The 144,179-nt window shown below is 41.8% G+C and overlaps 2 protein-coding genes across 3 annotated transcripts; one reads left to right on the top strand and one right to left on the bottom strand.

Annotated features, from left to right (window-relative positions):
* Positions 1-6,582: 6,582 nt before the first annotated feature.
* Positions 6,583-18,375, top strand: LAMP5 (lysosomal associated membrane protein family member 5; the record flags this gene model as incomplete). 2 transcript variants are annotated; one of them, XM_082671065.1, is made up of 6 exons in its annotated part: positions 6,583-6,646; positions 7,179-7,351; positions 7,722-7,853; positions 7,977-8,082; positions 9,444-9,632; positions 18,197-18,375. In XM_082671065.1, the coding sequence occupies 6 exons, from the start codon at positions 6,583-6,585 to the stop codon at positions 18,373-18,375; spliced, it is 843 nt and encodes a 280-aa protein (XP_082527191.1). The 2 variants fall into 2 exon arrangements, with proteins under 2 accessions (XP_082527191.1, XP_082527192.1); XM_082671066.1 differs by lacking the exon at positions 7,722-7,853.
* An 8,987-nt stretch (positions 18,376-27,362) lies between these two features.
* Positions 27,363-123,962, bottom strand: PAK5 (p21 (RAC1) activated kinase 5; the record flags this gene model as incomplete). Its single annotated transcript, XM_082670638.1, has 8 exons — positions 27,363-27,518; positions 29,616-29,750; positions 32,282-32,407; positions 44,591-44,717; positions 49,251-49,384; positions 50,591-51,082; positions 71,313-72,098; positions 123,759-123,962. The coding sequence occupies 8 exons, from the start codon at positions 123,960-123,962 to the stop codon at positions 27,363-27,365; spliced, it is 2,160 nt and encodes a 719-aa protein (XP_082526764.1).
* Between the last annotated feature and the right edge of the window lie 20,217 nt (positions 123,963-144,179).

The raw sequence follows: 144,179 nt of genomic DNA, 5'->3' as shown, positions 1-144,179 counted from the left end.
CGGCCCCTGCTTTGTCCCTGGACTCTTTCTCTCATTTGCGACCTAGAGTACAGAATAACCTCCGCTCCCGCCCCCAGCCCCAGATTGGAAAACAAAAACAAACACAACTCTAACCCTAACCTCACAGGCCTGGGCCTCCAGCAGCCCGGGGCGCCCCGAGGGGGTAGAAGACTCGTGCGTGGGAGGAGGAGAGTGTTTCGGTCCCACTTCTCCACCAGGTCAGAAGCCTCACTTAGCGATCAGGGACCCTAGCAGAAGGCCCCAGTGAGTCAGTCCACCCTGTCACCGTCCTGTCCCCGGGCCGGGACCCGCCCGGTTCCCAGGCCGCCAGCCCCGCAGGCAGAGCCGTTTCCCTCTGAGGGCGCGCCCTCTGAGCCTCTTCGGGCACCTCAGCCTCGATCTCCTCTCGGCAGAGTCTCAAAATCTTGCCCACGTCTCAGAGTGGTCCAAGGACCGCGCGCCGCGAGGATGCCCGAGCGCTCCTGGCCCTGCGGCGCAGCATCCTCCCGACTTCTGCCCTGGAAGCTGGATCTCTGGGGCCCATCGGGGGCATTTCCCTCCGATGCGGATGCCACCCTGGCGGGTTAGAAAGGAAAAGAGAAAAGAAGAGACGCGAAGCCTCTGCAACCTGGCCTCTTCCTCCTCCTCTGTGTAACACCCCACCCCGCTCAAGCCCCCCCGGCTTTCCTCTGGGCGGGGTAGGGACCCGAGAGGCGCGAGGCAGGCAGAGCGCCTGGGTTTCACCGCCCACCCTCCCCGCCCCAGCGTAGGGTTTGCCAACGCTTCCCGGCCTTGGAAGCCGCAAAGAAAGTCGCGGGGAGCCAGAGAACACTCTCTGCCAGGAACTTACTTCCTCGCTTTCTAGTCCTAATTCCCCTCGACACCAGAACACAAAAGAGCCCGGAGCTTCTGTCCAGCAGCCAAGGCCCGAACTCGCCCAACTCCAGCAACCTCGGAATTGATCCTTCTTACCCGGCTTTGGAGCCGGCTTGGACCACACTTCTGCAAGGTTCCTCTTTCACCTCCATACCGGGAGCAGCTTCGCGAACGTGCGGTGAAGTCCAACCCGGGTGCCTGGCGCCGACGTCTTTCCCTTGCTGAGGTCGCCGCGAACTCGGCGTTCGGGCCGCTGGGCGCACCGCCGCAACGCGCATCTCTTGTCTCTCGGGCAGAAGCAGACAGGTCTGGAGTCCGCAGCCCCAGCCCCGCCAAGCTCCAGACCTCGAGCAACCGGGCCCATGTGCCTCGGTGTCACCCAAAGGTAACGCCGAGGGCCGCAATCCGTGAGTCTAGATCTGTGCAGGCTTCTTGCGCGTTGGGATAGAAAGCTTTAGTAATGGAAATCCTCAGTGGTTTTTTGTTTGTTTGTTTGTTTTGGTTTTTCGATTTTGCTTTTTTTTTTCCCCTAGAAAGAATTGCTCAGATCACTTCCTAACTAAGGTCACCCATAGAAGCGGGGCATGCAGTCCTGGAAGGATCCTGTAGGAAAGGCATGTTGAAGACCAGAGAGGTGAAACCATTCCTCCCAGAAGTTTTTGTTAGTGGAGTAATAAAGCTAACACATTGCTTCCTAGATTCCCATGCCAGTCGTCTTTCCAACACACTGAAGACTCTTTCCTCTTTCCCTTTCTTGGTTACCAGAGCAAGCGTCTTGCAATGGTTTCAAATAAACAGCCATAGAAACATCCCAAACTTACAACATCACAACACCCCAGGGCAACTCCGGGGCTCCAGGTCTGCACCAGCAAAGCTTCCTTCCAAGCTCAGCTGACTGGCCGCCCCACTCTCACCCTCCCCACCCCATAGCAATTAATATAAATTTCCCTTAGTTCCAACACATCTTCAGGTGAATATGCAGAAATAGAGAACTTAAAGAGTAGGTAACTGGGAATAAGGAACCCCTGTGATACACGATAAAAGAAATTTTAAAGAAGTGCATTATCTCAGAACGCAGATAGCAAACTGCTGTAAATGAGCCACAGCTTGTCTAACCTTAAGCCTACTGGGATAACTGTTAGTATTTCTTGGAGAAAAAAAACTTCTTAAAGGACTTTTTAAAATTCTCAGTTGACTCTTGTCTTTTACAGAAAAGTCCCGGGTCCCCCCTGTGTTAAGATTTTCCTCACTGCCAGGAAAGCCAAGAGGACTGATTGTACTCAGTAGCCTAAAATTTTACACATTGAAGCTAGCGGTAGCTATCATAAACTGTTTTAAAAACAGTTAACTAATTACTGGCTCAAGAGATGAAAATAATTCCTGTGCTCTTGAACCTTTCAGGAACGATCACCTGGCCTCACCATCTGCTTATTCAGGTAGTTTTTTTAGAGAGACTTTGTCCCCTGCATTCCCTCCTATGTGAAGGCATTTATCCTAAATGAGTTCATAAAAGAACATTTTCTAAGAACTTAGCATGAAGATACATTTCCAATGAAAGGGCTATTATTCTGGTGCCTTGTCTTCTCCACTGGTTACCCTCATTGCAGAAATAGCTTGGTTTCTTTAAACTAGCTGCAGGAGAGACCAATGACAGGAAGGATGAGGGAAATTTCATCAAGGTCATGCAAGCTTAGTGCATCAGAGGGCTAAACTTAATTTTCTGATTCTTTCCACATATTCTAGGGTTTGCCAATATATGCACAAAATATTTTTATGTGTACTTATTTTTCAGTTCCTATCCCAAAAGGATTTCAAAGGTTTTCAAAGGCAGTGATTAAATTAAATGAAATAATTGTCCAGTGATTAAGTTCAGCACGGAAAATGTTTTGGTAACTAGTAATTTGGGCGTAAGGGCTGTGTGCATCTTGTCCAGTTCAGTTATCCCTCCTTCCTTTATCCATGTGTGCTTCCTTATCTGTGTGTGTGTGTGTGTGTGTGTGTGTGTGTGTGTGTGTGTGTGTGTGCTGGGTCAGGGGAGAGCATTAGTGGTGGTGGGAACAGCAGCACCAGAGTACATTTTTACATTTCACTGTAAAGTGGATTGAAACATCAACAAGCCAAATTTCAGCTGCAACAAAGCTTAGCTTTCCACTTTTGATTCTACAGGTACAAGTCAGTTGCTTGTGCAACCAAGTATAAAGAGATACACCTAATAAGTTGAATATTTAATTTTATTTAGAATGTTTTGCATATGCCATTCTTTTGCATATACCATATATGGGTAAATTACCAAATAAAGAAGTTATATAAAGGTTATGTATAAGACACTGTGGATTTGGGAGTCTAATTTCTTCTTTATTGCAAATTGATAAATATGGAGCAATGAAGAATTACATCTTTGCACTGACTCTCCTACTTAATATATTTTTCTTCCATCTGCATTGCCCTTCTTTATCCTTTACCTTAGATCAATTTGTCCACTTCTTTAAGATCTCCTTCTCCAAGAGGCCTCCTTGGTCAATTCCACCCCACCCCGGGGTGGCTATCTTACTTTTTCTTTCCTTAAACATCTGTGCACACATTGTGCCAGGCAACCATACATCTTCATGATTCTTCTCATTTTCTTTCACCCAAACTAAAAGTTCTATACATACAGTGGGTCTTTTCTTCCACATCCATGAAACAGTAACCACTCAATGATATGCATGAGATTCATAAAGACTAATTCAATAAGTAAATACCAGAATTGAAGAGAATCCTTTGAAGGACTTAAAGGATTGAGAAGAGATTCAAAAGCCAGTGCACTTGGGTGACATTTGTATTGACTGCCGGCAGCGTTGATGAAAATTGACACAGCTATCATCCACATGAGTGTACATGTTTATGGCATTTTTTCTCCTACTTTCTCTCCCACTTAAGAAATGAAGAATGGAATGGATCCTGGAAAACTTTGTTACTATGATTTAATGGTACATTTTTCTCCTTTATTATCTCTTTAGTAATTTTAAAGAACTGAAGTTTTTTTAAGGATGATTAGAAAGTATTTAATTAATGTTCGTGAAAGTTGTAGGTATAATGACCTGACTCCTATTGCAATGTAAGAATCATTACAGATAGACAAATAAGTTAATGGGTGTTTGTAAAGCTATGTTTAAGATTAAATATCCAAAGGGATTTTAAATTAATTATGCTTTGAAGATGATTCTCTGAAGAAAAGGAGTTAAAATTGCTTCCTTTTTTTTTCTTTTGACTCATTCAATTGCTGGTCAACAAGGAGATCATTTATGTCAGGTATGGAAAGAAACCATTTTCCAAAGGAACCACTATTTGATTTGTAAATCAACTACAACAACTTAAGATTCATGACCAATGCTATGTCCCATCTAATATTTTATTATTAAAGCAGCTAATCATCAATTAATTCAGTTGCTTTTTTAACAACTTATAATTTAAGATATCTGCAATAATGTGTCACAAGAGAAAGTGTCCTAACTGTTACAGATATCTCTTCTACTTTATAATGGTATTTGTTTATCTTTGGGTTTCCAGATTACCAAACATAGTGCAAGTAGTGGGTACTCAGTTAATGCTTATGGTCTAAATTAATTTGTCTTTTTTTTTTAATGCTTTTATAATCATTGGCTCACTTGGCCTAACCAGATATCCCCTGAGCTATTATCCCAGTTTCTTAGGTGAGGAACACTAAAATCTGTACAAGGTCATAAAAAATAAATAGTGACTCCTGGACTGAAATCCATTCATTTCTTTCCTCATTTACTAAAGGGAGAGAGGGAAAGAGAATATATAAATGTTCCATTACCTATATCTCATTGCTTTCTAATTTTTACAGTGCTACAGGAAAATAAGTGTTTACTAACAATTGCTAACATGACAAATCATTAGGCATATATAATTTTTACAAATTCCACTGTCAACTGATAATAATTGCCTTTGTATCAATCACAATTTTGCCTCAGTGCTTCTATATATATTCAGTTATATAAAGTTATTGAGAAATGTTTGGATGAAATATCAAAATACAGAGATAAAAATAAAGATGTAAAAATATAGTATTGATTTAAACATTACTTCATAATTTGAACTGCTATTAATCTCATTATTGATATAGGAACAGGTTTGAAAAAATAATTGTATAAACACTTTGTGGCAAGCATAATGTCAGAATATTATTATACTTAAAACAGCACTCTATACATTTCAGGAATGTGAGCTAGAGATCTTAGGTGTTAGCTTGTTATTTGGTCACTGAATAAAGATTTTTTAATGGAAATCAACGTATGGTATATTTTAGAGTCAAAGTATTATATAAGGAAAAATGAAAATGATCCCTATGAAGTTAAATAATGTGATTTTTCTATTTTAATTTTACTGACCATGTGACATTGAGGAAAGTCATTTAATTTCTCTGAGCCTCAATTTTGGGGTATGTACAACCACAATAAGGTATATCTTCCCTTGCCTACCTTCTAAGGTTGTAGGGAGGATCAAATTTGACAATGAACATGAAAATACTTTGCAATTTGCCCCTTATTATGACATTGTTTTATGACATTATATTGTTGATTTTTCATATAATGAAATCACCACTAAGAAGTAAAATATTTGGACATCACTACAATTGATTAGGACAGTATGCCTATTGCTGAAAGTGCTGTATTCTGATTTATGGAGCAAAATATTTAAAAATCAAGCAAGCTACTAAAAAGTGTAAATATAGGAATTAGCCCCGTAGTATTTGTTTTTTCTGTCCCACTAGATGCTGTAGAGTATTATATGTGTGCATGCGTGTGTGTGTGTGTGTGTATATATAACTAGGACTGTCCTAAAAGATGCTACATAACCCTCACAAACTTTGGGTTCACTTACATTCCTCTTAGCAGAGTAGTCACAATATAATGAGCGAGGGTAGGTGACCCCAGAGTTCAAAGTCCTCGTGCAATCAGAGAACAGAACTCACAAAAAACAAGCCCAAATAGACATACTGCATTGACTAACGGCCTCACTTGATGAGGCATCAGTTTAACTTTAAACCCTGAGCTCGTTAGAGCAGGGGAGAGAAGGCGATGTCTCCAAATGCAGGAAGCTGTTGCCATAGCATTTTCCTTCCCTATTCCTGCCTACGCCTCCTCCCCCAAAGCAGCAACAATTTGTGCTCCACCGTTTTCCTTCAGGAGCTAGAAGCATTTTCAGAAGCCAGGACTCCAGTGGTGTGATGTCTTCACCACCTAATCACTGTACTGGTAGGGATATTGAATAAGTCGGAGGGTGCTATTAAGTTTCTCAGGATAGAATCATCTTTGCGGATGCAATTGCAGCGCAGGAAACAGACTCAGGGAAAATTTTAGCCTTCCCAAATTTCATTGGAGCTCTGCACAAGCCCAGCCACAATCACTCCAGCAATACAACCGAATCCTTTCAGCACTCGCAGCCGTGGACAGCTCCCTCGCCACGCGGTCCTTTCCTCTGCAGTGAGCACATTAGCGTTCACCCTGCCCGGGTCGGTGCGGTACTCCATCCACACCAAGTCCGCCAGTGCGTACGGAACGCGTGCTCCCTCCCTCCTCCCTCTCGGTGCCCCCGCCCCTCGCTCACTCAGGCTCACTCCAGCGGCGACTTTGAGGGATTCCCTCTCGGGCGGCCTCTGCAGCAGCACCACTGGCTGGCCTTATTCGCTGCTCCGCGAGGATGGATCTCCGAGGAAGAGCCGTTCTCGGCATGAATAGACTTCGAGTTCTTCTGATGCTCTTCCGTGAGTAGCGTTTCGGCAACCGCCAGAGCAGGGTGCACTCTTTGCAGAGAATAGAACTGGCACAGTAAAGCCATTAGCTTAAGGTCAAAACGTGGCCCTAATGTTTGGCGGGTTTGTTCTTTTTTGGGGGGAGGAGGGGAGGACCTTCCCATCAGTGGCAGGGAATTCCCCAGAGAGCCACACACTTGTACGCCAATCCCAGACACGATGCTGCACAGGCCTGCTTCGTGGGCTCAGAGCACTGGCGAGAAAGCTTTGGTTTAAAAGCCTAAGATGAAGAAAAAGGCCAGTCGGATTACAAATTAATAAGGCTTTAAATGTTTTTTAATTTTATTTTTATTATAAATTAACAGCAACGAAGTCGAATTTGTTGGCGCTAGGTCAGCGAAACGGCTCTCAGAGCGCCCTGCAGCCGGCAAGGAACTTGGGCAGCCCAAAGCCCGCAGACCTCCTTGTCTCTCCACCCCTGTGCCCGAGACGCGTGGGCTCGCTGAGCCCCTAACCGATAGGATTTTTTGTTTGTTTTCTGCAGATACAATGGCTCGAATCATGGCAGAACAAGAAGTGGAGAATCTCTCAGGCCTCTCCACTAACCCTGAAAAAGATATATTTGTGGTGCGGGAAAATGGGACGACGTGTCTCATGGCAGAGTTTGCAGCCAAATTTATTGTCCCTTATGATGTGTGGGCCAGCAATTATGTAGATGTAAGGCACTTTTTCCCTCGCAGCTTGCTCCTAGGGCTCCAGGGACGAAGGGCACCTTCCCTCAAGACCCTGTGAAGACCTGGGTCACCCGCCTTCCCCCCTACACCCTGCAGGCTGCTCCCAAATGCTGCATGGGGGTTCCGGCTTGTAATGCCTTCTGCTCGCCCCGCCTGCTTTGAAAGTAAATCCCTCTCTCTGCTTCCTTAACGGCCGGGTCTGCACGCAAAGCATCTAACCGCATGTTCCTGGACCTGGGAGCGCGCGCGCAAAGGAGTGCCCAGGCGTGCGACCCGGAGTTTGGACGCGCTGCCCTTTACAGCCCCCACTGGGGCTCGCGCGCTGAGGGGGTGCGGGGCGTCTGTGTTCCCAGCTAATCACGGAACAGGCTGATATCTCACTGACCCGGGGAGCTGAGGTGAAGGGCCACTGTGGCCACAACGAGTCGGAGCTGCAGGTGTTCTGGGTGGATCGCGCATACGCGCTCAAAATGCTGTTTGTAAAGGTAAGTGCTAGTGGGGCGCTCAGAGGGGTTGCAGACTCCAAGTGGGTGTGGGTAGGGGCCGCCCCTCCGTTTCCCCACCCAGATCTGCTCGGGCGGTTAACGCGCGCCTGCCCCGCTCGGCAGGAAAGTCACAACACATCCAAGGGACCCGAGGCGACGTGGAGGCTGAGCAAGGTCCAGTTTGTCTATGACTCCTCGGAGAAGACCCATTTTAAAGACGCGGTCAGTGGTGAGTAGAGACCAGCAGGGCTGGGAAAGGAGCCCGGGCAAGCGCAGACACTGCAGGGATCTCAGGCTTGGAGGCCGAATTCCTCAGGGTCAGGGCCTTGCGCTCCCAGGCCAAGGTAGCCCTGGACTTGCTCTCCAAGGTGGAGGAAGCAAGCGGGAGCGCCGGTGGGTCCTCTGGCCTTCAGGCCCTGTAGATGCGCAAGAAACCCAGGGCCTGAGGCCCAACCTGTCACCCATCACCTGATCCTGGATGAGATGTCTCTTGAGGGACTGTCTTCCTGTGGCTGCTTCAGGATGGCTTTCTTATGATTTGTCCTTTAAAGAAGCACGGAGAAGGACAAAGCTGTATTTTTATTTTCTTCTGCACCCTGGTTTTTATTCTTATGCGCTAAAACTTCAAGGGGGACAGTATGACTTTCATTCTGGGTCAGAATCTGATGTCCTTCAGATCTTTTGGCGCATTGCTCAGGCCTCACCGCAATCTTCAGTCATCCACTGCGGCCACCCCAGAGTGGACTCTAAACCATCCTTATTTATTAGCTTTTCATGCCCATCACTACAACAACTACCCAGATCCTCCAAAAATATTGTGGCAAGGGATATCTAGGCTCCAAATAACAATGCTGGGATCTGCAGGCACCATCAAAGACCACATTTAAATTTATGTATTTTTTTATTTTGTAAATTATCTGATCTACTCATAATGAAGCCTTTCATCACCTGGGCACCTGAGTTGGGAAAAGATTTTTACTGAACATGTATAAGAATACATATGTCATCTTTTCCGTTTCACCCCTTATCATCGCAGTAAAAAGGGCAATTTTGTCTCTTCATCAAAATTCATATTCAAACGTTTCACACAGTTAAATTAGACCAAAAAAAGGAAAAAAAAAAAAAACCTTAATCCAGAAAAGGAGGAAAAGGGGTGAGGCAGGCTTCCAAAGAATATGTATGCGTACAAGGGCATCTGCTCAGAGTACTAGCAGCAGCCATGCTTTGCTGAGGAAGATATTTTATTTTCTGCAGGCCAGTGCGAGGTGTAGGATACCAAGTCACTGTTCATTGTGGATCTTTGGAATTTCTGTTGTGAGGTCTTATATAGTAAAAAGGGTTGGGGTTTTAGGTATCACTTTATTCTTCCAAAAGGAAATTCCAAATTAATATTTAAGAAATCCATGCTCATGAAAGAATGGGTGCATTCACATTTGCATAGCCCCAGCCGGGCAAGGCAACAGGGCATGTCAGCAGAGGATCAGAGGGGGGGTCTGGGCTAAGAGGCAAAGATCAACTATCTGGATCACCATAATGAGAGTTCTGCCAGCCCTATAGGGGCCTAACCATTGCTCTGGGCCTTCCCTGCAGCCGGGAAGCACACAGCCAACTCACATCATCTATCTGCCTTGGTCACCCCAGCTGGAAAGTCCTATGAATGTCAAGCTCAGCAGACCATTTCACTAGCCTCCAGTGATCCGCAGAAGACAGTCACCATGATCCTGTCTGCGGTCCACATCCAGCCCTTTGACATCATCTCTGATTTTGTCTTCAGTGAAGGTAGGTCGGTGGGGAGGCAGAAGGAGAGGGAGAGGAAGGAAGCAAAGGCTGACCTCAAGATGGATGTGGAAGGCAACCTGCCAGGGTACCAGGCTGTTACCACGTGGACTTTCTCTAGGATATCATGGCACTGCCTCTCTCTATAATATTTTTCAAAGACTAAAGGCAACAAACTGAATTGTATCAACTACAATGACTTTCTCTTTCATCTTCCCTCTCTCTCTTCCTCCTTCACTTCCTTCTTTTCCTCTCTCTTTCTCTCCCTTCTTTTTCTCTGTTTTCTTCCTTCCTCCCTCCCTTCCTTTTTTCCCTTATTTTTTCATCTTTCCTTTCCTCCCCTCCTTTGCCAAAAAAGGAAAGTGGATAGGGAGAAAGATAAGAAAGTCAGCTGAAAAAAATATATAATTTTGATGCAAGTTTCCCAAGGAAAAGGCAGCTAAAAATCCCAAGCAGCTATTGAGAGAGCCATGGATTGGAGAAGGGCCTTTGCTTATGTGGGCCTCAGTTTCACCATGGCCTCTAGACACTTCCAGCCCTAGGTTCTACCACTGTGAGTCTAAGTTTTTGTGTGTCCAGAATGCAATAGGTGTGTGTGTGTGTGTGTGTGTGTGTGTGTGTGTGTGTGTGTGTGTACAGGTTACAGAGAGAGACTCATGGAGACCTGCCTCTGTACAGCTCTCACCTTTGTGTGGAGGGACACCCATGAGGTTCCAAGGAGGCAAGGCCCCTGATCTGCTCCCTCTGGGGCATGCAAGAAGACTTCTTCGCAGTCTATGCAAGCCCTGGAAGGGGGTCAGGCAGGATCCAGCTGGAGCAGGTTCAGGGCGTCCATATCTTCCTGGTTCTCTGCATCCCAGAAGAAGGGCAGGAGAGAAGCTCACATTCTGCAATTTGTCCAAATCTAGCAACAATTTACTCTGGGCAAGTGGAGTAAGTGAATTCTCCCATTCATTTTTTTTCTCTCTCTCTCTGTTGTCTGGAGGAGGTTGTTAAAGGCAGTTTGATATTCTCATTTATTCCTTGTGGTTAAGAAATGGGGAGAGATTCTGACTGCTTTATTGATGCCTACCTTTGGGCTGGCAGTCCCCAGGTGAATACAACCATTCGAATGTGTAGGATATTAGGGAATGCCCACCTGGGTCACACACAAATCATTAAATCAGTCCCAAGGAGTCCAGCTTTCATTAAATGCCCCGCCCATTCAAAGTATACGGAATAGAATCCCTCCCCCCATGATTTATTCAGAAGGCATTAAGGAATTCCTAAGTTAAACTGTCCTAAAGAGAAAGGCCTCCTTCTTATTCATCTTTATATTTTTAGCAACAAGTACAGTGCTTGGCACATTGCAGATGCCCTGTTAACTTTGGCTGAATTGATATTCCGAAGCTGTGGGCTCAATTAATAGAGACTTGCAAATGCTTCAAAGCCAGGCAAATCAGAATTTAATACATTTAGTACAGCAGTGCCATGCCTACCTGTTATGGCTCTTACCTGTATGGGCTATTCCATCTTAATGTGTTTTCTACAAAATTGAAACTAAACTAAACGCCAAGATCTTAATACTAAAAAATACTGTGGATTATGAAAGTATTTATAAAATGTAAGTGTCTTTCTTAAACTGAAAATATTAAATGTAATTAAAAGTAAGTGGACTTATGATTATGGATGGCCCAGAATTCATTTTGAAAATATTGGATCACATACTTCTGAGTTTGTATAGGTACTTTCAGTAGTCTCTAGTTACTCTTTGTGTTTCTCTGGTCAATGGTTTTTAGACACTTCTTCATTTCTTGGTACTACTGGTGCTATAATTGCTGCTTTTACTAGTTCCTTATCACAATCTCACCCTAACCCTCTCTGGGTTATTTCTAAGTTGCTGCTTATAGTCATTTATGAATGGAGAAATCAGATCTCATAGATGTCAGAATTGTGTACAAAATAAGAGTAAATGAGTACTGAATAAGGACCAGAGCTGTTTTCCTAAAAATCAGTGATATTCTTGGCATAGATTTAATGACGTTTTTGTATAAAAAGCAGTTCTTATCCACTTCCAGGGCTTAAATAGATAGATTTAGACAGTTTGTAAGCATGTATAACTTCCTAAATGCAGATATATTAAGCACAAGCAAATTGCACTGGTCTCACCCAGGCTTTTCTGGGGAATAATTAGGGTGTTGCCTCCTGTATGGTTCCCTGGGGCTCAAGCCTTGACACTCCTGGGAGGAGGCAAGCCTTATTCAGGATCTCTCACTGAATCAATGTGCCTTTGTGTGGCAGGGCTCCTTTTGTTCCTGGTTCCTCCTGTCTGTGCCTCTCAGCACCTGTCCCCAGTGTGTTTCGTAAGAGATCATTTTATTTGATTTGGTGGAATCTGAACTATTCCTTTTGGAGTGCCTTTTCGGAACCTGGCACTTGGACCCCACTCCCCAGAATAGAAGGAGGCTCTGATGTGTTGCTAATGCCTGTGTGGGTGAGTGAAGCCTGCCTGCGTGGCGGTGGGGAGGGCACCTGGTCATATGTCTGACGCCTACTGCAGGACTGTGTGCATGCGTTCTGTCGTGTGCAAGCAGGACATGCAGCATAAGGGCTTCCAATGAAGAGCCTATTCCCTGTGTAAGGGGGTCATACCTGGCAGTCTGCAGTCTCCCACCTGCCTCCTTCATAGATTCTGAGAAAAGCAAGGAAGGGTCAGTGAAATGAGTTAGTGGACACTCATAGAGGCTGAGAGCAGCCCAGATGGGGATGACATCTTTATCACACAAATCCCTTTAGACCGTTGAGCTTGGCTACTATGCTGATCCCCAATGAAAGTAGCTCAGAGGCTCCAGATCACTGAACACAGCTCTGGTGATCTTGTTAACATGCCAAGTCAAGTCTGGTTCCGTAGTTCTGGGGGCGGGGCCCAAGAGACTCCATTCCTAGCAAGCTCCTTGCTGATACTGCTGGCCATGGCAAACTGTCGGTAGGGGGATTTGAGGGATTTTGAGCTGATCAAGGAATATGATATGACCATGAGAGGCAGAAACACACAAGCTTCATTGGGTGGCACTTGGGCAGGTTGTGTAAGGAAAGCCCCTCACAGCATGGGACCGTCCAGAAAAAGGCTTACAGCACCCTGGGGACCACTATCCCAAAGGAAAGGAGGATAAGGGATGTCCTGGCAGGGAGAGGGGTGTCAGGAGGGGGCTATGGATCTAGGTGATGTCACTTAGCAGCACGGGGAGGAGTCTTTGGGTCAGAGAGCTCAGGGGGCAGCAGAAGCTTAGGGCCTTATCTATCCTATCAGTGGGTAACAGCTGTTGGGTGAGATTTGTATGCAAAGCAGACAGGCCCTAAATGGCTAAATGTGTCTGTTTGGGCTTTTTTTTTTTTTAAATAATTGGATGTGGGTCTCAGCCTGCAGTGAAAAATATAAACCACCGAGGGGCCAATTCATGGAGGCCAGCTTATTTCTATGACAGGTACACTTGGTGTGGCAACTCTCAGCCTGCAGTTCAAGGCAGCCCATGTGTCTCAGCGGGTGTTGGGTAACTTGTCCTTCCACAATTCATTCCTGGTAGTGAGTCCCTTTGAGGCCCCAGGAGAACTCTGACTGTGCTAGCACGGAGGATGCATCACTGGGAGGGAACAGATCAGCCTGAGTACTTTAATGGCTTGAATTAAAGGCGACTCTCACGCATAAAGACAGAAGAAATGTAATAGAACATGAAGGTGCCTCTGTGCCCCTTTGTTAAACACTCAGGTTTAATGGGCATTTAAGTCGCCACATATAGACTGGGCCCATCTTAATTCTCAAGGGGGGAAACAAACAAATAAAGAGACCTGTGAAGAAGGTACTGAGATCCCTGTTTACAGTGGAGAAGCTGAGACTTAGGGGTAAAGTTACTGGCTAAGACTGCGCTCCTTGTGGCTGCCAGGGCTGGGACAGGAACCTGTCTTTGGGTATCAGATCCTGTGCTCTTAGCCTCTCCAAGCCTCAGCTGCTGCAGCTGAGCAACTGTACCAGACATGTGAATGCGGGGGGCCATCTTCAGAAAGGTTGTCGGGTGCTCTGAATTCATGAGCTTATCATTGTTTCTAACAGTGTGTTTGGGAGATACCACCTGATCTGTATTTTACCCAGATCTATAGACAAATGACTGTGCTTTAGTGGAAATGAATGTACATCACCCCCAACTGAGCGCCCCAAGACTGGCTGCCATGCTGCAAACCAGGGCATGGTGTGCCGATGCTGATCCAGAGTGCTGTGTGCACCTGTGGTTTGCGTGGCACTTCTCAGCGAAGAAACATGCCACCTGAGCAGGTGCTCCTTCTCAGAGCCTCCTGGGGAAGCATCCAGGGAGACAATCCTGTTATTAACACCACAGAGAACTGTGTCGAGGGCTGGAACACAGAGGCCTAGCGCGGGGCCACATAGCCAGCCAGTTGTAGCATTCTGTGTTCTTGCTACTGCTCTGGAGCCTAGTGTTTTAGGTTGGGTTCCCCAAGAAGCACATCCTCTATAAGTATGTAAGGGCAAGTAATTTATTTAGGTGGTTCTAGAAGGCACTGCTAGTGGAGTGGGGAAGTGAGGTGGGAAGGCAAGGAAGCTAGTACAGGTGCATAAGTGAGCAGGTTACCACTGTGGGCACTGGGGCTCACACTGCTGGAACTTCTGGGAAAGAGTATGGTACCCACCTGAGTTACCCTCCAACTCCCATCTGCCACTGATGGCTGCTGGGGTGGGGAAGGGGGGCGTTGACTCTCCAGGATGTCTAACCTGCCTTGTAGTCAAAGCCTATTGGAATGGGTGGGAATGGTGTATACCAAGGTCATAGGACCCTGTTGGTGTCTGTACACCTGTACACCCAGTACTGGGATATAGGGACTTTCCCTGCCCTGGTGGAGCTTACAGGCTAGTGGGAAAGAGTTTATACAGCTCTTCCTTGTGCACAGGGATGTTTCTGGCACACACTGGCATCAATCAGTAATTGTTTTCTTATTTACTGTTGTCCTTACATCTTGGTGAGAGTATCTGCTTGTCTCCAGCCAAAGATCTCCAAAGCCCACTCATCTTAACATCTTCTCAGTACACAAAATACGTTTTGCTGAGGTTACAGGAGTCCCGAGCCAGTCCAGAGAAGATATGGAAAGAGGGGCAAACCCCTCCCTCCAGTTGCCCTATCAGACAGCAGAGGGAAGCACGGCCAGCAAAAGGCTTGCCCACCTTCTCCAACAAGAAAAGTCTGTGGCGCTAGCAGAGCTGGAGAAAGCAATCAGCTTGCCTCCTGGTCCGTGGCCCATCTCAATGCTGTTCATCTGGAGCTGCTTTTCATTAAGAGCTTTTACAGTTTGTTTGCCTCAGGGAGTAAATACAACTTTAAAATGCTGTGGTCATCAAACAAAACAAAATAAAACACACGTCTAGAAAACAGAACCTAAGATGATTCAGGATTGAATTGGGCACACCAGGTTTATGGTTGAGGGGACTTGAACTGGCAGCTGGCAGTTACACAATTTTGTCTGATCTGTCTTCATCTGGTTCTTTGCAATGACTGGGATGGTTGTTGCTTTTTCCAATCATGGGCCATCCACCCTGGGCCTCTGTTTTGTGTTCTCTAGAACTGTAAGTCCAGCCAGGGCAGAGGTGTGAGGGACCCCAAGACCTGTGGAGATGAACAGGGAGTCAGGGGTCTCCGAGCACCAAAAGCCAGATGCTGAGCTGGGCTCAAGGGATGCTCTTCTCCCAGACAGAGATGGAGGCCAGCTGTCCTTGCTCTATAATCTGTGGGTTGTATAATCAGTTCATTGCACAGGATCATAATCCTGGAGTGCATAGTGTTTGTGTATAGAATTCAAGGGGTCTGTACATTTCAATAGGAAACATTTGCATCTTTATTTTCTTTAATTTCTAATTAATGTTTAACATTTCCTTCAATTATAAATAAAGGTAACAACCCACAGTAGTATTAATCATACCTATGACTTTGTCACCAATATAAATAATAGTCTTGTTCTTCCCACATGTTTGTGCAGATCTTGCAAAGTAACAGTTATGCTTCTCCCTACTTTGCAGTCACAGCCAGTATACCTGTGTACTAATAAATATATATATAACTGTCCCTCATATTATTTAAAAATATTTTAATAGATGAACTTCAGTGTATTTGTTTCCTTTGTAATCTTATGTGTTTTATTTTTATGCAATCATAAGTATTCTGAGAAGGGGTATAGTTTCATCACACTGACACTAGAAAGATTATAACCTCTGCTTTAGTGGGTCATGACCAGCACTGTTTTAAATGAAAGAGAATAGTACAGAGGATAAATTATTAGCGGCACAAAGTAAGGAAAACCATTGTTTTATAACACTTTGGTTTTAGTTATGTATGTATACGTGTGTTCTGGGTTGTAATGTAAAATACTGTTTTTCCTGGGGGTCAAAGGCAGAGTTTGAAGACAGTGGCTTAAGCCTGAGAGGGGAATGTGTGGCTTTTTTTTATGGGTTCACAATCTCTCACCTAAAACCCTTGGGGCTAGATGTTTTTCAGAATTCAGAATAATTTTGGACTTTAGGAAGATAATACAGTGCATTGTCCATATATTATATAAGACCCAGAAGACTCAGGGAAGCGCCTGTAATCAAACAGATTAATGAATCTGTTTCCTGCAGTGAAACACATGAATCTTCATGCTAAGGAGGAGAAATGAGAATCAGAGCAGCCAGCTTTTGCTGCCACATGAATGATACAAAGTACTTGTGGTTTCTAGAGCTTTGTGGATTTTGGAATGGTGGGTAAGGGAAAGAGAACTCAGGAATTCCCCTTTCTTTGACCACTTAATGAATGGGGATGGGTGGGCAAGGGGATTCAGTATTTTTCATGATAATTTTTGACATCCCCTTATTTTCCCATAATTACTTTTGACTTCTTGTTCATTGTTTAATACTCCCTTTATCTTCTTCTCCAGTGATGTATTTAATTCAGGCTTTCTCCTAAGGCAACAAAACAATTTTTAAAGAAATAAACTCCACAATGGGAGAGACCACAACAGTGAGAGGCCCACGTACCACAAAATTAAAAAAAATAAAGAAATAAACTATAATAATAATTTGACCATAAATTTTTTGCCAAAATACACCATGCTTTTCTCCTCTATCTTCTTTAAAGGATGGTGTATTAGATGATTTTCCCCATAACTATACCAATTTTATTATCCATTTAAAGCTAATACTTTTGGCACCACAATTCTGATACCAGTTCTCATGTGTGTGGTGTAAATCCATCAAACTCTACACTTTCTTTTTTTTTTTTTTTTCTTTTTGCGGTACGCGGGCCTCTCACTGTTGTGGCCTCTCCCGTCGCGGAGCACAGGCTCCGGACCCGCAGGCCCAGCAGCCCTGGCCCACGGGCCCAGCCGCTCCGCGGCATGTGGGATCTTCCCGGACCGGGGCACGAACCCGTGTCCCCTGCATTGGCAGGCGGACTCTCAACCACTGCACCACCAGGGAAGCCCTACACTTTCTTTTTTCAATGGTGGTATAATTTACAGATATCAAAATGCACAAATCTGAAGTGTTACCTCAGTATGTTTTCACCTATACTTGCAGTCACATAACCCTCACCTAAATCAACATTCAGAACATTTCCATCACACCTGAAGTCCTCTTGTGTCCTGTTCTGTAAGACACGCTGTTCCCTACTTCTCTGACTTCAATCACCATAGACTTAGTTTTGCCTGCCCTTGAACTTCATATAAATGGAGTCATACAACATGTACTCTTCTGTGTCTGACAGTTTTCACTCAACATAATATTTCTGAGATGCATCCATTTTGTTATGTGGAGCCATAGTTCATTCCTTTGTATTGTTGATTAATAATCTATTGTATGAATATACCACAGTTTATTTATCCATTCTACTCTGATGGACATTTTGGTTGTTTCTGGTTTTAAGCTATTATGAATAAAGCTCCTATGAACATTTATGTTCAAGTCTTTTTGTGTCCATATGTTTTCCTTGTTCTTGGGTAAATTCCTAGGAGTGGAATGCTGGGTTATAAGGTAGGTGTCTATTTATCCTTACCTTACTACAGAGTGATTGTACCATTTCCCACCAATGGTGGACAAGAGCTCCAATTGCTCTGTATCATTGACAACACCTGGTAATTTCAGATTTTCTAAAAGGTGTATTTTGTCTGCGATTCTATGTACATTATACACGAGTAAAAGGTTTAAAAAATTAAATAAACAATAAAAATGATGGTGGTTGTGCCTAATGCCCAAACTCTGAAAATTTGCATAAATCATTTGGAAGCTTTATTGACATTGGCCTGGAATCCAATAACCTGAATATTGCCCTATTTAACTGATGTATTTTTATTTTACACTATGCAGAAATTTTAAGGAATTGGGCCTTAAGTTTGGTTGGGAAGTATTGTTTCTGAAAAAGAAAATATCTCTGAAGTTTCCTTGAGAAATCTTCTCACCTCTATCTGCCTTTTAGTTTTCTTAAGCAAACTATTTTCTTATGATTCAGAATATTTTGGCAGGAGCTCACTGCTTTTCTTCTTCTTTCCCATTTCAGAGCATAAATGCCCAGTGGATGAGCGGGAGCAGTTGGAGGAAACCTTGCCCCTGATTTTGGGGCTCATCTTGGGCCTCGTCATTGTGGTAACGCTGGTGATTTACCATCTCCACCACAAAATGACTGCCAACCAGGTCCAGATCCCTAGGGACCGATCCCAATATAAGCACATGGGCTAGAAACTATTAGGCAGACAGACCCCAGCCCCCCTCTGCTGGCTGGATCAGGTAGAAAAAAAAAAGCACTTTCCACCTGTACATGGGATATACCAACATAGCTTCAATCAAACAGACGTGGGTATTCAAGGCTTGCTTGGCCTGCATCCATGCTTAAATCGCAGGATGGGGGGATTCTTTCGGATTCATGGGGTGAAGGACAGTTGCTGGGGAGTGGAAGGAAGGGGTCAGCCAGCTTTTACACTCATCGTGGCTTGGCCTTGACTCTCCAAGCAGCAACTCATAAAACTCGGAAAGGTATCTGACTCTGAAGTTTAGGGATTGAAACCACACTTCGTTTGGAAAGACACCCCTTAAGGTTCAAGAGGAATATTGGAGGCTTTACTCCCTTGAACACAGATGGCTTACCCTATACCGTTGTCAACGTACACAAAATACAGCCTCATGCTCCCTGCAGCAAGACCCCTGAAAGTGACCCATGCTTCTGGCTGGCGTTCTGCATGCCTAGTGATTGTCTTGGGAATGTTTCACTGCTACCTGCACCCAGTGAATTCACAGCACAAGAACCTGTTTAATGTAACTATGCAGAGTTGTTTGGACTTCATAGTGTGTCAGGTCCAAGTAAGGGGACCTGAAGAATCAATCCATGTGAGTTTGTTTTTCAAAATGAATTAAAACACACTACTGTCTAACATTTGAATGCTTTCTTGAAACAAGAAAACAAACTAAAATGGTTTCTTGGGGCACCCAGAGGAGAGAGGGGAATGATGAAGACGGGATTTCATTTCTGCAAGAGGAAAAGCAAAGAAAGAGCAAGGAAACAATGGGGGAGGGGGAGGGAGTTGGCTTTTCCAGGTGAAAACACGTGGATTTATTTTGGCAAATATAAGTAGCTTTAATAATGGCGCCTCTTGAGCGATTGGTCTAATATAGCTTCTGGTGCTTCTTGGTCTTGAGTCTGGCATTTCACTTTGGATTAAAAAGCTGGACTGAACATAGTAGCTTAGGTTGGGTTTTATTTGTGATAAAATGTAATTTACTGAAATTCCCTAGAGAAATGTACATAGTTTGGATTTCACTCACTTTCTACATAATCATTTTTCAGAAGATCTGAGCAGGGGTAGGGGAAATCCTTTTCTTTGGTGTTAGGGTGGGAATCCCCCTACCCCTGTAAGGTCATCACCACATGAGAGCAAGCGCATGAGTTATCTCCCCGAGTCTTCAACTGTTGGCAGTAGCACATCCTTAGAAGTTCATTATACCAGCAAATCTTGATAACTATCAGCCAGTTGCTCTCCTATTATCCATTTGTTTGCTGCTCCGGCAACCTCAGTCTTTCCCTGCATGACTTCTTCTCAGTGCCTGCCTGGTCAGTGAGGAACAAGCCCTGATTCCTCATGAAAGTTGCCTGTTGCACAAGAGAAAAGAGACGCTTTTTTTTTTTTTTTTTTTTTTTTAGCGGTACGCGGGCCTCTCACTGCTGTGGCCTCTCCCGTTGCGGAGCACAGGCTCCGGACGCGCAGGCTCAGCGGCCATGGCTCACGGGCCCAGCCGCTCCGCGGCATGTGGGATCTTCCCGGACCGGGGCACGAACCCGTGTCCCCTGCATCGGCAGGCGGACCCTCAACCACTGTGCCACCAGGGAAGCCCAAGAGACACCTTTGGTGCCAGCGGAGGCAAACGACCCCCACCCCACCCACGTGTCCTCCACCCTTCGTCATCTGTGATCATCTCACCCCCACGACCCAAACATGACAAGCCCTTTCCCTTTTAGCATCTCATGTATTTTTAGGAAACTTCCTACTTATCTGGAACTATCCAAGGATCTGGGGAGAAACAGACACTTAGGTGTATCCACTTTAGAAACCATTTTTAGGCTTTCTGAGTCGTACTTCTGAAAACTCCATCTTTACTTAATTTAATCTACTTTTACAAAAGTAAATTTGTATTTTTTAAAAATTTTGCTTTCACAAGACAGGACTCATTACTATTTTTGGAATTGTCATTCATTCATTCAACAAACAGTTTTTGAGCACCTACTGAGTGCAGGCTCAGTGCTGGGTGTACAGTAGTAAACGACAACTGGGAGTCTATAGGGGGAGAACAGATAAGAAAACACACACGCATACATGCGTGTACACACACACACACACACACACACACACACACACACACGTCATTCTAAACAGAACAAAGTGCCCTAGCGCTTTACAAAGTGTTGCCATATGGCTACGTCCCTGTGTCTAAGCTAATTAAATCTTTCTAGAATCCAAATTTCTTAATTCTCAAAATTAAGAGTGATTTTTTTTCCACCTGTGATAGGCAGTACATATAAAACGCCTTATTACTATGTCTGTTATTGTTACTATTAATCACGGCATCTTTATTTAGCAGTCCTAAAATTAGGTCTCAAGTTCAGCCTAATTTCTATGAACCTCGCCTTATTTTTCTTAGCCCTTTTTAATCTTCATCATCAACTAAGCAGAATAAAAGGGGGCCTCCTGATGAGGGCAGGGCCAGTGGTCTATGGGTGGACAAAGCAAGGTGTCCAGAGGGATGACTCATGTTCATTGCCATTGTCCTGCATTTCACAGAGGCTCCTGCAGCAGGAACAAGCTGTAGGGTGGCTCGTCTATTTGCATTGTTTCCTGAGCTCAGAGACGGGAAAGAAAACAAACAGATAATCCACAGATGCTCAATTACCCCTTTAACTGTCATTTTTCTTTTTTACTGGAGTTTTAAACACAAACGCCTCTGGGCACAAAAGGATGTTGTGTCTGGTTGCTGCTCTGCTGGCCTGGAAAAGCCAGGCTGGATGAACCATATGCATGTTTCTTTCGGGGAAGGAGGAGTTTGATTTCAATTCTGAGAGTGGTTCTTTGCAGGGTTCCCCCATTTTCGGCAAATAGCTCCCAGTGAAGCTGCCTCAGAGAACAGGGAAGACTGTTCTCCACCCCAAGAAAGCCCTCTAAACTATAACCACTCTTTTCTCACCAATTCTAATGTTTCCATTAACAAAGACTTGTCAAAGCCACATGGATGGGGGAGACAACAGAGATATGAGAATGGAGAAGTGGGAGGAAGATGGAAGGAATGACCTGCAGCATCTGGTGGAGGTAGCAGGCAGTGCGTGCACTGGGGTTGTTTACAGGTGAGGGTAGTCCAAACCAGCACTGGGCACAAACACCTCCCTGGAACAAACACCCAAGCAACCTGAACCAGACAGACACAACTTTCAATGTGTGTTTCAAAGTGCAGTTTGCAAGCAGCCTGTATCAGAATCATCTCAGGGGGGTCGTTGAAAAATGTCAGTTCTAGGGCATCAACCCAGTGATTGAGAATCTCTATGGTGAGACCCTAGAATTGGTATTCTGACTACTTGCTCTCTCCAGATAATTCTGATTTAGTAGTATGACAACTTCTGGTTTAAAAAGCCTTTGCTATCAGCCTACCTGCAACATTAGCCAAATTACTGGGCTTCTCTGTGCTCATTTTCTCATCTGAAAAATGGAGTTCACTGTCCTCTCCTTGCAAAGTTATTTGAGGATGAATGATAGTACATTTAAGTCCCTAGCACAGCACCTGGCACACTGGAAATGCTCCATAAGAGGTATTACTAATGATATTTTTCTAGCATCCTTATTAAAATGTGTGTTCAAATTTTACCTGCCATACATGTACATGAAAGACCCCAAAAGACTAATGCAGGTTTTTTTTTTTTTTCAATCTGGCATCCAGTTTTCTGTGTCAGTTTATTTTGAATTCAGAGTATGTTTCTATGCAAGGATTCTCTCCATCCCCAGCCCAGTGAACTGCTCAGGAGGTTGTCAGTTTGTGGGTGTCGGGGAGACGGTTGGAGTCCATGAATTTGGATGAGAAAAAACTACACCTTCAGTTTTACTAACCTCAAATGAAAGGTAGCAGCTCCTTCAATTATGAACATAGGCACCAAACCACTGTAGTATAAGCAGGACCAAGGTATAGGTCATCGGCAGAAATTACCACATTATACTTGTTGCAGATACCTCCAAAAATCATTTATATTCCTTATTGGAAATTATGGCAGTTATTAGACCCATCACAGATCTTGTTATTTAATGCATTATAACCATAACATTAAAATATATTTTTTGATAACTATGCTTTAATTGGTTTCCTTTGTAAGCCTATGTATTTTACTTTATGCATTTTAAAACATTTTTCTGAGGACTCCATAGGCGTCAGACAGCCAAGAGGGTCCAGGGTGCAAAATTAGGCTAAGAACTCCAGGGCCGATGGCTACTTCAGTTGTCATTTAAACTTACGGAACCTGTCACGTTGTCTTCTGGGGAAAGTCACAAAAGCTTATGTGACAAATGAGATAAGTATTTGTTAGCACCCATCTTGTGTTTTATAGACCCTGGTCTCGTGCTGGGGACACATCAGTGAATGAAATAGGTAAGAATCCCTGCCCTCATGAAACAGAACTTTCTCTCTCTCTCTCTCTCTCTCTCTCTCTCTCTCTCTCTCTCTCTCTCTCTCTCTCTCTCTCTCTGTGTGTGTGTGTGTGTGTGTGTGTGTGTGTGTGTGTGTGTGGTGTATTCAGGTATCATGATTCATGTGCTGTCATTGAACAAGTTGTTGGGGACTTGGTTAGGCTCATTTAAGGTGGACCATATGTGACCTTGAAGTCCTTTCTAGCTTTAATGTTTTTTCAAAATGCTGCCAATGATGATGAGGCATAATTATCAAAGCAGTTGCTATGTGGGCAAACCTTTCAGGATAAGGAATCCCTTTGCTTTTAAAACAGTATATTTTGATTCAGAAATCAGGAACCCTCAGACTTTGTCAAGTCCCCTTTTTATCCTTCATCAGATCTCTTTATGTAGGAGACATTGCTGGGGTCCCACCCATGTTCCCTCGGTCTTTCCTGGAGCTCGTTTGCTGACAGTTTCTGTACGTCCCCACAGCTCCCCATGTCTCCCTCCCTCTTAGTTGGAGGGAACAAACTTTGCCCACCTACAGGGCAAGATGGACGTTCTGCGGGATGATGCCCTAGATGGAGCAACTCTCAACAAACCAGGGATAGGAGATGGTGGATAAATACCCCAGCCACTTCACTGCTAGAAGGACCATTCTGGAGCATCTCTCCCAGAAGGTCTGCAGTGGGACTGAGCCCCAGGCACCCATAGTGGTGACCCATTCATTAATACACACCTTTTTTTCAAATTTCTGTCCCTCTTGGTCTCATGTATCTGCTCTGCCATGTTGAATGAGCTTCCTGGGATCATCTTCCAGGAAGGACTTGTGTGTCTGTCTTAGGTTCTCCTTTTGGCAGAACCCACACTAAGGTCATCTATTCACTTAACTCAAAATGCACACATTTCAAGGCTTACGTTGATGGGTTTGCTGCACAATTTGGATTTGTACTATATCATGTGACTTTCACAGAACTGCTCCTGCCTGTATATTTTGTAGCTGCTTCAGACCAAATCAGTCGTTTCTCTGCCTCGAATCTCATTACCGTTTCTTTGATGACACGGGGACATTCACTCGATCGGTTTGCCCAACGAGTCTGAACTCATTGAGTTGATAACTTCATGGAATGATTTTATTTTTCTAGTAATTGCTACTGAGTGTGTTTGTCCCAGTGGGTAATGGGGACACAACCATAACTCAGACTGATTCCATCTGCCTAATCCATTAAAAAAAATCAATCTCATTCAAAATCAAAATAACCCCCTCCCCTTTGCTTGAGCTAAACTTGTATTGGAGAGAAAGAAGTAGAGTGGATAGGCAGTGGCAGGGGACAAGGTGTGCTTTTTTATCCTCCCTTTCTTTCTTCTGAGTCCCTCCTTCAAATCATGGAGTTTCAGACTAACTCGTGGCTCAAACCTATGGGGAGCTGTGGGGAAGGGAGATTCCAGTAACCCAGCTGGCTGCAGTCAGCTGCCTTGGATATTCTGTTGAGGAAGAGGAGATGCCTGAGTTTCATTTGTGTCCACCTGAAGACTACAGCCTCTGCTTTTAGAGTGGTCGTGGTGTAGATGATATATGTGGTTTTTAGAGTAAGGTTCAGCTCCTCCCCGACCCTGCCCACTGTAGAAAAGCAGCCATATTTCCCTTTGTTTTCCCCCATGGTGCATACCTCCAATGCACTCTTCAAGTTGGGTATCACCCCATTACTTAGTTAAGCGGTTGCCGTGTTCCCTGCTCTCTCTCTATGCACCATCATAAGCAGAAGAAATTGGTGTATTCTTCTATGCCTTCCAGTGGCTTCAGGGACCTGCCTGGGGAAGGTTGCCTTCATCTTTCTCTTCCCTGGCACACAATATACTACTATTAGGAGGTCTCATCCTGCTATCTCAGGTTATTTCCTGAGGGTTTTCACTTTCTGAAATTTCCAGGTGAGAAATGAACTCTTTATTTACCAGTATCACTTCATGGGATAAATGTTAATGTCTTCCTTGTCACCCAAACAGGAGGAGGGGGCCCAACACTTTCTTCCAGTCTACCAGAGAGCTTCTCTAATCCAGAACACCTCCTTTTTTATATCTTTCGTGGGTAAAAGCAATCAGATCAATTCACCATCTTTGGAACAGCAGAGTAGGAACATTCAGCCATGAATCTGGCTTTCCTTGAATTTGGCCTTCCAGAATTTAATTTTTTTTTTCAATAGTGGTATCTACATCATAGTCTTACACTGCTTATAACCTGTGGGGATGGGAATGTTTATCTTTGCTTTGTGTCAACATGATATTACATATAATTTTATAGCAACTTATTTGCATTCCTCAAGATCATAAAGACACCATTCTTGTTATTTAAGAAGCAAATTCAGGAAATTACCAGAGTTTCCAATAACACGATGGGAAAAAGGCAAACATTTATTTTTATTTGCAAGTGCAGTTTCTGCCAATAGTTAGTGCTCACACAACCTTTTAAGCTACAGTAACTTTTGGTAAATTCAATGAAGACTTTAAAAAAGAGGCAGTGATAAGAAAATTACAGAAAAATTTCTATTACACTGTCGAAAATGTTTGGAATCCAAAATCCACTATTTTCTGCAATGGTTTTTAATATTTTCTCTGGTTAAGAAAAGATTTTTTTCTTTCCTTTCTATTTCTACATAGTCCTGGTTAAATGAATACAGTCTGTTCCATGAACTTTTAGGACTTCCATTTTCTGGATTTAGATTATTTTAATTCGTACATACTTATATTAATATTTTAATATTTTACATAAAACATTGATTTGTTGTGTTTTATGAAACAAAATTATAGATCCTATTTATAATGAGGCATTTCCAGTTTAGGGAAAAACTGAAAATCTAATCAGTAGAAGGTCATTTTATGCCTTTTTTTTCCTTTTTAACTTTAATAAATAATTAGCAACCTATTAATTACAAACATTCTTAATTAGGCTTAGAGCAACCAGAGCATTTTCACAATTTTAAATTCATATTTGTTACAGTATGTGAAATTAAGAAAAGCCTCTGGTTTTCCAGTTTGGTAAAAAATGGCTTTCATTGGATGCAGAAGTAATAGAAACTAATGATGACTATGTAGCTTTTCCAGAGTCTTAAAGGCAAATCTATATTGGCCTACAGTTAACATGCAAATTCATCCAACAAGCAACACAAAATGTATTGTAGTAGTCATTCGTGTTTATCAACATTCAAGAAGATCTAGTCAGCAGCACAACTCTCCTATGTCGGAAACACAGAACATGGTCACAACTGAATTCGAGTCACACCCGGGAAAATCCCCGCTCCCTAATTCATTCTCTAGAATCCAGACTTCCAGTATGATACAGAAACAATAGCGACGAAGGTAAATTACAGACAAGAGTTTGGTGTGCTAGCACACAGAGTTTTAACAACAGTAACGAACAAAACCAAACATCTTGCCCACTTCTCTCTTTTTTCCCTTTGTGAGACTGGAATTCTCACAGCCTTCTTGAAACATTCAGTTTGGGGAATGGAGTCCAAATGATCCTAGCACTGGGTTGTTGGATCAAGATGGTGGAGGGGTAGGACGTGGAGCTCACAGCCTCCTACAAGTACATCAAATGACCTAGCACTAAAATTGTTCCTTGGAGGGGAAATTTGGCCCCAAGGGGACATCGTACCCCTTTAAGAGAGGGTACTAGGGGAAACATCCTGCTGTGCAAAAGATGGTTTGCTACTAACAGGCTTGAAGGAAAATGTGATTTTTCAGAATATTTAGCTTTCTCCCAAGGAGTACTTTTGGTGGTATACTGTGGCTCACATTTTATTGTACTGTATTATTTTGGGCTGGATAAATGGAATGTGCACCCCCATCACCATCACTCTTAAGTCTTCTTCCATTACATAAGACACTTGTTAAGATAAGAAAGATATTCTACTAAAGCTGACGGTGATTGAGAGTCATTCAGTATTCAAAGTTCCTAAAGAATTGTTGGTTCTCTGAAAGGGATAAAAAAGTAGGAAAGACTTTGTTCAAACTCTTGCTAGTAAACAGGTATTACTTCAACCGATACAATGGCTACGTGACATCAAAGTACTATAAATTATCAAAACTATTGTACAGAAAAATTACAAATTCATTGCAAAATACATTACACTGCTACCATTAAGAAAAAGTGCTTTTTGTTATCCTTTCTATTTTTTGCCAGAAAAGTATTCTTTCAATATAGAAAATCCTGTGCGTTACCCTGCATGTGGCTAGGATATATCATAACGGAGTTTGTACTGAGTCATTCTGATTTGCTGGATGAAAGGCTGAAAAATATAATAATGACTTATTAAAGCCGTGTTCCAAATGACCACACCAGCTGTTAGTGGAGAGATGCCTGTTTAAGACACAAGAAGATGCCCTGGTCTGCCAAACCCTGCTGGTCAACACACTGTCCCATCAATCAGCTGGTCTGGAATATACAGGTCTGTTACACGTTCTCTGGTTTCCTTGTGTTCTCCTGAATTATTCTCATGTTCTCATCTAGCTTTGTCACCTCTATGAATCCTCTGCTCAGTGATGCCTGTATTGTCTCATAAGGGGAACAATGCAAGATGGCGGACCTGCCAATTTCAAGAATGGATGTCCGAGGAGTTCCTGGGCTGTGGCTCTTTGAGAGGGTTCCCTCACCAACATCAGGTCTAGGAATCCCCGGAGCACTGAAGAAACCTGTGAAAACGCAAGATATCATCTTGAGGACTAACACAGACACCCAACCCACTTCCCCTAAAATGGGTTCCCAGAGAATTCCCAGGAAAGTCATTCTATCAACAACTTCAAATTCCAGAATGTCAGGCTGAGGAGAAAGAGGTTATGGAAGCAAAAGTAGGAATTGCCTTTCTTAATATATGCTGTTTTCCTTACCTTCTTCAAGTCTGAAATAATAGGAGTAAATGATGGTATGACAAAGAATATTTACTAAATAAAATAATAGTGGTATAATAGCAACAGTAGCAGCTATTATGAAGTGCCTACTGTGTATAGGTGCTGGCCACACATGTTTGATGAACAGTGGTGTAAACGTGGAATGAGTTTTCTGTGTAACCACTGAAACCATCTAGGCTTTGTGGAATCCCTTTCTTGAAGAGAAACAAACTTCTGTTAAGGATATCTGACAGAGACAGCATTTTTCCTTTAATTTCGTGTAATTTACTTTTTGAGGTATAGCTTACGTACATTCGAGCGTATAAAAAGTTTATATTCTACAGTAGTTTTTTTTAAACACATATTTACACCTATATATTCCCCACCCCTATCAAAATATGGAACATCTCTCCCTTCAGACCCCTTCCAATAAATATCTGTCTCCCTGCAAAGGGTCACCACTATCCTGACTTTTGATAAGATAAATTTTTACCTGATTTTGTCCTTTATAGAAATGGAGTCATTGGCTGTCAACCCTTCTCTCTCTAGCTGCTTTCACTCGACATCGTGTCTGTGAGATGTATCCGTGATGTGGGTGGCAAAAGCTGTATCCTTTGCATTGCTGTGTAGTATTCACTGCTGAATCATCCCACATATCACTTATCCCTCTGGGAAACAACCTTGGAAGGTTTCCAGTTTTTGACCATTAGGATGAAAGCTGCTCTTGTCTGTGACTTTGAAGAACATCACACTCCTTCGTACTGGGTGTGGGATTATTTGATACCATACTATTTTAGCCACTGTTTATTATTTAAACCCAGTCCAATGCAGTACAAATTTCAATCTCTTGTTCAATTCAAGCAGTCTCCCATCTTTTTGGCAGATCCACACAACCTCTATGAGTGATTCTATTGGGGCTCTTCCATAAGGTTTAGGGGTGAGGGAAGAGGAGAAGCAACCATTACAAACTATCCCCTCACCTAAGGCAGCCTCACTCCCTCTCTTATTGTCAGGAGGCGGATGGGAGGGGTCAGCATTTATAGAGTTGATCTGTGGAGACAGCACCTCTCAGCAAGCTCTGCCCCCACTGGTGGCCCCCACAGTGGCAGTTCTTTGACTTAGTATCATATGTTCTGAGCTTGGCCCTACTTGACAATCTTGGGAAAACAGGAAAGGCCCTACTTGGTCCCTTAAACATGTTGCTCTTTGCCCTGCACAATCTAGCCCCTGCCTACCCTCTGACATGCCTCACCCTTTCCCCATGCCCACTTTGCTCTGGCTGAGGGTCTTCACACTGCTCCTCCCTCTGCCTGGGACATTTTTCTCCCAGATCTTTTTGCATAACTTACTCCTTCTTTCCAATCAGGCTCCAGTCCCCTGAAAGGGCCTCTTTCACCCCTCAGCCAGAACTAGCTTCCAGCCCCCTCTCCGGCCCCTTCCATCACATCACAGTGTTCTATTCGCTTCATAGCAGGTACCACTCTCTGAAATTATTTTATTCATCCATCTGTGTGTGGTTATTAACTGCTTCCCCAACTAGAATGCAACCTCTATGAGAGTCAGGAAATGTGGGGTTTTGAGCTGCTATATCCCGGCCATTAGAACAGTCCCCAGCATGCAATAGATTTTCAAGGAGGGAGTGCAGAGTAGAGCCAACCCCATGAAAGAGGAGCAGCTGTACCCCATTTTACAGATGAGCTTCAGAGATGGAGTGGCTGACTCACTTGCCCAAGCGAGTGAACAAGAATAGCAGAGCTCTGAATGCAAGCAACTCGAATTCCAAAGTCCATGCCCATAAACCAGGATCTACTCCTGGATGCGATATGCCAGTCTTTAAAACTACAGAGAGACGGAAAAATCGAAGAATGATGTTGAACTTCAGCAACGGTTGCTGCTTCTCACCTTGTGCAGGTCCTTCACTCTTGGAGGTAAACTGTCCCGGATCCGCCGCATGGCCTGGAGGGGAGGCTCATTGAAGTAGGGGGGCTCGCCGTCAATCATCTCTATCACCATGATCCCGAGAGACCAGATGTCCACCTGTTAGGCACAGCACACTGATTATCTCAGGCAAAGAGAAACTTTTGAAAGGTTGGATGTGTCAGGGACCCCAATAGATTCATACTCATTCATAAATTAACATGGGATTTGTAACCTCTCAAAATATACAATTCATATATATAGGCTGAATTGTTGAGTGACCAAGTTTTTGCTAATGGTCTTTGTCTGCTTTTAAAATACAACTTCAATGAAGATTCTGACAATTAGATACACGTGAATGTCTTAACACTGAAGTTTAGAACTTTCTTCTAATCCTTTTAACTTGGGTGGTTCATGGTCTACAGGGCAGATGTGAAAACCATCCAAAGTTTTATGTTATGAACAGAGAGGAAAGTTGCATTTAAACCATAAGAAAATAAGAAAAGTTTTTGGCATATTCATAACAAACTCCAAAGAGCTACATTGCACAGCACAATATATACTGATTCTTCTATTAATTTGATTTTTAAAAATAGTGTTTTGCCGCCGTATTATTTTTCTTTGTTTTCTTTTTACTTTTTATTTTTTTAGCGGTACGCGGGCCTCTCACTGCTGTGGCCTCTCCCGCTGCGGAGCACAGGCTCCGGACGCGCAGGCTCAGCAGCCATGGCTCACGGGTCCAGCCACTCCGCGGCATGTGGGATCTTCCCTGACCGGGGCACGAACCCGTGTCCCCTGCATCAGCAGGCGGACTCTCAACCACTGCGCCACCAGGGAAACCCATTCCTTTGTGTTTTATCACTTTGAAGCAGTGTGCACAAAACCATGATCTATAAAACCATGTTCAGGGAATGGAGGGAAAGAAAGGGAGAGACAGCAAGCAATTCTTTCTGGGTAAAGAATGGGAAGTCAGGATAAGGAGGAGCCACAGCCATGCTATAAATTCCCAGGCACTGTCGCCTCCCCCTCCCAGCCTCATTACACCTCTTATCAGTTATTCATACTCCTGCTCTCACCCGCACAGTGACCTTCACTGAGAATTGATGCTCTTGGGACCGCAGTTATTCATCCAAGGGCAAGTAAACTGGGGAAAGAGAGCAGAGTCCGCCTGAACTTCTGCCACTCTCCTTTGCTCACTGGTCTGTGCCACCACCTGCAGGCTTCTCCTCTCTTAGGATCACCGTCTGCACCATGATGTGTGGAAACACTGTGTGCCCGGGCGAAACGAGCTCCTTGCCTCTGTGTGTATGTGTGTGTAGTGTGTGTGTGTCTCAGAGCTTCTACTCACACTATCATCCCCCTAGAAGGCCCTCCTCCACTTCTGGCCCCTCGTTTTATGTATCCAAACCTTGTCCCTTAATAGATTATGAGCAGGTATGGAAGCAATCTAAGTGTCCATCAACAGATGAATGGATAAAGAAGATGTGGTATATATACAATGGAATACTACTCAGCCATAAAAAAGAATGAAATTTTGCCATTTGCAGCAACATGGATGGACTTGGAGGGCATTATGCTAAGGGAAACAAGTCAGACAGAGAAAGACAAATACTGTATGATATCACTTATCTGTGGAATCTAAAAACTACAACAAACTAGTGAATAAAGCAAAAAGGAAGCAGACTCATGGAGACAGAGAACAAACTAGCGGTTACCAGTGGGGAGAGGGAAAGGAGGAAGGGCAGTACAGGGATAGAGAATTTTTTTTAAAAAGGGAAGTTTATTATAGAATTATATGAAATCATGTGTGTGAAATTTTTTTTTTTTTTTTTTTTGCGGTACGCGGGCCTCTCACTGTTGTGGCCTCTCCCATTGTGGAGCACAGGCTCTGGACACGCAGGCTCAGCGGCCATGGCTCACAGGCCCAGCCGCTCCGCGGCACGTGGGATCTTCCCGGACTGGGGCACGAACCCGTGTCCCCTGCATCGGCAGGCGGACTCTCAACCACTGCTCCACCAGGGAAGCCCATGTGTGTGAAACTTTAAAAAATTATAAAGCACTGTAGAATTTAAAGAACCTTTCATTCAATAAAAAAAGATCAAACATTTTTTTGATTAAAAAAACAAAAACCAATTAAAAGATAGACTATGAGTGATTATTTCCTTTTCAGAGGAAACAAACATTTTGCCATATTTTAAAATATGTTGCAATATTCGTATATGATTTTTCCTATAGCAAAACATTATTTCTCATCCAAATATTAACCCCAATCCTGTGGAGCTTTCTCTGACGTTCTATCCTTTGAATTATCACACCTACTCATCTGTGTGTCTCCAGCCACTTTTCAGGTTGCATTTTCTCGCTTTGTACACTCTTGGCCCTGAGGGTAAGATATTAGTTTGAGTGACTCTCTCCCACTGTCAACTTGGGACCTAAATACGCTCCTGGATCAATGTTGTGGCAATATCCCAGGGATGGCCAGTCTCCCTTCTTCCACAACCTACTCTGTGACAAGCCTAGTGAATGGGGATCAAATGTGGAGTTAAAAGTCATGACCCTGATCTCCTGTGGTCATTAACGATCTCAGAACCCCTGCATCCAGAGCCTAACCAGACCCTGCCACTCCCCAACAATGACCATCACTCCCTTACCTCTGTCCCATAAGGCAGCCTAGAAATCACCTCAGGTGCCATCCAGTAGGGTGTGCCAACCAGTGATTTCCTCTTTGGCACCTCTTTGGAAACTTGAGCACAGAAACCAAAGTCAGACAACTTTATCTGAAAAGGAAAGGAATGCAACAAACTAACAATATAAAAATACTGGCTCTGACATTTGCAGCAACATGGACAGACCTACAGATTATCATACTAAGTGAAGAAAGTCAGAAAGAGAAGGACAGATACCATACAATATCACTTATGTGTGGAATCTAAACTATGACACAAATGAACTTATCTTTGAAACAGAAACAGACTCACAGACATGGGAAACAGACTCACAGACATAGGGAACAGACTGGTGGTTGCCAAGTGGGAGTGGAGGGGGGGTGGGAGAGGGATGGACTGGGAGTTTGGGATTAGCAGATGCAAACTCTTATATATATGTATAACCGAATCACTTTGCTGTACACCAGAAACTAACACAACACTGCAAATCAACTATGTTTCAATAAATTAAAAAAAATACTGGCTTCGAGATATAGAAATATGGAAAGAGTTTCAAATTCAAAACAAAACCACCATCTCTTGTTAACAGGCCTTGAAAATACCAGAGAAGGGGCTATCAGACCCTTTTATTGGAAAGGTACAATCCATTTTAGTGAAAAAACCTCTTATGGCTCCAGCAGGATTGATTTGCAAATGTTTAACTCCTGCTGCTGCTATCTTTTATAAAATTATGAAACTCCAAAATTTACAATACACCCAAAACAAATTTATTAAAATTCAAACCTACTACTTTCATTTAATGTAAGAGATGATGCTTTAGTGTAAGTAAACTGCTATTCTCAACACGAGTTTTGTACAAACTGCTGCAATTTAGGGGTTTTTTTTACACCGAAGACATTTAGATTTCTAAGTACCATGAGATGATTCAAATAACCAACCTCATTTCTATGTTTGAATTATTGCAAGACCCCATTTATAAAGGATGCTGAGATATCACTTTAAGTACTGGCTCCCCTTTTCTTTTGGTTTTCCTCCTTTTCTCAGGACAATTGAAGTTGCCAAAGTGAATATCAATGCAAGTGGAAATGATGGCATAGAAACTGGGTGTGAACAATTAGTTACCAGGGGTACAAGGTGGTCATCTTAATTACCCAATATACATATATGTTATTTACATTAGAGGTCATCAAAAAGAAAAACACCCTGAAATTTCTTTCCCGAAGCCTTTAAGAATACTCTTAAGAACATACTGCACCCTCAGGCACCCTGCCAGTTTATATATTCTAGGTGACCAGGATTCAGTTTATTTCTGGGAGGCTTGATTCTTGTTCATGGTGACCTGGTCTGAACTTCAGATAGACTCATTGAAAAGGATTGCCACTTAGGATTATTGGTGATGACAGAATACATTAAATGAAAACAAAACAAAACAAAACAAAACAAATCAATGATTCAGGCATTGTTTGGCAATGGTTCAGAAGGGTCATTTGAAGTTAAAATTTCCATAGATCAAAGGTATAGTCTCTAAGGCACAAATTCTCCCTTGATTCTCTTGATACCTCTCTGAACTTTTTTCAACCTTTTTTTCTGGCTCTACCTCTGCTGCCCACAACTTAAATACTGGGGCTTCCAGGAGTTTGGGTCCCAACTCTCACCTCTTCTCTTTTTAGGTGCTCTTGCTAGATACTCTTTTTAACTCCACATGGAGTTAATTTTTGTGAAGGGTATACAGTCTGTGTCTAGATTCATTTTTTTGGCATGTGGATGTCCAGTTATTCCAATACCACTTGTTGAAAAGACCATCTTTGCTCCATTTTACTGCCTTTTCTCCCTTGTCAAAGATCGGTTGACTCTATTTATGTGGGTCTACTTCTGGGCCCTCTATTCTGTTTCATTGGTCTATTTGTCAATTCTTTGCTAATACCACACTGTCTCAAAAAGTCCCAAAGTTAGGTAGTGTCAGTCTTGCACTTTGTTGTTCTTCTTCAATATGTGTTGACGATTATGTTGGTCTTTTGCCTCTCCATATAAACTTTAGAATCAATTTGTCAATATCTACAAAATAACTCACTGAGATTTTGACTGAGATTGCATTAAATCTATAGATCAAGTTGGGAAGAAGTAACATCTTGACAATACTGAGTTCTTCCTATCCAATGTAATACCTCTCCATTTATTTAGGTTTTTTTAATTTTATCCATCTGAGTTTCGTAGTTTTTCTCATATAGATGTAGTACGTATTTTGCTTGATTTATACCTAAGTATTTAGTTTTAGAGGGTGATAATGTAAATGGCATTGTGTTTTTAATTTCAAATTCCACTTGTATTGCTGGTACATAGAAAAGTGATTGACTTTTGTATATTAACTAGATATCCTACAACCGTGTTATAATCACTTATTAGCTCTAGATTTTCTTGTTCATTTTTTCAGATTTTCTGAATAGATGATCATGTCACCTGTAACCAAAGATAGTTTTATTTCTTATTTCCCAGTATGTATACCTTTTATTCCTTCTCTTGTTTTATTGCATTAGCTAGTACTTCTAGTATGATGTTGCAAAGGAGTGGTAAGAGGGGAAATCTTTGCCTTTTTCCTAATCTTAGTTGGGAAGCATATTCAATTCTTAAGGATAGTTCAAGGCCCTGATCACTTCTCACTTCCTCCAGAATTTTTCTCAGGAGGCTATATTGATCTCTCCCCTCACCAAATTTGAGAGAATTTAGCATTCATTTAATCTTGAACTGTTTTCTGATGCTGAGTTTTTCCCTCAGCTAGAAATGACATTGCTCAGGGGCAATAGCTCTGCCTTTTAATTATGAAGCCTCGCTGTGCTCCTTAAGAGCTAAGAAAATAGTAGATAATCAAAAATATCAATCTAGATGCTACTAGATTGATATTATCTGATATTGACATATATATACATACATACATACATACATGGGACAACAGATCACGTGATAGAAAACACATTAGTGCTCCTTCTGAAGCCATCATTGACTTACTGAAGACAACTGTTTCTAGAATCAAAGTTGTAACACAGATGAAATGGAGGTAATATTTTGGAAATTATTATTTTTTCTTTTTCCATTTCCTTGTTCATGATCTGCTCTCTAATCAGGCCAAGACTAGTGGGGTGTGGTTTGGGATGGGACTCCTTCAATTTGGCTTGCACCAGATGGAATGCTAGAGAAAGATGGTTTAACAGAGAAATGATTTTTCTCAATTGCTTTGGCATAGCAAGAATCAAGCCCAGATGTGTCAGATCACAGAATTTCCATGTGGTATAAAGAAGACTGCCCTGGGAATTCCCTGGCAGTCCAGTGGTTAGGATTTGGCTCCTTCACTCCTGGGGCCCGGGTTCAATCCCTGGTTGGGGAAGTAAGATCCCACAAGCTGCAAGACGCAGCCAAAAAAAGAAAAGAATAATCCATTAAAAAAGAAAGAAGAGTGCCCTATGGCCATGGTAGCTGGTCCATAATCCTTGCTGCCCTATTGTAAAAGGTTTCTACAATTCTGAGAAGTGAAAGCCCTACAGTCCATCACTTTTAGCCAAGGATTATTTGCAGAAGAGGACAAAGAGCAGTAACTTATGTCAGGCCCCAACTCTTTATTATACACCATTTCCTACCACCCCGAGCAGATGGTGGTGTGCTTCAGAAATATCTGAGTAGCATACATCCCCACACAAACAAGGGAGAGGAGCCACATGCATCTGTGTTCAGAGGTAATATTAAAAATATTTAATAACCAGATTCATCTAGACCAGTCAGAATCTAGACATAAAGTTGAGCTTTGTTCTGGAGTTATCCTGTGGGCATTACCATCCTTAATGAGGCAAGGGGCATCCTGGTAAAGGGCTGGGGTCATGGGGGATAATACTCTAATGACTGGAAACAGTGGCTATTAACCAACAAGCATGAGAATATTGCAACATTTTAACAATGGGTGCAGATACACTGGTGAATATCAGCTGCACATCAGCTTTGGCTATGCCCAACATGGCCTCCATGGAGAGATGGCACGACAGAGTGGGTGGAAATGAACTTGAGGCAATGCTACTGGCTTCCATGGCCTTTGTGTGGTATGCAGGGCTCCCGAAGCTCCTCCAAATCTCAGTGAAGGAACAGGGCCAGGCACAAGCCTATGGTTGACATGAGAGGCAGTCTCAAGGATAGCTTTCAAGACTTGAGGAAAGAGGCTGGAGTAAAATACTGCAGAGAAGCCTCTTCCTGAAAAGACCAGCAGCTGATGGGACCAGCTAATGCTCACTGGTCACGAGTCCAGGTAGCAGAAGAGGCTGTCACGCCAAGGCAGGGACCAGCGAGGAGCAAGAAGATGGATCATATCTCCTTCACCCGGAGGTCCCATAACCCACATTTGTCTGCATCCTGAGGAAGATGGGGGTAGGAGGTGGAAAGAAAGAGCAGGTGGCAGCCAAACCTGAAAGACTGAGGGTTTAAAGGTATCAGTTTAACCTTACAATAATGTGACTGAATTCTGATAGACAATGTTTAAATTATTTAAGCAGATTAAATTTAATAGACTGAATTAAAATAGAGTTTAAAAAAATTCTAGTCAGTGGGGCTTTGTGAAGAAGTTGAGGTTATGTATGTGTGTGTGTGTGTGTGTGTGTGTGTGTGTGTGTGTGTGTGTGTGTGTGTGTGGTTATTTCCAAAGTTCAAGCCTGAGTAAGTTTGCAACCCTATGACACAGATAGTAAAGGAGGAACAATTTTGCCAATATATTTTGTTTACCTGTAAAATGAAGAAACCTGAATGATTCAGGAGGTGACTGTATCAGCATTTTGGTATTGGCAGTTTTAATTTCAACTGGCTTTAATTTTAAAGCCTCTAGTGTGGCTCTCTTTTTCCAGACATTAAAAAAAAGATACCAAACCTGACAGACTAATAATTATCTCCCTGACAAAATATAAGATGAGAAATTGAAACTCAACACTTGGAAGCCAGGCCTGTTCTTCTGTTGTAGGAGTATAAGTGCTTCTGCATGATTTTTTTACTCATTCAAGTACATAAAAGAGACAATTTTCTAAAAGAACATAATTGCACACAACATTCGTCCAAATATATCTGCAAGTAAATAATAAGAACTCAGGTAATGAGTATAATAAAGCATTGTAGGCAGTTATTAAAAGCAAATCTCACACACACACACACACACACACACACACACACACAAAAGCAAATCACATAGACTTTAAGCTGAGGCTTATTTTAGATAGGATTGTACAACGTGGGTACTTAGGAAACCACCTTTGTCTCACTAATGCAGTTAGGCTAAGAGAACTGAAGCAAGCACGTTGCCCACCCCCTAAGAGGAGATGTAGCTGGTCCACAGGGGCCAGACAAGGAACTAGAGCTCAGAGGTCAGACAAAGCTGCTACTTAAACCTGAGATCTTACCCATCTCAATGCATCCTGGCTAGGAGTAAGGAGCCCCACAAAAATTTGCAAGAGGAGGAGCAAAAGAGAATCTACCCACAAGATAGCTACAGGTTTAAAATAAAATATAAAACCCTCGTTTTGTAAATTGCATATGCTCTAAAGAATTCTTGCATCTGCTCCAGATTTTTGCTAAGGCAGAAAGATGGCTGCTTTTGTGCCTGGTCCCTGGGTTCTTCCTATAAGGCAATGGTACTCGTGTGTATCATCAGCTGGGAATTGCTCAGAGATACATCCAGCCTGACTGAATCAGAATCTCTGAGAGAACGGCCCAGGAATCTGTTTTTTGCCAACGTCTCCAGGGGTTGTGATGCTCACTAAAATCTGAGAACTTGTTTTAAGAAGAGCAATGACCCAGGGACAAAGGAACCGAGGTAATAGAAGGGGTCAGAATGATGATGGTGCCTCCAGCTGAAGACCCACTTCTTCAGCAGCCAAACCCGAGAGGAGAGGGAAGGCATCATAGCGGCTGAGCTGGAATGGCTTAGAGGCCTCAGCCAGCCCCTCTGCCACTTGGCACAGCACGGAGAGCGGTAGGAACTTGCCCAAGACTATGTGACAGTTTTAGCAGTGAACTCAACCCTGGGGTCTCCTGACTTTTCATGCTGTGTTCCCTGCATTAGAAAATAACTTCTGTGGAGGGAGTGTTTGGGTGTATCTCAGAGACTACTGGAAAGGAATGAATTTAAGCAAGCTATTTAATATGCCCAAGTCTCTATTTAAGAAGAGCTTCTGGGAGATAATCTTCAGGTCTTCCTCTAATTGTAAAATTCTAGCAATTTGAGAGACAACAAAATTCAAATGGCTAAAGGAGCCAGGAAAATATTGGGTTGGCCAAAATTCTGCTCAGGTTTTCCCGTAACATCTAATGGAAAAAAACGAATGAACTTTTTGGCCAACCCAATAATACCAATGAATTAAATGAGCCAGTGGAGACAATGGAAAACTAGGGACACACGCCCCTGATAAGGAGACACTAATTTCCAGCTGATTGTCAGGGGCCCAGTAGAGAAGGTGTGGAACACTCATAGGCTCTGGTTGCCCGTCTATGGCCCCTTATTTGTCCTTTAACCCTCCCTTCAAATCCTGTGGGAGAAAGGGCACAAACATATTTCTTATTTCTGGGTGCTATGTTAGTTTGGGCCCCCTCTCCCAGAAGAAAATGCTGAGACAAGGATTCAGTGTAAGTCATTTATTGGGGAGATACAGGAAACACTAGCAGTGAAATGGGGAAGTATAACAGGGAAGGGAAGGCAGTCAGTCAAGGGTTAATCAGCAAGGAAGTTACCACCATGGGAACTAGAGCTTAATCCTGCTGAGGACATCTGGGAGACTGTGTAGAATATGTGCCTCAGAGCTATTCCATCCAAGGGCGAGAAAGCTGGGGTATTTATATACCAACTCCCATCACTTTTTCAGGGCTGCTCCTGGGAAGCATGAATGTTAATTTCCTGGAATTTCTAGGCTGCTTTGTTCTGCAAAAGCAGACTACAGTAGCCAGAGAAGTCCCCAGGCAAAGAGATGCAGGTGGTGGCATTTGGAGGTGGAGTTAGCGAGCACTGAAATGGGAAGATAAGGGTGGGGCACCAGTAACATTTGCACCCTCATCACACCACCTCCATTACTGCCATGTGTGACGTCAGGCACAGTGTTGCCAGACACTTTGATTTTTTTCAAGGGAGACAGGAATCTGAAATTTTATGTGAAATCTCCTAATTCTTAAAGTGTGGCAACCAATTTATAGTAAAAAGAAAAACCATAAATATTACTTGTAAATGCCTCTTTTTAATAGATGCATTGGGCTTAAGAGGTCATGGGTTTGAATTCTATTTCAGCCAATGAATTTGATAAAAGTTAGTCACTCACTGCCTAGTGGCCCCTAAGTATCATCTCCTAAATGCAAGCCCCAGGCCAAGGAAAAATCGTGGAGGAATTTACTCAACCCTTAATTGCAAGGGCAGGGGGATTGCCTTCATTCTGAGCATCTACCGTGTACCTGGTTTACCTCTTATGGTTTTATACTAATTACTTCATGTAATTCTTGAAACCACTCTATGACATGTTATTTATTTTCCCTTTCAAACCCCAAACACCACTCCTTAAACACCTCTGCTTAATACAAATTAGTGACTCACTAGATATTATTTCTATCATGGACAAAGAGTGAACGATTTCTTTTCAGTTGATAACAAAAAAATTTCCCTTGTAGTCTTTGAAGAGGCCAGAAAGGACTTATCCTTTTAAACCTGAGCAATTCACTGTTTTAAAAAATATATACTTTATTTTGAAATACTATATATAGGCTCATAGGAGGTTACAAAGAAATGTGCACCCAGTCCTCCCGATACGTTAGCATCTTATGCACTGTAGCTCAATATCAACACCAAGAAGTTGATGTTGGTACAGTCCATAGAGCTCACTCAGATTTCATCAGTTATACATGAACTCATTTGTGTATGTAGTGTGTATGTGTGTATATGTGTGTGTACTCTACAATTTTATCACATTGTAGTCTTGCACAACCACTGTCACAAATAAAGATACGCGACTGTACCATCACCGTAAGGTGATGGTGCTGTCCCTTTATAGCCACACAATTCCAATCCCTAAACCCCAGCAACCACTAATATGCTGTACATCTCTATAATTACGTTATTTCATAAATGTTACATAAATGGAATTATGCAGTGTGTATCCTTTCGAGGTTGACTTTTTTTTTCACTCAGCATAATTTCCTTGAGGTTCATCCAAGCTCTTGCATGTGTCACTCATTCTTTTTTTTTTTTTTTTTGTCTGGGTAGTATTCCCTGGTATATATACACCATAGTTTATTTAATCATTTACCCTCTGGAGGACATTTAGGTATTTTCTAGTTTGGGGCTATGATGAATAAAACTGCCATAAACATTTGTGTGCAAGTTTATGTGTGGAAATAAGTTTCCATTGCTCTGGAATATATGCCTAAGAGTGAGAATGCTTGTCACGTGGTAAGTCCATTTTCAGTTTTGAAAGGAACTGCCTAACCATTTTTCAACAGTGGCTCTACATTTTACATTCACACCAGCATTGTGTGAATTAGTGGTGTTATTACTATTTTTCATTTTAGCCATTCTTATAGGTGTGTAACGATATCTCATAGTTTCAATTTGCATTTCTCTAAGGGCTGATGACGTTGAACATCTCCCAACAGCACACCTTGTGTGACAGACAATATTTCCAAAAATGCCAACAACAATACTGTCCAGCCCCTGAGATCTTCTTGACATATGATTCAATTCTCCTCCCACTCAGGAGAGTTTCGTGTTCCTTCCCACTGGATCTGGAAGGGCTGTGATCATGGTAAAAGTGACACTATGTGACTTTGAGGTCATAAAAATGCCATACTTCTACCCTGTTTTCTTGAGACACTCACTCATGGAATCCAGCCTCCATGCTGTAAGGAAGACCACATGGTAGGTGTTCTGGTGGAAAGTTCCAGCTCAGCATCCAGCCGACAGTCAGCACTACATTCCTGACATATGCCTGAGGAAGATTTCTAGATGCACCATCTAGCAAGTCAGAGCAGTACTGGCTGGCTGAGCCCAGCCAACTCTCAGTCATGTGAGAATGCGAAAATAACTTTTGACTTAAGACCTAAGGGGATTTGTTATGATAATAAATGAATATGTCTTCTGCACTATAGAATGCTATAAAAGCTCCAATAGATTAGTATAAATTGTACTCTCAGCCTTTTCTTGGAGTAGTCACACTCCATCTCTGTTCTCTTTTTTAAGGAAAAAAGTTTCCTTTCTCTATAGAAACTGGAGTCAATATGGCACCTTGTTCTTAAACCTGGATGAGCTCACCCTGGCCAGCGTGGCTGAGAGTCAGGCTCCTCTCCACATGCTGTGTTCCTTCTTCCTGGAACACTCTCATCCCTGAAGGTCACAGGCCCCGCCCCTCACGCGTCTCTGCTGTCACCACCCCACTGCGGAGGGGCCTTCTCTGACCGGCCTCTACAGACCCTCTACTCTCCACCCTCCACCTTCTTTAGTCTACTTAAGTTAATTAATCATAGAAAACTTAGAATGTATCACCCTGCAATCTGGTGGTGATTTTATTTGTATGTTTATCAAGTTGTTGATTATTATACTCCTATTCTCCAAATAAACTGAATGAAATTAGTGATTTTGCTTTATTCATCCTTAGGACCTAGCACTGACCTGGCACAGAATGACGTTTAGCTCATATTTATTGAATGAGTGAGTGAACAAACCATTCAGACTGAAAGCACTGAGGATGTGCCAGTCCCTGTGAGCTCCGCTGGGTGCGTGGAAGAAATGTTTGAAAAGGAGATTCTGCCCTCAAGAGTGACACTGAATGATCTAGCCTTTCATATGTTGTGGGGAGGGGAGATCTTTAAGTAAGCTAATTAAATAATAAACTGTCTTTGTCTCACATCTGATTTTGACATCTGACAGGTACTCACAACAAGGGTGAGCCTACACCCTCAATCTCTAAAAACAAGGAAAGAAAGCCTGGCAGGAACTGTCCTGATTTTTTTTTCCTGTAAGCTCCAGTCCCCAGAGCCAATGTGTGGACCAGTTCAATGCTCAGCAATGCTCAGTTCTGAGGCCATGGGACCTTGCCCTGGTGCTTTTCTGAGTCAGGCCAGGAGAGAGTTCTAGCCCTTTTCCTATAGCTCCCCTGCTCTATGGGAGATGCTGCAAAATGGCCACATGGTCTTCCCCTCTCTGTATCCACATGCCTTTGGATGCAACTTTGCATCTTCTCCCATCAAGAGGCAGTGGTGCTTATGGTGTTATTTCCCCACCCCTTGCATCTAGGCCCAGTTACCTCCACTACCACTGCTGAGATCCAGCCAACCACCAGGCTAATTAGTGAGGCTGTCAACCCCAAACTGACCACAAATGCAAGAGTGAGCTCAGCTGATGTCACGTGGAGCAGAGGTAAGCTGTCCCAGCTGAGGTCAGTGCAAAAGTCGACTCACAGAATTGTGAGCAAATAAATGGTTCTGGGTTTAAGCCACTAAGTATTGAGTGGTTTGTTGTGTAGCAAAAACTGACTGATACATACTCCTGTACGCTCTTAAAAGAAGTTCAGCCAGAGTAATGCAGAAAGCAGGACTTAAAACTGCCCATTAATCATAATACTAAGTTGGTAAATTATGTGTGTGTGTATGTTCATATATATATATATATATATATATATATATATATATATTTAGGAAATGGGATTATGGGTGATTTTTTTTAAGGGCTTCAGATGCTTGGCTTATTTATTTATTTATTTATGGCCGTGTTGGGTCTTTGTTTCTGTGCGAGGGCTTTCTCTAGTTGTGGCGAGCGGGGGCCACTCCTCATCGCGGTGCACGGGCCTCTCACTCTCGCGGCCTCTCTTGTTGTTGCGGAGCACAGGCTCCAGACACGCATGCTTAGTAGTTGTGGCTCATGGGCCTAGTTGCTCCGCACCATGTGGGATCCTCCCAGACCAGGGCTCGAACCTGTGTCCCCTGAATTAGCAGGCAGACTCTCAACCACTGCGCCACCAGGGAAGCCCCATTTTATTCTTTATACTTTTCTGAATTTGCTGAAGTTTCCACAATAAAATTGACAATCTTTTTAAAATAAAAGAAGAAAAGCCAAAGTTCTTGGGTAGTTTCTTCTGGTTGCCCTCTGATCATTCCTGGGCAAATTCTGATGTGACGTGAACGTTTTCCACGTGACTGAGGATGCTAGGTGGTAAAAGACAGGTGCATTAAAGGGACAGCTGGCTCCACTCATCACAAGGCTATTACATCTGCTGGGAGTTTCAGGAAGATTAAAAGCGTCTAAATGGGCGGGAAAAAATCTATGCTTCAAAACTCTTCCATCTAACTAAGCCTTCCTGGCAATGTCAACTCATGCATTCCTTGGCTGTTGTATTCTATCTGGTGTGGCTGATGAGTTTCAAGTGAATCCCCTGAGCAGGCTGCAATGATGGGAAATGCAGATATCTGGGCCTGGGGATACACTAGTGTGATGGATATCTTCTGTTTGTCCTTTCAGATCTGGGAGCCCTGAGCCCTGGGAGGCCAACCTGTATTGACCATTGATGGCTTCTGATTGGACTCAGTCAATGGGGAGCACCAGTAGGAGACTGGAAGGAAGGAGCAGAGTGAGGTTCGGGTACTTAATTGGCCCAGTTCCCAACCAGCAGGTTCACTATGGTCTGGTTTCCACTAAAGATCAGAGCTCCTGCCAGGTAGCCCTCTTCACACAACAATCTCTATTTCAAGATTCCAGTAACTAGTTCTGCACCTCACCTCTTCAGTCATGGGGTAATAAGAGGAGTGGTGTTCCATTCTAGACACCTATGCTGGTCCTCATGACAGTTCCTTTTGGCTTTTCTACATCTCATCTGCCCACACCTTTATTAAACTCTCCTCAAAGCACTGGAATTTGTCATCTGTTTCCTGCAGGGACTCTGAGAGATACTGCAGACATGCGTAGTCACACGAACAGAGTGGACACAGTCCTAGAAAAGTCATTTTCTCTCCACCAATGAAAATAAGAATGTGGCAGAAAAATAAAAGAAATTTCTATAGTTTCTATTACTTCCTGCACTTACTGTTAAGGCAGAAAATTATCTGTCAAATTCAGCTCACAGATAGTTCTAAATGACAGGATGACACAGAGGATGGTAATTTCTTCTTCAAAAGCCTCCTGGGAAGGGGAGTGGGTGACTTGCGACTAAGGAAAATTAGAATTCCGAGAAAGTGTTCTTAGGAATATAATATCTGTGACAGGTGAAATGACAAGGTAAACCAGGGAGGGACCCAACATGAAAATCTTACCCGGCCATCACTTGTCAGCAGGATGGAGTCACTCTTTATGTCCCTGTGAATCACTCCTTGGTTGTGCAGGTAGGAAAGAGCCCTTAGAACCGACAGACAGACGGTAGCTATTTGTTCTTCATTCATTCTAGAAAGGAAATCACATTGAAGGAGAAAGGTCAGGCTTAAGACCATCTTTGAAATGATCAAGAGAGGTGGCTCCCTTGTGTTCTAGAGAACCAGTCCATGCTCTCCAGCCCATGTCTCAAAAATCTATGGGAAAGGAAAAGGAAGTCTTTGGGACCTGATTCCCAGAACCTAAGGCCTGGCATTGAGGATGATAGCGGCTCAGTATAAGCTAAAGTAAAGAGACCCCCATTGGCTGGCTTTTGGGTCATCAGTGCAAATGCACTTCCTTGGACTCTTATAGGTAATTCCCCAGGTACTGACAAACCTCCAGGGTCCTACAGAGAGTGCACACTGAATGACGCCAAAGTTCCAGGAGGGGCTGCTAGATGACCTTGAGGAAGTCCTTTAACTTCCTCGGGTTTCTTTTTCCTCATCTTGGAAGTGGGCAAGGCCATGGTTCTCTTCAAGGTTGGACTCAGGCAAAGTGGTTTTTAGATCTCTAAGATCCCCCTCTGGGACTTGCCCTGCTTCTCACCAGCCCTTCCTCTCCCTCCTCCAGGAGCTGGAAGCTTCTGTTACTCCAGGTCCCTCTGCCAAGAAGGAAATTGGGCCTAGTTAGTTACTAATAACCAACTGTGAATGCGTGATACTCTAATAAATAGACCATGGGAATGAGAAAGGCAAGCACAACACTAGATATGCTCCCCCATTTCATGGCTGCACCCTCCGAAGAAGGTATTTCTGGTTTCAGAGGAGACTGAGGTCAGGTTACCTGCCCAAGGTTATATAGCTCAGAAGGTAACCAGATCATGATTCAAACCCCACCTTCTATGAGTTCAAAACCCATGCTTTTCCACTTTCCCCACTGTATCATGCAGCAATTGTAACTCAAAAGAATGGATTTTCAGCCACTGAAGAACCCAGGTGGGAAGAATGATGTGGAGAATGGAGTCCCTCAGTGCCCTCAAAATGACCCATTTAGGCATCTGCCTAACTCATCTAGGCATGAAACTTCCTCCCTCTCACGGAGATATTGAGAGGCCCAAATTAGCAAAGGTAGAGGTAGCAAATGTGAAAGACCTCCTAAAACAAACTATCAGGCAAACAGAGGAGGCTATCAGGAGACACACTTCGTAACTGACCAGAGTCCAAATTTAAGAATTGACTTGGGAAATAATCCCAGGTAACTTTTAGCTCAGCAGGACAAGTAAATAGATGGCCTTGAATCTGCGTTTCAGTCTTGTTGATGCCAACAAACCCCAGCTGAGTAAAACTAGGGTTCAAAATAAAATCCAAGGAGATAACCAATCAGGAGAATGTCAAAGGTACAAAGTGGATGAGTATGAAGAAACATGCCCTTCTCTTTGAAGAGGATTCCTACCACCGCAATGAATTGGCCTCATAGGAAGGCAGGTGTCTGAAACAGAGTGGAAACCTACAACTTCTGTGTTCTTGGTTTTGTGGTAAGTGGGCTGGTCATTATGCTGGATTGTTTTCAGATGACAATTTTCACATCTGCCCAAAGCACACTCCTGAGAAGTTTAGAGCATCAGCCACAGGGACAAGTCCAACTACATCTTAAAATTAATTCAGGACCAAGAATTATCATCTTTAATAAAATAAAATCTATTTTTCTTGGATTCAATGAGATTTGAGTTATTTGGAGCAGGCATAAAGATTTTTCACAGGTCAAAGGTAACAAAAATTAATTGACTCTGAGCCCCCAATCACAAACTGAAAAATCCCCTGGAGTTTATAACAAATGCTACTGACTCTTAATTCAATGACTTTGAAATGGACATGGCCCACTGTAGAAAGCCTGGTGCTTTCCTACTTCAACAGGGAGGAAGTCAGGTGGGGATAAAAACACCTCAGTTTTGGAGTCAACTCCAAATTCAAATCCTGGCTCTGCCAATTATTAAATACGTGATCTTGAGAAAGATACTTTTTGCCTCTATGAGTCATAGCCTCATCCTCTAACAGACAGGCACATCAACACCTACCTTATAGAGATGTGTGAAGGTTACATGAGTTAATCAAGAACCTGACAGAGCTTGGTACTTTCCTTTCCCTTCTAGAACTGTTTCCTTGATATAAGTAGGACATGATTTAACAAGATGCTAGATAGGGCTAAAACTTTAGTATGTATAAGAAACTCCTGAGGGGACTTCCCTGGTAGTGCAGTGGTTAGGAATCCACCTGCCAATGCAGGGGACATACGTTCGCTCCCTGGTCCGGGAAGATCCCACATGCCGTGGAGCAACTAAGCCCATGCACCACAACTACTGAGCCTGTGCTCTAGAGCCCATGTGCCACAACTACTGAGGCTACCTGCCACAACTACTGAAGCCCGTGTGCCTAGAGCCCATGCTCTGCAACAAGGGAAGCCACCACAATGAGAAGCACGGGCACCGCAATGAAGAGTAGCCCCCGCTCGCCACAACTAGAGAAAGCCCATGCACAGCAACAAAAACTCAACACAGCAAAAAATAAATAAATAAAATAAATAAATTAAAAAAAAAAAGAAACTCCTGAGCATCTGGCTAGATCATGGATTCTTTTAGTCCATCTGGGTAGAGCCTGAGATGCTGTATTTCTAACAAGCTCTTAGGGGATGTTGATGCTGCTGGTCCCCAGACCACACTTTGAGTGGCAAGCAGTTAAATGTTTTATCAACCAATCAATCAATCATTCAATGAAGTACTTATTGAATATCTACTATAGGAAACTCTCTGAACTACCAGCTTAAGGATTTCAAATTCTAAATATCCATGGTATTCCTTGACACACTATTGCTTCTTGCTCTCTGGAGCTACTCTGCCTTCAAGGGGAAATCCATCGACAAAACTAGATGGAGAGAATTAGAAAACACAATGGATTCTAGAGAGGCTGGCTCTTCAGTGAATCCCACGGATACAAAATAAGAACTTGACAAAGTGAGAGCTGTAGTTTTCTGATGCTCTCTGAGGCAAGAAAAAAGCCCCTCCCTTGGACATATTTTTATTAATTGTTTTATATGTAAGTCACATTTGTCTTATTCGTAGGTCTCTTCAGTATACTTGTTGCTACAATTTAAGATGATTAGATAGATAGATAGATAGACAGATAGATAGATAGATAGATATGGTGGTTGTATGGCTATACCGATAGGAATCTGCCAGCTGAAATGTTGGTGATAAACATTTGGTGTCTTCCCTTATGTCCTTTTGTTTTTAGATGGTCTACCGCAGACTCAGAGCTATAGGGAGTCATGATTGAAACACTGCCTCATTTTAGTGGAGAAAAAGCAGCACCTTTGATCTCTTACGGGTTTCTGAACACTTTCTTGCTACCTTGCTTTCCACCTATTGTCGCTCAACTGGATTCACTTATGATTTGGATGCCATTTCAGTGACATCAGCTAATACCCAATGTAGCTCCTTCATGACAATCTTCTCAAATCTTTGGTATTTTATTTACCAGCAGAGCAAACTTAAAGTTTCCCAAATGTAACATGATTTTTTTACACGTCTGTTCCTTTGAACCTTGCTTTTCCAGCGCGGTCCATGAACTAACAGCATTAACATCGCCTGGGGGTTCCTTAGAATGCAGAGTATTATGTCTCCCCCCCATTGAATCAGGATCTGCATTTTAATAAGAACCACAGGTAATTTGTATGCATATTAAAATTTTAGAAGCACTGTCTTAGCACATACTCTTTCATTTGCCTTCAATGCCCTTTTCTTCCCACTTGCCTTCTTAGTAAACTCTGATGCATCTCTCAAAACCCATCCTGGACACCACCATATATTGGAAATCCTTCTTGACTCTCTTATAGAGATATTCAGGTATTCTTCTATGCTACTTATATAATTCTAATTCTGCACAGGTGTTATAATGTATTTATGTCTAATCTGAGACTTCCTTGGAAGGGTGTATCTGAGCCTTATTCATTTGTATCTTTTGTAGCCCCAGCACTTAGGAAAGAGCCTGGCACATAAAAAGTGATTAATAAATACTTGATGAAATGACCACAACTGACACATCAGAGAAGCAAGTAGCTGAGGCAACAGTGGCAAGCAACCATTGTTACTTGCAAGATGATTTAAAAACAGATTTGAAGAATCTCTCTCTCTCTTATGTAGTTTGTTATTATGACATAAAATTTTGATCTTTCACCTGCCCCTGCCTTCCCCAGGTACCCTTGGTGGTATCAACACATAGCAATGGTATAGCAACTTAGGAGAATGAAACTCAGTTTTAGAAATCTACGTAGGGATGGGAAATTCTATTATTTGTCACCGAAACTCCATTCTCAGCAGCTTGCTGATTTAAAATCAGTGAGTACGAATGAATTTCTGGAGGGCAGGGAGAATGTGAATTGAGTGAATGAACTATACATACATGATATTGTGATAGGCACCTGGGAATACAGAGAAAAAGGGCAGTCGTTTCTCTACCTTCAAAGTGCTTAACTACTTATGAAGAGTTCATAAATATAGTTACTAGGCCTTACCCTGGAAAAGAATAATAAGCACCTTGAACTACTTGCCTGGATAGTAAAGAAACTTACCTGGTATGAGTAACGATGTCTGTCAAGGCACCACCTTCTAGAAATTCCATGACAACCCAGAGCTCATCATTGACAAGGTAGCTGTTGTACATGTCAACCACGTTGTCATGGTGATAATCCCGCATTATCACAACCTGGGCAAAATGGAAAGACACTGTTTGACTTCGGACTGTGAAATTTGACTTTTTGTTTTCTCATGACTACATTTGGGCTGTGAGTTCAACTGATGGGGAGTACTGATTGTGTGTGTGTGTGGGGGGGGTATTCAGAAGTCTATTACAGACAAAGGGACAGCACTGAGAGCAGCTGGGAGGAATAGAGGGGATCAAGTTAGCAAATTCAGAGAAAATGGCAGGTCAACAAGACACTGGGTTGGGGGAGAATACGGGGTAAAAACAGGCAGAACCATGGCAGAGTTTGCATTCACAAGAGGGAATTTAGTTGAATGTTTGGGGGGATGTGATCAGATATCCCATAGGTTACTTTTAAAACACATTGTCCACACTCTGCTATTGGGCAAAAGGGTCACCAACTCAAGGTAAGTGAGTCTCAGAAGTGACTGAAGTAAACAGTTATTAGGGCTGGGGCCACATGACACCAATCTAACTTCTTGGGAGGTCTAGGCCGAGCCTGAAAGAGTTTGTGCTGAATACAAAGGATAAGTCTTTAAGGTAAAAACATTATGACTTAGGCATTAAAAGGCCAACTTGTGTCTGCTTGCTGGAGAGAGCATCCAGGAATTGCCATCCTGTGGCCGCTTCTGGTGATATTTTCAGTGAGTGCTAAATAATAAATTATACAGTTGTTTAAGTTATATTTTCCCTGTCTGTTCTGGCATTGTGGTTTGGAAATAAGTTCCAGAAATCAGGAGCTGTGGACTGGGAAGAAACTGAATCCCACTCACCCCATGCTCTCTGTGAGGTTGGGAGCGTGGAAAAGAAACGAACACCTATGGGAGTTGGAGCTGGGTGGAGCCTTCACATAAGCCATCACGGAAGAGGGTCCAAAGTCACAGCTGATTGCATTGTTACAGCTGTATGAACCTACTGACCCCGGTTAGTAACATAATCTGATGCTAGGTTTCCTTATTGCTAAATGGAGATAACATTTTTCTGTCTATGCCTATTGTGAGAATCAAACCAGACCAATGCTTAGCACAGTGGCTGATCCACAGGAAGTACTTCATAAAGAGGCAGCCATACAGGCATAGAAAAAGGGATGCTATTTTTGTATTTATATTTTCTGTGTTTTCTAATGTTCTAAAATGTATATGTGTTATTTCTGAAATGGGAAAGAAATGTTACGTAGGACAGAAAGGATGATCCGAACACACCATCTACCTCATTAAAAAGCAGCTCTCGTCTCTGTTGTTTTCGGAGGTCCATTTTCTTCACGGCAACTTGCTTCCCCGTGTGTTTCTCAGTGGCGATGCACACAATGCCGGTTGACCCTTCCCCGATTTTGATAAAGTTGTCCAAATATTCTCTGGGGTCTCCTGGGCTGACCACCAGCTGCAGGGCTGCCCGGAACTGTTCGTGGGACACCCTGGAGGGCTGCTGGTCTGAGGAGGAGCCCCAGCTGGGTGGGGGGTAGGTGCTAGATGAGATGCTGAGAGAGCTCAGGTAAGAAGCTGTGGAGATGTACTGCGAACTGGTCTGGAGGGAGGGGTGGTGGTACAGGGTGGCTGTGTGGTACCCAGATGGGTATTGGTGGCTGCTTGAGGAATAGCTTGTTTTGCTTTGACTTTGAGGTAGTTTGGCAGGGCCCCTGGGGTAGGTGTCGGATCCTGACAGTGGAGGGCTGAGGACCACCTGTGCTCGATCATAATCCACCTGGGAAGACAGACACAGATGGAGAAATTCACACGCTACATCTGAATACCATAGCCATCACACAGCTGGTCCAAATGATGAGCACTACTACACAACCCACTCGTGGGTGAGGCTTACCTCGTGGGGTCCCAGGATGCATCGCTTCCACCCTTTATCTGCCCTCTGACCTCTCCATCCTGCCTATTTCTTCCTCCTTCCCTAATAAAATCCCCAGAAGTAGACTCTGAGACCTGGATGCAAGTAGTAGGAGGTGATCCCAGGAGTTATGAAGGGGAAAACGCCAATACAGTAAGTCCCCTACATACGAATGAGTTCCATTCCGAGATCGTGTTCATAAGTCCAATTTGTTTGTAAGTCCAACAAAGTTAGCCTAGGTACTCAACTAACACAATCGGCTATATAGTACTGTACTGTAATAGGTTTATAATACTTTTTACACAAATAATACATAAAAACAAACAAAAAATAAACATTTTTAATCTTACAGTACAGTACCTTGAAATGTACAATAGTACAGTACAACAGCTTGCACACAGGGGCTGATCAAGTGAACAGGCAAGAAGAGTTACTGACTGGAGGAGGGAGAGGAGGTGGGAGATGGTAGAGCTGAAGGATCGTCAGCAATAGGAGATGGAGGGCAAGCTGCAATTTCACTCACGCCTGATGTGGATGACACGGGTTCTGGTTCCTTGCTGGATTCAATTCTACCTACTGTCTTGAAAAAAAAACGATCCAGTGATGTCTGGGTAGTAGCTCTTTTTTCTCATCTTAGATGATGCGGTAGCACTGGATTGCATTCTGAGCGGCTGCTGCAACTTTGATGTACCATTCTATGTTTGGGTCCTGTGTCTCAAAAACTAACAGTGCCTCCTCAGATTAAGAAAATCCCCTTGCCATTTCCTGCAGCATGAAACTCTTCGGTTCTTCAGTTACTTCTTCCTCTTGTCTCTCTTTGTCCTTTCTCTGGGCCTCCAATTCCATAAGGTCTTCATTAGTAAGCCCCTCATGTTGCACAGCAAGAAGTTCAATGAAGTTGTCCTCTTGCAGATCTAGCTCCAGCTTCTCACTGAGGGTCACTAAGTTGCTGAAAACCTCTTTGGACTCCTCATCCACATTCTCAAATCCATGAAAATCGTGAACAAACTGTGGGCAAAGGCTCTTCCAAACCCCATTCATGGTGACGGCTGTAACCTCACGCCAAGCAAAGTTAATGTTTTTTATGGCCTTGTAGATGTTAAAGTTCTTCCAAAATTGTTGCAAGGTTGTTCCTGATTCATCACTTGCCTTAACTGCCTGACAAAAAGTGTGACATATATATTTCTTGAAAATCACAATAACTCCCTGGTCCATGGGTTGGATGAGCGACATAGAATTTGGTGGCAGATGCACTACTTTGATGTTGGGGTGAAAGCCGTCCATGAATGGGGGGCAGCCTGGAGCACTGTTGAGAAGCAAAAGAATGTTGAATGGGACATCTTGCTCCAAGCAAGATTTCTCTACCTCCGGGATAAAGTGGTGGAAAAATCAGTCCTGGAAAATGGCATGTGTAACTCAGGATTTGGGGTTACTCTTCCACACAACAGGAAGGGAGCCCTGGGCTATGTTTTTAAGGGCTCTTGGGTTCTCTGAATGATAAACTAAGACAGGCTTCAGCTTCATATTGCTGAAAGCATTGCCACCAAACAACAGAGTTAGCCAGTCCTTTGCTGCTTTATAGCCTGGCATCAACTTTTCTTTCTTATTGATGTAACTTTGGTCTGGCGTCCTTCTCCAGTACAGTACTGTCTCATCCACATTAAAAATCTGCTAGGGGAAATATGCTTCTTCATCAATAATTTCTCAAAGTGTTTTAGGAAATTCCCAGGCAGCTACCATATCTGCACTTGCTGCCTCGCCACTTGCCTTTACGTTGTGAAGGTTGGCTCTAGCCTTGAACCAATGAAACCAGACATGGCTGGCATTAAAAGATGCGCCCTCTGATTCTTCACTGTGTTTCTTCTTCAAGTCTTCATAAAGGCTTTTGGCTTTCTCTTGAAACAGCACTAAGCTGAACAGGACTCGACACTGATGTGATCCTGCATCCGCACACTGAGAAGTTTCTCCATCTCCTCTGCCACTTTTCCACACTTCTTCGATATTACTGGCGACATCATCAATACAGCAGACTTCACATGTTCCATGATCTTGTCCTCGTTCTTCAGAGTCATGCCAATGGTTAAACAATTCATGTTATAAGAACTAGCGGTGTCTACCATCTTATTTTGCCTCGCTTCACTCTCTCAATTATTTTCACTTTTGTTTCCATCGTTATTGCTTGGTGCTTCTTAGCAGTACCAGCTATATCACTGCTGCTTTTACACTTGCTTCTGGACATCCTGGGCTTGAAATAAAGATACTGTACAGTACAGTACACAAAAGCACAACCACTTGTAGAGGATGTATGCATGTGACAATGTACACCAGACATGTGAACTAACTTACGTGACTGGACATACGGATGCACGTTCAAGTTTGAAAGTTCACAACTTGAAGGTTCATATGTAGGGGACTCACCGAATACATAAAAGGAACAACCTAACTCCCTGTGCAAAGCAGCTTTTTGGACAATAAGATAAACACATACAAATCAGTATAAATGTATAATGTTCGAGAAAATCCAAAATCTGCAGGGCTGTGTGTATGAAAGAGAAATCTGCTCAGCCCTCAAAAGGATTCAAGGCAAGAACATTCTACTCTGATTGTGAAGAGTGGATTGAGGGAACTTAGTGGATAGGATGGGGAGGACACACAGGGCAGGGGTGGGGGAAGCCAGTGAGGGGCTGCCATGACACTAGGTGTAAGTTCCAGCAATCACTCTCTGGAAAAGTCAAGAAGGAGTTCTGGTCACCCCTGGAATGACTGAGGTCAGGGATGGTGAATATACCACATCATACCACCCTTGCCTCCTTGCCCAAAGCAGAAAGTGCTAATAGATGAATACACTCTTTTGTGTAAGATCCTGATGATAACGAGAGTGTTGGATACATAGAAGGTGTTTGAAAAAGATTCGTTGATTGGACCTCCAGCTCCTTCTTAACACAGAGTCCCAGGAAGTCTCTTCCACTCTACCAGGATGTACATGGAATGACATTTACATGCCCACTCCAAGGATCCAGATTTGCTCTAAAATGATGGTTGCTGGCTACATGTGGCTATTTAATTAAAATCAATAGAAATTAAAAGTTAAAATAAAAAATTCCATTCCTCACTCATATTAGTCACATGTTAGGCATTTAAGAGTCACCACATTGGACAAGATATAGAATATTTATAGGACATATAGAATATTTCCACCATTGCAGAATGTTCTATCGGGTGGCACTGTTCTAGTTGAATTCATTGCTCCCACGTGGTCCATTCATTCATTTGTTTAGTGCACAGATTAATATCTAAGCAACTATTATGTGCTAGGCACCATTTCAGGTGCTGTGGGAAGGTCCAGCAATAATCATAATGGATGGTATTTCTGTTGTCCTGGAGTTGACATTCTAGAGAAGGAGATGGATGATAAACAAGAAAATTAATAAATATACAGTATGTGGTCCAGTAGTAATAGGTGATATGAAGAAAAATAAAGCAGAACAAGGGGATTGAGAATAACAAGGTGCCATCTTGCATGGGATGGCCAAGGAAGGCCTTTCTGAGAGGTGTAACATGAGCAGAAACCTGGCTGAAGTGAGGGAGCAAGCCCTGTGACTGCGGGGGGCAGGGGTAGTCCAGGCAGAGGGCACAGCACACGCAGGATTCTGAGGCACACACAGGCTTGAGGAACAGCCTGGAGGCTCTCCTGGTGCAGAGAGGAGGCAGTTTGGAAAGACAGAGAGAGAAGTGGTGAGGGGGCAGATCATACAGACCATGGCAAGGATGCTGGCTGCTGCTGAGGGAAGTGGGAGCCACTGGAGGTTGATAAGCAGAGGACAGTGACATGAACTTGACTCTCTGGATGCTGGAGAAGAGGCTTTGGTGGCAAGGGTGGAAACAGGGTTGCCAGTTAGCTTACTGCAGTCAACATGGGCAGAGATGAGGGTGGGTGCTGTAGATGGGGTGAGAAATGGGATCCAGAGTAGAGTCTGAAGATGGAGCTGATCCAATTTTCTGATGGATTGAATATGAAGGAGAAGAATCAAAGATGACTCCCAGGATATTATCCTGAGGAGCAAGCCACTTAATAATATGAGGAGCATAGGGGCAGGAACAGGCTTCTCAGCTGTGAATCAGCCTCCAAGATGGCTCCCAGTGATTCCTGCCTCCTGACATGATTGTGTAGTCTCCTCCCCCTTTGTATCAGGTTGATCTGTGAGCAAAAGAATATGGCGGAAGTAATAGTAAGTGTCCTCTGAGGCCAAAAAAAGATATTGTGCCTTCTCTGTCTTCTCTCTTGGATTGCTTGCTCTGGTTTTCTCCAGTTGCCATGTCACGAGGACACCCCAAACCCTATAGAGAGGTCCTCCTGCCAAGAGCCAGCTAGAAACTGAAGCCTGCCACCAACAGCCATGTGCGCCATCTTGGATGTGATCCTCTGGCCCCAGTCAAGCCTTCAGATGATTGCAGCCCTGCTGACCTCTTGACTGCAACCTCATGACAGACTCAATGTCAGAATCACCTAGTTAAGCTAGCCATGGAAACCCACAGAAAGTGTTTGAGGTAATAAATGTTCATTGTTGTTTTAAGCCATTAAGTTTGGGGATGATTTGTTACACAGCAATAGATAACTAAAACATGGGGTGAAACCCAGAGTTCCATCATGGCCACATTAAGTTTGAGAGAGCTATTAAGCATCCAAGCAGAGATGCCACTTAGGTGACTTAGACATGACTCCAGTCCACGGGAAAGTTGACATTAAAGACATGAATCTGAGAGTCATCAGTATTTAGCTGGTGTTAAAAGCCATGGTGTTGAATGTGTAAGAGAAAATCCAAGGACTACAACATCTAGAGACTAAAAAGAGGAGAAGGAACTTGCAAAAAGGAGCAGAGAAGGAGTGGCCTGTGATGTAGGAAAGAAACTAAGGGACTAGGATGTCCTGGAGCCCAGGAAGGAAAGTATTTCAAGAAGGAAGGAGTGATGAACCACATCAAATGCCACGGAGAAGTGAAGTTGGATGCGGCATGTTGCTCGTTGCATCTGGCAACATGGTGGTCATCTGGCAGAAGGAAGGTGTCTGAACCTCTGGTCCCTTGCACAGCATGGACAGATGCCTCTTCAACAAGTCAGGGAGCAAGATCTGCACACAGCAGCCTCCTGAAAATTGCCATGGTACCATTCTCAGTTATGCACTGTCCATTGGCTCCCAGATCATACTGCTGGCCTCCTGTACTGCTGCACTCAGACAGTCTAGCATCAGCCAGCAGGGGCCCGGGTCCTGCTAAGCCAGGGCCCTGGCCTGATTGCAGAGCAGAGAGAACATATTTGAAGGACATATTGAGGGCTGAATATTGATTCTAATGACTTGAGTAAAATCATTTAGCCTCTCTCAACCTCAGTTTCGTCATCTGTACAATGAGGGTCATCACACCTCCCTCATGGGGTTTTTATGAGGCTTACCTGGGGGAATCCTAGAGCAGCCTGGTGTTTAAGAAAAGACTTTGGACTCGAAAACTTCTTCTGCCATTTACAAGTTGTACGACATTGGGCAAGTTATTTCAACTCCTGTGCTTCAGTTTTCTCACTGGTAAAATGAGAGCAATAATAATAATACCTACCAAATGATAATAATACCTATCTCCTTAGGTCACTGTGAACTCTAAAGAATTGAATACAAATCAAAGGGTTTGAACAGTGACTGTTCCATACAGTCTGCTAATTCATTCTGGGTAGTGTTATTATTATATAAAGTGCTTAGCACAGTAGCAGGAATATAAAAGAAAATAATAAATAGTAACTACAGTGGTAATAAGACGAGTGAGCATTTACTGAATATGTACAATGTACTGGTAGCATATATACTCCCATACATTAACCTTCTAAAACAATCAAAGTGTCCCTAATTATAATATATACAGCACTGTATTATAATTAAAATGCTACATTTGACATCCAGCTGATTTTTGTCTAAGGCCCTGGATTTGTGCCATACACAAGGAAAACTGGCACGTGTATGTGCTGGGTTGGTGGGGAGACGAATGTCAGTGTAAATTAAATAATTCAATTCTTCCTTTAAATTAAGCCAGATTAGCCAAGCCCAGTCTAGTCACAAGGCCAGTGTGTGAGGGCAAGCGGGGTCTGTGACTTTTACTTTTGAAAGTGTGTCCTGGGAGCCACCACATGCCATCATCTCCTGGTGTCCTGGGAGGATCTCCTCCTGTAGTTTAAGTGAAACTGAATTCATTCCCCACAAGCATGTATAACTGGTCTCTGAAGAAATGTCAGAAATAAAAGGCTGTTTCCTGTAGGAATCACATCCGGACACTGCTCTTCCTTATCAGAGTCTACTCTTCACGGCTGGCATGATGCATCAAGAAAAGGATGCTGGGGCTTCCCTGCTGGCGCAGTGGTTGAGAGTCTGCCTGCCGATGCAGGGAACGCGGGTTCGTGCTCTGGTCTGGGAAGATCCCACATGCCGCGGAGGGGCTGGGTCCATGAGCCATGGCCGCTGAGCCTGCGCGTCCGGAGCCTGTGCTCCGCAATGGGAGAGGCCACAACAGTGAGAGGCCCGCGTACCGCCAAAAAAAAAAATAAAAAAAGAAAAGGATGCTTGTACCCGGCCTTACATTTAGGTCTTTAATCCATTTGGAGTTTATTTTTGTGTATGGTGTTAGAGAATGTTCTAATTTCACTCTTTTACATGTAGCTGTCCAGTTTTCCCAGCACCACTTATTGAAGAGACTGTCTTTTCTCCATTGTCTATTCTTTTGCCTCCTTTGTCTTGCAAATCAACCATACTCCAATATAAAATAAAATAAAAATTAAATTAAAATATAATTAATTTAAAAAAAAAAAAGAAAAAGAAAGCAAAGGACGCTTGTCTGCACAAATGGGACAATTTCCAGTCAGACAGAATGCAGAGATGTTCAGTGCTAGCTAAACGTCTTTGAAACTAGGTCTTGGAGATAAAACGGTGCCATTGTCTTTCATGGCTGCTGGGAAGAGGTGCAGACTCTTAAAAAAGCAATGGGTGAGGAGCAAACACTATCACAGGAGACAGTTTTTGGAACCAGACTCAAGGGATACCAGTCAAAGGACAATGGACTTTTGGCTCCAGTGAGAGAATGCATGGTCCTCCTTCCAGACTCCATCCCCTCAAAGAGATGATGGTGGACAAACAGCTGGCTTTGGGAAGGAGAAATTCATAGGTGACTTTGTTCTGGCCACCATCTTGCAGAACCATGGCTCTCAGTTGGGTTTGATGACCCAAGGGTTCCATGATGGTGACTATCACTGGCCCACACGTTGGTGGCTGGCCTCATGATTTTTCACTCTAAGAGTCAAGCAGAAGGCAGTTAATCCCACTGTATTGATAAAGCTGAGGCTCTGGGAGGTGAAACTGTTCCCAAGCAATCCAAGGCCAACTGCCCCAAACCTCCAAGAAGATTACACAACCCGATTCTTCGGCTCCGGTCAGGCCTTCACCTCCAGTGGGAGGGTATCCATATCCCAGCTGCTGGACACACTGGCACCACAGGCCTGCTTTCTTGCCTGCCTTGGCATTTCTTCCACTAGTTGTCACCTCCCTGGCCTACATAATCAAGGGTGGACATTCTCTCTGATAAAAAGTAGGGGTGTTTTACTGGGAGCAAAGTCGGGGCCCCTTCCATTAACCAACTGCTCTGTTAGAAGCTTGCCTCACAGGAGTAACTCACACTGATGTTAATAATGATACTTGACATTTGCTGAGTGCTTCCCACGTGCCAGGGACTGTTCCAAGCATTTCATGTACATGGCTACATTTAAATCCCAAGTTACACAGTGAGATAAAGTCCTGTAATTGTTCCATTTTACAGAAAAGGAAACTGAGGCACCGCGGGTTTAAGTAGTCATGCAAAGGTCTCAAAGCTCCTCAGAAGTCGAGCTGGGGTTCAAATCCAGACAGTGTCACTTTAGAACATGGGTCCATGATATCTTCTCAGAGCTATCTTTCAATGATGAAAAGGTAGACAGGGTCAGGACAGAGGTGGGCACAGTGTAGAGTGACTGCTACGGAGCTAAAGCCTGATTAGGGTGTTTCACTGGGGCCCCAGATGTCTGAGCAGCCTGAGGCCAAATGCAAGAACTGGGCCAGAAAATGATGGATGATAATGCCTGGGGGAGGGGGGTGAAAAGAAAAATTAAGTGTGTGTGTGTGTGTGGGCTTGGCTTGGCTTATAGAAATCAGCTCAAAATACACAAAAAAAAGGAATAATCATCACAGCAAAATGAGTTGCTCATATATACATAATTCACTGCTTTCATTTTTACTTTGGCCACAGCAGAATTTTGTGTTCAGCTGCAATGTCCAAACTTTCTTCTGTGTGTTTGTTCAAGAAAGAAAGCCCAAGCTTTCTTCTATAACAGGGACTCCTGGCCCTTTTCCATGGCTCTTAAACTCTTATAATTATTTAATTGTTCTACTCTAAATCATCTTTCCCATGATATCTTATAATTATAAATGGGTGAAACAAAAATGATGAATTTGTCCATACATACTGTTTTGTACATATATACATGTTTGTGTCTGTAAGAGAGACTTGCAGAAGAGTGAAGCTTGAACTGGGCTACCTTTTCTACAACCTGATTTACAAATATATTCTAGAACAAAAGGAGTACATTTGGAGTCCACGTGGGCAGGACTGTAGCATCTCAAGAGGGATGTAGGATTTTATAATCTAGTGAAACCACAATGTGGTGAAATTGGACCAGGGAAAGGTATAGATATTTAGTAAGCGAGTCCAATGTGCCTCCCACCATCCGTGCCCCAAACCATTTCCAAAAGATCTATGCATATAGTTTACCTTCTAAGACCTTATTGTAAGGGCATAGGGAGCAGGGGTGGAAAGCCACAAGGCAGGCGAGAAAACAATAAAGAGACACCAGAAAGCCTTCCCCCACTCCTCTAAAGAGAACAGTCCTGTGATTTTGTGGAAAAGTATCAATAGTTTCATACAAGTGAGACCATGGCCTGCATACTTTTAAGGGTGATCTCCATATGGCAAGATGTAATAAGAGTAGAACAGATTTATTTGTAAATTATTACCCAGGCTGATAACACCAGACTGCCAAACTGCTTAGTTGATGTCACAGGACCACTAACTGTCATTGGAAATCAGATACATTCTCAGGAGGAATTCTCGCTACAGGAATCTTTAAAAATACTGAAAAGACATAGAAACAGTCTTAGTGTCCTTCCTCTAAAATGGTTAATAACATATATTCATTTTTTAGTTTCCCAATGCCTTTTAGAATTCAATATAAATTAAATCCTAAAGAAATGGGCTTTTCATGTCTCTATTCAAACCCAATAAAAAAATAAGAAGGACCAGAAAAAAAAAAAAAAAAGCAGTGTTATATGGGAATAAATAATCCTCAGTTAACAACTCAGCCAGATTCCCCTTCCACAATGAGCACATCTCCAAGGATAGGACCAGTCACAGGCTTGTGATGTATCAAAATTATAAATAATTATAGCAATGAATTCATTTAATCAATCAATTTCACCAGTGGTGTGCTGGGGTGGACAGGGCATAAAACTCCACACAGCTATCAATTACTCTGATTAAAGCTGGCTGTCAGCCAGCATTCCCCTGATCCATGTTAGTTAAATGCACATTAATCTGAATTTGGCAGTGTAATCAAGGACCTAACTGAACTGTGAAATTGAATTCTGCAGTAGAACATCATTTGACCATTTTATGCCAAGGCTAGAAAAAAAGGCTTGGTGGGGGGAGGGAGAGAGAAAGAAAAGAAGGAAAAAAACCCTGCGGCAGCATCTATTTGTCACCGTGGCCTTCCATGCTGGTGACAGGGGGGCTGCGGCTGGATTGTGCTGGATGTGTGTGTGTGCACGGGCAGGCGTGTGGTAAGTCTGCGTCCACAGAATGGGGACTGCAGAGGTTTCCATGAAGGATGGTGTCTCTCTATCCACTCCTTGCAGTTATAGGGGATGGGAAGGCAGCTGGTTCCAGTGCCTGAGTGTGATGCTCCAATACACCTTTCAAAACACAATGAAGCAGACACTGCTCATCCCCAAAGTGAAAAAAAGCCAGACTGCAGGCTGCTTGCTCTCCACAAATCAAATGCAGGATAAAAGTGAATCATAAGGCTCTGAGCAAGAAAAGGACATCTTAAATTGTCCTTAGTTGACCCAGAGGGAAAGGTAACAGGACCAGGCTTGGCTTGGGGAAAGAAAAACGTCTGCTTGTAAGGATTCGGGAGAGAATCAGTACCTAGCTTTCTCTGTAGGGACATTTTAGAGATTGATAAGTAGGGGAAGGGGATTCATTAAACCCTGTGACCTGCATCCCTCCTGTTATGCTCTGCAATCCCACAGCAGGGACGCCACTGATGGCGGCCAGTCCCCATCTGCCTGGCCTGTGGCGGATGGGCTCCTGTGTCTCCATCCATGACTTTCCAGCCTCCACTTCTTCCGCTGAAGTGACTGCTGACACAAGAGCTCCGATTACAGGATGGTAGGGAGTTGTTCCACCTCCAATGGCATCTTAATAAACAATAGCTACTGTCCCCGCTTGAGGCAAAACCATGCTCATTTTCCTCCGAATTACTTATGTTCATTTACAAAATGGAGTGGCCCTGTTTCAGAGCCTATTATATTGGCCGGATGACAAAGAGACACAGCACACACTTTGAGCTGGCACTCAATTTCAGTGAATGAGGCACACATATCTCAGCAGGCAGCAGCAGTCAAGAGCAGGGTCCAGTAGAACCTCAGGGGTCAAGGTGTCTCCTTAAGGTGCTGGTGCAAGGAACTTGGGAAGGAGGTTCAGTTCTGGATGATCAGACACTTGCTGGGTTTCCAAACTGCATGTAGCAGAAAGCCATTCACCATATTTAGCATTTTTGCAGGAAAATCTCCCACACCGTGAGGCTGGATTCCTATTTAGGCATGTAGGAATTTACACCTTATGACACGAAGTTTGAAGAGTCGTGTACTTCCCTGCCTTACATAACGGATGGCAAATGCACACGGAGAGCTCTGACAAGTGGCTCATGACCCCTACAAAGAGGCAAACCCTAGTTATTTGAAGAAATGAATCAATCTCCCATCAGCAGGCTCAAGGGGACAGGGTATTTCGGGCTCTTCCTCCATCTCCGAATCAGTATATCCAATTAACCCCCCACCATTGCTACTCCAAACTAAGGATGCATCCTCTGTTCAAGAGCAGATTACTCTGCACCGAGCTGATCTCCCTGTGCTATGCGGCTGCTTCCCACTAGCTATCTATTTTACGTTTGGTAGTATATATATGTCCATGCCGCTTTGTGACCACCTAGAGAGGTGGGACAGGGAGTGGGGGAGGGAGGGAAATGCAAGAGGGAAGAGATATGGGAACATATGTATATGTATAACTGATTCCCTTTGTTATAAAGCAGAAACTAACACACCATTGTAAAGCAATTACACTCCAATAAAGATGTTAAAAAAAAAAAAGGTAATATGGAATGGAGTGAAACAGGTGGGGGTATAGATAAAACATGACAGCCATCAGTTGGTAAACATTAAAGCTGGATGAGTTCATGGGTATACAAGGAACACTCACAGTATTTTGTATACTTTTGTATATGTTTAAAATTTGTGATAATTGTTTAAAAACAAGACGACACTGTAGAAAACGGTTTGGCAGTTTCTCAAAGGTTAAACGTAGAGCTACCGTATGATCCAACAACTCTGCTACTACCTACACTGCACATCTAAAAGAACTGAAAGCAGGGATTTGAGTAAATATTTGTACACCAATGATCACAGCAGCATGATTCACAATACCTACAAGGTGGAAACAACCCAAGTGTCAATCAACTGATGAATAACAAAATATGGTCTATACACACAGTGGGATTCATTAAGTCAAAAAAGGAATGGCATTTTATTGCATGCTATAACATGGATGAACCTTGAAAACACTAGGTTTAGTGAAATAAGCCAGACATAGAAGGATAAATATTGTAGATTCCACTTACATGAGGTACCTAGAATAGGCAAATTCATAGAGACACAAAACAGAATAGAGGTTACTAAGGGCTGGTGGGAGGGAAAATGGGGTTGTTACTGTTTGATGGTTACAGAGTTTTTGTTGAGGATGATGAAAAAGTTTTGTTTATTGACAGTGATGATGGTTACACAACAATGTGACTGTATTTAATGCCACTGAACTGCATATTTATAAATGGTTAAAATAAATATGATTTATGTATATTTTACCACAATAAAAAAAAAAAAGAGCAGATTACTCTGACCCGTGATCTGTCACCGCCTGCAGGGACATGGTGGGGGGAAGGGGGCTGCACCTTTAGGGATTAGTTCACTGCTGTAGAATATGGTTCAAATGTGTCAGGGCCTCTAAGAGCACTGGGACAGACAATGCCAGGTTAGATTCATTTCGTTTTTAATTTGGTAATGGGAAAACCCACTTATAATGACCAAAATACAATTTACTTTGAAACACAAGAACGTTCATGGGAAGAGGAGCTCATTCATAGGAAAATGATGCCTCAAGTCTCCATGAGAAGGGACAGATGTTAGAGATGTTGCTCTGAATCACCTCTTTGATGTTTTATGAGCCTTAATGAACATCTTGCAGGAGCCCATGTGTAAAGGAAGAAAAATCTATAGGCGATACTATCCATTGTTATATTAAGCACTTTTCTCTCTACCCCTACCCCCCTCTCAGATTTTGGACGCAGCCCATCAGATTTCAACAGCCTCATCATTTCACTGCCCATCAGGCCCTGAAGTGTCTCTGAAAAGTGTTCTGCTGGGATCCTTAGTAGATTAGGAGCTACAGTTTTGTTCCTGGAGCCTTGGTTGAATCTGGGTGTGACAAGTACCACAAAGAATGGTGAGACATTAAACTATTGATTCAGGAAGGCTGAGCACACTGGTTCAATTGCTTTTTCCTTCTAGGGAAAACAAAGTGAAGCTGAGCGGTGAAAAAATCATTGCACTGGTGACTCCAGAAGGAAAGTCTAGGGAACCATGCCACTGTTTTTCTTGCATCCTCTCTCTTCACTCAGAACCCCTTAATATGCTAGCAATTTGGGATGACCTGGGCCCAGCTTTGGTCACTTTGCTGCTCTGTGCAGTGGAGATGAAGAGGGTAAGGTAGAGGGATTGGTTGGCAGGAACCATCACAACTATGCATATATAGAGATGATGGCTCTTCCCTTAATGCTGCTAAATTTCTGTTCTCTCTTAGCAGCTGTCTTTCATAAGAAGTCTGAGAAGGTCATTTCCATTCTGGAGAGTAGAGAAACCACTGGGGTGGCAGGATTGGGGTCCTCAGGCCAGCTCAGTCACTAAGGCTCTGCATGACCTTGAGGAAGTCACACGGCTACTCTGGCCTTCCGTGACCCATATCTCTAAAGAGACGACAGTAGTAATTATGAGCGGCCATGAGGGCAGAGTCAGATAGAACCTGTCCCCATATTTTGAAAACATGTAAAAGATTATACCGACAGGATGCTCCTGTGACTGGCGAGAGCAGATATGGTGACATGTTTTCCAACCAGAAATATTCCTGAGACTAAGGGCTGACACTGAGGGCTTGCCATGTGCTAACTCCTTTACATTTATTAACCTTTTTTTTATCCTCAGGACAAGTTCGAAGTAGGTATTGAGACACACTATTTACAGATGAATGAACTGAGGCACAGACAAGATCACACAGATAGAAAGTGCTGGAATCTTGGGGATCTGATTCTAGAACTTGTGCTCTTCAATGCCTTCTGTGAGAAGGTGAGAAAATCTGGTCTGTCTTTTATAAAATCAAATAAGACCATCACTCAAGGTACAGTGAGTGCATAGGAGAGACTCAGGGATCGCTACTCTTAATGCTTCCTTTGCAGCCCATGGTCCCAGCTTTACCCACAAATCACAGTCTGCTGATGCTAAGGAGCTTCTTAGAGGATTCCAGCCTACCAAGAACAGAGACTAAAGTGCATTCCCATGCACCTCAAATCCACCTGTGAATCAGTACCCATTCTTTGTCAGCAAGGTGAGGGCTGCCTGCGGTGTGTGCATCTGGGCCCCAAGGCCTCATATCCATCTCTCTGCTCCTTGGTTTTCTTGGTGGAAATGGGAATGTTCTGGAATAGGTAGGCTTTAGAGTGAGACGGACCTAATTTTGGATCCTGGCTCAGCTGTTTGTCTTCATATCCTCGGGACGTCCGGAAAGATATAGTCTCTTTGAGTCTCAGCTTCTTCACTGTAAAAGGGAGATGATCTTGAATTCTTCCAGAGTTGTTGCGAGGACAAAATTGGGTCATGCTTGTAAAATGCCTAGCACAGTGCCTGGCACACAGTAACCTCCAGAGTCACATCACAGCTGTCATCCATCTACACACTATACACACAGACTGATGTATACAGAGGATGCATATTAATAATTAGGCTACTGTAATTATCAACTTATTTAATCTCACTCAACATCATAAGGCAGGGGCAGTCTTTATTCCCATTTCATAAAGAAGTAAGGGCACAGTTAAGCAGTTTATTCACCCAACTGTAAGTGGCAATATCAAGAATCAAACCCAGGGAGTTTATCTGCAGAACCTATAGCCTTGACTGCCAGAAAGCATTTGGGAAATGACAGCTAGAGAACAGTGCTTCTCAGCTGGAGTTGCTTCTGCTCCCCCTGCCCCATATGACATTGGGCGGTGTCTAGAGATATTCTGTTTGTTACAAGTGAGGGAGGGGTGCTACTGGCATTTGGTGAGTAGAGGTCAGGGATGCTGTTAAATATCCTACAGTGCACGGGATGCCCCACAACAATTACCAGGCCCAAAATGTCAATAGTGTCAAGGTTGAGAAATCCAGCTCTAGAATGGAACAGGATGACACAAACCAAGGGGACTTTATTGCTGCAGGTGTTAGAAGGGGCTTGTAAGGAGCCAGGTTAAGGCGTGGCACCGCAGAAGTTATTCCTGTGCCATTGGGGATGTAGCCAATGTCCGGCTGAAGGGGTTGAGCCCAGAAAGCTGGGTCCCAGCTCTGCTCTGAGCAGACTGACTGGGCTGTTTCCTGAGCCTCTCAAAGCTCCGGTGTCCTCATCTGTTCAAAGGGGGCAAGAATTTACAGGACTGTGAGGTTCAACAAGGCAACACACGGGTCTGGCAACCAGCCAGTGTTTAGTGAACTGGCAGATCTGGGATGACGCTGGGGGCTTCTTGGCAGCTGGAGCCAGAGCAAGGGATGGATGTGCCGGGCCAGCACCAGACACCCAAGCCAACAGCCGCCTCATCCCTGGAAAGCATTGGCATGAGCAAAAGCAAATGCACTGGAACAGGGTCTCCAGCCAGTTTCCCTCCCTATAAGGCAGCCTTGTCTGCAGAGGAGAGTGGAAGCAGTCTCTCTCCATATCCGTTTTGGTAGTTCTGTGATCTGAATGGTGCTATATGGATATGGTTTGGGCTTTATCTTGCCCCCAAGGTTTCATCTGCTCAGCCCCAGCAAAAAAACATTTAAAAGTAGAGATGGATGCCAATATCTACAGATTTCATAGCATCCTTTATTCCTGTCACACTAATGGGAAAGGTAGGTAGATAACATTGGAGGAGTTTTTTACTGTGACTTAACATTTGTGAATTTTTTTTTAATTTAAGCCAAAATGTAAAGCTGGTGTCACACACACACACACACACACACACCTCCTCATTTTTGCTCTATCTGGAAACTTACTCAAGTTTCATGCTTTCTCTTATTATTGGAGATGTGAACATTACCCACCAGTTTGTAGAATTTTCCATGAGCCAAAGCCAAATTATCTGAGTCATGATTGCTATTTCTTCTCTCAGCAGGAAATCCATATGTGATTGGTAGATTTTTAAGAGTCTAGTTCTAAGGACACAGGCACCTAAGTCTTTTTAGAGAGATGTTATATTTTTAATCAAGTAAATGTTTTAATTACTAACAGGCCTCCTACCTCCTACTCTCCCACAAGACCTGCTCAGGAATTTCTCACGGGTCTCCTATGAAACATGGAGCAGCAGCTTACTCCTTTGGAGTTCTGATTATAAGGACTGAAAAACACTTGGTAGGAACTGTTATATATATATATATTTTCTGAGCCACAATAGTAGCCAAATAGCCAAATATAAAGCAGATCTGCTTTGCCTTATAGTTGGAAGTCTGCAAGAAGAGGGAATCAGTGAAGAATTAAGCAATCTATCCCCTCCCTCCCTCATTCCTCCCATCCTCTTCCTATTCCTCCACTTAACCTAAAGTTTTGGTGGCCACTGGGACCTCTCATGGGTTTTATTGGCAAATGCAGTTGAACCCCTAAAACTACATATGCCAATATAATGGGAAAAATACTGAACTGGGAGAAACTGCAGACCTAGATTCTTGTTCTTCTTTTGCAACCAACCAACTGTGAAACCTTAAGTGTGACATATGACTTTCTGGACCTCACTTTCCCTTTCTGTGAAATGAGTAGGCAAGGGATGCTGGTGGTTATATTAAATCTCAAATGCCTCTAGGGATTAGGCTAATGGGAAAAATTAATGAAGTGGGCTGGGCAGAGCCTGTCCCTTGTAATGGGGCAGCTTTTACCTCTAGCCAATTCTATTTCCAATGCTATGTGAAAATGTGGGCCCAGGGATAACAGGTTGTCCCGTTTTTCATAAGAGAAATCTGAGACCCAAAAGCTGAGAATTCTAAGTGAAATATCTTGATTTTTCGGATGTTGAAAATGACTATTGGGTGACTAAACATGTCAATGGGCCAAATACAGCTCCATGACTGAAAGGTTAAAGCCTCTGGACACAATTTTCTCGATGACCATGACCTAAAACAGCTCCCAACAATAAGCATTCAAATATGCCATACACACAAAATCATATTGACCCTGAATAGCCAAAGCAATCCTGAGAAAAAAAGAACAAAACTGGAGGCATCTCATTTCCTGATTGCAAACTATATTACAAAGTTATAGTAATCAAAACAGTATAGTTTTGGCACAAAAACACACTTAGATCAGTGGAACAGAATAGAGAGCCCAGAAATAAACCACACATATATGGTCAATTAATTTTTGACAGAGGAGACAAGAATATACAATGGGGAAAGGATAGTCTCTTCAATAAATAGTTCTGGGAAAACTGAATAGCCATGTGTAAAAGAATGAAACTGGACCCCTATCTTAAACCATACACAAAAATCAACTCAAATGGATTAAAGACTTGAATATAAGACCTGAAACCATAAAGTTCCTAGAAGAAAACATAGGAGTAAGCTGTTTGACATTGCTCTTGGCAATGGTCTGTTTTTTAGACTTGGCATTAAAAGCAAAGGTAAAAAAAGCAAAAATAAACAAATAGGATTAAATTAAACTAAAAAAACTTCTGCTCAGCAAAGAAAACCACCAACAAAATGAAAAGACAACTTACAGAACAGGAGAAAATACTTGCAAATCACATATTTGACAAGGAGTTAATATCCAAAGTATACTGGGAAATAATAGTGAGGAATTCAGTAGTAAAAAAAAATGTCATATTATCTAATTTAAAAATGAGCAAAGGACCTGAATAGACATTTTTCTGAAGAAAACATACAAATGGCCAACAGGTAGATAAAAAGGTACTCAACATCACTAATCATCAGGAAAATGCAAACCAAAACCACAGTGAGATACCACCTCACACCTGTTAGGATAGCTATTATTAAATAGGTAAGAGATAACAAATTCTGGCAAAGATGTGGAGAAAAGAGAACCCTTGTACACTGTTGATGGGAATGTACACTGGTACAGCCACAATGGAAAACAGTAAGGAAGTTTCTCAAGAAGTTAAAAATAGAATTACTACATGATCTGGCAATCTCAATTCTGGGTATATATCCAAAGGAAACAAAATCATTATCTGAAAGAGATATCTGTACTCCCATGCCCATTGCAGCATTATTAGCATAGATATGGTATGGAAACAGCCTATGTGTCCATCAATGAATGAATGGATAAGAAAATGTGAATCAAAGAAAAAAATATATATATATATACACAAAGGAATATTACTCAGCCTTAAAAGAGAATGAAATCCTGTCATTTGCAATAACAGGGAAGAAGCTGAAGGGCTTCATGCTAAGTGAAATAAGCTAGATAGAGAATGACAAATACTATAAATGGCATCATTTGTATGTGAAATCTTAAAAAAACAAAGGAAGAAGTCAAACTCATAGAAACAGAGTAGAAAAGTGGCTGCCAGTGTCTAGGAGATGGGGAAAAGGAAGAAGTTAGTTAAAGGTTACAAACTTTCAGCTATAAGGTCTGAGGATCGAATGTATAACATGGTGACTATAGTTGATAACACTATATTGTAGAAATCTGCTGAGCAAGTAGAACCTAAATGTTCTCACACATAAACAAAAAAGGTAAACATGTGAGGTGATGAATGTCTTAACTCAGCGAGGGAAATCCTTTCACAATGTATATCAGTTCATCATCTTGTACACTTTAAATATCTTATAATTTTGTCAATTATACCTCAGTTAAGCTGAAAAAAATCACATTCTTTATTCCTAAAGTAACCACTGATATTCAAAAACCAGAGAATATAACTAGATTCAGCTACAGAATGTATTAATTTGCTTAGCTCACTCTAGAACTATTAAGAGGTTCCTTTGGTTGAGTGATGTGCACAGTAAATTGAATAAATGATCTCATGCATCATGACACATGCATATGGCTTCTTATAACTTTGTCTTTTGGTTAGTTAGACAGACTTATTTCCAACCATTGCCCCAGCAAGAACATAGGGAGAAAAGGCACCCATGATACCCTGATCATGGGGATTCAAATAAATAACACAGTGAGATGGAAAACATTCTCAATATTTAAATTTTAACTGGCAGTACATATTTCAGGTCTTTATTTCCTCAAGATTTATTTTTAAGTTTATATATTGGGAACTAAAGTGATAACTTTTTGCTTTTTCTAAAGTATGGCTTAGTATGACTAAGTATGGCTTAGTCACTCCCAGCATGTCCCTAAAAGACTTCAACATCTTAGATTGGGTTTATGAGAAATAATGAGCAAAGGAAAAATACTGGGTGTTGACAATCAATCAAACAGATGATGCAGGCAGGCTTGCCTTCCAGGGTTTGCTATGCAGCCCATCAAGCAGTTGAAGGGACAGTATTCGGTGAAAGGTCCACGATCACGCTTCAAGAAGTCAAGTCTCCCTCAACTGGTCTGAGACCTCTGAAATCTAGAGCCCACTGCCAGACGTCCCATTTTCACTTTGCTGTACAGGGGAGGCAGCAAAAACATTTCTAATTTACTCCGAGAAAATAAACCCCTGGCACAGTTTCCAAGGCATTTTTGCAAAGTCAGTAACTCCTCCAACAGCCGTTCCCAAACCCTGGGATATCACGGACCAGCCACGTTTCAAAGCAAATTTGCTGCAGCTAACATTAGAAAGAAAAATTATCAAGAGAGAAATTACAATAAGACAAAAAAAAAAAAATAGAAAGCACACCAAAGAAGGCCCAGCAACCAGATTCCATCTATTATCCCAAAGTTTCATACGAATAAACAATGACATTTGAATACTAAACTAGTAGAAAGAACATACTCTCAAAATGCAGGACCATCTCTTGAGTTGAACACAATTAACTTTATTAAAAACTTACCACGTTATCCTGACCTTTTTCCGCCTGTCCACAGTTCCACATAACCATTACCGGAATGCACGAACCACTGTTATTCTACCTAATGGTCTACAACAGTATACTCCTTAACACAGGACTTAGTGCCATGTGAGCACATAATATTTAACATTAGTATATCAGAATATCTTTCAAATACATAATTTTTTTGGCTTTTAACCAGAAACCTTGTAGGAGCTCCTAAAAGGCTTTGATTTTAATGAATAAATGTGCCTTGCCCTAAATTCTCTGCCCTTGGGGCTCGTGAGTGGAAATCAGGTAGAATTTTGATAGAGATTCTCAGTTATAGACAAATCAGCACTCTAGAATCTGTATAAGAAGGTCATGGGAGCACACCTTTGTGGAGACCCCACACACCAGAAGGAAGGAGGTGGTGGACGTTACCTTTGGAATGCACATTGTGGGCTCGGACAAGCGAGGGTAGGTGTAGGAGCTGTAGGAGTGTCCTTGAGGGTGGGATTTAAATGCACTTGCTCCGAAGGGCATCATGGGTTCCTGGAGCCCGGAGCCTGACCGTGACCTCTGCCGCATGGCGGGCTGAGGGCTTGTCTGACTCACGTATGATGACTTTGGTCTCCTGTCATAGTCATCCAGGCTGGGTCCCCACTCACTTTCGCTGTACGCCAGGCTCTCCTTGGAGCACCCACTGGTCCCTGCAGTTCTAGAAGGCGTGAATTGGAATGGATAATCCAGAGGGGAGCTGCTTGAGGCTCGCTGGTACCCCCACTTGAGGTCACTGTACTCACTGGGTTTGCTCAGTGAGTCCAAGTGTGTGTGATAATCAACAGGACACCTGGCTCTGTTGGATTGCAAAGGCTTCATCTCAGAGTAGTAGGCTTCCCCATGTTGCATTTTCATTACGTGCCCATTTTGCTTGGCCGAGTGGCTGCCTTTATAAAACGGATCCAAATCATCTCCATAGAGACTCTTTTCTTTGTACTTTTCCGTCGCATAGTCAGCAGTGGTATCAGATTCGCTGGAATACTGTGAGAAGGTGAGGAATCCATTTTCTTCCCGATGGCCTTGACCATGGCTGGAGGCTCCCTGGTCTGGGGTGGGCGGGCTTTCCTTCCTTAGGGAGTTGGAGCGGGTCACAGAGATGTTGTCGAAATCCTCCAGAAGGCCATTGATGGAGGTTTCCTTGCAGGGTTTGTTCCCTCTAACGATTGTCTGGGAATAAGAAAGGGAACACTGTTTAAAGAAAACATTTAATGCTTTCAAATTGATGGAAGAATCCCACCCCGAATCCATCCAATTTAAACCACAGAGGAAAATAGGCCCCAGGAACATTTCATTAAAAAAAAAAAAAAGTCTGTTGGTTGATTTGACTGGTGAAATAAATCAAATATAAACAATAATCTCAAACTGCAAATTCTTCCTTACCTATCTCAATAGAGAGATCAAACATCAAAAAACCATTTAGAAGACTATATATAGGACATCATTGTCTTATTTGCCAGTTCATTGTTCCTCCACTTAATAATAAACCCTAGCTATCCAACAATAAACCGATGACTATAATTTTAAGTCTATGACTCTTTTGTTATAAAAGGTATATTTTTTTAATTTATATTTTACATTCGTCTTCCAGATTATTTGCAAAATCAAAAACCTTGGTACTCGAATAGTAACATACTCAGAAGGAGGTGCACATTTTTATACCTTTTTATGGAAGACACATAGTAATTGAAGTTATCAGATTTTATAGAAGAGGAAGAAACTTTCTGAGCTGTAAATAGGGAACCGCATGAAGATTACTTGCATGATTTAATTTGTGATCAAATGTGATGTTCTTATTAAGTATATAAATGTAATGCTTTCTTGGCCACACGTCTGCGTATCATCAGTATCATCACTGCCGAATTTTGGATAGCTTGGTAATGATGTGATTGTACCCGAATCTTAGTGACAAATTGCCAAGCCCAAATGTTCCCTTTAATGAGCCTAAATAACACTGGAATGAATAACAGGAACAGAAAGAAATCAGAAACTACTTACAAAACCAGTCAGCTGCACCTTGACAATAACAAGGTTTGCAATAAAATATGACGGGGGGGTGGATAAAAGAACAAAGTGTGACTGCAGACTTTGGGATTTCAAGAGAAAAACACCTTTGAGAAAGTAGCAAGGAGTTCAAAGCTATCTCAGTTAGAACAATAGATTTCAAACTGGAAGAAAAAGTCAAAGTTGTCCTAGAGCATATGTTTTTACAGATCAGTGCTTCTCCAACTATCTATAGTGAAAGACAGGTTTGGTCTTTCTTCCCCCAATCAGTCCTGGACTAAAGCCTTTGGTTTCCACCCTTTTCTTGTAAATAAACGTTTAAGTATGGAGTACTTTCAGATTAACAGAGAATCTGCAAAGAGAGTTTTCATATATCCCTCACCTAGTTCCCTGATTGTTAACATCTTGCATTACTATTAACTAAACTCCACAGTTTATGTAGATTTCATTAGTTTTTTTCCTAGTGTTCCAGGGTCCCATCCAGGATACCTCATACCTCATTACCTTTATTTGTCATGTCTCCTTAGACCTGAGACAGTTTCTCAGACTTTCCTTGTTTTTGATGACCTTGACAATTTTACCGGTCAGGCATTCTGCAGAATGTCCCTCAACTGGGTGTGTCTGAAGTTTTTCTTATGGTTAAATTGGGGTTATTGGTTTGTGAGGAGGAAGATCACAGAGTAATATACCAATTTCATTACATCATATCCAGGGTACACATGGCTCATCACTGATGACGTTGCCCTTGATCACCTGGCCAAGGTAATGGTTGCCTGGTTTCCACACTGTAAAGTTACATTCCCCTCCCTTCCCTCCTGCTTTCCACATTTCACTCTTTGGAAGCAAGTCACTAAGTGCAGCCCATACTCAAGGGGTGTCAAGTCAATATCTACCTTTCTGAGAGGGTATATCTACATAAAGTACTTGGAATTCTTCTCCACAGGAGACTAGGCAAGTCTCCCTATTTATTTATTCAATCATTTATTTGAATCAGTAGGGATGGAATCATGGATATTTACTTGTTTTATACTCTGGGTTATAATTCAATACAGGCATACTTCATTTTATTGTGCTTCACTTTATTGCTCTTTAAAGATAATCTTTTGTCTTTTGCTTTTTTTTTTTTTTTTTAACAAATTGAAGGTCTGTGACAACCCTGCCTCAAGAAAATCTATTGGCACCGTTTTTCTAACAGCATTTGCTCATTTCTTGCCTTTGTGTAACATCCTGGTAATTCTCAAAATATTTCAAACCCTCCACCAGTAAAAAAAAGTTTACAACTCGCTGAAGCCTCAGATGATGGCTATCATTTTTCAGCAATAAAGTGTTTTAAAATTAAGGTATGTACATTTTTTTAGACATAATGCTACTGTACACTTAACAGACTACAGTATAGCATAAACATAATTTTATATGTACTGGGAAACCAACAAATGTGTGTGTGTCTCAATTTATTGGGGTATTTGCTTTACTGCAGTGATCTGAAGTTGAACTCGCAATATATCTGAGGTTTGCCTGTACTATGTTGTTTTGTTGCTCAAACTGTTCCAGCTTTGGTTATTAAGAGTTCTTTCAGATTGGTTGCTGTGTCCCTATGACAAGACTCCACTCTTATTTTTTGAGCATTTGCTTACTTTCTGGCACTATAAGGTGCTCCAGGCTCATCTTGTATTTTCACTGTCCTTGCCCTAAAATCGGCCATTTCTCCAAGGAGCCTTGGTTCCATTTACTGGAGAATGATATTAGAAACCAATATCTGGGTGCTGGGTATGCACATTGCTACTGGGGTGTCATTGTTCCCAAGCCTCTCTCAGTAAACAGAGCTATGAAATATGCATATGTAAAGTCACCCATGTACACACACATCTATAATTCTATAAATCCAGCTCGATCTATATTAAACTAAACCTGAATTCAGACGGATATCTCTGAACCTAATCTAGTACCACATGGTTCATTCTAGCTTTCCCCCTTACTTGTCTGTAATCCCCACTCTCCCAACAGTGAAAAACCTGGATTCCATCATCTGCTGTTCATTTACCTATTCAATCCCCATAGATATGCATAGCAGTTTCAGAATTATGAACCCACACCACTATGGGAAACAACTTTGCCAACTAGAGTATAGTGTTTATGTGCAGGGTTTTGTTTTTTTTTTACTTTAGTCTTACAGTTTCCATTCAAATCACTGTTTTTAAAAGTTACTTAGGTTGGTGTCTTTTTTCCTCACACCCCCTTCAAGGAGGTTATGTCATACACGTGTAATAATAGATTCTTTTGTCACACTCTGCATTCCATCTTGGGATGCTCTGATCTCCTGGTTGACATTTTTTTTTAATTGCATATATTAGTTCACTTTTGGTGCTGGAAAGTTCAATGGGAATTGACAAACGCAAAGCATCATGTATTCACCACTGGCAGTACCATACAGACTAGTTCTACCCTCTCTCTCCTCAAATCTCCTGACCTTCTCCCAGTCAGACACTACCCCTCCCCAAACCCTGTTTTTCATCCTTACAGTTTTGCCTTTTCCAGGATATCACGTGAACAGAGCCACACATTCTGAAGTGTGGTGAAGACTTTAACAGATCTCACCATTTTGGAACATCTTCTATAGCATCGTGATCTTACCATGAAACTCCAAGGCTTGGAGTTATTGATGAATAAAAGCTGAGTACCATGGAAATTAAGGTATGGTTGCAGACATTTGAAAAGAAGAAAATTTTATCTATAGTGAAAACAAACAAACAAAACTCCAAGAACCGAAAGCACAGTCTTTTAGCATTTTCAAATGCTAAAAAGGAGCTCCAAAAAAAATGCATTTGAAAATGTTTACTGAAGGTGTACATGAATCCCTCTTCAAGGAAACTTTTCTCTCTTTCAATGAAAACTATTAAATCAGTGTTAACAAGAAGGGGCTTACAAAATGTCAACCTTAAAAATAAATTGTTGACCCACGCTCCAAAAATTTTTTAAAAAGAAGGGTATAATAACCTTATGTAATCAGAAAAAACAGTTAAACTAGAACCGAGGCAATATGTGTTTCTGTGACACAGGTTTCACTTTAAGGAATCCTAAGAGGCAAAGTGATGATAATGAAATCCAAACATACAGAATTCTAAAACACGGTTTAATCAGGCTTCAAAAGGTAAGAACCGCTATTTATTACTGTCAGGATGTGATGTTTATTAAAGCAAGATTGTGCAGTTTTGTAGAGATCAATAATACAATAATTGCAAGAGTACCAGTAAATTTCACACAGAAGAACAGCCGGGCATTAAAAATCAATGCAACCCAATCTACTTGAGTTTAGTGCTGTGGTTCTCATTGTCTCTGCTCTGTGCAAAGCAGAGTGCAGCTCAGCACTGGCCCTGGCTCCTGGTGACAGAGGCCATATTTCATGGTGCTCCTTCCTCAGGCTGCTGGCCGGTGATAAGCTATAATGGATATGTGCCTAAGAACAGCTGTCTCCCCTTGTTCCCGGGAAGAGATGAAAAAGTGCCTCTGCCCTCACAAACTGTATTAACCTTGACAATAATAAAGTGTGTAATTAACAGCTTTGCCCTAATAAAACCTTGCATTTCTTTTCCAAAACAATGTCTTCTATCCTCCTCAAGAATGTGTTTCATTTTGTCTTTCTGGTAAACACTTCTCTGGAGGTCAATAAGCCAAAGAGTCCCCTGTCTCAAGAATAAGCCAGGACCTCTCAGAAAATAATCGACTTTTAAGCACTCCATTTAAATTCTTACCCTCTTTGCAGAGAACCAATTCCCTGTTTTTATTAAGGAATGTGGCTAGAAACACCTGAGTACATAATCACAACAAAAAGACCTGATACACTTGGATTTATATGGGAAGAAATGTTGCTTTTTTAACATCAAAAGAACTCAGAACTTCTATTTTCTTTCAGTTTTCTACATACACTTTTTTGTTGTTGTTGTCTTTTTTTTTCATTTTTTTAAATCTCTTAAAAAATTTTTTAACATCTTTATTGGAGTATAATTGCTCCTTTGGTAACCACAGGGGGTGGGGCTAATCGAGTGAGTAGTTGAGAATCACATATTCCTGCAAAACATGAGAATTATGGGCAGGGTATCTCAGGGCAGAGGGGGTGGTGAGGGTTTCTAACCATGAAAACCCTTTAAAATAAATTATGCAATAATCTTAATCACGTGTGGAATCCAAATAAGCCAATTCCTTTGCTAAAAATATTATTATGTTCTGCACAAATTATTAAAAAAAGTAGAATGCATCTAAGGAAGGTTCTGTGAATTTTGTGGAGATCAAGATTTCCTCATTAAGGTAATTGGAAAATGTTCTATTGTTGGCCATTTTCTCTGCCTTTGAAAGCACAATGAATCTGACACATTTACTCATCAGTTCCATACAAGGATAACCCCTGAAGGTGACTATTTATTGTTAACTTGGATAAGCAAATGTGTTGTTTATAGCTCTGGTTCTTGCTGCTTGCAATGTGGGGCAGCTGGGCTGTAGTCAACTGAAGTCAGTTTGCCCAGAGTTAATAGTCAGAAGGGCTTTATGTTTGTATTTAAAGTCAATCTGAGACTATGAGTACCATAATTGGGAATTTAACTGTTACCTGCTTGCCGTTTTTTGCTTCTGGTGTCTAGGTAGCAATGAAGTTTATGGAGGTATCTTTGCTCAGTAATTTATCCATTTAATTAAACCAAAAATCGTTTCTAGGTGCAGGGAGCACTCTGAGATGAATGAGACAATATCCCGCTCTCCATGTGCTATATTCGTATCTTAGCCTGGCTTCCTCAAAAGCAGAGCTGAGACAATGGTTTGCATGTGAATAGTTTATTTTGGAAAGTGAGGTCAAGGAACAGCGGGAAACAGGGAAGGGGGGAAGGAAATTCGGGGGCACATTATCAAGCTGGTTGTCTGTGGACAATTAGGGGTCAATTCTCAGTCTCAGAACTGAAGATTCAAGGGAATGAAGATGCAAATATTCATCTGGTGCGACCGAGGTGACAGCAGGCTGCCTCAGCAACGGCTGGAGGAAAAAAGGTTGACCTAAAAGATGTGCAATGGGACACAAGAAGTATCCAGTACACCTGTTTTAGACATATATTTCACAATAAAAAATTTAAAATGAAGTAAGGCAGGGTCCCCTGCTCACAAACCAATGGGTGTGAATATTGGTATTCTCAGTTAATGTGGTAGATATGCACCAAAGATGTGCGCTCCCTTTCCATAGGGCAACCTTATTGCTGTCAAGCTGTTCCCAGCCAGGGACCATGTTTCCCAGCACCCTTTTCATCTAAATGGACCATCAGACCAACTCTCACCCAAGGACCATGAGTAGGTTGTGATGTGTGTCCTTCCAGGCCAGTTACAAAGAAATGTCTTTTCTTCTCTTTATTCTCTTGTCTACCAGCTGGATGGAGAAGATCTAGCAGGATACTCTCAGAAATTGCTAGGAGCTGCTGGAGCCATGTGATGGAATCTGCATTGCTCGATGACCATGTGCAATGCCGTGCTCTGGACAGGAACATCCACATTGGATACTGAGTAAGAAATAAACTCCTATTTTGTTGAGCTTATTTACTGAGGTGCATGGGTTAATACGTTATAGCAGCTGGAAGGAATTACCTTAACTCACGAATCATACTGATGACTATAGTGAGTCTGGAATTATAAAGCATTCCTGGAATAAAAGAGAGTACGGAGAGACAGAATTTCACTGGTTTCTCTATCAAGTGTGTCCAGGCTACATAGAGAATAGACTTGGGGGTGCCAGGCGGACGGGGTGGGGAGGTGGAGGGAAGGATGTATTGGGAGTTTGGGGTTAACAGATGCAACTTATTATATGTAGAATAGATAAACAAAAGGTCCTACTGCATGGCACAGGGAACTATATTCAACGTCCTGTGATAAAAAATAATGGAAAAGAATATAAAAAAGAATGTATATTTATGTATAACTGAATCACTTTGCTGTACAGCAGACATTAACACAACACTGCAAATCAACTATACTTCAGAAAAAAAAAATGTGTCCAGGCTAATCCTCCATCAATGGCCATGGAGCCAAGGTCACCCACACCAGCTCCAGGGATGCCAACTCTGAGTTATGAACCAGACATGCACTGATAATGAACTGCAGCACCTGGAGCCCAAGATGGAGCACTGAGAGCTGTGACTGGAACTACTTATCTTAGCTTGTTGCTTGGGTACCAAGAAGAGCTGACCACACATGAAGAAGTGTTTCATTTTTCAGTATTTCAGGATGAGATACAAACTCACACGGATAGCGAAAGAAGGCATCTTCATTAGAGTGTATCACACAAGGGTCAATCGTATAGTTTGTTATTAGTCCCTGTGATAGATTGCTTGCAAAATGGGCACCACTAATCCCCTCCCGATGCAATGTGACATTGTAGTTCTTCACATTGGGAGGTGGTGAAGTCTACGTCCCCACCCTTGAATTTGGGATGGCCATATGGCTTGCTGAGACAAAAGACGGTGGCAGAAGTGACATGATACTAATTCTTAGTCTGGGCTGCAGGAAGCCCTGCTCTCTCTGTTCCCTGCCTTTCTCAGGTGAACCAGCTTGCACTGGCCGTCTGGAGGATCAGAGATGAGCCATCCCTGCTGAGGCCATCCTAGACCAGCCAGCCCCAATTCATCGATGTGCCCCTTTCCTCCACACTGGCCAGAGTAGGGAGATGCAGAAGAAAGGAGGCACGAAAGCTGGGAGCTGGGCCCATTTATGCTAGGGCAGGTGGACCAGACTGCAGAAGGGGGAAAGGCCTGCGTGCCTGTGGGTAGGGAATGCTAACCCTTGATGTGGCTACAGAAAGGGGCATTTATATGAGTGGAAACTCACTAGAGATGAGTCTGGGAAAACTGGTTTCTCTTAAATGGTGCTACTCATGAAGCTCCCATCGTCTGCTTTTGCCCACAAAGGATGAATTGGCATGGAGTCCAAACAGGGGTGTGGTCAAAGCTTATCCTTGAGTGGGTTTTAGGGTTTTTTTATGGCAAAATTATTTGAAATTGACATAGCCTTATGGTTATAATTTTTGTTCCATTTATATGGACTCTAAAAAAACAGGCAAAATGGGCCTTTTAATATTTATGCAGAGTTTCCTATTATCACTTAAGATTTCTTAAGGAAGTCATTAGATATCAGGTTGCTTCAACAAATTTAGGGTACTTGTGAGGTAAGGCATCTATCCCTTTCTACTCTAAGATTTTGTTTTTATTCCATATTTTAAAAGTCCTGAAAGATTGAGATGTTTAAATATATCAAGAAATTTTCAAATGTGGTGACTGGGAAATGTAAAATTAAATATGTGTTTTGCATTATATTTTGATTGGACAGCATTGAGGTAGAACGGGGGTTGGCACACAATGACCCACGGGCTAAATCTAGCCTGTCTTTGTAAACATCTTACTGGCACACAGCCACATCCATCTGTGTAGCTACAGTATGTGGCTGCTTTTGCACCACAACTGGCAGAGTTAAGTAGTTGCAGCAGAGACCACATGGTCCTCAAAATGTAAAATATTTACTAACAAGCCCTTTACATAAAATGTTTGCATAAAATCTACAGTATCACTAGTTGGACAGGAACATTGTGGGGGGAAAACTGTTCTAGTATTTGATTCATGTGCCACAACAAAAAAGAAGAAAGACTCCCAGTAAGTTGGGTGTGTGGTTTCAGAGGGATGTGGTCACTTGGCACCAAAGGACCACTCTCAGCTTATGGACAATCTGTGGTTCTGTGGCAGAAGGGACAGGAAGCACAGGTCTCCCCACTCCTGAAGCAATTCAGTTTGTGGGCCAAGTCAATCCACTAGAATAAGAAACCACACCCTGTTCTCGAAGGAATTTTCAAGCGACACTAGAGAAGCAAGTTGGCTGAGTTTTGCTGGGTGTTGAGCTCAACCTTAGGCATCGCAGATGAGATGGGCATATGCAAGAGTTGAGCACTCCACTCCCCCATATAGGATGTGAGCTTTAAATAATTTGTGAGATGATTGAAATGCCTGCCATCATTCCATGCACTTGTTTAAAAGAGCTTCCAGTCACTAACATTGACTTAAACAGCCACTGTGTGCCAAGACAATTAGAAGTGTTTTTCCCATATTTAATCCTTACAACAAGACTCTGAGATAGGGGCTTTATTACCCCTTTGTACAAGGGAAGGAAATAAGACTCAGAGAGGCCAAGTCACTTGCCCGATGTCACTCAGCTGGTAGGTGCGGGGTTTGAAAGGAAGGCCCACTCTTAATTATTACAAATACTGCTTCTCAATATATATGGAAATCACAGCACCTCTGTCAGCACAGGCAACTCTACCCTCTGAAGGGGTAGAAAAGACAGCAAAAGCAGCAGGACAAGCTGTATCACTTTGTGATACAATGAAGGGAATGTAAGCAAACACCATGGCAGCAAAAATAAAATATTTCCAGAAACAAAACTTTCCTAAGAAAGGATGTTTAAAACTCAGAATTATGGGAACTGGGGAAAAACAAGTTGATTGCTCTTTGGAATAATTAGCCCTTGCAGCAACTTCAAAATTCTGTCACTGTAACAAAAGAAGTATCTTATTACATCGCATTTGCTCAAGGTTCTGACATTTAAAAATTTAATAACTAACGAAATGTGCAGTATATGCATTGATTACCACTCTCCCCCTGTAAAGACAAACCAACTGAGTCTTGAAATATTGCTAATATGCAATGCTAAATGTCAACATTTTTTGCTTTCTCTGATAGGCTATATAAGGAAGCACAAGGTATGTTTATTTTAAATTTGGTCAACAGAATTTTACCTTTGAGTGTCCAAAATTTTGTTATTTCTTTAACCCGACATTTTAAGCAATCTTAACAAACATAAAAATGATTTCTTCAAGGCATAATAAATGTTAAGAAACTTGTTAATCTGTAAATAAAACTGCTAGGTGGTTAAATGACATTTAAAGTATAAAGTTAGTATTAAAATAATGTACTTAATATTTCAGAAATGGACTGGTCTTAGATGCCAAACAAAAAATATGCCCCTGTGGGGAAAAAGTGGAGAAAGCTGGGCTCCACGTTTTCCAAATATTTCAGAAATATACAAAGTATTCCTAGTTATTAGGAATAATTAATTATTTATTAAATAATAATATTGTTATTAATAGTTATTAACCCATTTCTTTTTGGTGATCAAAGTCAGAATAATCATTACCTCCAGGGGAAGGATGTTCATTGGCAAGAAGCCCAAGGGAACAAGGGAACTTTCTGGGTGATGAAAAGTTTCTATATTTTGATCTGGGTTGTGGTCACACTAATATATATATGTAAATATTCAGGGCTTCCCTGGTGGCGCAGTGGTTGAGAGTCTGCCTGCCAATGCAGGGGATACGGGTTCGTGCCCCGGTCCGGGAAGATCCCACATGCCGCGGAGCGGCTGGGCCCATGAGCCATGGCCACTGAGCCTGAGCGTCCGGAGCCTGTGCTCCGCAACGGGATAGGCCACAACAGTGAGAGGCCCGTGTACCACAAAAAAGAAACAGCCATCCAAAGCAGAAAAGGGAAAATGATTGATTCATAGCACAAAGGGAAGCTCTGGGGTATTATGTTCCTAGAACATGTTCTGTGACTTAATGCTGGAGCACGTTTATCCTATTATGACTGTTCAAACATCCCAGAGGGCAAGTTTATGGCTGGAATGAAGGAGTCCAAAAAGAGTTTACTGGATAATCTTGTTCACACACTCAGGGATACTAACAGAACAGCAAGAGCCCTTGCACCAGCACCGAGAGAAAACCCACTACTCTCCCTTTAGGCAGATGGCAGCTTCCTGGCCAAATTTAAAGAGGGGGTGATTTTACAACTCCCCTTCCCTAAGTTATATCTTAGATTAAGCTGGATACACACAACACCCACACATGAACCCCAGAAGAGACTCAAACAATATTTTCTTTCCTTTTTCCAAAGCCATATTCCATCAATTGTGTTTCATGTGATGACAACAGATTTAACAAAAAGACACTACAAGAAACAGATGAAATCCAGTCCTGCTTTTGCCTTAGGAACTTTCTCCAAGACATGGTTCATAATGTCATTGTGTCCTCACTGAAAGACCTCATGAAACACTTATTTACAAACTGGAGTTAGCAAGCTTGGCTTTCCTGTAGGAAAGACTGTTTCTCTCATTTCCTGTCTCTGTTGCAAAAAAAACAATTTTGCAACTCTTTTAACTCGACTCCCAGGAGGCTTGGGAAAAAAATCAAATTTATACACTATTGATTATGTTCATGTGTGAGGTTTTCACATTTGTGTCTTTTATTATTCTTTTTTCTCTTCCATGGTTTATATTTTTCAGTCCTCAATCTTGTATTTATAATTTGACAAACATTTCTTATGGGGAATTTCATTGTACATAAGTGCCAATCCTTTGGGGGAACAAAATAGGTTTAAAAAATTCCCTTCAATACCAGTTCCAGTATTTAAACTTCTTCCCTTGTAAGGACATTTAAATAATTCTCAGCAATTTATAAATCCCTTAATCCTACATCCAACACAGGACACTGGAGTAAAGTCATCAGTTAGGGTCTTTTGAAGGTTGGGTGTACTTATTAAGAAAATACTAGCTCATTGCATGGAGGGAAAACCTAATCAAAAACTGCTAACATCTTTAGCACATTAGAGAGACTACAGATGTAATAGGGAAGAACAAATCTGACTTCATATTGGATCTGTTTCTCTAACTCTAACCTTTGTATCCTGTCTCTTTTGCTACAAATTAAGAATGTTGTCAATAGCCTGAAATACACAGGATAGCCCATTCTCAAGGCTCTGACCTTTAAAGATATAACACTTTTCCAGTCACATAGAGATAAAAATGTTGCGGAACAGAGAATATCATTTGTCTTGTTGGGGGTTTACAGGAATATTATGACCTGACCTACCTTGACAGCTGCAAGAACAAAGGATTCAGACACCAAGAAGTTTGCACCAACCAATCATACCCCGTTCTGCTTTAATATAAAAGAAACCTGAATTCTAACTTGGATAAAATGGTGCTTTGGGACGCTAGTCCACTATCTTCTCAGTCTACTGCCTTTCCGAATAAAGTCACTATTCCTTGCTCCGACCACTTGTCTCTCGATTAGCCTGTGTGCAGTGCAGCAGTATGAGGTTGGACTCAATAACAGAGAAGTGGTGGCTTGAGAAGCTTTTAAAAATCCTTATTCCCAGATTGCACCCAAGAACAAAGAAATAAGGATCTCTGGGGTAGAGCCCTGGCATCAGTATTTCTAAACTTCTCCCAGTGATTCTAGTGAGTAGCCAAGGTTGAAAACCAGTGTCCCAATGCAATACATCTCAAGCTCTACCCTATACACAAATGCCCAGGGCATCCTGTAAGTTTGCAGGCTCTAGTTCAGCAGGTCTGATGTGGGGCATGAATTTCTGAGTTTCTAACAAGCTCTTGGGTGAGGCTGATGGTCTGAAGGACAACTTTAAGTTGCAAAGCCCTAAAGAACAGATCGAGTTCCTTGAATAACTGAGCTGGGGTCTGTATAGTCTAAGGAAAATGAGATCGCCACTGTGTCCTAGAGAGAGCACAGGATTATGAGTTCAGCAATCTGGGTTCTAGTCCAAGTTTGGTCATTGGTAACTACGAAGCCTTTGTCAAGCTGCTTTAACTTACTGGGTCTGTGGTTCCTTTGTGCTGAGATCTGCCTGGCTCCCTTCCAGCTCCAAAATTCTGTTGTTTTGAAGACTCTCCACATTCCAGCTGCTCCAAGGAGTTACAGCTCCTACAAAGTGCCAAGTTTGCAAAGGAGCTGGCTTGACTGAAAAATAATCTGACAGGTGCTTAATGCCTGGGAGAGAAAATTATGTGCGCTAACTGGAGTTTGTATAGACTTTCCTACACTTTTAAATTCCTAGAACAGACACTGACATTCTATTGTAAACAACTCCTAAGTTAGATACATGAGCCCATCCTGCCTCAAACCATTTGGTGTCTTGACATATTCTGTATTAACAATATCAAACTGTGGTAGGTTGATGCAAAAATGGTGCCAATTTTCCTCTCCTGTCTCTATCCAGGTCCATTCCAATGTGACTCTGCAGCTCCTCCTATCAGAAGATGGTGTCTGTTTCTCTTCCCCTTTGGCCACATGACTTTCTCTGGTCAATAGAATGCAGTCAAAGTGATGTCATACCTATCCAAGCCTACATCTCTAGAGGCTGTGCAGCTTTGGACCCTGCCCACTTGCCATGAGAAAAAGCCTAAGTTAGCCTGATGAACAATGAGGGACTCATAGAGCAAAGATGGGTGAGCCCAGCTGAGGCCATCCTAGACCAGCCAGCCTCCAACCCACTCAGCAGCTGACTCTAGATGCCTGACTGAGCCCAGATGAGACCAGAAGTCCTGCCAGCTGAGCATACCTCAAACTGCCAACTTGCAGAATTGTGAAGAACAACAAATGCTTATTGTTTTCAGCTCTTAAAATCATAGTAAAATACAAAATTTACCATTTTAACCATATTTAAGTGTATAATTCAGTGGCATTAGTGACATTCATGTTGTTGGGCAACCATCGCCACCATGCATTTCCAGAACTTTTTCATCATCCCAAATAGAAACTGTGCCCATTAAAAAAATAACTCCCCATCTGCCTCCCCTGAGGCTCTGGTAACCTCAAATCTACTTTCTTTCTCCACAAATTTTGCCTATTCTTTGTGTCTCACATGAGTGGAATCATACAATATTTGTGTCTGGCTTATTTCACTTAGCATAATGATTTCAAGGCTCATGTTGTAGCATGTATTTTAATTTCATTCCTTTTTAAAGCTGAATAATATCCTATTATATGTATATACCACATTTTGTTTATCCATCTATCTATTGATGGATCAATTTTTGGCTTTTGACTAATGCTGTTATGAACATCAGTGTACAAATATCTGAGCCCCTACTTTGAATTCTTTGGGGCTATGTAACAATAAGAATTGCTGTTTCATATGGTAAGTCTATGTTTAACTTTTGGGGAACCACCAAACTGTTTTCCACAGCAGCTACATCATTTTACATTCTCACTAGCAATGCATGAGGGTTCCAATTTCTCCACATCCTTGGAAATTTTTACTTTCCATTTTTATTTATTAGAAAAAAAATTATAATAACCATCCTAATGAATGTGAAGTGGTATTTCATTGTGGTTTTGATTTGCATTTTCCCCAGTGATGACCAGTGATGTTGAACATTTTTTCATGCACCATTTGTATATCTTCTTTGTAGAATGCCTATTCAAGTCCTTTGCCCATTTTTAAACTGTTTTGTTGTTGTTGAGTTGGAGCTCTTTTTTATATTCTGGATATTAATTCATTAGTAGGCAAATGCTTTGAAAATATTTTCTCACATTTGTGTCTTGTGTTTTCACTCTCTTGATAGTGTCTTTTGACGTACAGGGTTTTGAAGAAATCCAGTTTATTGACTTTTTGCATTTGGTGCCTGTGCTTTTGGTGTCATATCCAAGGAATCACTGCCAAACACAAAGTCATAAAGCTTTTCCATTGTGCTTTCTCCTAAGTGTTTTATAGTTTTAACTCTTATGTTTATGTCATTGATTCATTTTGAGTTAATTTCTGTATATGGTATAAGGTAAGTCTCCAACTTCATTCTTTTGCATGTGGATACCCAGTTTTCTCAGTACCATTTGTTAAAAAGATTGCTCTTTCCCCATCCAATGGTCTTGACACCCTTATCAAAAATCATTTGACCAAAAATGTGAGGGTTGTTTCTGCGTTCTATATTCTCTTCCATTGGTTTAGATGTGTATTCTCATGCCAGCACCATACTTTGGTTTTTATTATTGTAATAGTTTTCTTATTGCTTTGTAAGTTTTGAAATCACTAAGTGTGAGTTCCCCAACTTTGTTCTTTAAGAATGTTTGGTTATTTGGGGGTCCCTTGAGATTCCATATGAGTTTCAGGATGGGTTTTTCTATTTCTGCAAGAAACGCTGCTGAGATTTATATAGGGATTGCACTGATCTGTAGATCACTTTGTGTAGTACTGTCATCTTAACAATATTAAGTCTTCTAATCCATTAACACAGGATGTCTTTCCATTTATTTATGTCTTCTTTAATTTCTTTCAGGAATACTTTGTAGTTTTCAGCGTGTTTTAAGCTCTTTGGTTTTGGAGTGCTTTGTTACACAACCTTATTTGTGATCATAGATGACTTTATTGAGAAAGCTCCCAGCAAGAGATTAGCCTTACTCATTTGTAAAACAGGTTGTCAGGGAAACTGCATATCCCCTGTCCTCATGTTTCCATGACAGGTCTTCCACTGAAATAATGCTTTTATTCTCTTGCTTCCGCTACTCACTTGTCTGCATGTGACAGGGAGTGTGGCTTATCTGATGGAGGGGAAAGGAGAAGGGTTAGGGCATGTGCATGGCTTGAGGACCCTTCTCTTTATTTTTCTGGACAGTCTTCCTGTCTGCATGGCTTGGGTATTCTTATACTTCCATGTGTCAAGGACCCAGAACTTCTTGTCCAGAGGTCAGCAATCCCATTCTGATGCCATAATGGTAGGTGATGAGTGTATGTTGAAGTGATCCTCCCTCCCCTGGGTCAATATCAGCTTTGCAGAGCGCTTGCTTATACTTAAACTGGAGGGTGTGGTGGAGGTGTGTACTATATGAGGCCTCATTAGTAAGTGGGGCTTCACAATCATAAAGCTGATATCTGGATTTCGATCTCTTTCCCACAGCATAAACACCAAGATGTCCCCATTGCCCTAACCTCATGTGCAATTATAATTATTTGAATTGGTCCTGGAAATGAGAAGAGGCCACACAGGAGAATTCAGGAATTGAAGGAGGAAAGTGCTGCTGGTGGGATGGTGGAGAGAAGAGATCAGGAGAGAAAAAGAGTCCACAGGGAAAGGGCAGATCTGTTACAATCAAGGTACCCTTTATTAATCACTCACTATGTGCTATCCTCCATCTATTGTTTTTAATCTTCCCAGCAGCTCTAGGAGGCAAGTACTACTATGCCTCATGTTACAAATGACCAAAGAGAAGTTATCAAGGTTTGAAGCTTGTTAATGGTTGTAATAGATGAAATATTGTTTTAATTCTTCACCCCCCTCCCCATAATGATTATAAATTCAACCCTTTGTACATGACTTTTTAGTGCCTCTCAGCAGAGTATGTGGAATATATATATCCCCGACCCATTGACTTTGAGCTTAGCCATGGGTCTTGCTTTGGCCATTGAAGTGTTAGTGAATAGACACAAGCAGAGGCTTTCATGTGCTTCCATGGTTTGGCTTGGTTCCTTGAGTTCTTGCCATCTTCCCTGAAAAGAACCTGACTTGGGCACTTCCTCATCCAAGAATATACCAAGAGGCATCCAAAACAGACTTGAACCCAACCTAAACCCTGAAGCCAACTTCAGCTGTCCTGAAGCTTGAAGCAGAGTGACCCTACCAACCTGCAGACCCAAGAGTAAGAAAAATAAATGTCTGTACTTATAAGCCATTACATTTTGGGGGTTGTTTGTTAGGCAGCATTTTTGAAACCATAGTTGACTAATACAGTGGTGAAGTCACGATTAAATTCCAGGACTGTCTGAATTCAAAGCCTTTGCTCCGAACCTCCCTAATATACAACCTAGCAAATCACGTTGCCCATGGCTAGCCCCATTATATGCAGGTGGAGCAGAGCCCCTTGGTGTCTGGGATGCGCTTAGTACAGATGCTCACATGCCACGGATTAATCATCCTTATAGATAAAGCTTCAGGCTGATTTGTCAGTCAGTTCCTCAGAATCTAAAGATTTCTTTTGCACTTCTTTAATCATTTTGCACTGCAGGACTTTTCCATGCTACACTGTAAGCTAGTAAAAAGCTTGGTTTACACGCAACATTTGACAGAGCTGAGATTTCAGAGCTGCTCCAAATCAAACATGACCACAGCATCTGAGCAAAATTACTGAAAGAACCCACTTTATCCACCAAAGTTTGCTTTCCTCTCAGGGAATAATTTGAACTTAATCCAAGGAATTCCTCACCTTGCATGAATTGATATGTAATACAGCTTTTGCAGGCAAAAATAGCCATGTACTTAATCTAGTCTTTAACCAGAAAACAATACACCAAAATAAAAAACAAAAAGCAAGCAAGCAAATGAACAAAAGAAAAATAACATGTACAATCAGTCATGCACTTTAGTTCCTATTCCTCTAAATCACAGATGGTTGAGACAGAGGAGTCTTTAATGGGAAAGCCAAGTTGATTTATTTTAACCCATTTGGTCTTGGCACAGAACCCAGGAAGCTGGATGGGACCACTTTCAACATAGAAGCATCACAAAACATAGCAGGCTGGTAGGTATAGTGGCCTGGAGAGGAAAGGTCACAGCTGCCTCTAGATACAAAAATAGCCAAAATCCCTACTAGCTACCTGGCCAATGACATGATGGCTTTCTGGGTAGATGGAACACTTAGGGAGGGATGCCCTCTGGCCTCTCCCAGAAGTGCCTCTAGGTGGGGAGGGAGGACAGGTAAGCAGCAGCCAGCTTTACGTGGTGGTGAGAGGCGGCCATCCATTTCTCCATTTCTATCCACTCCTTCTCCTCTGTTCTTCCTCCCATTTCTGCAAATCCCTTCCCCTTATGCCACTTCATTCCCCAAAGGCTTCAAGTTCTGCCCTACTTTAATCAGAGAATCAGTACCTCCTGGTACTTGAGGGTTTCTGTCTCCCCCTAGCTGGTCTCCAATTCACACAGGGCTTCTGCCCCAGAGGAAAATTCAGGAGTGTCTTTCCACATTGTTCACTGTGAGTAGCCAATGTCCCTTCTGCATATTAGTCAGCTCACACCCTCTGGAGCCACAGGCCATGACCGTCCTCCAAGACCCTGTCTCTAAACAGCTTCTGGATTCCAGTTTTTCTAGATTTTCTAGTGCTTTTAATGTGTTACACACTGTTTAAAGTTCTCTCTCTCTCCCTCCCTCCACCCCTCTCTGTTTCTCTCCCTATTTAATCTTCATAACAACTCTATGAGGTCTGTACTACTATTATCGCCACTTTACAGATGTAGAACTGAGGCCTGACCCAGTAAATAGGAAAGCTGTGTACTTGAACCCAGGCCTTCCAGCCAGCACATCCACATGGCTAAAAAAAAAAAAAAAGATTATCTTTTGGGATTTATGTTAAGGGCTTTACATATATTTTCAAATTTAATCCACTCAACAACGCTGTAAGATTGGCAGAATTATTATCATCCTATGACATGAGAAAAGAGGGGTATGGAGGTTAGCTGACTCGGTCATGGTCACACAGCCTGTTTAAGTGGAGGAATCAAGGTTTGAAGCTAGGTTGCTTTAGATCCAAAAGCTTTTGCTCTTAAAGAGTTTTAAATCCCTATTCAAAATGGTTGCCTCCAAACTTGGGAAACTGCCCCTTTGTCACCCACACACCAACACCAGCCTTTCTCCTCTCTCCTTATACTCTGGAGGGAAGAGAAAGATACCTGATTGTCTTGACACTATTTTCTTCCCTCAGTGGGGCCACTGAATGCTGAAACCAAGCATCCTGTGGGAGGGAGGGAAAAACCCAGGGCTTGTATAAGCAACCATGGGTGTTACCTGGGATGTTACCCTATTCAGAGGCATTTGGTACCCCATCAGGGAACTGCAGAGAGAACAGGTATCTTAATCTGGGTTCTTCTGAAAGCAGACCCTAACAAAGGTCTTTAGTTCTTTATATGGGAGAAGATTCCAGGAATCCATGGAGAGACTGAGGAAAGCGCAAAGGAAATGAGAGAAATCCGAAATGGGTGCATGAACGAGCTGCTTACCACTGTGGGTGACGGGCTCAGTCCTGTAGTGGCCCCTGTAGGGATGCGTGCAGAATGCATGTCAGAATGATCCCCCTAAGTGACAGGGCAGCAAAGTGTGTCTACCAGGGCCAGTCTCTTCCTAATGTTCTGGATGTTCTCTAGGTGTTTGGGGAACAAATGAAGGAATAAGAGACCCCCAATCTGGACGGTGACCTGGGGGGGACAGTAATGACAACTGTATAGGATGGCACAGATGAGAGTAAATCTCATAATGTTGAGTGAAGGAAGTTAGGCACGTTATCAAATGTCTACAAATAATAAATGCTGGAGACGGTGTGGAGAAGAGGGAACCCTCCTACACTGTTGGTGGGAATGTAAGCTGGTGCAGCCACTGTGAAGAACAGTATGGAGGTTCCTTAAACAACTAAAAACAGAGCTACCATATGATCCAGCAATCCCACGCCTGGGCATATTTCCATTGACAGATGAATGGATAAAGAAGATGTGGTATATATATACACATACACACACACATATATAATGGAGTACTACTCAGCCATAAAAAGAGTGAAACAATGCCATTTACAGCAACATGGATGGACCTAAGATTATCACACTAAGTGAAATAAATCAGACAGAGAAAAATGAAGATCATATGCTATCATTTATATGTGGAATCTAAAAATATGATACAAATGAACTTCTTTACAAAACAGAAATAAACTCACATAGTGAACAAACTTACGGTTACCAAAGGCGAAAGGTGGGGGCCGGGCGGATAAATTGGAAATTTGGGATTAACAGATACACACTACTGTATATAAAACAGATAAATAACAAGGGCCTACTGTATAGCACAGGGAACCATATTCTATATCTTGTAATAACCTATAATGGAAAAAACCTGAAAAAGAATATATATATATACGCACACCTATATATAAAACCGAATCACTTTGCTGTACACCTGAAACACCATACTTCAATTTAAAAATAAGTCCAAAAAAATTAGGCACAAGAGAGAAGATCCTGTACAATTCCATTAAAGTCAAGTCCCCAAACTGGCAAAATCTTTGGTGGACAGTGGTTACCTTTGGGTGTGACTGAGAATGGAAGGGGGCACAGGGTTGGCATCTGTTGGGGTCGGGGGTAGGTGCTAGAATATGGTGATTCTAGTGTGTCCCTTTGTTAAAACGTGTTGGGCTGTTCATTTATAATTTGTGCACTTTTCTGAATAAATGTTAAACATCAAGACTTTTTTTTAAAAAGTGGAAGTGGGTGAGTGTAGGCTTGGCTTTTAAGCATTTCTAGGGCTTGCGTCCTCACCGAATGAGAAATACAGAGACACCCAGAGTTAATTTCCCTCTATGTGTATTGCAAAAAATACTTAAGAAAGCCAAGCATTTTTAGAAAAGCAACTAACATTTAGGATCAAAAAATCTTTTGATGATGGCTGTTTTAAAAATGAAGGACCATATTTCATCTTCTCAAATGACCTCTCCCTCCAATACTCACTACTAATTACAAAGGAGAAAAGAGTAACCTTACAGTGGAGAACTCTGGCACACCCCACCTTCGTCTAGTGAGTCCCACCAGCAACGGGACACACTGAAATTGACCAGATGCAACAGGAAGACCCAGGATCACTTCTCTGATAGGGTTGCAAAGGTATATCACCTGAATCCCATTACGAGGAAGTGGCAGACAAAACCAAATCAAGGGACATTCTATAAAATTAGTTGCCTAGGTCACGAAGAAGTGTCAAGGTCAAGAAAGATAAAGTAAGGTTGAGGACCTAGTCTAGACTCAATGAGACTAAAGAGATGTGACAACTAAATGCAACATTTCATCATGTCATTTTCTCTTTTTTTTTTTTTTGTTTGGCCACACCGTGGGGCTTGTGGAATCTTAGCTCCCTGACCAGGGATTGAACCCGGGCCTCGGCAGTGAAAGTGTCAAGTCCTAACCACTGGACCGCCAGGGAATTCCCCACAACAGGTGATTTTCAACTAGATCCTTTTGCTATAAAGGCTGTTGCTGGGACACTGGAGAACCTTACTGGTGCCTGAGGATTAAATGGCTGTAAAGTCTCGGTGTTAATGTCCTGATGTAGATGGCGGCATGTGGCTATTTAGAAGATGCTCTTTTTCAGTAGGAAAAACACATTATGGGATTTGGAGGTGGCGGAGCACTGGGTTGACAACTGACTCTCAACAGATTCGGAACAGAGTTCTTGACATGGTGCTTATGACCTCTGTATAAATTTGAGACTATTTCAAACGAAAGTGAAAAGTAAAGGAATTTCCATGAATGCTTTAGCCAAGAGGATTCCCGATCTCAGAGGACAGCCACGCAGTCCAAGAACACGAGGTGCAAGCGCTCCTTCCTGGAGTGGATTTAAGGTGATCAGCGAGCCTCAGCTCTTTCTATGCCGGACAAGGTGATCAGACATCCTTGATCCCGTGTAATGTCTTCTTATTTGATTTTCAATCTTGTTTTCAAAACCAGAGGGAAATATTTTAAATATCAAATATCTTCTCTGCAAAATCTGACAGGGTATTTTTTTTTAAAGAAAAATTCCTGTGTAATGTGCACATATTCTCATATTTAAACAAAATTAATAGGAAGACTCTAAAATGAATTAATTTAAAATGAATTAATTTATAGGAAGCTGCTGAAACACGATTTGAATCATTTAGATTAAATCTGCTTTTCTGGACGGGTCCACTTCCACCGTGTTCTATTATCAGTGGTAGATTGGCCTTGACAACTCTAATAAATTAAACTGTCCAGCTGCTGCTCCGTCATCAGATGCCACTGGTAACAGAAATGAGACTGAAAGAGGAGAAAGGGAAATGAGGCTATTCATTGTGATGAAGAATAAAGCAAAGCATCTCCCAAATGAGCAAATTAATGATGCCTCTTCACCAAGTGATGGTCTTTATCTGGAAGGTATGAATTCAACCCCCCTCCCAGGACCACAGAAGGGCTTCCCTTTATAGCCAGACACCGGGCTTTGGGTAACAGGGAACTGATGACCTGCTGGGGTGTGTGTGTGTGTGTGTGTGTGTGTGTGTGTGTGTGTAGAGCATTCTCAACATGGTCTCTTTTTTTTTAAACAGAGAACAGGAGTATTTATTTATTATAAAATTTATTTATTTATTTTGGGCTGTGTTGGGTCTTCGTTTCTGTGCAAGGGCTTTCTCTAGTTGCGGCAAGCGGGGGCCACTCTTCATCGCGGTGCGCGGGCCTCTTACTGTTGCGGTCTCTCTTGTTGCGGAGCACAGGCTCCACACGCGCAGGCTCAGTAGTTGTGGCTCACGGGCCTAGTTGCTCTGCGGCATGTGGGATCCTCCCAAACCAGGGCTCGAACCCGTGTCCCCTGCATTAGCAGGCAGATTCAACGTGGTCTCTTTAGCAAGAAAGACAGTCTTGCCTTCCTTTCCCCAGGCCCAGGCCAGCAGCTCTCACTTGCCAGCTGACTAGGTGGTCATCAGGCAGAGTCTGAGCCACAGCATGAGTCACACGAGGAGGTCATCTGCCGTTGGAGCCCATTTGTGCTGCCCTAAGCGACCGAGCTAGTGCCGCCACCTTCCAGACTGACGAGAATCAGACGCATCACAGCTTTGCCCTGCACAGTCGCCCACATATCCCAGCTGAGGGCAAAGACACAAAAAGGGGCTAAGCAGGCGCAGATGCAGCCCTTCCTTTCCCTCTGCGAGGCTGACGTTTATGATGAGGGAATCACACCAGGCAAATGAGCCCATGGCCCTCGAGCTCGGAAGCCAACCCTCTGCGACCAGCCGTCAAGGCCATCAGAGGCACAGACATCAGGGCCTGTCTGCATTTGGTCACTGGGCATGCGCTACTGAAAGATTTTACACTAGCAAAGCAAGAGCACACTAAAAAATGACTAACTTTGGCAAACTTTCTATTCTAGGAATTTGGAAATTGTGGCCCTATATTAGCTGGTCGGTCTTCAACACTGATAACATACTCTTCCATTTAAAACAAGAGGATTCTCAAAAATTGTCCCAAATGGAGTAGCAAAAACAGACAAGACAGATGGATTGCAACACTTCTAAATCTAGTCCACAGAAGGCTTGTAACCAGCCCATGAAACTAAAAGAAGTAAAATGTCGGATGGTAATTTCCTTGGAGGTAGCCAAGCGTAGTGGGTTTTGTTTTTTGTTTTATTTTCTTTTAAAATTACACTCAGCTATTGTTTTCTAAGGACATACATCAGATTTCAGAGTCAAGTCTGCCCCCTGGTGTTGAAAACGGTAAAAGCAACTGCGGCTACTTAAGGTGCTTAAAAGGCATCTAAGTACCTTGCAGATAAGGCTGAAATCACCCTACTATACACAAACCCAACGGTGTACGGTGGGCTAATAAAGTCCACGATAGTTTTTACATTGAATGTATTCAAAACCAGATTAGCCACTAAGGAGGATGTCAAAGGTATGCGCTGTGTCCTCCAGACTATCATTAAACACCTCCCATTTTGCTGCCCCAAGTAGAGTCTGAATGTGGCTTCACACACAGGGCCGGTGCTATCAGTTACCTCTGCTGGACTTTATGACTTTCTGAAACAACATTGCTGGGTGTGGGCTGGCATCCCCCAACTGGAGAACCAGCCTGCACAGTGTGCTTGCCCCATCCTTACCCAGAATCATATAGTTAGTAGAGTTAACTGAATCGAATATAGGAGATGTGCCTGATATTTGAATTACAAATGGGCAAATATAAGGTGCAGACATATTTACAAGATCCTAAGGTATTTCCTCTTTCTTCTTCTAATTTCTCCTCCAGTCTTTGTGGCAGACACTGCTGATAACCTGCTTGGATCTGCTGGGTCTCTCTTACTGTACCTGTGTGTCCCTCCCCTCGACTGTGTGCTTTGCTCTTGTAACTCATCTTCCAAGGACTGCCCTTGGGGCCACTCTGCCTGCATAGACAGATAGCAGTAGTGCTTGGGAATCTACGGTTCCCCGGACCCGGAGGGGCCCTCAGCCAGCCTGCCTGTGGTGGGAATGTGAGAGTAGCTCCTTGCCTCAACAGGGAATAAACTCAGAGGAGTCATTTATGCTCCAGGGCTCCCCAGGGCTCAGGCTGAGACTGGGAATTTGCCTGAAACTGCCCTACTGCTGAGCTTCTTTCTTCCTTCTCTCTGCCTGTTTCCCTTGCTCTCTGACAAGTTTTTCCTGGGATCACGACCTTCATAAATCCTTTGCACATGAATCTTTGCCTTAAGGTCTCCTCCAGGGAACCCATCCTGAGACAGCTCTGTTCTCTTCTTAAAAAAAATTTTAAACAGGTATGAACAATGTTATTCAGCTCCGTTATGGAAACCCAAGGTGCCTGGTCCATTATGGAAAACACCTCAGTGGTTCATGTTAATCAAACTCTGAAGCAGAATGGATGGTGAACGTCCAAATCCAAAGTTCTCACTGAGGTCTGACCTCAGGGGCCCGAGGCCCCCCTGCCCTCCAGGCTGCTGTTCCTCCCAGCTTACTTCACCTTGACAGTGGTTGTCATCCTGTCTTCTCTGCCTGGAGAGCACATTTCCCAGACTTGCTCCCTCACCCCATTCCCACCGCTGCTGAAATACCACCAGCTCTTCCCATACCACCCTGTCTATTCCCTTCCCTCTCGCATTTTGTCCCCTTTATTTTTCCTCCTGGCACTTATCACCACCTGATATTTATTAGCTTTTACTTTATCTCTCCCTCATTAGAATATAAACTCCACAAAAAACAGAAACTTTATTTTACATATCATTAGACCCCTATCACCTAGAACAGGAAATAACACAATTTTTCTGTAAATGCCCAAATAGTAAGTCTTTTTGGCTTTGTGGGCCAAATGGTCTCTATGGCAATGACTCAACTCTGCCACTGTAGCACTAAAGCAGCCAGAAACAATGTGAAAATGAATGAGTGTGGTTATGTTCCAATAAAACTTTATTTACAAAAACCAGACTTCCGGTTTCAGGTCCAGCATGTAAGGAGCTTAGAAGTTGCCACTCCATCCTAACAACAAGTAACATGCTGAACAAACTGAAAAAATCAATAGTTCTTCTTAGCTCCATCAGAGCAGTGAGGTCACAGGGCAAATTTTGCCTCCCCAAATTGGAGAGATGGGTGAATACAGAGAATCACAACTTCACAGAGCAGAAACCTCCATGGGAACTAGTGCCACAATAGGAAATCTTGGACTCTAACTGACAAATTGCTGGAGGCTCAGTGTGGACAAGTCTGAGAGTTAAAAACTTCAGGGGGATCCAGTCATGGTGTGGGGGGGAGGGTTCCCACACTTTTGTGAGTTTTACCTCTAGGAGCTCAACCAAGTTCTCACAGTAAATATCAGAGAAAAATCCACCCCTGATTCCCACAGCAGGAGGAGAAAAGAAACCATTTTGAAAAATGCCCGAGCATTCTTTTCTTCTTAACAAGGCCTGCCCTCAAGAGAAACTATTTTACCAGAGCTAAAGTACTGTTTTTTTTTTTCCCAGAGCCTAATAATTAAGGAAGAAATTATACCAATTCTCTATAATCTTTTCCAGAAAATAGAAGCAGAGGGAATATTTTCTAACTCACTCTCTGAGGCCAGCATTACTCTCATACCAAAACTAGACAAAGCTATCACAAGAAAAGAAAACCACAGATCAATCTCTCTCATCAACAGAGATGCAAAAGTCCTCAATAAAACATTAACAAATTGAATCCAGCAATGCATAAAAAGAATTATACATCATGACCACAGATCTATCCCAGGTCTGCAAGGCTGGTTCAACATTCAAAAATCAATTAATGTAATCTACCACATCAACAGAAGAAGAATCACATGATCATATCAATAGATGCAGAAAAAGCATTTGACAAAATCCATCACTAACTCATGATTAAAAACTCTCAGAAAACTAGGATTAGGAGAAACTTCCTCAACTTGATAAAGAACATCTACAGGAAAGCTATAACCAACACCATACTTAACGGTAAGAAACCAGAAGCTTTACTGCTAAGATCAGAAAAAATGCAAGGATGTCCCTTCTTACCACTCCTTTTTTAATATTGTACTGGAAGTTCCAGCTAATGCAATAAGATAAATAAAGGAAATAAAAGGTATCCTGATTGGTAAGGAAGGAATTAAACTGTTTGTTTGCAGATGACATGATTGTCTATGCAGAAAATCTGAAAGAACTGACAGAAAACCTCCTGGAACTAAAAAGCAATTATAGCCAGGTTATAGGATAAAAGGTTAATATAAAAAGTCAATCACTTTCCTATATACCAGTAATGAACAAGAGAAATTTGATATTAAAAACATAATACCATTTACATTTGTGTACTTTAAAATGAAATACTTAGGTAGAAATCTAACAAAATATGTACTAGATCTATATGAGGAAAATTACAAAGCTCTGATGAAAGAAACCAAAGATGAACAAACACATGGAGAGATAGTCTATGTTCATGGATAGGAAGACTCAATATTGTCAAGATGTCAGTTCTTTCCAACTTGATCTATAAATTCAATGCAATCCCAATCAAAATCCCAGCAAGTTATTTTGTGGATACTGACAAAATGATCCTCAAGTTTATATGAGAGGCAAAGATCCAGAATAGCCAACACAAACTTGAAGGAGAAGAACCAAGTCAGAGGACTGACGCTACCTGACTTCATGACTTACTATAAAGCTATAGTAATCAAGACAGTGTGATATTGGTGAAAGAACAGAGAAATAGACCAATGGGACAGAATAGAGTGTATAAAAACAGACCTGTATAAATGTAGTCATCTGATCTTTGACAAGAGTAAATATAATACAATGGAGCAAAGATAATCTCTTAAGAAATGGTGATGGAAAAACTGGACATCCACATGCAAAAAAAAAAAAAATTAATCTAGACACAGATTTTATACCCTTCACAAAAATTAACTCAAAGTGGATCATAGACATAAATGTAAAATGCAAAACTATAAAATTCCAGAAGATAATTTAGATAGATGACGTTGGGCATGGCAATGACTTTTTATTTATTTATTTTTTTGGCGGTACGCGGGCCTCTCACTGCTGTGGCCTCTCCCGCTGCGGAGCACAGGCTCCGGACGTGCAGGCCCAGCGGCCATGGCTCACGGGCACAGCCGCTCTGCGGCATGTGGGACCCTCCCGGACCGGGGCACGAACCCGTGTCCCCTGCATCGGCAGGCGGACTCTCAACCTCTGCGCCACCAGGGAAGCCCGGCAATGACTTTTTAGATACAACACCAAAGGCATGATCCATTAAAGAAAGACTCAATAAATTGGACTTTATTAAAATTAAAAACTTCTGCTCTGTGAAAGACACTGTCAAGAGAAGACAAGACACAGACTTGGAGAAAATATTTGCAAAACACACATCTGACAAAAGATGGTTATCCAAAACATACCAAAAACTGTTGAACTCAACAATAAGAAAATGAACAATCTAATTTAAAAATGGGCAAAAGACCTGACAGAAACTTCACCAAAGATGGCAATTAACTGTATGAAAAGATGCTCAACAACATATGTCACTAGAGAATTGCAAAATAAAACAATGGGATACTACTACACACCTTTAGAATGACCTAAAGTCAAAACACTGACAACACCAAATGTGGCGAGGATGTGGAGCAACAGGAACACTCATTCATTGCTGGTAGGAATGCAAAATGGTACAGCTACTTTGGAAGACAGTTTGGTGGTTTCTTACAAAACTATGCAGATTCCCACTATATGATCCAGCAATTGTGCTCCTTGGTATTTATGGAAATGATTTGAAAATTTGTGTCTACACAAAAACCTGCACACAAATATTAATAGTGGCTTTATTTATAATTGCCAAAACTTGGAAACAACGAAGATGTCCTTCAGTAGGTGAATGGATAAATAAACTGTGGTCCATCCAGACAGTGGAATATTATTCAGCACTAAAAACAAGTCAGCTATCAAGACATGAAAAGACACGGAGGAACCTTAAGTGCACATTACTAAGTGAAAGAGCCAATCTGAAAAGGCTACACACTATATGATTCCAGCTATGCGGCATTCTGGAAAAAGCAAAACTATGGAGACAGTAAAAGGACCAGTGGTTGCTAAGGGGTTAGGGAAGAGGGAGGAATGAATAGGAAGAGCATGAGGATTTGTAGGGCAGTGAAACTACTCTGTGGGATATAATAATAATGGATACATGTGAAAATCCATAGAATGTACACCACCAAGGGTGAACTGTGACATAAACTATGGATTTTGGGTGGTAATGATGTGTCAGTGCAGGTTCATCCATTGTAACTGATGTACCACTTTGATGTGAGATGTTGATAGTGGGGGAGACTGCGTATGTGGGGCAATGGGGTGTATGAGAAGTCTCCCTACTTTCTGCTCAGTTGTGCTGTGAACCTAAAACTGTTCTAAAAAATAATGTCTGTTAACAACAACAACAACTCCAAATCAGATGGCAGGCTAGGTTTGGCCAGTAGGTTTAGTTTGTTGACTCCTGACTTAGGTCTCTTGTTGAAGAAATAAATGAAAGAATCCCAAAGCCACATAATGAATGATCCCCAAACAACTGGTATTTTGCTCATAATTGTGTGGGTCAGGCACTTGGCAAGGGCGTCGGCTGGGCAGTTGTCTCTAACTGCAGTCAGATGCTGTCTGGGGTGGCAGGCACAGGGACTGGACGTCCAAGATGCTCACTCACATGGCAGCTGGTGGCAACTCCTTCCTGCGAGCTCAGACAGGCTGTCCGAGCAGCTACATGATGCCTCTCCAGGGTGGCAGTTTCTTACACCGTGCTGGGCTCCTCCCAGAGCTTGCATCACGGGAGAACCAGGTAGAAGCTGCAGGGCCTATCCTCATCCAGCCCCGAGAGTCCTGCGGTAGCACTTCCCACACATTCTCCTGGGCACCAGGGAGTCAGAGCCCAGCCTGAATCAAGGGGAGGGAAAGTAGACACCACCTCTGCTAGGAAAAGTATCAAAGAACAAAACCATGTTGAAACTATACTCAACTACATTTTCACCTGGAGTGGGGGTGGGTGGGTAGAGAAGGAACAGATACTCATAAAGGGCAGACTATGAGGCAGGCATTAGGCCAGGTGCTTTATATACGTTAGCCTGCAACTCCCCGAAGTAGGTATCACAGCCCCCGTATTACAGCCAGGAATTGGAGGCAGAGAGCGATGAAGGAGCTGCCCAGACCACAGCGGTGGTCAGGGGCAGATTCTGATGCCAGAGCCAGATCTGCCTGATACGCATCCTTTTAGACTAGTCGATGCTCCTGGGGATGCAGCAAAGGGAAGCAGCACATTGGGAGGCAAATCAGAGTTCTCTGGCTAAAACCTCTGTGTTCTCTATGACGGTGCTTCTTAAACTTTACCATGCACGTGCATCACCTGGGCACCTGGTTGAGATGCAGATTCTGATTCAGCAGGTCTGGGGTGAGCCTGAGGTTCTGCATCTAAGAAGCTCCCAGGGGTTGCTGAAGCTGGCCTGTGGCCTGCACCTTGGGAAGCGAGGCTCTGTGGTACAAAAGGGGTTCGTTGCCCAGACAGGGCCCGTGACCCAAGAAAAGCATGTCTCCTTCCCGAGGGGCCTGATAAACTTAGCTCTCTGTGGGCAGTTAGACCCTAAGGATAGAAGTCTGGGGTGGGTGGCAGGGGGTGGAGGAAAGCTGTTGGATTCCTTGGCAGTCTGCCGCTTCCCACCAGTAGGAATGGGGAGGAGTGAGAAATTGCCATTTTCCTCTGCAAGTCTTTCATTCCATCACTTTGGTCTTCCTGGAGTTGTGTGTAAAAATATAGATAATTGCAAAAAGCTGGACCACTGCAATTGTGTGTGATTCTGGCACAATAAGGCTGAGAGGCATAACTGAGTTCAGAAAAAAAGACTAAGTCATAAATCGAAAGGGAAAGCAAACCAATTATTCCAAGTGACTCAATGGGATAACACTGACTTATCTCACAACAGCCTCGGCTTAACTAATTAACTGCAAATACTATTGCATTTATAACTGGAAAGGCTGACAAATTAAAGCTTCAGTATGTCCTTATTGGATGTAGCAACATGAAACTGCAGGTGCCGCCACTGCTACATCCATTCAGCTAATTCTCAGCGTGAGGCTGTACAAGTTGTTCAGGACCTCTAGGTGGCGCTGCAGCATCTTTATTTACAAACCCAGAATTTAAACCTGGAATCAACCGAAAGAAACCTGTTAGTTCAGTGGTTCTCAAAGACACTGAATCGAATTCTGGAGGCTGGACCCTGGGAATTAGTATTTTAAGTAACTCTTCCCAGATGATTTTTCTACACTGCCCGTTGATGTGCTGGCATGAGCTGGCATTAAAAACAGCAAACGATTTAAACCCATTACTGAAAAATAAGGAAACTGAGGCTGAGATTTATTCAGTTTGCAGGGACCAGACAAGGACCCAGGAATCCCGCCGCTTGTTTCAACGGCTTTGCTACCAAATCACGGAAAACAAAAAGTGAGAGAATTTTAAACACGTTTAATTGTCAAAGCATCAAAGGATTGTTAAACCTCTAAAGTGTGTCCCGAAATCGAAGATACACCATGGAAGAAAAGGTAAGGGCTATCAAAAGAAATTATGCAACTTTTAACCTTCAATTGAGCTAATATTAATATAATGAAAAATAAGCCTTTTGTTAAGTATACAAAAATGGGTAGGCTTGTAATGTGGCCCCAGCACCAGTAGATGGCAGCATACCCTTAGGAATGCACAATGCTTGGCCCCATCTAGAGTAAAGCTGTATGTAATACAGTAAATACAACTTTTAACAGATGAGCTAAATGCCTAACGTGTAAAGTTTAAAGTTACGTTATGTATACGGATAAAAAAAATCAGGAACTTCCCAAATTTTATTAGCCTACTACATTATAATCTGAAGAAACAGCTCTACCCCATGTGGCTGCAGTACTTTCTATGTTAAGATCTCCTGCCAGGTATTATTGCTGGGGCATATGTTAATACATATGACAAACTATTATGAGCTGGAACGTATTAATTCAATCATCAAATATTTATTGAGCACCTGCCCGGTGACAGGCACAGTTCTATAAGTAGAATGTACAAGCAAATTAAAGAAAGCCTAGATGAATATTTCATAACATAGCATATGTTTCAGGACTAAGGTTTTGAGAGGAGGTAAGGAAGGTACATTCTATTCTTAATTGTTTTACTCTTGGTGGACCAGAAAGGAAAAGAAAAGAAAAAAAATTGGAAAAAAAAAAAGCGCATGGCTATATCCAATCTTAGGGAACTTAGATGTCCTCCAGGATTTGTAAAGATATAATTGAAAAGCAATTCCATTCTTTCCTGACTTCTCCTTGAACAAAGGGCACACTTCTCAAACCTCCTACCCACTCCCTTTCCACTCCTCCCAATACCCTTCCCCCTCCTGGGTGTCCTCAGCCTCTCGGACACCAAGTTTCCCAACAAATGTCTCTATTCCAGTCCTTCCTGGCCTTTACTGCTGCCCCATCTGCTGTGTCCAGCTCCCTCCTATGTGTGTAGTTGGGCCAATACTTTCCAAGGTAGCCCCATCCACTGCCAGAGAACACACACTGCTTCCAAAACCTGCTCTACTCAGGGTGCAGCTCTGAGGCCTCTCTGTGCTCGCTCTACTTTGCTCTGCCTGTGTTTCCTTCCAGGGGATTCCTAGAGGATCCTGAATTCCCCTCCTGTGGGGCAGCCACTCAGTGATTGAAGAGAGCCATCCTGCACCTTCCTCCCCAGAGTCTTTGACCAGGGATTACCAGTGTTCTCAACCATCTGCCAAACTGCCTCTGTCCTAGACTCCCCATCATCTTGGCCACCTTTGTTTGTATGCACTGGTTAAACACTGTCCAAAGATGAAATGGAATGAATAGGACACCTTTAGAGTGAACCTAACAGGGCAGGAGGTTTGTCGTGACAACTAGGTGGGCATGGAGAGCAGAAGTGTGAGAAGGACACACTGCCGTTCCATCACAGCCCTCCAGAGTTCTATCTCTGGACCACATCTGTCATTATTTACCCTCTGGAGTAAACATTCCTGGAAGGACTCTTGCCTGAGTTATCCACTGCTGCATTCCCAGCATGCAGCATGGGGCAGGCATTTGCTGAAACAAAGTAACCTGAAATGGAAGAATGGAGATTTGCATTCAGGTCTCTTTGGAAGGAACACAGAAGGCAGAAAGGAGGAGGATTCTGGAACCACAATGACCCAAACATCGCTCCCTCCCTCTCCATGTTCAATTCCAGTCTGTCTACTTCTCTCCACCAAATGGCTTCCGAGGCCAATGGGCAGCTGGACATTAGCAAGGCCTGGGTACTGAGGAGGTCTCAACAGAGGAACTGGTGGGCTGGATAGAAATGTAAAATAATTTCATCAAAATTTAAAAGTTTGGGAGGTGTTTGAGAAATAAAAGCATCCGTATTGAGTGGATAATGGGAAGGAGGGGAGCAGAAGAAAGTTTTCTAAACATCTTATGAGAACACAGGGTAGGGAGGAAATATAGTATCTTTTGAGGGGACACAGTGCATCTCATTGAGGGAATTAGTTGGGGTTTTGTTTACAAAATATAGTAAGGAAGGAGGAATCTGATCCCAAGAGCAGAGAAAGGGGAGAGATATCCATTGATGGAATGGAAAAGTGGAGCCTCCAAGTTAATGAATGAAAAGCAATGAAGAAAATTAGCAAAAAAATAAGGAAAAGAATAAAATAATAATATACATTAAATGAAACACTAATATGGCAGAAATAAAATCAAGCATATGGGTCATGATATTGAAATATAAATGTACTGAATTCTTCTAATAAATGACAGACTGAGTGAAGATAAAATGTCATAAAACCAAATACCTAAATGCTATGTGCAAAAAAATGTTAGCACACACAAAAATACAGTATTAGTTAAGGATATATCAGATAAGCATAAACAAAAAGAAATCAGGTTTGGAAATGTACATATCAGACAGGGGGGCATTTAAAATTAAATGCACTGAACTAACTTACTAATGAAAAAGGTTTTGCAACACAACTGAGAAGACTGGAAAACCAGTAGGAAAATTGGCAAACGATCTGAAAGAAGGCAGTTCACAGAACGAGTGGTCCAACAGTTAACAGTGATATGAAGAGATAATCAAACATATTAGCAATTAGAGAGAGGAAATGAAAACCACAATGACACTTTCCTTAGAGCTGAAAATATTAGAAAGGTTTATCACTGTCATGCTAAGGCATGGTGAGGGTGTAAGGAGATGAGCACTCCTGTGCTTTACTGGCTGGGGTGCAGTGGTGTCACTGTTCTGGATCGCCATCTGGTGGTGCCACTAAATTTAAGTGTACATATGCCCATGACCAGCAATCCCACTCCAGAGTGACAGTATGCCCCGTAGTCAAGAAAAAGTTTAACTCAACGCTGCATCTGAAGTCTAGCATCAGAGAATAAAATGTTACAAGAAAAGTATATTAAAAGTCACAATCCTAGAGAGAGACTTAAATATACCTCTCTCGGAATTTGGCAGAAATAGAGAATTTTGCTATAAAAAGAAATAAGGCAAAGGAGAATTGTGTCGGGAAATTCAAATCTGGTCCGATTCTATGAACATTTTAGCCTCTGCTAGTTATCTCACATCTCAGCAAGCACTGCACCATGCCCAGCTTGATGAACAAACGAAATGCTGAAAACCTACCAAAGGTATCTATGCAGTGAACAAATCAGTAATCAAGAGATCCTGAATGCTTGGAAGGTGCTTACAGGAAGGTTTTTCATGCAATGCCCAGGATTGGGCTAAACTTCATCATTGCTTTTCATTCATTAACTTGGAGGTCCCACTTTTCCATTCCAACAATGGATTCTCTCTCCCCTTTCTCTGCTCTTGGGATCAGATTTCTCCTTCCTTACTATATTTTGAAAACAAAATCCCAACTAATTCCCCCAATGAGATGCACTGTGTCCCCCCAAAAGTTGCTATATTTCCCCCCTACCCTGTGCTCTCATAAGACATGTAGAAAACTTTCATCTTTTCCCCTCCTTCCCCTTATCCGCTTACAGAGATAATGCAAGCAGAGTTTCTTCCAACTCATCTGTGCTCGTGATAATTGAGGTTTCTGGTTTCTCTGCACAGCCCCACCTTGTAATATGCTATTAATGCCGCTATACCCTCAGCAACTACCATCTGTCTTAAACACAGTTTTCGAGTTCCAGCTCTACCATGTGATGGTTGTGTGGCCTGTGCGAAGCGCCTGTGTGCTCTGAGCCCAGATTTCCCATCTGTAAAATAAGGTTGACATACCGACCCTCACTTAGTAGGGCTCAGATGAGGTCATATCTATCTATTCAAATGTGTTAGTACAATTAACCCCAGCCCTGCTCCCCAGAGGGAGTTCACATCCCTCCCAGAGAAAACCACGTTGAGAATCTGTTACCAGCAGATTTGGAAGCAAGAAACACAAGTACCCAATATTCACACTGGTTTGCAGACACTGAACTTTATATAACTGGGCACAAAAGAGCTGTGCACTTTTTCCATCTACAGGAAGCCTTTCATGAAGGTTTAAAGAAGTATTATTACTACTGTCCCCACGCCCATCCCCACCTCCATCAACCACCTCCATTATTATGCCCACCATCACCACCTTTATTCTTTTTCTTTCTTTCTTCTTCGACTTGACTCACATAATAACCTTAAAAGGCAGGAAGATGTAGTTTGGAGCTGAGGGAATGTTAACGGAGCACAGGGCAGGGATCCATCCTTAACTGAAGACGTAACTCCCACCCTGAACTGTTGTCTATAAAACTGTGCCAAGGAGAGAAGCGAAAAACTGAGTAGCAAATCGATGTCTTTCCTTGTTGAGCCAAGCGCACCAACGGGGTAGGAATAGTGCTGAGCCCAAGTTTTTGGTGTAAAGCTACCAAAAATCAGAGTTTTGGGAATTTGACCATTGTTTTAAACTTGCCTACACTGTTTTCTGTGTTCTAGGTTAATTTCTCTCCAGCTGTTGCTAATTTACAAAGTCTTGTCAACTCCTTGGCTTTATTTTTAGTCATTAACTTGGAAATGTGAAGCATGGCCCATGGGTTACAAAACTGCTTCCTGTTTTAGGCTTATTGCTCCTAAAGCCAAATCACTGACAAAACCACGGGGATCATAGGATCTAGAAGACGGAAAATCATAGCATTCACGATTGCAGGTGCTACCAGCTAATTAGGCTAACTGGGCTCTGAAACTGCAAGGTGAGAATGTAAACAAGCCAAATAACTATAGTAGGTAGTAACTGTGCCCTCAAATATTCCACTTTTTTATCAAAGAACAGAACTTCTTACCTTTTTGAAGATAATGAACTTATCAATAAAAAATAAACTAGTAATCAACATAAATTTTCAACAATACAAGGGTTTTCAAATCTTGACACATTTGTCCTAATGTGGCCACTAAAAATAATATTGCAGAAAATATAACAATACGTTAGGTTCATGGTTCCCAAACTGTATATGCAAGTGCCCCAGAGGACTACTGTGAACTCTCATGAGTGTGGTAGGATATTTTAAATTTTTGAAGGAGACAGCAATGTCTAACCTTTTTAAAAAACAATTCTGAAGTTGACAAGAATTTTTATTATAACATTTCTTATTTGTGCATGATTCTATCAACAAATATATTTTTCACCCTTCATCTAAATACTGTATATATGACATGACACCTTGTAAATTACCAGCTCAAGGTAGTTCAAGGTTCTACACTCAATTGCACTACATGCCTGTTGATGACATCACTGAATGTAAAGATGTGCGTTTGGCAGTTGTCACGATAAAAAAAAGCAGGCTTTGTGAAAATCAGTGGAACAGGAAACGAGTGTGAGGTATTGAGGGATCCAACCTGCTTCCAAGGCTGAAGAAGAAGTGCAGTGCTCGGCAGATGTGCACATTTTCATCAGTGTTTCTTTCAGAATGACATAAAATATCTTAATTTTGTGTACTATTTGTTAGGACATAAATACTTAAGTTGTTTGGATTGAACTATGTATTTATCAATAATAAATAAAATGATTAACTATTTCTTTTTGCCTAGGGAGTGCTGTGACAAAATTACTGAGACACCAGATTCACTGGCGCTGTGAACTGAGAAAGTCTGGGAATTGCTGCATTAGGTAAAAAAGATGAAATAAAAACTGCATCAACATTGTAATCAATCTTGCTTTTCCCGAGTGTGTGTGTTTGTGTGTGTGTGTGTGTGTGTGTGTGTGTGTGTTTTCAACCAATGGAAGAAAATACATCAAAATTCAACAGTGGAGATGCGGCAGGTCTTTCTTCTCCATAGTTTTCTATATTTACTAACCTGCTTGTGATGAATAAGTGTTATATGCTAAAAACAATGAAAGGTTATTAAAAGTGACTCCCTATGGGAGCATATTTGCTCCTCTGAATAAAAATAGCTGCTAAACATAACAGAGAGTTTCATTTTTGAAGAAGATTTTATTGCACTCTGCTAACTTCTCCAGCTTCCTGCTCCAAAAATGCGGGATCTGGCTTTAGGACACTGAGGTTTTGAAGAAACCTGTTTCTATGTGTACCTCTTCTTTTGTGCTTTTTTTGTTTGTTTGTTTAAAAAAAAAAACACCCATTTCCCACCCCTGCAGCCCTCAGATAGTGAACATGGCTTGGAGTTTCCAGTGGTTGGGGCTTCTCACCCCAACGGCTGGCAGATCTAAGAAGATGCTGCAACTGACAGGGCAGAGAGGCGGGGCCTGCTGATGTCACAGATGCTCTGTGGGGACCGTCATTTCTCTGGCTCCTGCTTCATGGTGGAAGGAATGGCCTGCAGCATCCTGCAGGTCTGAGGTGGAAGATGTCACTGGGAGTCTGCCCTGAGGAAATTCACATGTGAAAGTACTCCTGAGTGAAAGAGGTCTAGGGTGTTTTGCTGTTAAAATTGATGAACTCCTGAGAACTCACATTTTATAAAACTACGGGGTTATCTATACCACAGAGACATATGCATGTGGTCTTTGATTTATTGATTGTGGGAGGAAACAAAGTCAAAATATTTTTCTCCTACAAACTTATGGTTACCAAAGAGGAAAGGTAGGGGTGAGGGATAAATTAGGAGTTTGAGGTTAACATATACACACTACTATATATAAAATAGATCATCAACAAGGACCTACTGTATAGCACAGGGAACTCTACTCAGTATTCTGTAATAACCTACATGGGAAAAGAATCTGAAAAAGAATGGATATATGTATATACCTGAATCACCTGTACATCTGAAACTAACACAACTTTGTAAATCAATTATAGTCCAATGTAAAATAAAAGTTAAAAATTAAAGAAAATACAAAATTTTCTCTTAAAAAGGCAATTTCCATTACACTTTGTACTTGAGATATTTGGGTTTGTTTCCTTTTTAAATTTATTGACCACTAATATTTTAAATGTATTTGACTGTTCAGCCCTTACACCAGCCCTATGAGGCAGTACTGCTATATCTGCTTTTAACAGATTAGGAAACTGAGGCACACAGAGGGCGAGTAACTTGCACAAGATCAAACATCTAGAATGAGCAGGACCAAGATTTGGGGCTTATCTTGGATAGTCTGGCTCTAGAGGGCTCTTAAGCAAGATGTTACTGCCTCTTTGTAAATTTATGTTCTTATCTAAGGGGTATCCTTTCATTAGGAATGAATAGAAGACTACACTCTTTCAAAATCCAAAGATCACACCTTCCCTGCATTTTCTAGGAATTCATTCCACTCTCAAAGTTTTCATAACAAAGTGTTTGTATAATCAATTGTTATATATTCTATTAAGTGTTAGATATTCTATTTGTCTTTATATTGATAAATCTATCTCCCCCACTAGACTGTGTGCCTGTAGAGGGGGGACCACGCATTGTTTTACTCCAGAGCTTCACTGCTGAGAACACAGTAGGTCCACAAAACACATTTGCTGAAGATGTGAAAGCCGGTGTTATACTGATAGCAGCTGCACCGGTGCTGTGCCTTTAAGTCCTCAGCCCACTTAGGAGGCCACCTGCAGCCATTTCCTGTCCCTGCTGCGGGCTACCCAAGTCTCTTTACCTGAAGGCGTCCTCTGGCGCATGCTTGGCCAAATATGGGGAGGCTGGATTTTGCCAGGAATTAGCTCCCAGGAGCAGTCTACAACCAGGGAGGGACTGGAGTTGGTGGACAGATGGCCCAGTTTCCTCGCTTCGTGCAGGGACAGTTCTGAGCTGTGTCCTGCAAAGTCACATCCTCAGCGGGACTGAGACCCAGTTGCACAGCAGCGACCTGCTCACTAACACACCTCCTCTTGGCTTCTCTTCCTTTCTGGTCTCAGTACTCTCTTCCCTCAAAGCCACAAGGCAATGGATTCTGCCAACAGCCTAGATGGACTCTGAAGCGATTCTTCCTGACTTGAGCCCCTGGATAGGAAAGCAGTTGGGAGGGCCGCTCACTGCGCACCCTGATCTCTGCCTTGTGAGATCCTGAGCAGAGGATCCAGGTAATAAGCTGTGCCCAACTCCTGACCAACAGTGAGGATAGTAATATATATGAGCTGTTGGAAGCTATTAAGTTTATGATAACGTACTACAATAGAAAGTACAATACAGTAGTAGCAATAGAAAACTAATACAGATTTTGGTGCCTGGAAGTGGGGTGCTGCTGTAACAAATACCTACAAACCTGAGTATTTAGTTTGCTAGGGCTGTCATAACAAAGTACCACAGACTGGTACTGGTACATTTCTTAGCCAACAGAAATTCATTTCCCACAGTTCTGGATGCTGGAAGTCTGAGGTCAAGGTATCTGCAGGGATGCTTCTCCTAAGGCTGCTTTCCTTGGCTTGCAGACAGCCTTGTCTCTGTGTTCCTGTGCATCCCTGGCACCTCTTCCCTCTTCTTATAAGGACACCAGTTGTACTGGATTAGGGCCCCATCCTTATGACCTCATTCAACCTTAATTACCTCCCTTATAGACCCTATTACCACGTAAAATCACATGTGGCTTTTGGTGGGGATTCAATACATAACAACACAGGGGTTCTGCAACCAGAACTGGGTGGAGGCTAGAGGGATGTTGAGGAACAAGGTAGAGAGAGTCTAACTTGCCATGAACAGCCTCTTACTAGAAATCTGGACTTTGAGGATGCAGATGGTGAGGGCACAAAAACAAATGAGGAACATGTTACTGGAAACTGGAGGAAGGGGGATCCTTGCTATGTACCAGCAGAAAGTTTAGAAAAATTGCCTTCTGGAGTTATGTGGAAAGCAGATGCTGTAAGTGATAAATTTCGTGACATATCTACAGAGGTTTCCAAGAAAAGCGTGGTCACTGCTTCCTGGTTTCTTCTTTCTGTTTGCAGTAAAATGTAAGAGGAAAGAGATTCATTGAAGGAAGAACTTTTTTAAAAAAAAGGGAACCAGAATCTCATGACTTAAAAAATTCTGAGTCTCTCTACATGGCAAAGGTGAGAAAATGAAGAGATGCACTCAGGAAAGCTTGCTTGAGAATAAAGGCTGAAGGTGTGACAGTACAAGCAACTCTCAGTTAAAAATTCAAGAAAGGGACTTCCCTGGTGGTCCAGTGGTTAAGACTTCATCTTCCAATGCAGGGGATGCAGTTTTGATCCCTGGCTGGGGAGCTAAGATCCCACATGCCTCGTGGCCAAAAAACCAAAAACAGAAGCAATATTGTAACAAATTCAATAAAGACTTTAAAAATGGTCCACATCAAAAAAACAAAAACAAAAACCCCAAGAAAGACCCAAGGTCAGGGTATGCAGTCACATAAAAGACCTTTTGAAGAAATTAAGGGTGTGCCCCACAGACCTTCTCAATCAAACCAGAAAACTAGGAAGCTTAAAGGCACTGCCCCTCAGCCATCTCAGGTGAGGCCGAGGTTCAGAAGGTTCATCTTAACAATGTCTGTGGATATTGAGCCGTCGCCTCATGGAGGGGACCACAGTGATAACCACACAATGTCTACAAAGTTCTTGAGAAATTGTTTCAATACAAGTACTGCCAACTTGGACAGCAGGGGACCAAGATATTACGTCAGGAGGCTTTCAGAGCCCCCCTTCCCCAATTCCACCGGCAATAGAAAGCAGGCTGATAAAACTACTTGGCTGCAAGCACAGGCTACTTTTCATGGGAAAGAAGGGCAGAAACAGTACCCTGAGAGCAGGGCCTGAGCCACAGAGGATCGTCCTCAAGTTTGAAACCTAACCAGTGAACTCCCAACATTTCCCAGGCTGGATTTCACAGCAGCTTTGGACTGGTGACTCCTTTTTACCTTCCGTTTCTCCTGTTTTGAACCAGAATGTCTACAGTGATTATCCGATGCCTGCCCCACCATCGTGTGTTGGGAGGGCTGGGGGTTCACAGTTCCACAGATGGAGGGCAATGGTGCCCCAGCAGTTCTGTCCACACCTGATCCCCACTGAACTTGAGGTGATGCTCTAACAAGATGAGATGGGAAACTTGGGCTGGCATAAATACATTTTGCATGTGGGAGGGACAGTGAGAATCAGAGTGGACAGGGCCTAGGGTGGCTCCTCAATGATTCCGGTCTCCTGGTGCTCGTGTCTTTGTGTGATCCCCTCTCCATGAGCCTGGGTAGGACCTGTGCCTTGCTTCTAACCAATAGAACATGGCAGAGGTGGTAAGATGCCACATCCACACTTGTGGGCTATGTTATATGGCAAAGGTCATGGGATGTCACCTGCCCCCTGGTTATGTTACATGATATGACAACAGTGATGGGACATCACTTCATGATTATTTTATGACATATACGTAAAACTCCAAGCAGGTAGCTCTTGCTCTCCTGCTGGCTGTGAAGAAGCAAAGTGCCATCAGTTCTCCAAAGCAAGGAGGCGAGTTCTGCCAACATCCTAAATGAGCTTGGAAGTGGATTCTTCCCCAGTCAAGCCTCCGGATGGCAATGAAGTCCAGCTGACCCCTGACCACAGCCTTGCGAGAGCTTGAGCAGAGAACCCAGACTCCACACTCACAGAAACTGAGATAATAAATGTGTGCTCCTGTAAGCCATGTCGTGCGTGGTAATTTATTATGCAGCAATAGAAAACGAATACAAAGATTCTCAACAGGCAATGGATTGTGTGAGTACAGCAAACTCTTAGATGACTGCCATCTTGGGTACAGCTTTTGCATTGCAATTTTCACCTTATAGGTAATAATAGTAGCATCCAGTCAGTTGGATGGTGATGTGCAGCTTGGAAATGATCAAAGCATTGATGAAGTTCTTTATTACTAGTTTAGAGTCGATGATTTAATGCTTATATTTAAAATTATATGACAAAACGATTAAAAACTATAGGATTTGACAGTGCCCCCCAAGAAGCCTACAGCTGCCATCTTAGTGCCCCAATTTCTTTGAGATGCTAAATAAAAGATAAAATTAAACCTTTCAAGTTTCAAGCATGTATGGGAGCCACAGGGAGCCACATTCTTTTGCCTTTGGATTTAGAAGGACTATTTTCAGTTAGGTCACCCCTGCCAGGAGAGAACAGCTGGGGCAAATAATGCATCCCTGAGAACATCATCTCTGTATATAGAATTTCCCAGTTATCAAAGCACAACCATCCTCACTGGAGGAGTTCAGCTGTCAGAAGTTCAGAGCAGGCCACTCAACGGGAAACCAACACGAGTCTGGAGCAATGCCTGTGATCTGAGGTTCGTGTTTGACCTCAGATATGATCGGCTCAGGGAGTAGCGAGGCCACCATGGACAGAAAGGGAGCAGCAGGCATGTGAATGCTTACTCGTTTGCATCTTGGTGCCTGTATTCTGTCGCTGTGTGGGATCTGTCCATCTCCTCCCTGGAGCTACAGTCAGAGACCACAGTCACCGCAGGAATGCTGGGCCAGGGATTTTAGGCTGAGAGGAGGCACTCGGAAACAGACCTAACCATCAATTAGTCATAAATTACTTTCCAATACAACTGATGATTGACAATTGCTTTAAAATGGTACATTCTATTTATGTTTACCTTTAGGGCTAGGCAGATACCAAACTCTTGAGAGGAGGTGGCTAAGAGCATTTGTTCATGGGGCCTTAGTGGTCCACTTTTCATTGAAAACCTAGGATCTTCCACATTGTAGGATCATGGAACATGAAAGTCTAGCTGTTTTCTACTTGTCCCATGAGCTGCAGGTGTGAGATACAGTCATTTGTGAGTATAGAAATGTCACATGGGTGCCGGGATGAGCCAGCTGAGAGCCCAGATGAGGTGTGTGGTTAGTATCCTGCTCTCTTCAAAATGGAAGAAGGGGTGAGTACCTGCAGGGGTCACTCTCCTGTGATGATTCCTTCTGCCCTGAAAACATCAGCCTTTGTTTTTTGGAGTAACAACTAGGCTATATGAGCTTAAGGCTGCTCCAACTGAAAGGAAGTAGCTTAAGTGAAACACTGCAGCAAAAGAAGAAAGATGGTACATATAAGTTGTGGATGTCAATTTTTAACTTTCTTTTTTTTTTTAATTTTGGAGGTGGCTGTGTGTGGGAGGGTGGAGTGGAGGTGGGGGGCATGGTGGGCATGGGGCACACCAAATACTAACCCCATTTATACAATGGAAAATGGTTTTCAGAAGTTTCCAGATTTGGTTGGATCATAGAAATGAAGATAGATAATAAATCTAGCTTTGGGTTTGGCCTTATCCACTCCTTTGGGACAAAGCTTACCTTGTCCAAATCTTCTGAATTTAGGCAAATGAGAGAATATTTGGGGTCAGTGTAATGTTTTTCTTCCACAGTCTCTGTGGCAGTGGGAAGGTTGAGAAGGCATATTGAAAACAGAAGAAGAGGTTTCAGAAAGTAATGGGCACCAAGAGAGTGTGAGAGGCCAAGTCTGTTGTCCTCACTGGTTTAATAGTGCAGAAATATTAGAACTTTAGCAAAGGTTAATCACCTGTCCTCTCAGTGAGCACTTTGGTTCCAGTCAACTTAACAGACACTGCTGTAGGTGTTTCCAAGTGGTGTTTTTGTTGAGAGGTTTTAGAATAGAGGTAACCTGCCCCCAAAGTTTCATTTCATAATTACCTTTTCTTTTTTAAAAAAATTAACAATCTTTACAACACATATTATTTCTTCTGTAAAAGGTCTGTGTTTTTCTTAAATGTCTTTTGACAGTCATAGAGTCGGAAGGACTCCCCAAGTCTCAACTATTCATACCCATTTAATTAATATGCCCCTAAAACCTACAGGATTGCATATCAAATCAATATCACTGGCACACTTAAAAATTGGATCTGACCTTTAAATGAATCGATTTATTTTGTAATAGAACAATTTCTTGATCTGAGACCTGTGTCCTTCACGGATGAGGGTTTAACCAATAGCACCCCCTGACCATGGTTTACAAAGCCCCACACCATCCAGTCCCTTTCCCTTGTGTCTGAACACATCCCCCACCTCCTCTCCCCGCCCACTCTGCTACAGCCACAAAGGCTAACTCGCCACGCTTGTTCCCACCCTAAGGTCTTTAAATTAGTTCTTCCTTCCTTCCACCTGTGAATTTCTACCCTTCCTGGGCCTTCTCCTTCTTGGTTCCCTCATCCCCTTCATGGAAGGACAATCCTTAAGGACTACAAATGGCTGCACCCTTAGTTACTTTATAGTATGATGATATTTTCTTTTCTTCGTCACATTTATTGCTACTGTAGCTGTGTTGTTTGCTTATTTAAATGATCACTGTCCGTCTTCCCATGAGAATTCCAGCTCCCCAGGACAGAGACCTGGCATTTCCTGTTCACATGGACAACCCCTTCACCTAGCACAATGCCTGGCATGGAGTGAGCCTCCAATAAATATTAGTTGAAGGCATGAGTGAAATTAATGTAAAATTTTCTGCATTCTGGGAGTTTTAAAGATACAGATCTCAGAAGTGGCTCTGAGTTAACAAGTTTTGGCAACCCTGGGTACATAGGAGGACATAAACTCTGAGAAAATAACAGTAACAATACCATCACTACCATCATTCCCAACAATGACAACAAAAACAACATTAGGTTCTATTTACTGAGTACCTAAAAGCTTGTCTGAGGTGGTATCTTTTATCTTTTAGGTTTGGTCAGACTTTTGTAAGCATAGGAAGGTTTAAAAATAAGTATTGCTGTATAACCTGAGAAATTACAAAATATATATTAAAATAATGAGGAAAGGAAGCAAAACCGCAATACCAATATTTTTGTAAGAGGTTAAGTGTTGGTATAACAACATATTTTACAGCCATTATGATGATGATTATGATATTTCATGTGTCTTTACTGTTTTTGTTTGCATGCATTTACTTTTTTGCATTTATGGTTGAAGCAGCCAAGAAAACTTGATATATTCCACCTATGATGTTCTTGAAATATTTAGGAGATTTTGACTAATGTTTAAATGGATAATTTGATCAATGGAATTAAGTTAATAGTAGGTACTGGTATTTTTCTGAAATATTACTTAATAGATCCATAATTTTATCACGTTATTAAACTAAGTACAAATAGTAGAACGTATTCTCCACACACCAAACCTCCTTATACAGTTAGGATCTGGCCATTCAAGCTTGCAAGAGAAATACCAGCACCCTCATTTTAGAGACAAGGAAACTTCTGTTCAAAGTAGCAGGTAGATGACTCATCTAAAGCTACGCAGTTTGTAACTGGCATCTTGGACTTAGATGTCAGTGTGCCGACTCCTTAGGCCTCCTCTTCCCATTTCTAAATGCTTAGATGGGTGAACATCAGGGCATTGAATTTAGTGCTGTAAGACGTTTCCACACTCAACATTATATTTTAGTGGAAACAGATCTAAAAGAAGGGGTAGATCAAACCACATGGACTTAAGAGGGTAAGAAGATCACTGGGGATCCATGAGCTTTAAGAGGGGACCCAGTGGACAATATCAGGATGAAAATAAGACAGAAGCCACTCAGCCCAGCTGAAGGTCAATGCGAGGCTCCTGTGTTACAAGTCACGAAACAGGGACGGGTGCCAGAAAAGTCATGATGAGGCAGCTCTCGGAATTGCTGGAAGTTTCATTCAGTTAAGAGCCTGACAACCATCTGATACACAGTTTGAACTCCTTGATGACAACTCTCAGAAGGTGGAGGTGGCCCTAAAAGAAATAGTCCCTCTAGACTGGATGCTGACCAACAAGGAGAAGCACATCAGTGATGTGGAAATGAGAAGGAACCTTGTGAGAAATTGTTACCTTGGGTCAAAGGGAGATCATGCCAGAAAATGTCAGAGAGTTGTCCTGTGTTTTAGGAAGGCAATTTTCAAAAAACATTCTAGGAGAGTGTGAATCCCATGGAGATAGGGCTAAGAAGGATGATGTGGCTCTGGAAACCTAAATCCTGAATGCAAAGTTGTGAATCATAAAAAGGAAGAAAAGATAGAGAATTACAGAGTAATTAAGATGGGTTCATTCTTCAATAAGACACTTCAACATAAACTATGACATGGGAGAAAACAAAACAATGGTACAAGTCTTCAAGAATGGGAAGGCTGGACCTGAGGATTTACCTCTCCTGATTTTACTTGTTTGTGTGAGTAGAGTGGTTTTTAATGCAATGGTCAGGAGCAGATGAGGATGAGGGAAGCTCAGCTTCAGAAGATTATGAACTACCAGAGACCACGGAGAGGACATAGACCCAGACAGAGCCAGTGTGCTTTGCTAGACTCTGTGACTCTTCAAACTTGAAAGGATAAAAAGAAGATTGTTAGAAAGGATTTGAAGGCTACATTAGAAAAGGGGATGGTAAGGATGGGGGCATTTTACTTTATTATTTTTAAAATAATTTAATTAATTTATTTTTTAATAAACAAAAAAGTTTATTTTTTACATATTTCAAGATTAAATCTGAACTTCATAAATTATCAATAAAAAATCTTAAAACTTCAGCTATTATTTTTAATCCAAAGAGTTTTTAAAAATTGGATCTGACCTTTAAATGAATCCACTTAGGTTTTTTTTTATTGGAGTATAGGTTGAAGTTATTTTTAAATCAGCTCCCAAACCTTTGGTACAGATACAGAATGTCTATTTCTAGGAAGAGTTCTTTTTTTTTTTTAAACATCTTTATTGGAGTATAGTTGCTTTACAATGTTGTGTTAGTTTCAAGTGTGCAGCAAAGTGATTCAGTTATACATACAGATATTCTTTTTCAGATTCTTTTCCCTTTATAGGTTATTACAAAATATTGAGTATAGTTGCCTGTGCTATACAGTAGGTCCTTGTTGTTTATTTTATAAACAGTAGTGTGTATATGTTAATCCCAAACTCTTAATTTATCCCTAATCCCCCTTTCCCCTTTGGTAACCACAAGTTTCTTTTCTAGGTCTATGGGTCTATTTCTGTTTTGTAAATAAGTTCACTTCTATCATTTTTTTTAGATTCCATGTATGTGATGTTATATGATATTTGCCTTTCTCTGTATGACTTACTTCATTTAGTATGATAATCTCTAGGTCCATCTATGTTGCTGAAAATGGCATTATTTCATTCTTTTTATGGCTGAGTAGTATTCCATTATATCTATGTACCATATCTTCTTTACCCATTAATCTGTTGATGAACATTTAGGTTGCTTCCATGTCTTGGCTATTGTAAATAGTGCTGCAATGAACACTGGGGTTCATGTATCTTTTTGAATTATGGTTTTCTCTGGATATATGCCCAGAAGTAGGATTATTATGGTAGCTCTATTTTTAGTTTTTTAAGGAATCTACATATTGGCTGTATTAATTTACATTTCCACCAACAGTATAGGACAGTTCGTTTTTCTAGGACGGAGGCATTTTAAATGACTTCAAAACCAGAGAAGTCATGTTCTTGGAGAAATTATATTCTATGACACTAAAAGGGATGAAATATTGCATTCAATAATCTGTGAGACGGCTGTTTATCCCAGAAGATCACTAGCCAACTGGAGAAAACTACTCTCTATTTTCAATTAAAATAACAACAACAAAAAGAATAAGAAGAAAAGAAAACACCAAAAAACCCTGGGTAGTATGTGAGGAGCGAGTTGTAGAAGCCACAGATAATCAAATTTGACGTCAGCGCTAAGACAATGGTTCTCCAACTTTCTGGTCTCAAGAACCTCTTATAATTATTGAGGACCACAAAAGACTTTGGTTTATGTTTTATCTATCAATATTTACTGCATTTGAAACAAACTGAGAAACACAAGAATACAAAGCACAAGATCCATTAGGTACCAGACCAATGACATTAACACACGCCATGTAGATTTTAGGAAACTCTACTGTACACCTGGGAGAGAATGAGAATGAAAATGGCAAATGATGCTTTAGTATTATAATGAAAATAGTTTTTATCTTCCACTCCCTGAGATAGTCTGAGGGACCCTCAGGGGTTCTGGACCAAACTTTGAGAACTGCTGCAAAAAAATGTTTCACCATGTGCCCAAGGGGACAAGAACAAAGATATTCATGACAACATTATTTATAAACAGCACATATTTGGCAATATCCATTTACTGAGAAACGGAGAAGCTGTAAACAGCTATAATTTTTAAATAAATTCATATTGATTTGCAGAAAATGAGTTTATCTTAAAACAATGTTAAGTAAAAAGCAAGTTAGAGCATATTATATACACTATGGCATCATTTAATAAAATTGAAATATGCCAAATAATACTATTATTTCTATGGTTTTACTTGAAAATGAAAAACAAATCTGAAGCAATATTAAGATATGCTATTTGTTCACTTTAAAGAGAAGCTATAAAGACTTTTTTAAATGGCCATTTATTCTTTCTTTAATTTATTTTTTAAAATTAATTAATTAATTTACTTTTGGCAGAGGCTACTCTTCGTTGTGGTGCATGGGCTTCTCACTGCAGTGGCTTCTCTTGTTGCGGAGCACGGGCTCTAGGCGTGTGGGCTTCAGTAGTTGTGGCACACAGGCTCAGTAGCTGTGGCTCGAAGGCTCTAGAGCACAGGCTCAGCAGTTGTGGCTCACGGGCTCTAGAGCACAGGCTCAGTAGTTGTGGCACATGGGCTTAGTTGCTCTACGGCATGTGGGATCTTCTCAGACCAGGGCTCAAACCCGTGTCCCCTGCATTGGCAGGCAGATTCTTAACCACTGTGCCAGGGTTAGTCCTGGCAGTACTTCACCAGGGAAGTCCCCGTTTATTCTTTTTATTTATTTTTTATTGGAGTATAGTTGATTTACAATGCTGTGATATAAAGGCTTTTTAACATTATCCTTGTTATAATTTTTTAGCATTTTTAAATGATTTCTAGGCTGTTACAAAGGGTGATCACTAAGCTCAAGCTTCAGTCCACCTAAAACAGTGGTTCTTAAAGTTGTCCTCCACCCATTAGTAGCGTCAGCACCATCTGAGAGCGTGTTAGACGTGTAAACCATGGGGCACACCCAGAACTACTGAAGCAGAATCTCTAGGGTGGGGCCCAGGAATCTTGGTTTTAATAAGCTCCTCAGGAGATTCTGCTGAAAGCCCAAGTTTGAGAACCACTGGGCAAGAACAAACATGACCATTCATCCTGTCCTTTACGTAAATGTATCTAATTCAGCAGGAATTTTGGTATTATTGCTTATGACATTCTTGTGGACAAAATGATGCTACATATAGAAAGGAGTTTCTCAAAGATATTTGCCAAACGTTTTATGTTTTAAAAAGCACTCCCCACCCCACCCTCACCTTGCCTACACACCTTTGGCTTGGGTACCTGAAGTTTAACTTTTGACACAAATTGGAGCTAACCTGTGGCTCCTGGTTTCTGAGATTATGGAAATGTTGGCCAGTGTAAACTGTATTGATACATTATGTGGATAAATTCTTTTGTAATTAGCTAAATCAAGGTTTTCAAAGCATCGTCCCCAGACCAGCAGCAACAGCATCACCTGGAAACTTATTAGAAGTGCAAATTCTTAGGCTCCATCCCAGCCCTGTTCAATCAGAGACTCTGGAAATGGGCCCAGCAATCTGTGTTTATCAAGCCTTCCAGGTGATTCTGTTGGACTATAGTTTGAGAGACACTGACTTAAATGAATCTACATAGAAGAGTATGTCCTGGTGATTGTGACATGTACTTTAAAGAAGGTTTGAACAGGAACAGCTCTTTAACCAATCAGAGAAGAGGGTATTGGTTGCAATGGTGAATTTCCATTCAGAACCAGCTAGCCTGACGCTTACTGACCAACCCTGAAGGACCAGCACTTTGCCACCACCTAAGGCACTGTACACCTCTTCCAATATTGCTTTTATGTCATGATCTGTTTTCTCGTTTTCCTTTGTCTGCTTCAAGGACAAATTGACCAAATTAGAATTGTCAATTCTACTTAACTTAAAAAACTTTGCCAAAATGGCTTTAAATCTGCACAACTCTACCTATTCATTCCTTTCTATCAATTCATTCATGGCTTTGTATTTCAAAGACTGTTCCAACTTCTGCAATATATACTGCATGGTTTATAATTTGCCCTTCTCAAGTCACTTGCAAGATTTCTACAGAGAAGTCATTTCCAAAGAGTGAGATCATCCAAACCTCATGGCATACTTTGGCCCCTGCAACCTTTTATTTTCCTTATTCCAAGAGGCTGGTAGAGTCAGTAGGATTCTCTTGGACCCCGATTCAATATGTGCTGACAGCACCAACTGCATTCATGGGATTTGGAGAAAGAGAGTCTCCATCTAAAGGAGTTTGGTGAGAGTATGAAATATGGATTTCTTGCGGGTCCTTCAGTTAGAAAGTATTTAATTAGCTCCGCTCTTTCTGGGGAAAATTCAACCTAGCTGACTCTTGTTTTGTCACTCCGTGTCTGTTTTTATTTTTTCTTGCAGGTAAAACTGTGCCTGAAATTTTCAGAAATCCAGGACTGGATGCATACTCGAGATGTATTTTCCAGACATCTTTCTGTTAGCATTTAAGTGTCCAAAACAAACATTCACGTTTCATGCAGACTGGATACTCACACATTTGGCATCAGGGCTAGGAAGCCCATGACGTGAGTAAGAGAATCACTGGGCTCAGGAGCTCAGCAGTTAGGAAATCTTGCTCCAATCAGTGAGGCTCATAAATTAAGCCTGAGAAGATCATGAGCCAGCCCATCCAGGAGACGGAAGAAATGAGCTAGAAGGTTCTCTTAAGTCCTACATCCACTGACCATGGTGGATTATCACTGAGATGGGAGATTCCTACTTCACTGCCAGCCAGGACCTGCTAGGACCTGGACAAGTGAAAATCCATGGTGAAATAAATGGTACTCTGTCCTGACCCTGTAATAACCACACTCCCTGATATGAAAGCACATCGTGGGCCTTTAACTACTTTCTTCCAGAATGTTCCTCATCAAATGATTATACTCAAGGGTAAAAAAAATAGCCCTTGTTTCATTTGGGCAGTTTTCCTTTGTCATGTTGATCAATAGCCGATAACTTTTCTGGGCACACTGTGTCTTCTGTTTTCTGGGTTTTATAAAAACTTGGAATATGAGAAAAATAATGAAACTAAAAAGTAAATTCTTTCCAATCTCAGCTTCTTTTTAGATAAGGCTCAGCCTATTATTTAGTCATTAGTGAGGCATTAGTCTTTATTTCGGAAGAAAATCATGTTCAGTAGTAAGATACTGCCTAATATTAACCAGTTGAGTTGGTTAATTGGTCAGTTTCTATTAAATATCAATCAATACCTGCTTAGAATAAAAGGTTCCTTTTTGTCCCTAAATTTTTATCTTCTCAAATGTCTATCTCCTTAGTATTTTACATTTTAGATGGCTTGAAAACTTTCAAAATCTTATCAGAACATCAAATTCACAAGATGCAGGATTAGAACACTCTGTATAGATCTTTGGGCAGAAGAGACCCACATGTTCAATACTAGAATAGAATGACCAAGACCATGCATAAATGATGGAATCACAATTCCAACTTACTTAACTCAGGTGGTCTCTTATAAGAATTTCTTGTAATTTACCAGATAGGTTCCTTCTTTACTCCCTTTAAAAATGCATCCACTGTTGTTTTACGTATCATTTAAACTCAGTGTATTCAATGTGCGTGTTAATACAGAATAAGGTGTTTATGCAGCTCAGATGCCTACTAATATAAATCTAATCTATTGGATAACATGATGATAAGCTTCAATGATGTTTAACTCCCATAGGGAGCTTTTGGGAAATGACCCAGGGAATTCTTATCATTCTGAGGTGCAGAAGGAAACTGCAAAGGCTGGACTTTCTTTGTAGTCTCTTGACATATCTGAAATGTACTGGGTCTGAGTTTGACTTTAATGCAATTATTTTGATGAACATTCCTTTTAAAAATCTACTAGCCATTTTTTAAGGTAAATTATAGCTTATTCTAGGACTCAAATGCTTCATCTTTTATTTAAAATAGCTCTTAGACTATGAAGACTATACACATATAATTTATATATATATACTTATAAATATATATTTGATTTTATATATAAAGTATATACACATATGCATGTATGTGTGTACATATATATAAATCATTTATTATTGTTAAAAACTGTTATTACTATTTATATAAAAGTTTAGACATTCTGAGGGCAAATGTAAAACAACACAAAGTTGCCTAACATAATGTCTACTCAGAGATTATTGCCAATATTTACCAGAGTGGGTGGATAATATTCTTTAGTAAAAAGAACAAACACCATTAAAAGTAGAAATGAAAATTTCCTATTTTGTGACTGTATTGTATGAGTCTGATTAAAAAAAAACTCACATCTGAAAGCTGAGGTTCCTTTTTATGTGTTGCAATTTACATGAAAATTAAGTGGTGAACATTATACTCATTGAAGATGATTGTGGATAATCTGTGGATATTTAAAAACAAATATATGATTTACACATTTGATAGCTCGCCCGTAAAGATGGCTCACTGCATCAAATGAGAGAGCATGCTTCTTAAGCCAACTTAAAGACAGAATCCTCGCCATACCTTCATGGGAGCCAGCTGGATGGGAGTGATGCACGAAGGGTCTACCATGGGCTTCGGCCTGTTGGCCGTGTCTGCTAACAGGCTGTGCCACTGCTGGGGAAGGCCGGTAAATTTCTGTTCTTGTGGATCAAACCCAGTATGAACCCTGTGTTCAAAGTTGGATGGGCCAGATATTTCAATCTTTTTCTTTTTCTTTCCAAACATGATGGAAAACCTGAGAAATGCAAACAGAAACAGGGAGCTGTTTATGTCGCCAGCAAAAGACCATAGGAAAATTAGTAATTCATTCAGAGTTCTATCTTTTCAATTCTTCCTCTATATATCAGTAGCAAAAGATAGAATTTGTATTTTTAGGGTGTGTAGATTAGATAACTTCATTCAAAAGTTTGTGTTCTCTTCTTGCACTTGCCATATATAGTTTCCTGACCCACAGAGTTTGGATTTGGCCATGTGATTCTCTTTGACTAATGGACTGTGCGTGGAGGAGAACATCCTTCTCTTCAGGGTGGAGGTTTCTGAAGGTATTGTATGTTTCCACTTCCCTCTTATGCTCCTGCTACTTGGCATGAAGATCTCTCTAGTGGGCAATACACCCTCAGCCAAGATTCTGGAAGGAGAGATGCATGAAGCAGACACAAATCTGACCTCCAGTTTGGAGCCAAGCCCAACTGAGCCACAGCTGAGTTATAAGTATGATATAAATGTTTGTCATGAAGCCACTAAGATTTTGTACTTGTTTGTTATATGATATTACCAAAGCAAAAGCTGACTAGTACACGGGGAGAAGCATCTCAAAGTGTGGTGTGCACTTAAAATCTAAAACATTTGTGTGGAAAAATATGCATAAACATGAAAAATGGAGTTAATAATTCTATTTGCCACATAAAATTATTATCAGGATTAAACAAGTAAACATTTGTAAAACACTTTGAAAAGTACCTGGCACAAAGTCAGTGCTGCAAGTATTAAAAATACCTCTGGATTAATACACGAGAAACTTGACTGGCTTTGCCTGCAGAGAAGGGAGCCAGGGGGACAAGGCAGGGAAGAAGAGCCACTTTTCACAGAATATTTAGAATTTTGTACAATGTATTTTACTTATTTGAAACAATGTAGTTTACCTAGTTAAAACACCCTATGACAGGGATACCTCTAGAAAATAATGTAAAATGGTTACTTTATGCTTTACGTTTATTGAAAACATGTAAGGTAACCTGGGTTTGAATCCCACCTCTTCACCATGATCTTGGGTAACTGATTTTCTCATTCCGAATTTTCTGTGAACATGACAATCATGATCATTTGGGGAATCCTGACACCCCTGCTGCAGGTTTTATAAAAGATGGTGCTTTGGCTTCAAGGTTGCTTTGTTGGGAAAGCCTTATCTCAGCCCTCAGACTTGAGTAGGTGGGTTATATATATACTTGTAAAGCTCTGTACATATTTTTCACTGCACTTATCCACTTGCTATCAATTAATTGGGTGTAATGGTATGCCCAGTGTCTGTCTTCCCTTCTAGAATATAAGATCCATGAGAGTAGGGATGCTGCCTCCTTGTTTATTACAGTTTGCCAATGCCTGGCATATGGTAGGACTCAAGAAATATTTGCTGACAGACTAAAATCACCCAGAACAAAACATTCAAGGAAGAGCACCTGGGGTCAGAACTCCATAGATGTTAACATCTTCCTTTCCTCTTTCCCTCCTTTCTCTCTCCCTCCCTCCCCTTCATCCTCAGTTAAAACTTCTGTTTTCTCTTTTAACCATTTATCCCTGCTTGGCCAGCAGGGGCTTCCTCCTTTCCTTCTAGTTTTCTAAAGCTCCTAGTCCATCCTCTACTGATGCAAGTCTGAGCTGCTATAACAAAACACCAGAGACCAAGAGGTTTATAAACAACATAAGTTTATTTCTCACAGTTCTGGAGGCTGGAAGTCCAAGATCAAGGTGCTGGCATATTACCTGCCTGCTGAGAACCTGCTTTCTGGGTGGCTGCCTTTTTGCTGTAACTTCACAGGTTGGAAGGGACAAGGGAGCTCTTTCTGGTCTCTTCTTATGAGGGCACTAATCCCATTCACAGGATGGGATGAACTGATCATCTCCCAAAGGCCCCACTTTCTATTGCCATCACCTTGGGGATTAGTATTTCAACATATGAATTTTGGAGGGACACATTCAGACCACAGCACTGCAGATATATTCTCCTGACAGGGATGAGACTCTTCACAGCATTAACTTCTCAGAATTTATTAAAACCCATTTTCCCATCCATCCTGGTTGTTATTTCACACTAATTTAGAAAACTAACGTAGGGTGATAATGAAAAACTAATGAAGGATGATAAAGGCTCAAAAATACCTTGATGTGTGTTATCCCTCTTGGAAAAACTCTATGCCAATAAAATGGACAACCTGGAAGAAATGGACAAATTCTTAGAAATTCACAACCTGCCAAGACTGAGCCAGGAAGAAATAGAAAATATGAACAAACCAATCACAAGCACTTAAATTGAAACTGTGATTAAAAATCTTCCAACAAACAAAAACCCAGGACCAGATGGCTTCACAGGTGAAATCTATCAAACATTTAGAGAAGAGCTAACACCTATCCTTCTCAAACTCTTCCAAAATATAGCAGAGGGAGGAACACTCCCAAACTCATTCTACGTGGCCACCATCACCCTGATACCAAAACCAGACAAAGATGTCACAAAGAAAGAAAACTACAGGCCAATATCACTGGTGAACATAGATGCAAAAATCCTCAACAAAATACTAGCAAACAGAATCCAACAGCACATTAAAAGGATCATACACCATGATCAAGTGGGGTTTATTCCAGGAATGCAAGGATTTTTCAATATATACAAATCAATCAACGTGATACACCATATTAACAAATTGAAGAAGAAAAAACATGATCACCTCAATGGATGCAGAGAAAGCTTTTGACAAAATTCAACACCCATTTATAATAAAAACCCTGCAGAAAGTAGGCATAGAGGGAACTTTCCTCAACATAATAAAGGCCATATATGACAAACCCACAGAAAACATCATCCTCAATGGTGAAAAATTGAAAGCATTTCCACTAAGATCAGGAACAAGACAAGGTTGCCCACTCTCACCACTATTATTCAACATAGTTTTGGAAGTTTTAGCCACAGCAATCAGAGAAGAAAAAGAAATAAAAGGAATCCAAATCAGAAAAGAAGAAGGAAAGCTGTCACTGTTTGCAGATGACATGATACTACACGTAGAGAATCCTAAAGATGCTACCAGAAAACTACTAGAGCTAATCAATGAATTTGGTAAAGTAGCAGGATACAAAATTAATGCACAGAAATCTCTGGCATTCCTATACACTAATAATGAAAAATCTGAAAGTGAAATTAAGAAAACACTCTCATTTACCATTGCAACAAAAATAATAAAATACCTAGGAATAAACCTACCTAAGGAGACAAAAGACCTGTATACAGAAAATTATAAGACACTGATGAAAGAAATTAAAGATGATACAAATAGATGGAGAGATATACCATGTTATTGGATTGGAAGAATCAACACTGTGAAAATGACTCTACTACCCAAAGCAATCTACAGATTCAATGCAATCCCTATCAAACTACTAATGGCATTTTTCACAGAACTAGAACAAAAATTTTCACAATTTGTATGGAAACACAAAAGACCTAGAATAGCCAAAGCAATCTTGAGAACGAAAAATGGAGCTGGAGGAATCAGGCTCCCTGACTTCAGACTATACTACAAAGCTACAGTAATCAAGACAGTATGGTACTGGCACAAAAACAGAAAGATAGATCAATGGAACAGGATAGAAAGCCCAGAGATAAACCCATGCACATATGGTCACCTTATCTTTGATAAAGGAGGCAAGAATATACAGTGGAGAAAAGACAGCCTCTTCAATAAGTGGTGCTGGGAAAACTGGACAGGTACATGTAAAAGTATGAGATTAGAACACTCCCTAACACCATACACAAAAATAAGCTCAAAATGGGTTAAAGACCTAAATGTAAGGCCAGAAGCTATCAAACTCTTAGAGGAAAACATAGGCGGAACACTCTATGACATAAATCACAGCAAGATTCTTTTTGACCCACCTCCTAGAGAAATGGAAATAAAAACAAAACTAAACAAATGGGACCTAATGAAACTTCAAAGCTTTTGCACAGCAAAGGAAACCATAAACAAGACCAAAAGACAACGCTCAGAATGGGAGAAAATATTTGCAAGTGAAGCAACTGACAAAGGATTAATCTCCAAAATTTACAAGCAGCTCATGCAGCTCAATAACAAAAAAACAAACAACCCAATCCAAAAATGGGCAGAAGACCTAAATAGACATTTGTCCAAAGAAGATATACAGATTGCCAACAAACACATGAAACAATGCTCAACATCACTAATCATAAGAGAAATGCAAATCAAAACTACAATGAGGGGCTTCCCTGGTGGTGCAGTGGTTGAGAGTCTGCCTGCCAATGCAGGGGACATGGTTTTGTGCCCCGGTCTGGTAAGATCCCACATGCCGTGGAGCGGCTGGGCCCGTGAGCCATTGCCGCTGAGCCTGCGCGTCCGGAGCCTGTGCTCCGCAACGGGAGAGGCCACAACAGTAAGAGGCCCATGTACCACACACACACAAAAAAAACACACACACACACACAAAACAATACAATGAGCTATTATCTCACACCAGTCAGAATGGCCATCATCAAAAAGTCTATAAATAGTAAATGCTGGAGAGGGTGTGGAGAAAAGGGAACACTCTTGCACTGCTGGTGGGAATGTAAATTGATACAGCCACTATGGAGAACAGTATGGAGGTTCCTTTAAAATCTACAAATAGAACTACCATATGACCCAGCAATCCCAGTACTGGGCATATACTCTGAGAAAACCATAATTCAAAAAGAGTCATGTACCAAAATGTTCATTGCAGCTCTATTTACAATAGCCAGGAAATGGAAGCAACCTAAGTGTCCATCATCGGATGAATGGATAAAGACGTTGTGGTACATATATACAATGGAATATTACTCAGCCATAAAAAGAAACAAAATTGAGTTATTTGTAGTGAGGTGGATGGACCTAGAGTCTGTCATACAGAGTGAAGTAAGTCAGAAAGAGAAAGTCAAATACTGTATGCTAACACATATATATGGAATTTAAAAAAAATGGTCATGAAGAACCTAGGGGTAAGACAGGAATAAAGACACAGACCTACTAGAGAATGGACTTGAGGATATGGGCAGGGGGAAGGGTAAGCTGTGATAAAGTGGGAGAGTGGCATGGACATATATACACTACCAAACGTAAAATAGATAGCTAGTGGGAAGCAGCCACATAGCACAGGGAGATCAGCTCGGTGCTTTGTGACCACCTAGAGGAGTGGGATAGGGAGGGTCGGAGGGAGGGAGATGCAACAGGGAAGAGATATGGGAACATGTGTATATGTATAACTGATTCACTTTGCTATAAAGTAGAAACTAACACACCACTGTAAAGCAATTATACTCCAATAAAGATGTCGAAAATAAATAAATAAATAAATAAATATGTCAATTGATTTTAAACATTTGAGAACATCTCAGCCAGAGTATAAAGAAGTAAAGGAGCCCAGCCGTAGTAGACTGCCACAGGAATGGCCCCTGGTGTTTCATGCCTCTCAGTGTCCAGCCCTCGGGTGGGTGTCTCCCGCACTGACGCTGGACCAGGATATGTAATCTACCAAGGGACAGTAAAAACCCTGACACAAGCACGAAATGTGCTTGCCCGCTGGGGCTTGCCTCCACGCTGCTCTTGGAACCGGCAGCCAGCATGAGAACAAGGCCAGGCCATCTTGTTAGGGAATGACAGACCATGCAGCCCAGTCACTCATCAGCCTAGGCAACAACCAGCCCTGGAAATGGAGCTGCCTAGCTGACCAGCAGCTGTCCACTAGCGAGCCCAGTCAAAGCCAGCAGAAAAAAAAGCCCAGCTGAGCTGGACTCAAAGTGCCAACCTATAGAATCAGGACACAAATAAAATGGCTTTAAGTCATTACCTTTTGGAGTAGATTGTTGCACAGAAAACGCTAACTATGATCATCCCATACCTTGCATCTTCAGACGCCCATCATTTTTCTCTATTTTAGCTGCTTCAAAGTCTCAAGTAACAATGCTCAATCTGGTTAACTATATTAAATGTTATACAATTGTGTCCACTCAGAGGAGTCTTCATTGTGATCTTGTTGTCTGGTTTGTCAAGGGCCTAGAAGGATTTCAGTGGACAGGCAATTATGCCAAATAAGTAAGTGACTCTATACACCATATCTCAGTATTATTTTATGAAAATAAAAAATATTTGAGGGATTTCCCTGGTGGTCTAGTGGCTAAGACTCTGTGCTTCCATTGCAGGGGGTGTGGGTTCAGTCCCTGGTCGGGGAACTAAGATCCCACATGTGGTGCAGAGCAGCCAAAAACATTTTTTTTTGAAAATATAATCTGGTCATGCATTGGCTGAGTCCACTTGACATTTTAATAAACTTTATGATCAATTTTTTAAAACAAGGGAGCAATTGTTTTTAAAAAAATCATTTGAGAAGAGTTCTTTTGCATGTATTCATACCTGAACAAGCACTGAGAATGTTGGATCAAATATTTTTAGAACCAGAATAGAAATGTCTTACTATTCCCTTCCTGACTGTGCATTTCTCAGTGGTTGCTATGCCATTCAAGTGAGAATATAAAAAAAGAAAATATCAATGAACTAATACCATTCTTGTTTTAAAGTAAGACAGTTGTGGAGAGGAAACCCACAGCTGAATTAATTTGCCTACATTTCATTGTGTGATACTACACAACTGTAATTTAAATGGTAATATATATACAGTTCTAGCTGTCTAATAAGTTTGAGTTAAAGAGGAAGCAACTTAAAAAGAAAATGAAGAAGTTCTAAACCCTAAAGTCATGTTCCTGTGAAGCTCACACTTGACAGAAAGCAGAGAGGGAATCTCCAAGATGTATAGTGATGTTCCATGAGTAATGGCCATTCCTCTGACAGCAATGAGGAATCTCACACTCAGGTGAAAGACACATGGGAGGGAACCCTCCTCAAATCCAGACCTGCCTTGGTAAATGGTTTCTTCTCTTTGATAAGCCCACGCTTAGTCTGTACCTGGCAAAGTGCTAAATGCTCGAGGTGCTTGATCTCACTTAAAACTCACAATAACCCAATGGTGGGGGTCCCCAAGACCACCCCTAGGTTTGATTTGTTAGGAGAACTCACAGGGCTCGGCATAGAGTTATACTCACAGCTCTGATTTATTATAGTAAAAGGATACAAAGCAAAATCAGCAAAGGGAAAAGGCACGAGGGCCAAGTCTAGAGGGACCCAGGGGTAAGCTTCCAGGGGTCCTCTCCCAGCGGATTCACAAAGGATGTGACTAATTCCTCTAGCACTGAATTGTGACAACATATGTGAAATGTTGTCTACCACGGAAGCTTGTGAAAGTCTCAGTGCCTGAGGATTTTATTCGGTACCTATCACATAGACACCACTGTCTGGTCTGTGCCAAAACTTCAGATTCCAGAAGGAAACATGGGTTCAGCTTAGACCATATTGTTTGAATAAACAGTTTAGTCACAGGGAGCCATTCTTACCAGGGAACAGTGGGAACCCTCCTAAAATCCAAGTTCCCAGATGCCAGCCAAGGGCTAAACTTGCAAATAGGTTTCTCTAAGAAACGCAGCCTCAGGCCTGCTATGTTAACTCCTTTGGCACAAGAGGTGTTATTATCATACCTCCATTTTACAGAAGGAAAAACAGGAGCTCAGAGGTAATAAACTGGCAAAGCTGGAGACTCAGAATCTCAAAGTACGTGCTTTCAATCACTGGGCAGATTGTATGATACAGCTAAATTCTATCTACCATAACAGAAAATAAAAGGATGGAGATGCCTAGTATTGATAAAACTGCATACACATATTTGTTGTTAGAGGTAAAAAACTGAAAAAAAAAATTGCCAAAACCAAAGGAATGTCATGGTGGCCTCTGGGGAAACAGAACTTGGAGTTATCATAGGGTGAATCAGGAAACCACTGGATTTTTAAACATTTTTTTGGTAAACCATGTGTGGTATATTTATTTTCTAAAATATTTTTAAATCAACTCAAAAGAAACACTTGTTAAGGAGAAGTTCCCTGGTGGTCTAGTGGTTAGGATTTCGGGCTTTCACTATTGTGGCCTGGGTTCAATCCCTGGTTGGGGAACTGAGATCCCGGAAGCCACGCAGTGCGGCCAACAAAAATAACAGTGGATTAAAAAAAATAACAAACTTGTTAAAGTTAGCATGTATCAGAATATACTGAAATAAAACTTTAAAAATTCATCCTTTGGGTTAACATTCAGAAGAAAAGATTGATTTACATGAATAGCAGAGTAAAAAGGGGGCTAGCAACCATCATTTTGAAATTATATCTAGAGTAGCCATTCACAAATGATTCAAGAAGCTGCTATCTCTTGGGAAACATATCAGATGACAACTTGATCTTCCCGATGGTGCCAGTCAGTTTAGATTCTCATCTTGCCTGAGAACTGGCAGTTCACACAGAATGAGTGTTCAGTAAGGTGCTGAATACTGAGTAGATTTCTAATCTTGGGCCCTTTTACCCTTATTTCTATTGCTCTACATCAAAGGTTTTGAATATTGGCAAAACCTACCTAATTCTTTGGTAGCCATGTCCACTGAAAGTGGCATGTAGCTTAGGAAAGAAATATTTCCTTTGATTGCTGAATTGCACATTTACAACTGGATGAGCAGGTAGAGACATTTCAAGCAACCACATATAACAGATAGACATAAACTAATGCCCCCATTTCTAGCCTCTCTAAAATGTCTCTTAGCTCATAGGTCCTCAGCTTATGAAATAAGCATTGTATTAGTCAGAATTCTCCTGAGAAACAGAACCAATAGGATTTATATATTATAGATGTATATAAGAGGGAATTTATTATAGGAATTGGCTAATGTGGTTATGTTGGCCAAGATGCCCCATGATCTGCTGTCTGCAAGCTGGTGAACCAGGAAAGCTATCAGTGTAATTCAGTTCATGTCCATGGCCTGGAGAATCAGGAGCTGGTCCCAGTCTGAGTCTGAAAACACAAGAACCAGGAGCGCCAAGGTCCAAGGGCAGGAGAAGATGGAAGCCTCAGCTCAAGCAGGAAGAGAGTAAACTCACCCTTCCTTTGTCTTTTTGCTCATTTGGGCCCTCAAGAAACTGCACGATGCTCGCCCACATTGGGGAGGGTCATCTGCCTTATTCAGTTCACCAATCTGAATGCTAATCTCTTCCAGAATCATACCCAGAAATAATATATACCAACTATCTGGACATCCCTTGGCCCAGTCAAACTGACACATAATATTAACCATCACAAGCATGTATGGGAGAGCTTACAAGAACATTCTTCTTGTTTATGCAGAAAATGAAGTAACATTCCAGGTAGATTTTAAAACTATACTTGACTGCAAGCATGCCTACTGGCCTAGGAAACACATGACTACAGGCCACTAACACTTTTTATTCTCCTGAATATTTTTGGCTCAAAAAGTCTGTTTCGGGGGACTTCCCTAGTGGTCCAGTGGTAAAGAATCTGCCTTACAATGCAGGGGACGCAGGTTCAATCCCTGGTCAGGGAACTAAGATCCCACATGCCGCAGAGCAACTAAGCCCACGTGCCACAACTACTGAGCTTGCAGGTCTCAACTAGAGAGCCCACGTGCAGCCAATTACAGAGCCCACACACCCTGGAGCCCGTGAGCCACAACTAGAGAGAGAAAACCCACATGCCACAACTAGAGAGAAGCCCGCGCACCACAACAAAGAGCCCGCACGCCGTGACAAAAGATCGCGCATGCCTCAACAAAGATCAGGCGTGCTGCAACTAAGACCCGGCGCAGCCAAAAATAAATTAAATAAATAAATAATAAATAAATCTGTTTTTAAAAAGTCTGTTTCAGGATTACAAATTCTATTTTCAACTTTCTTGCTCAAAGTATAATTTGTTTTAAATATATATATATATATATATATATATATATATATATATATATATATATATACCTGGTAATTTTATATTTTTTTTACTACTTTCCCATTCTTTATTAATATGTACAGTTGGAATAATCAGTAAGAATAGTGCTATACTGATAGAATACCTCTAGTTTTCAAAATGTTGGCATGCTCATAAAGGGCTTTGAAGTTCGGGCCAGAGTATAAAAATTCACAAGGTAGTATTTTGCTATTGTATTCAAAATTATTAAAAAATATTTGAGACACAGGCAACAGTGTGGATGAACCTCAAAGATATTACACTAAGTGAAATAAGCCAGACCCAGAAGGACAAATATGGCCTGATTCTACTTATACAAGGCACCTAAAGTAGTCAAATTCATAGGGACATGGAGTAGAATGGTATTGCCAGGGGCTGGGAAGAGGGGAGAATGAGGACGTATTGTTTAATGGGTATAGAGTTTCAGTTTGGGAGGATGAAAAGGTTCTGAAGATGGATGGTGGTGATGGTTGCCCAACAGTGTGCACGGACTGAAGGCCACTGAACTGTACATTTAAGGATGGTTAAAATGGTCAATTTTATATTATGTATATTTTACAATAATAATAATAATAATAATAACTAATGGTATGGACATGTCCCAGGAGCTTTGGCCTGTACGGGGGAAAGTAGTTAGCAGAGAGGGAACACATTGAAGATGGGGTGTGGCAGAGAGGTGAGCTGAGCTGGGGCCAATCTATTAGATAATTTTTTTGCTCTTATCCTCTCTCCCCATCAAAACTGTATTGGTCTAACCTTTGGCACTGACGACTGCTTAGTCTGTGCTTGCAGGCCCTACAGCTGAAGTGAGGACTCAGTGTAACTACTAGACTATTAAGGTTTTCAGCTAGACAGACAGCTGGCTGCTTAGAGGAAGACCACAGAATTAAACGATGGCGCCTTTAACATACATCTCAGGGGTGATTCTTTTCTCGTTGACCCCCTCAGGAAAAGATTTTTCTTTTCTTAGCCTCAGATCCCTTTTGAGGAACTTGGTAAATGCAGTAATGGATACTTAAGTACTTCTGAAATACCTACCTGTGTTCAGATAATTTAGGGTTAATGACCTGCCTATCATTGGTTGAAGAAAGATGGCTATTTGAGAAACTCCTCTGCAGAGAGGATGAGAGCAGCCACACCATGCCCTTGTCGAGATGCCATTGCTCAGATACGTATTTGGCACAGCCTCAGATTTGGGAACAAAGGATTCACCACAGGGCTTCCCTAGTGGCGCAGTTGCTGAGAGTCCACCTGCCGATGCAGGGGACACGAGTTCGTGCCCCGGTCCGGGAGGATCCCACATGCCGCGGAGCGGCTGGGCCCGTGAGCCATGGCCGCTGAGCCTACGCGTCCGGAGCCTGTGCTCCGCAACGGGAGAGGCCACAACAGTGAGAAGCCTGTGTACCGCAAAAAAAAAAAAAAAAAAAAAAGGATTCACCAGGCTTTTAGTTAAGTTGCTTTTAAGTAAAATGTAACATGGATATAATTTGGGGTTCAGAGGAAAATATTAAAAACTTGGGATGGATCTATAATATCATCTAAAAATAAAGTTGTTTCCTAAGAAAAATTATTGTATCATGTCCAAAACGGTGTAAGTGATGTGGTTTCCTTTCCTCGGATTCTTTTACTGCAGTGTGTCTCCTGGACATCACCCACGAGTGGGCAGCCACTGTTCCACCGGGTGCTTGCCATTCCAGAAAAGCTGCTTCAAAGCATGTTGGGTCAACAAAAGGATTATTCTTTACTTGGTCCCCATTTGTATTTGTACAGACACTCGTGATCCAGATGCACCCTGCTCTGTGTGCTCTTCTGATTTGCTCCCTAGTCCAACTACACTTGCCTTCTCGACCTCCTTGGAAGCATCTGACTCTGGCTTCCAATTTTTATCCTTTGGATTTGAACTCAGCCTCCAAACCTGACTCCTTGCTTCTTCTTTGTCCTTCTCTACTATGGGAATCTCTTGTATACCTCCCACTGATAAAGTTGTTTGGATCTAATGTATCTGCTGGCTTCTTCTCATCTAAGCTTTCTGATTCTGTCCTCATTCTGGAATCTGTGACTGAAGTTGGATTTATCATATCCATTTATCCAACTCCACATTGTTTAGACCATCCACATTGCAAGATTACTCTAATCTAACTCAACTCTCCATTCTCGCTTCAATTCTTCTAACTCATATTTTCTGATACCCAACACCCAGGATGGACGAAAGGCATGCTTTGAGGAAAACATTTAAATTCTACTCATTTTCTACACTGTCCAGAGTGATAACATAATGTTAAAATAGGAGCAAGAAGAAAATTATGCTTTGTAGAATAGCATCAACAGAGTATACACTCCAAAAAAATGCAGAAAAAAATGTGTTAAATGTTATAGTCAAAAGCTATTATTTCACTATGGTCTCATCCTATACCACATGTTTCTTCTTCCTTATGCCAATAACCACACATATAGAGATGTAGCCAGACTCCTTTCCTAAGCTCCAGATTTATGCATCCAAATCTACTCTAGGATTCATCCCACTCTTGAAACCCAGCATCTCCAAAACGTAAGTCACAATCTTCCTACTTGTTCAACCTGTTCCTTCTCTAGATATCCCAATCCTAGTATATATTGAAGTACCATGTTGTATGGAATTGTTGAAGACAATTCTGGGAATCCATTTTGACCTTCCCTTCCCTCCCATCCTGCACATCCAATCACCACCAGTTCCTGTCCATTCTACTCCCCAAATGTCCACTACATCTGTACACCTCTCAGAATTCCCAATATTAGTTTTCTACCGCTACTGTAACAATTACCTCTAACTTAGGTAAATTCATTATCCTAGAATTCTGGAGGTCAAAAGTATGAAAAGGGTGTCACCAGGCGAAAATCAAGGTGTCAGCAGAGCTGTGTCCCTTTCTGGAGGCTCTAAGGGGGAAGCTATTTCCTTGCCTTTTCCAGCTTCTGGAGGCCACCTGTGTTCCTTGACTTTTAAAACCTTCCTCTGTCTTCAAAGCCAGCAACAGTACATTTTTATCTGACTGTTCTTCCTCGTACATGGCTCTGCCCAACTCTCTCTTCTGCCTTGCTCTTCCACTTTTAAGGACACAATTGTGATTGCATTGGGCCCTTTTGAATAATCTCCCTATTTATTTACTTGCCCCCTTCCAAGCAGCCCTCCACCTTGCAGGCAGACCAAGTTTCTAAAATGTTAAATCTGATCGCCTCATGCTGTCTCTTTCCTAAGCCTTTTCTATGACTTCTCATTGGCCTTAAAAACAAAACAAAACTCACCAGTCTCCCTAGGTCTATCCCTTGCATAGCTCTCTAACTGCCTACATCCCTCTCCCCTTCATTAAGCCTTATTATCCTTAGTCACCGCCATTAACTTAAAGGCCCCCGACCCTCCAACATCTGCCTTCCCCTGCCCCAGCCCCCCACATCACTCTAAGTCTTCTTTCCTGCCATTCTTGAACCCCAGAATCCCTTTCTTCTTATGTTCTCCATAGCTCCTTATATAACTATTGTGCTTATTCCAAATTACAGAAGTAATGCATGAGTAATACACAACTTGGTGTGGACCATTCAAACAATAAAGAAGCATACGGAATAAAAGCTAAAAGTCAACTGGCATACACTTTCCCACCACAAAATCCCAAACACGGACCTTTTGTTGTTTGTTTCTGCCATCCCTGCATACAACCTGAATTTTCATACATAAACATGACCACACTATGCACACTGTTGTGGGATTTGCTTTTTTTTGTCATTTAACATAATTTGGCTGTTATGTTTAAAAAAAAAAAAAAAAAAAGGAAACCTTGGCTATCTTTCCATAGTAGTACATATATCAGTACTTGTCTTTAAGACATCATAGCATTTTATAAAGTAGAATGTATTATAATTCATCTATTGATTCCTTTATTGATTAATATTTAAGAGGGTTTTTTTTTGGTTCTTAAAAACAACATTCTGGTGAGAATCCTGGTGTATGTATCATTCTGCATAAATATGGGCAGTTCTGCAGCAAAGAACATCAGATATGGAAATGATGGGACTAAAGGCATATGTATCCGCTCGCTAGGGCTGCCATATAAAGTACCACAAACTGGGTGCCTTAAACAACAGGAATTTATTTTCTCACAGTTCTGAAGGGTGGATATCTGAGATCAAGGTATCTGTAGGGTTAGTTTCTTCTGAGGCCTTTCTCCTTGGCTTGTAGATAGCCGTCTTCTCCCTGTGCCTTCATGTGGTCTCCCTTCTGTACCCACCTGTGTCCTAATTTCCTCTTCTTATAAGGATGCCAGTCATATGGATTAAGTCCCACACTAATGATCTAATTTTAACTTAATTACCTTTATATAGACTACATCTTCAAACACAGTTACACAGGTATTGGCAGTTAGAACCTCAACATATGAATTTGGCATGTAGGAGGATGGGGGATACAGACAATTCAGCCTATAACAGCAGATTTCCATCTTATATGTGCCTGGGATATAGTAGGCGCTCAATAAATATTTGTTGAATGAGTGGTCACTGGGACAAAAATATTTACCTCTCTAAAGACAATTTGTAGTTTAACCACACTGGCAGCCCAGAGGGTGAGACTGGCTGTGTGTGACAGGCATGCATCTGAATCCCTGTCTCAGGTTCAGCTTCTAAGGAACCCAACTTAAACATTCAGCTGCCATTGGCAGAGTGGGAAAGAGAACCCAGGTCTCTCAAACTTTTTCCTCATAAGTTTTTATCACTCCTTCAAAAATATTTCTAATCATTTAACTATAGACAAAGCAGGAATGGGGAGGACAAGACCTTATGGAGTAGAGGTGAGAGATTTTCTAGTGGGAGAGAAAGACACAGGTATAGTGACATCTGGAGACTGAATCCTAGCTCTGACACTTATTGGGGCAAATTACTTAATCTCTTCATGCCTCAATTTTCTCATCAATAAATGCACCTAGTAGAGTCGCATGGACATATATACACTACCAAACGTAAAATAGATAGCTAGTGGGAAGCAGCTGCATAGCACAGGGAGATCAGCTCGCTGCTTTGTGACCACCTAGAGGGGTGGGATAGGGAGGGTGGGAGGGAGGGAGATGCAAGAGGGAAGAGATATGGGGACATATGTATATGTGTAACTGACTCACTTTGTTATAAAGCAGAAACTAACATACCATTGTAAAGCAATTATACTCTAATAAAGATGTTAAAAATAAAAATAAATGCACCTAGTAATTAATATCTATGTCAAAGGGTTGTTGTGGATATTTAATGAGTTAATGTCTGTCAAGCACATAAAACACTGCCTGGCACTGAATGGGCATTCAATAATTGTTAGGTATTATGATTACAAAGGAAAGAAATAAAACATGATAGGGTATAAAAAGTTCTATGAAATTAACAAAATAAGATCATGTGATACAGCTGTGCTATTTGATATAGTAACATATGACTACAGAGCCACAGAAATGGGGCTAGTCTAAACTGATTGAAGTATACATCACAACCCAAATTGTGAACACGTGGTATAAAGAAGAATGTAAAATATTTCATATACATATGTGTGTGTGTGTGTGTGTGTGTGTACTTTTTACTTTGAGATATTATAGATTTACAGGAGGTAGCATGTACACTTCCTCCAGTTTTTCCCCATACTTACATCTTACATGATCATAGTATGATATCAAAACCAGGAATTTGACATTGGTAGAGTGTGTGCATTTGGTACTACACCATTCTATCACATGTTTAGATTCATGTAACCTCCAGCATAATCAAGATGCAAAACTGTTTCATCACCACAAAGAGCTCCCTCTTGTTACCCTTCCCACCTCCTCAGCTCTGGCAACCGCTAATCTGTTTTCTATTTCCATAAATTTGTAATTTTGAGACTGTTATATAAATGGCATCACAGGGGGTATGACCATTTGAGATTGGCTCTTTTTGCATGAAGCATAATGCCCTTGAGATCCACCAAGTTGTTTTGTGTACCAACAGCTTGCTCCTTTTTATTGCTGAGTAGTATTCCATGGTGTACCACAGTCTGTTTAACCATTTACCTACTGAGACATAGTTTGGTTGTTTCCAATTTTTGACTACTATAAATAAAGCTGGTATGAACAACAGTGTACAGGTCTTCTGCAGTCATGAGACTTACTAATTTTTTATATTAATTATGTATTAAAATGATAATATTCTGGATATTTTGAATTAAGTAAAATATATCATTTAAATTAATTTCACTTTTTAAATTTTAAAATATGGCTACTAAAATATTTAAATTTAAATATGTACCTCATGTATTTCTATTAAATTATCACAGTGATAGAATAACTTTTGAGGAGAGTAGTTGTGTGGCTACTTGTGATATGGATATTGGTGAATAATGTTTAGAGTTCAGCCTTTATGAATAAGAAGGTGTAGGTCTTGAGAAGTTGAGACAGAACAATCCAAGCAGAAGGAACACTGAGGATAATGGCCCCAAGAGAGAAAAGGACTTGCCTTGTTCAAGAAACTGAAGAAGCCTGTGTGTCAGAAGCAATATGGGTTGAAGGGGGAATGGTGTGGCCTACCATCTTGAGATAGACATTACCTACATAGCTCCAGATTCTCTAGTTTTCTTTTTTATTCTACTCCATTGATACTAATGCCAAAATATCCTCAACTACTTTCTCTGAGAGTAATGGGTAGGAAAACTTAACACAGAAAGTACTTTCAAAGTGATTCTTTAAGTGGAGTAGAGATTCCCAAATAGACATTGGCTGATGTATTAATTCTGGCAATACTGCCATTTGTTTAAAACTTACTGTAAATTATAAGACTAGTGTATTAGTTAGTTTTTGATACATAACAAACAATCCCAATAATTAATGACTTAAAATGACAACCATTTATTTAGCTCACAATACTGTGGGCTGGCAATCTGTGCTAAGCTCAGGTAGGTGTTTCTTCTGGCCTTGCCCATGCTCGCTTCTGTGGTCTGTGGTCAGCTGTGGGTTGGCTGGAGACTGACTGGTCTAGGATGGCCACATGGTCTCTATTCTTTCAGCAGGATAGCACAGGCTTGTTATGGTGGTATCAGGGTTCCAAGAAAGTACAGAAGTGAGGCCTCTTGAGACCTAGGCTAGGAACAGGCACACCTCTGGTTCTGCTATAATCTATAAACAATGCAAGTCGTAAGTCCAGCCCAGGTTCAAGGTGTGAGAGATAAAGTCCATCTCCTAAAGGAAGAAGCTGCAAAGTCACATTACAAAGGGTGTGGCTACCAGGAAAGGTACTGAATTAGGACCATGTTTATAATCTACCACAGTTAGTCACAGTGGTATACTGGTAAATGGTTAATGATTTGCTCTGGCAAGGAGGTTAGAAAGGAGCAAACAGCCCTTACTGTAGTGTTTTTCAATTTCTGTGGTGCAAATATTCTCACTATGGCTGATGTCAAGCTACCATGTGACACTGCTGGACAAGGATACATGTGATTGGCTCTCAACAGCCCACATGAGCCAGCTCCAGCACAGCATTGACAGTGACCTCTAAATCCGGAAAATGGCAGTGGAATTCTCCAATTTTTGGCATTCACTATTCAGGATAGCACACTAAGACCCCTGCCCTCTCTTAAAAAGGCTATTGCAGGGAGCTACATTCCCCAGCAATAGGTACAAAGGCCTCCAAATACCCATATCGGTTATAAAGATTTTAGAGTCTTTGCAACAGAAACTATGAAATATATGGTAGATGTGTCATCATCTAATTCTCCAACTTCCCAGGTGACTGAAGATAGGATAATGCATGTGTGGTGGCAATCAAAACAGATCTCTTATAAATCATAATTGGAAACACTGTCAAGTTTAACAATATTAGAGACTTCTTTCTTTCCTTCAGTCAAGAAGATAAAAACTGATGCATCAGAATTTCAAAGGGAGCAAAAGAACCTTAAGTAACCTTAATTTTGCTTGTTTTAGATTGATCAGATGAGTTGCACAAACACTTGCCTAATATTGCTCTTACTCACTTGAGGTCAGATGCTAACACCACCTCCAGTGAGAACATGGGCTTCACCTGGGCAATGGCACCTGTCTTATTTCCAAAAATAAGTTATTAGCTTTGCCGCCAGCTGTTTGAAAAAAACCTCACAGAATTGGGCATTTGCTGGAGGTTACTGGAAGAACTTGGCAAACTGTCTACTTCTAAAGTCTCTGACCATGTGTAGTTTTAGAGCATTGGGTGTAAGGAACTCTTCCCTGTTGAGGAATATTGGTCAAAACATAAAGAATGGATTTAGCTTCTATGGGTAAAGAAAGGAACCTCCTTGGTAGTTACTCCAAACTCAGTACAATTTCAGACAAAGAATCATTGGGTTTGTGGGGGTCGGGGGGGTCTTGTTTCTTTCTTTTTCTTTACTTTCTTTCTTTCTTTCTTTTTTTTGTTTTTGTACATCTTCAAATCATCCAACATCCTAAATCAACAGAAGCCGTACTCCTACTGATGTGTCAGCTTCAAACTGAAGTTTCCATGTGTAGAAACTCCTGCCTTGGGACATAATGTTCACCATCTGGTTCTCCTCCTCATGCTTGCTCCTCCATGACATGAAAGGGGAAGAATCAGGATGGGTTAGTTCATGCAGCCCAAGTCAGATCAGCTGAGGGGCCCAATAATGCCACCACCATCAACAATAACCCACCTCTGATTCCATAAATCCCTTCCAAACCTTAAGGTGCCCACTTCCACTGTAAGACTGTCCAGAGCAGCTCATTGAATGCCTGTCACCCACCCAAGGCCCTCAAACCCCAGAAGACCCTGAGGATGATGCTGGCAGCAGGAGGATAAAGGTGACCAGTGCACTAAAGGCTTTCAAGATCACACAAGGAAGCAGAGGCACTGCAAGCAAACTGGCTGTGTGCTCAGGAGATATGATGTGATGTGCATTCCAGGTGGACCAAATCTGTGGTTGAATAAGATTATTTTAAATTACCTCTCCAGTCTGTCTTCCTTCATCCTCCCTGTACCTTTTCTTCAACGAGTATTTTATTGAGCACATACTAAATGGCAGGCACTGTTCTGGGTGCTGAAGATTTAATAGAGAAATAGACAAAGATCACTGCAACACTGTGGGACTCATATTCAGAGAGGAGAGAAAAATAATAACAAACTAATAAGTAAATTACTTAGTACATTAGAAGGCGGTAAGGCCTAGGAGGACACACACACACACAGGAAAGGCAGGGGAGGGGGACAGGGAGTCTGGGTGGGGAGGAGATATATTAAATTGTGGGTCAGGGAAGAGAAGATGTTCCTAAGAAGGTAACATTTGGGCAAAGAACTGAAGGCAGTAAGAGTGGAAACCATGAGAACATTTGGGCAAAGGGTTCTAGTCCGAGGCAAAGGCCTGGAAACGTGGACATGCCCAGTGAGCTCATGACAGGGGGCTTGAAAGCTGGAGAAGGGTGAGCCAGGGGACAGAGACATGTGAGGACAGAGATGAAGGAGGACAGAGTTCAAGTGTGGCCCCAGACCAGCAGCATCAGCATCACTAGGCAGCTTTTTAAAAATGCAAATGTGGAGGTTCCACCCCAGACCTAATGAATCAGCAAATCTTAGGGCTGGGTCCCAGAAATCTGTGTTTTACCAAGCTCTCCAGATGATTCTGATTCACACTGTAGTTTGAGAAGCCAAGATTTAGGGCATCATCTGTCACTGCAGGACTTTCTTTTTTTTAATCTGAGTGGAATAAGAGGTGATTTGAATGTTTGGTGATTTGATTTGAAACCATATCTGATTTCAGTTAAGATGTGATTATCTGGTTGGCTGTATTCCATATACATTCATTTTCCTAGACCACAGGGTAGAATGGTGGAGAGATGGTTATGTAGGGTCCGCCTCCTTAGCATGGCCTCCTTGGGGCTCTCTTCAGCCTCTCTGCACAGTGGCTGGTCCTAGAAGAAAGGATGCCCATGTGATACTAACACCCTGCAAAGGAAGCCTGGGTTTAGCTGCAGATCTCTCTCACCGTGACTCTCAAATACCTGCAACACAGAAATTTTTCTATATATGGTGGTTTAAGATTTAGCCTAATTTGGGGGATCCCCTACCTGATGGGGATCCATTTGTTAACTCAGCAAAATGCTGTTAGTGGTGTACACGCTGCATTGGGTGTTATCAGCAACTGTATTTCTTACTGTGATGACTCCTTGGTCATCTTTTCTAAGATAACATGATGATGTTCCATTTGACTATGGGATGCTGGAGCAGAACGGTGATGCTATAGAGAAGAGTACCTAAAATGTTAATAGCAACAACATCAAAATGATTCACAATG

The sequence above is a fragment of the Grampus griseus genome, assembly GCF_964374135.1.
Source record: "Grampus griseus genome assembly, chromosome: 14".
In the NCBI taxonomy this organism is placed as follows: Eukaryota; Metazoa; Chordata; class Mammalia; order Artiodactyla; family Delphinidae; genus Grampus; species Grampus griseus.
This window is presented reverse-complemented; position numbering and strand designations above follow the sequence as displayed.